General features: G+C 46.7%; 1 protein-coding gene across 2 annotated transcripts; it reads left to right on the forward strand.

The window, feature by feature from the left end:
- The first annotated feature begins 12658 nt into the window (after window positions 1-12658).
- Znf831 (zinc finger protein 831) lies at window positions 12659-101289 on the forward strand. Of its 2 annotated transcripts, XM_052184479.1 has the most exons (7): window positions 12659-12741; window positions 13049-13116; window positions 37289-40941; window positions 42590-42729; window positions 52961-53097; window positions 98694-98881; window positions 99820-101289. In XM_052184479.1, exons 3-7 carry the CDS (start codon window positions 37324-37326, stop codon window positions 100612-100614), a joined length of 4878 nt encoding a protein of 1625 aa, XP_052040439.1. In that variant the 5' UTR covers window positions 12659-12741; window positions 13049-13116; window positions 37289-37323; the 3' UTR covers window positions 100615-101289. The 2 variants fall into 2 exon arrangements, with proteins under 2 accessions (XP_052040439.1, XP_052040440.1); XM_052184480.1 differs by lacking the exons at window positions 98694-98881; window positions 99820-101289 and adding an exon at window positions 77763-78346.
- Window positions 101290-144179: the final 42890 nt, after the last annotated feature.

Consider the following 144179-nt stretch of genomic DNA (forward strand, 5'->3'; position numbering starts at 1 on the left):
TAGGATGGTCTGAATGCATAGTCAAGAATGACGTAGGCAGTCTGGTCTTCCTGCTTTTCCCTTCTGATGTTGGGATGACAGCTGTGCTCCGCAGTCTGCCAATCACAAACCTAGGGCCTTGTGCGAGCACACTACCAACCGAGCCACCCTTAGACCCGGCTCCTTCAGTCGTGGCTCTGAGTGGCAGCCAGTACAGCTGGGGCTTGAACTCAGATGCTGAGCTCTGCCCCATCCTGCACAGTGCCTACCTTAGATAAAGTCTGCAATGGAGTACGTCTGGCATCGTACCGAATGTGTCAGGGAAACCTGCCTGAAGGCTGACGGAGAACTCTGTAGGTTACCACAGGGTTGGACTCCTGCTCTAGCCAGCCCCTGGACTGCAAGCGCCTGGCCCACAGGCAGCCAGCCCCCTTCCACCACCTCCCCTCCCACCCTAAGCGGCAGCCCTGCATGGCTTGCCTCTTCCTCTGTGACCTGCCACGGGCCTCATATCCTGTGAGGTGGGCCCTAGAAACCAGCTCTGTTGATGAAAACACGCGTGCTCTTTACCACAGGAAGCATGGCCTCACGTTTGCAGTCTCTTCACACAGAGTAGAGGGGGCACAGTCTAGCTTTGTACCTAGATTAGGAAGCACATGCTCTCTCCCCTCCTCCTCAGCAATTCTCAGTTCACCTCACATGAAGCCTCCCGCCGCCGCCCCCCCCCCCCCCCGCTTCCTATCCCAGAGTAGGAAGCAGGACATTTGGGAAACAGAGACCATGTCCCCCCAGAGCTTTGTAAGAACGGTAAGAAAACAGGATATTAGTAATGACAGGAGCCCCCTGGCCTCGGCCCCAGGTAGGGCGTTTAGATAAAAATCTAGGACACCCAGCTAAATTTTGAATTTCAATTAGACAGTGACTATTGTCCTGATACAAGATGGTTGTATAGAAGCAGTTCTTTCTAAAACACTGCTCAACTGTTCCCAGGAAATATAAATTTAAATAAGAGTCTTGTAGTTTTGAGTTTGTGACAACTAGTCACTGAGGCCTAGGGAACCTACTTCTTCACCCAGAGGCAATTCTTTTTTTTTTTTAAAGATTTATTTATTATATATAAGTACACTGTAGCTGTCTTCAGACATTCCAGAAGAGGAAGTCAGATCTTGTTACAGATGGTTGTGAGCCACCATGTGGTTGCTGGGATTTGAACTCAGGTCCTCTGGAAGAGCACTCGGAGCTCTTAACTGCTGAGCCAGCTCTCCAGACCTCCCAGAGGCAATTCTTAGTCCTGTGTTGCAAATAAAGGGCTTTCTACACGTAAGCAATACTTTACTCTGGACATTTTATGTCAGGAGGTTTTGTATGGAGCTGTCTCAGTATGCATTGTCCAGAGGAGAAACTGAGGCTGCGAGGTTGTGTGAATCGCTGGTGTGATCTGATCTGATCTTCCAATTCCCAGCCTGTCTCCTTGCGTAGTACTCACTGGCAGTGGGTGGGTGAGCGGCGGCGCCAACTTCAGAGAGGCAGTAATAACAGGTTAGCTTGGGAAAGCTCTATGCAGAGATGGGAAGGGTTGTGTCAACACATGCAAATTATATGCAAATACACTTGGCCCTCCTGGCAAGCTCACCTAGGTGGGAGATCTGCAAGTCCAGTCCCCAGTTGCCCATGAGCTTCTCACAGGGGCAAGGGTAGCAGGCTGTTAGCCGACTGCGTTCCCATCAAATGTGGGCTGGGGCGAATGCAAGCACATGTTCTCTCTGCGCGGATGCGGATGTGAGGGGGCTGGTGTGGAGGTGGATGCAAGAGGCTGTGGGGCGTGGTGATGTGTGCGTGACCTGCCACCTTGATCTGTGTATTCCCAGCAAGCCACAGGGCTCCTGTCTCCTCGGATAACCTACCCCAAAGCTCTGGTGTTGCTCTGTGGAGAGAAGGAAGCATCCTCTTGAGACCTTGTCTACTGAGATGCCCTAGGACCAGAGAGAGCCCTTAGAGGATAATTCTAATCCCAGCAATACTACAATTAGCATTGATGCTATACCTGGCCTTGGGGCTAGTGCTATGTACTTAATCATCCAGGCCTGGGGTCTGTGTTGCCCTAATGCAATATAGGGGCCCAGGGGTAGGGAGAGTCATTTGACCACACTCAATGGCAAAGTAAGCAGAGAATGAACTCCAGAGGTGCTCTATGGTTTGGCCACGTATCTTACCAGGAGCAGGAGAGTAAGACATGCTGTATCTTGGTAAGGATTCCCCACAAAAAGAAGATCCCGTGGGAGTTTATATTAGTTGTGACAAAGGTTCTGCACTTTTAGAGTCAGTAGGGCTGGCTTCCTATTCTCACGGGCATGGTGAGTTGGAAGATATTCTCCTGGGCAGGAGGCTGGACTGAGGAGACAGTCAGGATAGTCACCTTCCTGGCTTTTCCACCTGGCAGTATAGGGGAAGATCTCCACCAAAGGTCAACCTTACTTTTCTGAAAGTAAGAAAATGGTCCATGAAGCCTGAACCCATAACTGTCCTTGCTGAGCCCTTGCTGGCCGGTCTAGGGCAAGTGACTTTACAACTGTGGGCTTACTGTCTTCATTTGTGAAATGGTATATTTGGCAAGGTGCTTCTGTCCTACATAGAGGTCTCACAGGGATATGAATAGCTGGTCATACTTATTAGTGTACCGATAAAAAGTCTCTTTCCTTTGAAGATCTTAGAGTTCTATGAATCAATCTAAGCCCACTGCGATACAAGACAGGCAAGGATTCACCCAAGAGGCTATCTTGGATGTGATGTTGGTAGAGTTTGGGATATGGAAAAAGTTCTAGCTGGAAGCGGATGCTTACGGCCTTGAGGAAGTGGCACTTGGGTTCCACCATGTGTGGGGGGTAGGCTTTGACTGTGTGAACTAAGGAGAGGATGGTAGCTCTAGGTAGAAAGGGTAACATACAACTGGGAAGGAGAATGTGTAAAAGGAGAAAACACTGTCTCACTGGAAGGTCCACTCATCCACTCAGGCATCCATTTATCCATATATCTATTCAGTTAACCATCCACTTATCCAGTCATTCATGTACTACCCGCCCCATCATCCACTCGTCCAACCATCCATCATTTACATACCCATCTATCATCCACCCACTCACCCACCCACGCACCCACCCACCACCTTTCCATTCATGCAACTACCCATCCAACTACCCAACAACACGTCCACTTCTGGTCATGAGTGTGGAATAGGTAAGAGATGCTGCCCCATGGGAACTAAGTAATAACAACACATTTAATAGCCACCACTGGGATGGGGACATGGGGACCTGAGATCGCTAAGGCAGCAGCTAGAGCAACAGGCTCTCAAGCTGTGGGTTGTGACCTCTTTGAGGGTGGTCACCAATCAGATACCCTTCGTGTCAGATATTTACACTACAGTTCATATCAACAGCAAAATTACAGTTATGAAGAGGCAATGAGGTAATTTTACAGTTAGTGGTCACCATAGCGTGAGGGACAGTGTTAGAGGATCAGCGTTAGCAAGGTTGAGAACTGCTGAGTTGGGACTTTGCTAAAGATGTGGAAGGTCAGCGAGAGGTGGGGAGGGATGAGAAGTGCATTCCGGGCCGCAAGGGTGGCTCTCTGGGGACCCCAACGCAGCAGGACTTCAAGAAGCTAGAGGCCAGGATGTGGCTTTGTTATAGATGACAAGAAACAGGGATGGGGGGCAAGTGGAGGGGGCAATCATAGGACATTATGGACCAGGGGCATCACTATATCTCAGAGCAACAGGGCAGTTGGTTTTTCCTAGGATAGAAATGTAACGTTGTGTTTGAATGAGGTTTCTCTTTGCCTCTGAGCGGAGAGGCAGGTGCCCTGAACACTCTGACCAAAACCTCACTTGGCTCCCAGCACTGTTCTCAGTCTGGTGTCCTCAGACTCAACAAACATCGTCTTGGACCAACTCTGTTTCTAAGCTCTATGTCCCTCTTGGCTCTGCGCCGCCATTGCTTCAGAGAACACGTGTATTGGCTCTGGCCATCTAGCTCTGAGTTCATTCTATTTGAGCCAAATCTCAGGGAACTTCACCTAAAGGGAACAGGAAGTCCACAAGATATGAAACATGCTCAAGACCTACTGCCTGACTTTCAGGAAGGTCAGAGGCAGATTTCTGTCTGGCCCTCTCTGCGGGGCTGGGTGTATCCTCCTGGGGTGGATCCCTGGGGAGTGAGAGACCTGGCAGAAGCTGTGGATTGCTCCATGGAGAGTGGACACTAAGGCATCTGAGGTGAAATACTTACTCGTGCCACATTGGCTGGCTTGTCTAGGTTGCCCACAGCCAAGATCTCTGGTCATGAGGCTGAAAGAGTGAGCTTGCTTCTCCCCTGGGTCATCAGCAAGTCTTAGAAAGTGCCAGGCAATGATGGTGGATGTACTCCTGATCTCCAGAAGGTCAAGGACCCACAGGTCTGGAGGAGACTTTGGTAACTATAGTCTTGGAGAGCAAAGTTTTTGTTGTTTGTTTGTTTTGTTTTGTGTGGTCATGAACTCGTTCTTAGATAAAGCCACAGGCATTCTTCATTTCCAACACAGCACGGGCTTCACAGGCAATCTTTCACAATGCGCTCACTTGGAATTACGTGACACAAGCTCACTCTTTGTCCACATTGTTAAGGAATGCATGGTTTGACGAGAGAGGCCTGACCTAAGGTTTCAAGGGTTCAGAACGTGCCCAGGGGCTATGAGACCCCTGCCCCCCCAGGGGCAGATGTGACTCCCCATGCCTCTTGGCTGCGTCAGGCCTCATAGAAGGGACATCTGGGACCTGGATCTGTTTTTCTCACTTCAGGGAGAGGAAACAGATGCATCCAGAAACTGGAACCTCTCCAAAGATGCCCAATATACATTTCCACACACCCTGGTGAACTCTATAGAATGCACACGTAGCTCTACGGGAAATGGAACTCAGGCAATCAGCCTTGGGGCTGTTCTCTGGACAGCAGGCTAAGCCACAGACAGAGAGACTCCACCACTCTAGTTCTTTGTCTCTTGAGCACCGTGAAGAAGCAGGTCCACCTCACCCTCCAGCAGATCTGCTGTCTGTTCATTCCAGGCATCAAACCCCACACCTCTGTTCGCCCTCTTTCTGTCCTGACCCAAGTATTTCTCCTAACTATTTCCCCATGTCCATACCAAGTCCTGTACTACTTGGCAGACCATTTCTCCTTTCACCCTGGGGAGTCTGTGTCACTTGTCCCCTGTATGGCCTCTGGCTTCTCCCAGCACTGTCTCACTGGCCTCTGGCTGGCTTTTGTGACTTGCAAGCAAGAGGCCATCTCAAGGTCCCTATGTTTTCTGACTTCTCTGTCTTTGTCCCGATGTCTGTGGCTGGGCCACCCATCTTCTAGGTTCACTTGTGAGGGTCTCACTGTGCTGATAGCTTCTTACAGCTCCATCTCACTCCCATACATTCACTACCACCGGGGTTTATTTAATACGCATTATTATTTATGGACATCTCTACCAGACTGTCAGTCTCCTGTAAACAAGACTGACCCGTCTTCTCCACAGGTCATCTGGCTGCAAGGAAGCCAAGGGCTAAGTTTGGTTCTCCACCTGCATTTGTTGAGCGTTTGTGTGATGGTAGAATCAGACTCTCCTGGTACCTGGGAGAGAGCATTTGTAGTCTTTCCTTGTAGCATTTTGGTCATCCGTCACTGCCTACTGTTGTCCTGATTACGATGCACCACACAAAAGACAATAGAGGAATGGAACAAAGACAAAAGCGTCCTTGCCAGAGGGAAGGAATGGAACAAACTGGAAAAAGTCAGAGCCTCATTTAGCCACAGGGAAGTGGGCCATGCTGGGCACACGATACACTCTTCTTTTCTTTTCTTCTTCTTCTTTTTTAATCTACAAACACCTGTGTGTGTCTCTGTCTGCTTGTGTGGTCAGAACACACTGGTCTGAACAGGAGCAATGGAGTAGTAATGGTGTGGGCCATGGTTGAGGATCTGGTGAGAGGTGAGGCTTCTTCCATTTGTCCATTATCTGGTCATGTTTCTTCTCTGCTCTGCAGCAAGATAAGAAGGTGGCAAACTGGTCTGGGAGCAGATGCTAAATCTGACTGGAAAAATGAAGGTTTCAGAAGGGAATCGTGCCCCACAGCAGCATCTGCCCTAAGTGTGGAAGGAAGGAGGGTACTGGACTGGACTTGACCTTGCTTGATTGGATGAAGCCCAAAGCACAGTTGGTGCTCCATTCTAGACTCCTCTCATGTTCCTGGAATAAGAGTTGAGTTGAAGATGCTAAGAGGAGGCACTCTCTACATCCAGGGCTTGACTCGAAGGACATGGAGGAGGGCCTTCGTGGGCAATGAGAGGTGACTGTCCTCTGGGTGACTCGGGGATGAATTTCACTATTTCTCTGAATTCTCAGCACTGAAAAGTGAGTCCCTGGAAAAACATTACACACAGGATAATTTGGGGCATAAGGTAGAAGGTTCTATACTCGTGGATCCTTCACACCATTACGGTCATTAGAACATCTACCACCTTCTAAAGTTTCCTCTGGCATCATCTCTCAATGTGACATTGGTAGTAAGGAAGCTTACCTTAGCCTCACCCCCTAAGTATATCTCTATGGAGACGACAGGGCTGTCAGGCTGTCAGCTGCAGTAGCCATCTTGTGTAGATCTCTGGGATCTGTTTGAAATGGTTAACACTGATATGAAATCCAAGTATCTTGAATCACCTACAGGGCTAGCATCTGAGGCGCCTGTGAGTTATTATCTAGATGGGGGTTATTGTGTGGGAAGACCAGTGACTGTGGGCAACTTATGGTCTGGGGTCTTGGCTGAAACCAAAAGGAGAGAGCAAGCTGAATACATGTGTGTGTTTTCCCCTGCTGTCCAACTCTGAGTCCAGTATAAGGGATCAACTATTTCAAGCTGCGGCCAGTGTGACTTCCCACCGTGACGCACCATACTGTAGGCTGGAATAACGAAGTTGCTTTGGTCAGGGTATTTTGCCATAGAAACAGGACAAGTAGCTAACTAGTAGAGCATCCGTCCTTTTGGCCTTTCTCGCCACCACTCCTGCTCATCACCATTCAACTCTCCTTGGACGTGTCTCTTGCATTGCCCATGTGACAGGATGCAGGACTTCCTGGTCTTTATGCCTGGCTTGTTTCCCTTAGTGTGGTGCCATCAGGGTCTGTACTGCTGTGAAGGCCAGAGCCCCCTCAGTATTTTAAAGACTGAATAATTCCAGAAAGTACTTTTAATGAAGAATAAAAATATAAACAAAGTCTTGGTAGGAGCCAGCTGGTGAGCCTCCTGCCTAGGGGAAAGACAGGCTGAGGTTATGCTACACTTAGAGGAGAGACAGGCTGAGGTCATACTATGCTTAGAGGAGAGACAGGCTGAGGTCATACTGGCTCTTTCTTTTTGGGGGGATGTGAACTTTAGGTTAGGAACCAAACCAAGAAGCTTTTGATTCGAGTTCTGCTTCTTTCCAAAAATGGATTTGAAGGGACTCCGAATAAAGACACAGATAGTTGGAAGTGACCCACAGGAGAGCGTAAGAGACCACAAATCAAAGTCCCAAGAATGGTCAAAACCTCCCAGACCAGCCCTTGGATTCAAGGACCAGTTGTCAGCTGATTTCACAAGGACAAAAGTCATGTTGGCTTCTAGAAATGGCTGGCTAAGGCTAACACACAAATCTGTGTTTTAATCTGTTTGTTGAAATGTTTGAAAATACTGCTTTTAAAAATATACCCAACAGGCACCTATTAGCCAGCCTCCCCGCCCCACCAGGGTGGGTGTGGCAGGGTCTTATCCAGCCATATTGTTTTCCATCTGGACTGATGAACCTGTCTCTTAAAAAGAAAGAGAAAAATAACTCCATACTTAGGAAACTTTGGGAACATAAGGAGAGGGAGCAAGTTTTTGTTTGTTTGTTTGATTTGCTGAAATTTCAAGATTTTTTCCCCCCCTTCTTTCTGGCCTTAAAAAATTTAATCTACCAAACAGTAGGTGATGCCAACGAAATCACTTCCGGTGCTGAAAGAAACAATTTCATTTTTACACTCTGTGATTAGAAATGGGAGAGCTGAGTGCTCCGGAGCCACATCACAGCTTCCTGCGCAGAGACACAATCTTAGGGAAATAAATACTTCACTTTCTCCTGTTTTTCAGCTGTCACTCAGCCACTTTCATCACAGGTGGCACTGCGAGCGCAGAGCCCAGAGCGATCGTTTAGGCAATTACCTGCAGAAGAACATTGGTGTAGCAGGCCCGGGAGGCGGCCATTGTACCTTTCCCCCAGAGCACCAGCCACAGCTTTCTTGATGGAGTTAGGTCTGCCAATGTGAAGAGAACTGTTCCAAAATGAACCCTGGGGGCATTTATGTTCCAAACAGCCTTGGCTGGCCACAGACGGGATGGGGGACGTAGGTCAGAGGAGGTGAGAGGGCACATGGGGGTGTAGCTGTCTATTTTTGGGTCAGAAAGATCCTATCTTTTGAGGTTCTGCCTGCTCTGAGTTCACCGAGACTCTGTTGTAGCAGTATGGTCTGTCCATCTCTCTGCCGTCTGGCATCAGTGTGTATACAGGGGTTTGGGGCTGGAGAAAACAGCCCCTGTGTCACACATTTTGTTGTTTAATATATGAAGAACCACAGAGGTACAGGCCTGGCCTGACTTTTCTCAATATCGGTCTGCAAAGTCCTATGAATACTTGATAAATTTTTCTTTTTTGTTTTTATAACTTTTTTTTTGTAACTTTAGAAGGAACTCCTACTAATGACAATAATAGTTATTATTATTGTTAATAAACACATTGGTAAATATAGACATTATAATTGTCTTTGAATAAATTCTTTATTTAGAATTATTTTAGATTTACAGAAAGCTTGCAAACTTACTGCAGCTGTCCTTATTCTCTTTGTTACGGTGACCTTCATGTGGCATTGGCCATGACTGAAATGCACAGTTGGAAGCCCAGCCTCCTCATGAGTGCCACCAGCCTTGTTGGATGCCACCGTCTGGTTCTTGCTCTAAGCTGGGGTTGGTGGTATTTTTTTCACTACACAACTCTTTAAGAGAGGCACAGTACTTAGAGCTGGGGAGAGATAGCTCAGAGGATAAAGTGATTGACATTGGAGTGCAAAGGTCTGAGTCTAGACCTGCAGCACCCATGCAGAATGCCAGGAAAGGTCTCCCTGTCACCCCAAGGAGACAGATAGATCTCTAGAACTTGTTGCGTCAGTCTTGCTGCCCCAGTGAGCTCCAGGTTCAGTGAGAGACCCTGTCTTAAAAAACAAGATGGAGAGCTACTGAGGAAGATACTCAAAGTCTACTTTTGTCAACTACATATGCAAATGTGGTCCTATCTACATATGCAAATGTGTGTTCCTATCTGCATATGCAAATGTGCAAATAGTCCTACACAAAGGAAGACACACAGCATAATAATTATGGAGTATTTCTATATATATGTATATACACATATATAAACATGTATACACACACATAAATATATATTACAAAAATACATTATTTTCAATTACAGCATGGGACAAATGAAATGACAGAAACAAGTCAGTGTGACGGCAGGTGCCACGCATGTAAATGAGGTGCCACCGAGCAAATGTGAGCATTGTGAGCAGCAGGACACTTGTTTCTCCTACAGACCGCCAGGGAGACTGACTTGCTTCGGTGCCACTCTGCGTTTTCGGAGCCGTGTCCTCACTGGGGTGGGACCGGCTTGCAGCACCGCATCCTCTCAGTGGGGCTCTAGGACCTGGATCCTGGCCGGGGGAGCTATGGAAGGAAAGGATGGAAAGGACAGACATCTCAAGAGGAGTAAGCTTTCCATTTTGATTAATCAGCTGACCCTTGACCCCCGTTATCACAGGTAATCAAAAGCTGCCTGGATCCATCATGCTTTAAATAAAGCCATCATTTAAGTGGCCAGAGGACATGCACACAGGTAATTGCTTGCGGTGCTGGTCCAATTAATTACACTTCTCCAGATGCCCTTTCCTGTGTGCGTGTGAACTAGAGCCCTCAGCAGGCTCTCACACATCTGTGGAGTGCTCCTCCTTAGAGAGATGCCAAAGGCACAGGCTGGTTTCTCACGCCCCTTGAAGGTCATTAGCACTTGTCTTTGACACTGGAAGGCACCCTGAGGAGACTGTCAGGATGACCAGGCCCCCAAGGCCTCCAGATCCATGCGAAACCCTGATATATGTGTTTGCAAGGCAGGGAGTTGCAAGCCCCACAGGGCCTTCTGATGTGGGTGTGGCTGCTCTCGCCTTTGTTTCCTGACCATGGTTTGAAGCTTTTGAGGCCTCCCACTCTACGGAGTTTTTCAAGTGTCTCTAAGTCACATCCGGGAAAGGAGGTCCTTGATCCTGCACCATTGAGTGAATGTTGGCTGAGAGTTAACTTTATTCTTGGAAGGGGTGCTGAAGACCCCAGAGCTGAGTGGGCAGACATTTGGATGAGATGGATGTTCAATCAATGACGGCACATGGGGTTGACAAAGTAGAGAAGGGTTGGTTGGGGACATAGACACTGAGTTGGCTGCTCAGTATCTATAAGAGAGTGAGTGTGCGTTTCTCACAACAAGATGTGGAATGTTGACTCTTCTCAAATTGTGTCCTGTGGTATAAGCATCTGTACTGAAACAAGCGGGAATATTCCCTGTCTCCATTCATTTTTTGAACACACATTCTTTGAAGGTCCTTCAAAGAATAGCAGAGGCAGTCAGTAGCCGGGGTGGCGGCTGCTGGGCCCTGACTCCTAGAAGGAGTCTTAAGGTTGCCATGGATTTGACTTAGGGAGGCACAAGAGACCTTGCACATGGCTCCATTGGTGAGTCTGTCTTGAATCCCCACAATCAGCGTTTATCTGTGTGGGATTCCTGAAGCCTTGCATTTGAAACCCACCCAAGCCTCCGAGGGCGAGGGGGCCATTCCAGCTCCAGACATAGCAGCTGACGGCGATAACAGGATAACCGTGCCACTGTGTGAGAACAGAGCCCCCTGGTCCTTGAGCGCTCCTCTCAGCTGTGGACCTTGAGCTGCGTCTCCTGGGGGCCTCTCATAGTTTGTGGCCAGTTCACCAGGGCAGCATTAGACAGTTTTACCTTTAAAGACAGTCCGTACAAATTGCATTCTGCCCAAAGAGCCTTGGTCTTATTATGGAGCAATTTATCTTCCTTGTTTGTTTCCTCAAAGGGGGGAAGTGAGTTACCTCTGAAAATTTATTTTCTTTGGTCACTGCCTTCGAAGCTTCTTGGGTGCCTGCTGCATGCTGTGGACAAGCTCTGTTGTGGCACTTAGAAGAACTTTCCGTCCTTACAGGGCTTACATCCTGTAAATTCGCCCTTTAATTTTCATTGCTTTGTGTGATTAGGATTTTTTTTTTTTTACACAGAGTTTCATGCCTCTATCTCCTGAGTGCAGGGACTACAGATACACAGTACTACATGCATACATACACTCTGTACACATATGCACAGTGCATACACTTAAACTCTCTCTCTCTCTCTCTCTCTCTCTCTCTCTCTCACACACACACACACACACACACACACACACACACACACACACACACTATAGCAAGAAGTACCAATAAATCAAAGGGGATGCTTATATAAAGCCTGGTCGGTTCCCCAGGAGCGGGGCTTGGGAGAAGACTACTAGAGGCTATTGTGAGACACTGTGGCTGCATCAAGGCCCTTTGCACGGTCCAGGGACACGCTCTGGCCCTGCAGCTGACCTTCCTATCCAGACTTCACATCTCCGAGGCCTCACACTGAGGTGGCTTGTGTGGCTCATGTAAGAGTCCACTGGAATTTGCTCAGTCTGATTCTTCCAAAGTCCAGAGGAAAAACAGCCCTTCCCCTAACACAACTGAAAACAAGGCTGAGGCTCACAACCATCTGGAAATCACTGGTGTCGAAACAGAAAAGTAATGGCCGTCTGTTGAGTTTCAAAGTCACGGAACAATCCGCTGGCAGAGCCCACAGCTAGGGCTTCCTGGCCTGCCACGTCTCACAACCTTTTCTTTTTGCTAGATCTTTCTCTGCTTCTCAGATTGCATCTGAGAACAGAGTGGAGACTGGGGCAGAAAAAGAAACTCCTCTTGAGGGAGAGCATTTTGGTGTGATATTCTAAGATAGACATTGCACCTCCACAGACCTGTATTTCTCAGAACTGGCCTGGGCTACCTGGTTTAGAGCAGAGCTTCACTGCCTGGGAACCTACAGACATGAACACATATGCAGACATATCCATACGGAAAACATTCACGTTTTAACTGAAAATGTCACCCCAGCAGAGAGGGATGTGCCCCGCTCCTGCCATGGTCATCTACAATGCAAATACTCACACGACACCTTCCAGACATTCACGCCAACCTACCTCCAGGAGGGCCAACGCCCTTGCTCTCTCGCCGCCCCATCTCTAGAGCAGAACATCGCACACCGGCTTTCTGGGCCTCTTGGGTTTCCAGATCAATAGTCATGGTTTCTGAAGGCTTTTTCAGTTTTCGATTCTCCTGCTTCCTGTTTTCTGAGTGTTGCTACCGTCATGTTGAGCAATGCGTAGAATTAAATTTACTTCCTTTTTCTGGGCCAGACTGAGCTTCATCTCCACCGCAGTGTCCTCCAGGTTTCTCAAGGCGCTTTGTTTTGTTTTCTTCAGTGAAACATGGAGTTGACCCAAATGTCAGCCTCTGGGACACGGTCTTGTCTCTTTCCTGAGGTGTGTGGGGCATGTGTGGGACATCGCTTTGTGCTGAGAGTCTGCTTGAAGAGGTGACACTGATAGAGACTGCTAAGATACCTTCCTGGCAGAGTAGGGAGGGGGGAGGGAGAGAGAAGAGAAAGAGAATGAATGAGAGATGGGAGGGAGGGAGGGAGGGAGAGGGAGGGGGAGGGCAAGGGGGAGGGGGAGAGGGAGAGGGAGAGGGAGAGGGAGAGGGAGAGGGAGAGGGAGAGGGAGAGGGAGAGGGAGAGGGAGAGGGCCCGTCTAGGCTCCTCTCCCCTCCATGGACCTGTGTATTTTTCAGGACTAGCTTGGGCTACTTGGCTCTAGAGCAGAGCTTCACAGTCTGAGAACCTACTACCCTTCATAAAGGTATGTGAATCTTGCAGGACTCAACATATAGAATCTTCTAGGCATGTCTTGAAGCAACTCAATCTCTTGCCTCTGGTGTGTTTACCTCCATGGCTGCACCTGTCAAAATGTTTACAGCAGCTCATAATGCTTGTCAGAAACCACGCCTACAGTCTGTGTTCTGCTAAACAGAGAAAGACAAATAAGGGGGGGCAGAGAGGGGTCTCAGTAGTGAAGAGCACTTGTTGCTCCTGCAGAAGATCTGCATTGGGTTCCCAGGACCCACAGGGAAGGGAACAACCATCTTTAACGCGTGCGCATACATACACATATGCATGTGCAGACACACACATACACACACACACATACACACACATACACACAATATTCATACACAAAATATGAATTAATATACAAAATAAAATGAGGCACAATGTTTAAAGATTAGTAATGAAACACATTGCTTTGCTTTATAAACTGATCTTCACCTAAAGTGGCCTAATTAAACCAGAGGTGTGAATCGGCTAGAAACATATATTAGCCCAAGAGTTTTGAAAATACATCCCCTCCGTACACACCCCATGTCTCCACACCCAGCCCTAAATACCCATGCATCTGGCCATTCTGATCAGCCACCCAGGAGAATCATTTTTCAGTGGGAAAGTTGGAGGAATCTCAGGTAAGTCTGGGAGGCAGGGCTAGGGCAACCCACCCTTTCTCTCCTTAGAGAAGGCAGAGTTTAAGGCTGAGATGCTATCTGCTAACCCAGCAGGGGACAGGACACACAGAGGTGGCATAAACTCAGCAGGCACAGTGAATGTCCAGGCGGGGGGGGGGGGGGGGGAGGCCCCTAGCCACCCTTCCCATCGTCCCGCTGAAAGCTAGTGTTTGGGGTCACAGGTGAATGCAAATCAGAGTGGGCGTTAAGTTTGGGGGACCATTTTGGGTCTGCAAGGAGACTCCAAGGCTGGGATGTGAATCTTAGCTTTCTTTGATACTTGCTGGGCAGCGGGGGGAGGGGCGGCTACAAAGGAGAAGCTCTCTGCTTGCAGGCTTACCTAAAAGACAGAAAGATTGAGAGGATGGTGCACAGCTGCCTGGGGAAATGAGCTCACAGCGAGGGGCCAGGGGTCACCAGCCAGAGACACCTTTTCCCTGGCAGAGGCCACAAACATTGTCTACACAGAGCTGGGCCTGGAAAAGGAAGGTGGGAAGGCCTTGGCTTGATGTGGGACAAGCCATGTGGGAGCAAGCCTGGGCTACCAGTCACAGATGCTGTCTCACCCAACACTTTGAACAAAGGCGGGAGAGTCTATTGTGAGACATGGCGACAACCTCAGAGAGAAGTCTCAAGCTTTTCAGATAGCAAAGATGCAAGAATGAATACCTCTTGTCTCTGGGGGTCTCAGGTCCGAGTCACTCCGATGCACAGGCATCTCAGGATGGTCTCAGGATACAAGAAGCATACATATCTCAGCGGGTCTACAGTGTCGTTTGGGCAACGGCTGACTACACTTGACAGGGCCTTGAGCGTCTCCTTCAAGTCAGCTGAAGTCTATGATGATTTCTAGGTCATCTGAAGTATTTCCAGGGGTGGCAGTTACATGAATCTCCTTTCAATAGGATTATGAAAACTAAAACATGAGATATGCCAGTCATTCTGGCTTGAGGCAGGAGCACCCCTGCTACTTCCAGGCCAGCATTACAGAAAGTGACCCATCAGTGCCCATCAGTAGAACTCATGGCTCGGGGCACAGAGTTGATACTTTGTGGATATTGCGCTGAACAGAGGGGGCTGAGAAGAAACTTTCCTTTCCTCTTGATCTGTTTACTCACTTGTTTTTATTTTAATCATTTAGTCTTTTATGGAAATCTTGGTAGATCTGTAAAAACCAAACAGAGTTCCCAGTTGTTCTCCTACTTTCCCCACTGGCAGTGGTACAGGACTCTCCTATCTCGTCAAAGACCTGCTAGTGGCCAGCTGACTCCAGCCTACAATTCCATCCCGTCTTCCTCCAAAGCTTGGCTAACCACTGACCTCCTGCCTTAGAGTTTGTCACAGGAGGAATGTTTTATTCTAGGATGGTAGGAGAGCTCAGCAGGTAAAGGCACTTGCTGTCGGGTTTGATAACCTGAGTTTGATACCTAGGGTGCTCACGGCAGGATTTTCCTCTGACCTCCACATTTGTGATATAGCATGCTTCCACCCCCCCCACACACACACACATGCACACAAGCTAAACAGATACACAAAGGAACAAATAAGTGGATTTAAATTCCAATTCTACCTCACAAAATTTTAAGAAGAATATCATATATATAAACTGTATCGTGTGTAGCTCTTGGGGGTCTGGCTTTGCTCCAATTCTCTGGAGATTCACATGACTTATTACTTTGCTTCTTGTTTTTTATTTCTGTTTTTAAAGTTTTGTTGTATGTGTTTCTGTGTGGGTAGGCGTGTGTGTGTGTGTGTGTGTGTGTGTGTTGGGGGGGCGGAGTATCATCTCATGCATTTGTGTGTGCACGTGTGTGGAGGCCAGAGGTTAAGCTGTTGTCCTTTAGGTATCACCCAGCTTACATTCTGAGAAGGGATTTCTCACTACCTTAGAACTTGCTGAATAGATCAGGCTTGTTCGTCTGTGAGCCCCAGCGATTCTCTTGGTTCTCTTTATGGTGATGGGCTTGCAAATGTGTATCACCATGCCCATCTTTCTTCAGGTGGGTTCTGGGATCAAACTCGGGTCCTCACACTGTACGCTATAGGTACTTAGTCCAGTGAGATCCTCCCCCAGCCTCTCTCTAGTTTGAGTCTTTTTATTGCTGAGTAAGATTCTATGGTACAGATACACACAGTTAGCTTAACTGGCTTAGACTGGTATCCAGCGAAGCTCAGTGGGACTGCTGCTGGCTTGGGCTATGAGGTGTGAAGCCGGTGTGAATGTGGACAGTGCAGACCTGTGTGAGAGCATGCTTTCGTCTCTTTGGAAAATACCAGAGCTGTGTAGCATGATAACTGGCTGCATGCTCGTAACGGCCTCACGGTCTTCTAGAACACCCACAGGTAGTGCACCATGGGTAGGACCTTGTTGGCCCATCTCTTGTACGGTCTGCTCATTTTCTACCTGCATTATCATCAGATGTCTCCACTGGTAAGTTTCCGTGGCTCTTTATAAGTTCTAGATATGGGTCCTTTGGCAGCCATGTTGACTTCAAATGCTCCTCTCCCGCCCCCCCCCTCATGTTTGCAACTGTGGTTTTCTCTTCCTTCTATAAATGGGCTTTTCACAGAGCAAAGGATTTTCATTTCAGTGAGGTCTAACCTTGTCTCATGATCCCTGTGGTTGACACTCCTCCTTAGATCTGTGGGTTTCCCCTGTCCTCCGCCTCCCCCCCGCCAGGGTGTCATAGTTTCAGAGTCTGTGTTTTGAGCTCCTATTCATCTAACTAAGGTTAGGCTCTCCTTTTTTGCTTTAATGCCCCCCACCACCCCAGAAGAGTCGATTCCTCAGTGCCATGTGTGGCGATGCTAGGCTTTCTCCAGTGAATTGTCTGGGACTTTGGTCAAACATCAACTGGGGATGCCTTTAGACCTGCACAGAGGAGGCAGGGCAGGCATATCTCTGTGATTTTTGAAGGCAGCCTGGTGTACACAGCGAGACCTTGTCCCGGTTGGGTGCTTCTGTGCAGGTCTGTATTTCCACTGTTCGCTATGGTGAGATGTCACTGACCGGCATATCTAGCCTCCAGACAGCACGGCCTTGGTTACCATGGCTCTATAATGAGTTTTCAAACCATGTGAATCTGGTTTTTCCTCTTTTATTGTCCTTTTAGATCTTAAGAAATTCTTACTGGGATTTTTAATAATACTTGATCCATATCTTTATACCAATTAGGGGGATAACTGACATTTTTTTCTAGGTTGAATCTTCTAACCCAGGGACTCGATAAGTCTTTTCATTATTTATATTTTCTTTGAGCAATTTTTTCAGTGCAAGATGCAATCTGTGAGCCCTTGGAATGCTTTGTTAGAGTTCCACATAGCAGTTTCAAGTATACATGACACTGTAATTTGAATCTTGATGTAATTCGCAAGTAGCATAGAAATATAATTAATTTTTGTGTGTTGACCTTGTCGCTACTGAGCTTATTATATAAAACTTCTAAAGATATTCATTAATTCTTTAGGAATTTATGCATAGATAGTCATGTTTCCTGCCAACAGGGACACTCATTTCTTCCTTTGCAGTCCGTGTGTCTGTCTTTCATTGCCTGGATTTTACATTACCTTTTTTCCATTTTAGTTCTCTGAAGTTTGAGAAGTCTGTTGAGTCAGAGAAATGGACATCTTTCCTTCCCTTGTTTTTTTCCTCTTCCTGGCTAATGTTCACTTTGCAGTGCTGGAACTGGTGCTTGTCACACTGGGAAGACAGCATTTTCTCCACAATGGCTGCTGGATTGCCTAAAGCTGCTTCTGAGGTGACTGATATAGCCATGTGTTTTCCTCTTCTACTCAGCTAATATGGTGGAGCACACTTGGTCTTGGTGTGTGATTCTTCACAGGTATTAGTTAGTAATTAATTAATAATCCTTTGAAAGGGGTTGAATCAAGACTGGTGAGGGGTGCTGGACTCCGCCTGACCTTTCTACTGTGTGAGGGTGGCATTTGGGTCCATGACACAGTCTCTCTTTCCCAGTCTCTGTCTAGAGCTAGTATTAATTTCTCTGTGAAGTTAATTTTCTATACCAGCACCTGGAGACTTCTTATTTGTGAGTTTTTAGAATCACAAATTCAATTTGATAATAGTTAGAACGCTGTTCACATTATCGATTTCAGATGAAGTGGCTTGTGGCAGTTTATGCCTTTCAGAGAGCTGGTCTATTTCGTACACATTATTGAGTGTGTGGGGTGGAGTGACTCCCCTGTGAGTCTTTCGAAGCGTGTGGGGTCTGTAGTGATAGCCCCTGGTTCATTTCTGATATTGATAGTTTGTGTCTTGTCTGATTCTTCCTTTGTCTGTCTTTGAAGAGATTCTAAATCAATTTTATTAAACTTGTCTAAGAACAAGCTTTCTGCTTCATTGATTTTTTTCTCTGTTATTTTTGTTTCAATTTTATTGATTTCTTCCCCCAACCTTTATTATATTCTTCCTTCTGCTTGCTTAGGATGATTATATATATATGTATATATATGGCTAGATTGCAGAAGGAGCTTAGAGCTTTCACCTAAACCTCTTTTTTTTCTAATGCAAACATTTCGTGCCCCGCATTTCCTCTCAGTACTCTCTTAGGTGTGCTCTGCAGATTCTGAGCTGTTGTCTCTTTGCTTTTATTTAGCAGCGTTCTCTTGATTGCCTCCGAGGCTCCTTCTTGGGCCCATAGGTTATTTTCAAGTGTGTTGTTTAGTTTCCAAGCAGTTGGAGTTTTTCCCTGTTTCCTTTCTCTTATTGATTTCTGGCTTTATTCCATTATGGTTAAGAACACACTTGGTCTAATTGTAATTCTTTAAATCTGTTTTGGCTACTTTGGGACTTAGGATGCAGGCCCTCTTCGTGTAGCTGTTAGGCTCTGTTTAAGATGTGGAGGGCACATAGTAGGTAAAACAGGAGACACTGAGGGCGGCTGGTTCTTCGAGCCTCCACAGCACACAGGAATATCCTCGAGGGAAGGTGGAGAGAACACTGAGGAAGAAGAAACATGGAGGGAAGCCGTACTCCTGCAGGCGATGGGCTCCAACCCCTAGATAGCAGAGCTGCTACTTAGCCAGACTACAGCTTGCATGGAGTAGCTAGGCAAATGGTAGGTGAACATTCCAGAGTGTAAGCTGGAGACAGCCCACTCCCAGATGGAGACATAGGTGTGTGTGGAAAGTTTGGGTGTCAGGGGACACAGGTCTTCCAAGCTCACAGTCACAGCTGAGAACATGGCTGTTCTTCACGGGCATGCTAACCATAGGCAGACTGTAGGGACCGGCAGATGTCTGTGTATGTCTGGTCCTCAGGAGACTGCTGAGACTGAGCTCTGGGTCTGTCCTGTGTGTGCTATGGGCAGGTTGCTTCTCAGGTGAGGCTTCCCTGGAGCTGAGAAAGTGTGTTCTGAGGCCTATGGCCTGGGTAGTTTCTTGGCCAAGCCCACACCAACACCGCTGACCATCACACCTTGCAATGCTCAGGAAATTCTTACCCTTGACTTATCCCTCCAGCATCCTCTGTCGGGAAAACTTAGCTCTGTGTATGGTAGGAGAAAAGCTGCATAGAATTGCTGTCTCCCAGCAGATTCTCAGCTGCAGGCTCCCTTCTACCTGTTAAACTTTCTTGTAACAACACAGAGCTCTGTGTTTGCCGCACAAGAGTGGAGCATCCTATCTCCTGAAGAGGCTCTCATCTGTCTCCAGGGTGAGAAGGAGGGGTGCTGTATATTGCAAAGGCTGCGCTTACCACTCTTCTAGCTCAGTGAGGCTCTCACCAAATGTTTTCTTTGCTGAAGGCCAAGTCCTGAAGCTAAGCACCATCTCAGATATAAAATTAGAAGCAGTCAAGGAGTGTGGCCTTGCTGATAGAGATGTTGTTTTCTATATGTAATGTTCATAAAAAACCTTACCCAGCTATGCACATGGCTTACTGGTTGTATAACTGCTTAACAGATGCATTTCACCACTCTGGCTGTCTTCCTCAGCAGCCAGCCCACAATTTCTTCTTCTTCAGCTGTTTACCTCTTGGAGAACCTGGTAATCCCTAAGGAGTATGAGAAAACCCTCTTCTGATGCCACAGGCATCTTTTGTGAGGCTTAGGGCAAGAATCCGTGTGTCTGAGAGTCTGTGTTGACAGGCTTTGTGGAGAGGCCTCTCTCTGGGGCACTCAAGGATCCACAGATCTGTGACTTCATTCTGAGAAGACAGGTGACTGAGAACTGGGGGGTCTCTGCTGAGGACTGCAGTCAGGCACCTTCTTCTTGAGCTAAGGGTTTTCTTGTTCTGAGATGTCATGTCCTAGCAGGCTGATGACTCTTCCACTGGTAGGGTCTTCAGGGCTCAGCAGCAGCCATCACAGGTCTTCATGTACCAGAGAGCCCACCGTGTTGGTGCGTCCCTGTTATCTGCAGTTGACACACCCATCTTGCCTTTGCTGGTCAAGTGCTACCACGGGAGGGTTGGCTCCCCGTCCACTGTTCTGGGATCATCTCTGCCTTGTGGCGAGGGAACTACTTGTCAGAATGGCATCACCCACAGCTCTCCCTGTCCACAGAGCAAGGGAATGTGGGAACTCCCAGAAGCTCTCAATGTTCCATGAGTCTTCATGAAAAACAAAGTTGTCCTAGGCCTTTGGGTCCCCTTGTCTCTGTCATGTGAGGGAAGCCTGGTTCTTTACCTCTTTATCTAGAGGCCCTTGTGACATTCAGACCTTTATGTTCCAGCCTACAGGTAAAGCTCTATCTTGCTATGTAACCAGAACATTGAACCAAAGAATCTCTGGGAAGGATCCCTATGTCTGAGACCTCTCAGGATCACTGCTGTTGGTCCTGCCCTCCCTGATGGAAACCCTCAGGCTCATTTGCATAAGGTGCTTGTTGGTGGCTGCTGGTGGCTGTTTGCAGAGGCTTCTCAGTTGTGCCACCTCTTTCCTCCTGGGCTATACGGAGTGCTAGCCCTTGTCCTTCACACGACTCATGAGTTTCAGTGCAACAGGGGAAGGTCATGGTTCCACAAAGGTTCAGCCATCTCTTACAAGGTATCTGCTTCAGGGTTAGGTCTCACAGGGATCCCCAGCTGACAGTAACTCTTTAGAAATGGGAGGGTTCAGAGCAGCTGACTCAATGCAGCTTATTTTCATGAGTCTAAGATGCTCCCATTCCAAGAGTCAGGGTCCCCATTAACAACCCCCCCCCCCCAATTCTCACACGAACACTTGCAAGACTCTGAATTCGTCAACTTGCACTAGTAAGTTCTGTGCTTCGTTTTCACCCGTGTCAGGAACAAGAGATTTCTTCAGGGCAGTCATGGAAGCCATATGACTTTCAGAGCATGACCTGGGGTGGGAGTTAATGGGCCTGAGATTGTCATTTTCTCCGAGTTAGCACTCAAGGACACTTAGGAAAATCCATTCCGTACCATGGTCCTTATGCTCTGCACTGCTGCTGTGCGCACGTCGGAACTGCTCAGGTTCCCAGAGAGCCGGCTCTACTTGTCACTTGACCCCAGTTGACAGCTTGATTAATTGTAGTGCTCTGGCATACCAGGGGTGGCAAGACTCAAATTTCTCACTAGAAAGAAACTTAGCTTCCTGTTTGAGTCTAAGGCCATCTAACGCACATCCCAATATCTGTAAGGATCTCTCCTTGGGACCAGTCTATAGTGATCTGTATCCAATCAGAAGACAAGCTCCGTCCTGGAAGCCATGCTGGGTAGTGTAGCATAGCAACTAATAAAAATCAGACAGTCGCTATACCAAGGGGCCAAAGGGAGTACCACGAAAGGGTATAAGTGGGTTGGCTTCTGAGCTCCTGGAGACGCCGCAGTTTGGACTATAAGAGTGAGGTACAGGTCTCTGATTTGAGCAAACAGGGCTGGTCAGGATGCTGTGGAGTACATCTCAAAAGGAGTCACTCGCAATCAGGGTTTGGCCATGCATTTTCTCTTCGGGGCCACTTGCCGGGTCAGTAGGTTTGGAGTTCGTTCCTAGGACACAGGGAGGGAAGCAGGACTCAGGGAGAGAGCCCTGTTTGTTTGTTTGTTTGTTTGTTTGTAGACAGAGTTTCTCTATGTATCCCTGGCTGATTTGGAACTTACTCTGTAGACCAGGCTGGCCTCGAACTCAAAGATCCACCTGCCTTTGGAGTACTGGAATGAAAGGCGTGAGCCACCAGCTCCCAGAGGGACTTCTACACAAAGTGACACTGGTCTGTTTTAGGGACTTGAGCATCCCAAGATTTGGGTATCCTTGGACCAATCCCTGTGCACACTGGGGGATAGCTGGGTCTGCATGTGTGTAGCTTGCCACTGTTGGAGTGAAGTATAGAAAGCTCTGTTTTTCATTTTTGGGCATGTGTGTGGTGCGCTGTGTATGTGCATGTATGTGTATACACGTGAGTGCACATGCATGTGTTACCGTGTAGATGTGTAGATGTGGGATGGACATTGGGTACCTTTCCTTGTCTGCTCTCTGCCTTTATTTTCTGAGACAGAGTCTCTCATGGGGCCAGAGTCATCGGCTTGGCTAGACCAATGAGCTCCGGGGTCTGCTTGTCTGTAGTTCCTACTCTCTCAAACTGGGGTTACGGGAACGCACTGCCACGATCAATTTCTTATGTGGGCTTGGGGGACCAAACCGAGGTCTTCATGCTTGCACAGGATACCCTGCACCCACTGAGCCAGCTCCACAGCCTGTCCCGCTCTTTATGTTTTAAATGTCAATTACTTCCTGCACAAATACTCAAAACCATATCAAATCCTATTATAATGCTTGTCTTAACCACGAAAGGTAATTTTAAAAGTCTAAGGTATGTGGCTCCCCCCCGCCATACTTTACTGTTTTCTTGCTCATTCTTGCTTATTTCTGCAGTTTTAAAGGCTTTTGGGCCTCCTTTACACACACTTCCTCTGTCCCTCCCTCCACTCCTCTTGAAGAGCTTCTAGCCCACTGGTTCTCAATCTTCCTAACACCGCTGGCCTTTGAGACAGCTTCACATGTGGTAGTGATTCTCAACCATAGAATCCTCTTGTTACAATTTTATCATTCTGCTACTGTTATGATGCTAATGTAAACATCTAATATGAGACAACCCCCCCCCCCAAAGGGGTTGCAACCCACAGACTGAGAGCCACTGCTCTGGTTTGTCCCAGATGTCATTGGAGACCATCTTGTTCCGTCTTACTCTAGAAGAGTTGCTGGATATAAGAGTTAGTAGTGTCGGTTGTTTCTCTCTCACCCCAGGTTCTGAGGCGCTGCTGTCTGGCTGCTCCCCACTGGGAATGGTTCCTCACACTCAGTGCGGTCTAATTTCTCCATCATTAGAGGCAGGAGTTTGGTGCCTATGCAATTTGGTGTGGTTTAGTGAAGAACTTTTTGTGTTAAGGTTGTGGCTGTGATTAGAGATAGCAATAGGATTAGGTTTTAGGATAAGACTGGGGTTAGGGTTGGGTTTAGGATTTGGAATTAGTTATTACTCTTAAGGTTGGTGTTTAGGGTGTGGCCAAGGTTATGCTTAGGTTTAGATTTGGCTCATGTTCATGTTTACTGTTGGATTAGGGGTCACTTTACCTTTATAAATGTAGGGTTATCCCCTCTGGCATATTGGAGCTACCATTATTCTTTCTTGAACACTCTTATTATTATTTTTTAGAGAAGGTCTTTCATTATAGCCCAGATTAGAGATGAAATTAAAATCTTCCGGCCTCAGTGCTAGGCTTACTAGAATTTATTATTAAGCCCAGTTCTTACAGAAACTTGTAAATGCATCCTCTTTCGGGTGGTGCCTGTACACATTTATGTGTGTGCACTGCAGATTCGCACGTGCTGTCATGTGCCTGTGGAGGTCAGAGGGCAACTCCAGGTGTCAGTCACCACTCTCTGCCTGTTGGGACAGTGTCTTTAGACCATCCAGCCCTCAGCCTTCATGCAGGCACCCTGTCTCTGCCTCCCACCTGGCCCCGAGAGTGCTAAGATCACAGATGGGCTGCCACACCCCGCTTTACCCAGGTTCTCCCCACGGATGGCTTTAAAATCAGCCCTTTACACTGCATGGCCAGCACTTTCACACAGCCAGCCCCTTCCCAGCCATCCATCAACATTTGTAATTCCCACCTTCCTTTTCCTGTTTTTCCAGAATTCTGATGGTCACAAATGTCAGATCCTTTTTGGTCTCCTGGGTCCCTGACACTCTTGTCTCTGTTTCCTTCTGCGTTTCTTTATGTTGTCTAGAGAGGTCAGGCCTGATTATCTCGGTTCCAGATCTTTTCTTCTCCTTGTCCCTGCTGCTTCCTTCTGTTTCCTGGTGAGCCTCGTATTGGGGGTTGAAACTTTTGATTAGAGCGTTACACCACCACCACCCCCCTTCTAAAAGAACTGTTTTGAAAATCTTTGATTTCTTTCCCAGTCTTCCCGTTTTCCATGTGCTCAAGATTTATGTGCCAATGTTCACCGAAGCTGTCTACCGTGGTTGGCTTTCTACTGGCCAGATAGCTGACATCTTTGGCATTGGTTTCTCTGGATCTCTGATCCCATGCCCTTTGAGGTCTTCCTGGGCCTTGATATGACTCATGCTTTGCTGGGCATTTGGGGAATTCTACTTTGAGAGTCTGGATCCATGGAGCCCTCCGTTGGAGCCTGTGTGACTGACACTTTCTATTGTGGACTTGGTTAGATCTCGAAACGCCGAGATGAGGAGAGAGGTCCTTTGGGTACATCTGTGAGGGGATTTCTAGAGAGGGTAAGCTGAGGGAAGAAAACAAGACTGTCTAGATGTGGGGATCACTCTTCTCTGGGCTGGGGGGGTCGTGTGCAGAAGCAGAAGGCCTTGTCTTTGTCCCATATGACCTCCTCTGACAGTGCAAACATCAGTCACATCCACCAACAGAGTTGCACTGGATAATGGAAAGGAGAAGGCCACTGAGGCATGGTGGCCACAGAAGCACACTACAGTGTGGGAGGGTCTCAACAATGTCATCTCCAACACCAGAAGCGGGATTGAACATGCTACTCTGTCCATGCCTCCATTAAGGAATAGTCTAGAAAAGGCAAAGTTGGAACTAGAAACAGATCTTTGGTCACCAGATTTGTGTGTGTGTGTGTGTGTGTGTGGTGAGAGGAAGACGCTTACCACAGCATGGTCTGGGGAGCCTTGGGGAATGTTCTAATTCGTGTTCCTTATGTTGAAGGTTACACTATTATATCTGCTTCTCAAAATGTGTAGAAATGCACCCTCAGAAAAGATGTATACTTCATTGTAAACACATGGTGCTTAATTAAACACCAGTTCTCTGTGGGTATGGGGAGCTCTGAAGGGCTGTTGCTTGCCCCTGTACTGTTATCTGCAGTCAGAGGATCCTGGTTTCAGCTTCTCAGATGTAAACCCTCAGCTCCCATGATGCATTTCTGTGTCACATGTTTATCAAGACATGGTATTTGTACAGGATATACCTAGTGCCCTCTGTGTTTCCTGAGTGAAAAACTAATGTGATAGTATACTGTCTGCTTTCAAGTCATCTTGACAAAAGTAACTTAGGGGACAAAGGGTTTATTTTAGATCGGTTCCTGAGGGTCTCATAAACCATGGAAGGTACGGCAGGGCAGCAGGAGAGGACAGCTGCTTGCTCACATCTGGATGGGTGAGAAAGCAGAGATAAATGAACGCCATTGTTCATCCGCTCTCTCTCCTTTCCCTCTTTATTCAGTTCTGGGATGCTGTGCTTCCTGCTTTCAGGTGTAGACCCAGAGATGTGTCTCCTAGGTGATTCTGAGTCCAGCCAGACTGGCAATGACGGTTAACCACCCAAGACATAGTTCCTAGCCACCCACGTAGGCAAGAGCACACTCTAAGCCAGGAGTACCCAGCCTTTGGGCCAGGTGAAGCCCAGAATAACAGTCACGCAGCCCCAATTCACTTAACCCACCCTGAGACTTGCTTCGTTCTAACTCGATTGCCCAGTTTTCTAGCACAAATGCTGTAAATGACAAAATGGCCTGGAGAAGCCAAATTTTTTTCCTTACTCTAATCAAGGTGACCTTGGAAATTAGCTGTCACAAGGGGAGGAGGGTTTTTAACTCTTGTAAAAGGTTGACTCACACAGGCTCTGGGGACTCTACTATCTCCCTTTGAACTCAGCATGCTATCTGTTTGCTGCTTTCCTGGCAAATTATTGTAATTATATAAAACAATAACCATCCCCCAGTACAGCGTTCAGAATTACATTATCTCCCATCCCAGCAACTCTGTTTATAACCTAAGGCAACTGGGAGCAGCATTATTTTATCTGACATGTGTTCTAGGGTGCAGGAGGCATGGACAGCCTCCAGCTGCCCTTGGGGGTCTGTGAGGCTTGATATTCACATGAAAGCAGTCCTGGCTGGTGGTTTTGGTCTCAGCACCATCTTCCAGTGAGGAGGATGGCTTAAGACCTTCCTTTTTTCTCTGCTTGGCACACAGAACAATCACCCAAGCCTGAGGCCAGTTCCCTCCCTTGTCGCTGAACAGAGCAGTCTCCAGTATCTGTCACTTCAGGCCATTTTGTACATGGAATGGTTCGTTCTTTCCTCCTCCTCCTCCTCCTCCTCCTCCTCCTCCTCCTCCTCCTCCTCCTCCTCCTCCTTTCTTCTATCAAAAGGCCCAGAGAAATAAAAGATTTGCCCAGAAAGAATGACAAAATATTGTCAAGCATCTATAAACACAGTTCCTTTAATTTAGAGGGAGAAGCCCTCTAAATTAAGGCTAAGGATGTGGCACAACAGAATGGTGCTTGCCTAGAATATGTGAAGGACTGAAATCCCCAGGACATGAGAAATTTATCTATGTCTCAAACATGGGAGATATGCTCCTGGATTGCACGGGTCTTCTGTTTGTCACACACACACACACACACACACACACACACACACACACACACACACACACCATTACCCCTGTCCCCACCACCACCCCCAAAAGAAAAAAATGATACAGTTATTGAGCTAGATGGAGATAAAAAAAAAACAAGAAAGAGAACATTCCTGATTTTTAATGCATCTGAGTAAATGCCCAAGGCTCTTTAGGGAGGCAGGTGGGCTGCCCAGGCTGCCACACTGGCTTGAGGTGCCTACAGGCTGAGGAACTCTGGTTGGGCTCATGCTGTACATGGACCATCAGAAGAAATGGCGAGCTGGTTGCCATCTCCAGGAGTCCAGGGGCCTCTCAGACCCCATGACATCTTTTAACATCCATCAGTTTATGGCCTGTTCCAGCAATGCATCCTAGGAAAGTGGTTATCAGCTGGTCATAAGGCAAAGACATCCTTAGTTCAAATGACCTTTTTGATGCCCTTCAATTCCTCATTCAATTCCTCTGGACCTTGCTGTCTAACAAACATCCCTGAACATGGCCGTGTAGACTGACTACCTTGTATTTGGCCTGAGAATCTGTGCAGTTTAAAGTAGATTCCCCAGAGTGTTTTTGTTGTGTTGCTGACTTATGGAAGTGTCTGAGGTTGAGGGCATGTCTGTTGGGATTACACATGACCACTTACCGTCCAGTACACTAACCTGGGCTAGTTCTTGTGGCCAAGGCAGGGAAGAATACCATGAACATCAGAATACCTGGTACAGTATCATTATGCTCATAGATCCCCCCAGCACTGAAAGGTGGTTGAAAAAGCCACGATGTCTGTATGCTAGAAATAGCCGAGCTGTAGAGTGGAAATGAGGGGAAAAGGATGAGGTGGTTTGGAGTTGGCTACAAATGGTATTTTTTTTTAAATATTCCTATTCAGCTAGGCTGCCCTCCATGTTGAATCCTACCATGTTCTTTAAAATATTTTTTTATTGTATTTATACACTTCAGTGTGCATATGGATGGGAGGAGGGCTATCTTGTGTGAAGGTCAGACCACAACCTGCAGGAGTCGAGCCTCTCTCCTACCAAGTAGATCCTGGGGATCTACTCAGGTCATCAGGCTTAATCCACTGAGCTATCTCGCCAGTCCTTCCTTGTGTCTCTTTTAATCGAGCAGATGCAATGAAGGCTTGTGTTTGATGTGCACTGTAGCCTGAAAACTGTGTGTGCTGTAGCAGCACTCAGTACAAGTGGTAGAAGGGGGGAGTACTGTGTGGCTGAACCCACTCAGGGAGCCTGGGCTGCCATCTCTTCTTTTCCTGTAGCTCCGGGGCTTACTGCCTGCTGACTAGGGCAGTGCACAGTGGAAATGGCTGTCTCCTTTTCTTGTGCATCCCACGGATGAACTCTGGGGAATTCAGTTTGCATTGTTGCTGTACAATGAGTTTGGGAGTTCCGGGAATTCAAAGATGAGAGCTATGTGACTCCGTTCAGGTACAGGAACACCAGCCTCAAAGTGATCGTGGTAAAATGGAATTTTCTGGGGAAAACAATGTGTGAATAGTTTTCAGCAAACTACTCTCATTTGGCTGTGATGGAGACTTTGGGGGAGTCAAGCCTCTAGAAACTTACTGAGCCATGAAAGTTTCATGGATTGTAACAGTTACTTGTCTCTTTGAAGCAACAAAATGCCTGACAAATGAAGCTTCGAATCCCCTGAATTTGAAGAGATACAGTCCATCATGACAGGGAAGGCATGACAGCAGGAACCTGAGGCAGCCCACATTGTATCCACAGTCAGAAAGTGGGGCAGCTGGCTACACTGTATTCACAATCAGGAAATTAGGCAGCTGATCCAGTTCTATTCAAAGTCAGGAAGTGGGGCAGCTGGTCACATTGTATCCACAGTCAGGACCTGAAGAGAGGGCTGCTGGGATTGATTTCTCCTTTCTGCACAGTCTGACACCCAAGCTCTTGAAAATTGCTCCACTCACTTTCAGGGTGGGTCTTTCCACCTCGCTTAACCAATTCTAGACAATGTCCACAGAGTGCCCAGAGCTTTATCTCCTAAGTGGTTTGAGAACTTGCCAAGTTGATGAGCACCCTGAGCCAGCAGAAGGCAAACCTGGGATTCAACCTTAGCTTTTTTTTTTTTTTTTTTTTTTTTTTAAACTGAATCTAAGGCAAAGCCACTTGGAAGTCAGGCCTTGTCCTTGGAGCATCTGCAACCTGTTGCCCATCTTCACACGAGCCGTGCCATTCGTGTGTGAAAAGCAGCGCATAGCATGACTTGCTTTGTGCTTGGGCTCACGTGTGCTTTCTTCACACTGTCTCAGTGTGAACTCGCTCATGGCCTGCCCAGTTGTCCTAATTTGTTTAAGCAAAACATAATTTCATCACCAAATGGAATTAATTTAGGTGAAGTTCTCGTCTGACTAACAAGCAATTGTGCTTAGCAGGTCCTGGGCATCCTTGAAGATGGGTTCTTTTGTCCAGGGGATGGCACACAGAACCAGGAAATCCCTCCCTTGTGTAGATCCTTCTAGGTCCTTGTAACCATGACAAAAGTTATAGAGACCCCTTTTCTGTAGGAAAATTCACACATACAAATAATTTAAATGGCCAGTTCACTGTGGACCCTGGAAGACAGACTGACTGACAGACTGACAGACAGACAGACAGACACACACACACACACACACACACTCACACACACACAGTGGGGGAAGAGTGGAGAAGAGACATGTGCTCAGGATTCAGAACTTGGTGTTTGTACAGAGAGGGCCTAGTTAAGGGGTGTGGATGCTTAGAGGGTAGCAGGGCTGTTGAGGAAGGGTGTGGTCATCTCAGAAGCACGATTAGGATAGGAAGGGAACTCCCGGGAGAAATATGGCCTCTAGTAAAAGGCCAGAGGCAATCAGAGCTGAAACCACCTTTCTCCTTTTCATCTGCATTGTCTCCTGTAGAGCAAAGCCAGCTGGTACCAGAGGAAGCCTGGGAAGCCTTTGCTACTGTCTTGGGTATTCAGGGAACGGAGGAACCTGGTGTACCAAGTTAGGAATTAGATTAGAGAAGAATTTCCAAGAGTCGTGACCACATCCTATGGCCATTGACACACACACTTCAGAACAATGTAGAAGCTGTGTGTTTATTTTAATGATCCCTACACTGACAAAGCATACTTTTGTGTGATACCTGCCTGTTGTTGGTAGTGAGAATGGCCTTCTATTCATGGATAACTTTCCTCAGCACTTCTTGGATTTATAAAGAAATGTTAGTTGAAACACTTTTAGAGCAGTTTTAGGCTGATTAAACAATGACTAAGGGGCTTGGGCAATGGCTTCATCTGTGAAGTATTTATTTCAAAAGCTAAAGGACTTGGTTTTGAATCCTTAGGACCTATATATGAAACTGGGTGTGCCTGTACATGTTGGAGACTCTTGTTATGCTGATAGAGGAGGGTACATGGGTGATCCCTGTACAGGCATACCCTATGTAGCCGAGGCTAGCCTTAAACTAGAAGCATCCCTCATACCTTAATTTTCCCAGTACTGAGGTCATGAGTAGGAGTCACAACACCCACCTCTCTTTACATGTTTGAATATGTGTGTTTGTGTGTGTGTATGAACACATGCATATGTGTGTTAGCTTGCATGGACATGTGCATGAGGGTACAGGCAGATCCCCGAGGCTCCACGGCCACTCAACCCAATAAGTGAGCTCCGAGGTCAAGCGAGTGACTCTGCCTCCAAAACTAAATTGGAGAGTGATTGAGAAGGACACCTGTCCTCTGAATGTGCGCCTATGACACATGTGTATATGTGTATGCATATCTGCACACACATGTGTATATGTGTCTACCCAGCACATTGTGTCCAGTGAGCTCCAGTGATTCTCCTGTCTTCACCCCAAGCCCCGGTGTTGGCATTACAGGTGGACTCTGCCTCCCCTCGTGTTATGTGGTCGCTGGGACTCCAAACTCAGGTTCTCACGCTGGGAACAGCAACCTCTTTGCTCACTGAGCCACCTGCCTCCCGTATCATATCCTGGGCTTGACAGTGCTCCACTGCCTGCTACCCCTGGACAGCATCACACAGAACGGATTCACAGTTGCGAGTATCCTTTGGGCTATATCTCTCTACCCCTTCCTCCCCTCCACCCTGTGGCACTCGCAGATCTCATCGGCCCACATTTTGTTTGTTCTAGAGTGCCTGAGGCCAGACTTGCACAGGAAGCAGCCTGTTGAGAGTGGCTTCTTTTACTTATCAGCATGCGCTGTAGGCTCCCTGTCTCTCTTTGTGGCTTGATAGCTCATGTCTTTTTATTTCCGAATAATACTCAGCTGTCTGGCTGTGCCCCTGTTTGTTTATTCTTTTGCAGTCGCTTCTCTGTTTTCACCGTGACATAATCAATAATTAATAAGCCGGCATTAACCACCTGTGTGCAAGTTTTTGTGTTTCCAGCCCATAGGAGAAGGATGACTTCTTGCTTCTGAGAGTCACAGGAGAGGATGTGCAGCGTACGGGGTCACATTAGGATCACAGTCCCTCTTAAAATGAGGAGTCTTCCAACAGCCCCCAAAAGGGGGAACTATGCAGGAATGGAAAGATCTCAAAGCCTAGATAGAGTCCACACAGGGTGACTGTAGCACATGATGAACTGAAATTAGGTAACGCTATCATGGAAGCCACCACTTCTGCACCCAGTTCCTTCCAACACACTTAGCGACTCCATGGGTCCCTCTACTGCCCCCTCAAGCATCTCACCTTGTATTTCCTCTCTGCTCTGGCCCCTGAGGGGCTGGAGTTTCTTGACATCCTTATCAGAAGCTTTGAAAATCACCATTGCTACCTTTGTCCTGCGTGTCTTCTCTTATGTCACCTGTCCTCCATAAATCTTTGTGTATACATATGTATCCATAAAGCCAAACGACCATACTGGAGAATGCGACCCTCAACGGGCGGTGGCACACAACTGGCAAGACAGGGATAGGAACCCAGTTTTCTGTGTGACAGCCCTTGGAAGAATCTTTCGACATTGGATCTAGGTGACTGGACAATCAAGACCCTGACCCTTCTTCCCATGCCGTCCCCTCAATCCTCCATCAACCCAAGCAGGGGCAGTACAGCTAGCCCTTCCTTGATTAAAATCAGCTGTGTCCTGTAGAGTTTGCCCTGGACAAGAGTGTTGGTCTCACAATAGAAGGGTATCGTTTGTTTGGTCCCAGCAAGGATCAGCTATGATTACAGATTAGGTTCAGAGAGCCAAGCTGTGAGGATGCACTGTTTCCAAGGGCTGAGCCTCCTACCCACGACAGTCAGTTCCGGCTGTGATTTTGTTCTCCCAAGTAATGGGCTTGTTTGCTGGAGCCACCTGTCACCGGGCTTCAGCTCCCGGCTACCTGCTGAGTCTCTTCCTTTATGTAGCATCTTCTCCCTCTGCAGGGATACTTCTCTGTAGGAGGACATCAGGGCTGTTGGTTTCTCCCAGGCAGAAGACTCTGTGGGCTGTCTTCCCCTCACCTCAGGACACTTGCATGGGATCCCACTTACTTCTCCCCCAGCTCCCCATGAGGCAGGCTGAGGTGGGAAGTACTCCTTCCTCCCTTCTGGCTCCCCTCCCTTCCACTTCCTCCCGCCCGCCCGCCCACTGGGTTGCTCAGAGAGCTGCTGGTAGCTCAGATTCTGCTCACTCTTTATACTTTCTTCCTTAGGATTAGGGCTCAGAACTCAGATATCTTGACTCTGATTCTGCCACAGGGACTTCAACAGAAGCCTCCTCACCCATCAACCCTCAGACACCATTTCAGAACCAACTGGGGCACCCTTGCCTGCTGGGCGCAACAGCACTGGACAGAGCTTGAGGTGGTACTCAGGTGCCAGGAGACAATGCCTCCTCTGGCAGTCTGAGGCGGTCAGCCCCAGATTTGCTGGCACTCCCTGTGCCCATGGCTGGATCAGTATCTCTCCCTGGGAGCCACAGTAGAGTCACATCCCATGAATGAAGGGTTAGGGGTGAATGGATGCTGAGGGATGGAGGGGAGACAGGGGTGGGAAGAACCACTGGATAATAGTTCAAAACATTATATTATTTTTGAATCCTATTATTGAAAACACAGATGAATCAAGCTCTTCTCCATGGTAGATGCAGGCATAAATTTTTTTCACATAAATGATTCCACCTACCAGTCCTGGTTGTACCCGTCTGTAAACCCAGGATCCAAGTGCTGAGACTGGAGAATGGCAAATTGCAGGCCAGCCTGGACTCCACAGCAAGACCTTAACTCAACAAGAACAAAGAAAAGGCAGACAAGAAATTAATTTAGAGATGGTGGTACATGCCTGTAATCCCAGCAATCAGGGGACTGAGGCAAGGGGATTGCTATATATTCAAAGTCAGATGGAGGACCTTATCTTAAACAAAACAAAACAGAACAAAATGAAGCAAAACTTGATGAACCATTATTGGGTCCATAGTAACATAGTGACAAAGGCAGCCACATCACCCGACAGCTCACTCCAGCACGGGTGATGAGCCCGTAAAGCGGGGGCTCACACACAGCTTGCGGGAATCTCCACTGAAGAGTCTCCTCTTCCAGCACCTGTACTATGTGTAGAACTTGAGGATGAGCCCTGGTGACTTCCCCTGACTTGAGTCTGAAGAACCTACTTCCTTCTTGTGGGAGAGAGCATTTGAATTCAGAGGAAATAGTGTCACACACACACACACACACACATACACAGACACACACACAGACACACACAGAGATACAGACACATACACACACAGACACACACACAAACATACACAGACACAGACACACACAGAGACACACACAGACACACACAGAGACACACAGAGGCACACACAGACAGACACAGACACACACAGACACACACAGACACACAGACACAGACATAAACACACACAGACATACACAGACACATACAGACACATAAGACACATACAGAGAGACACACACAGACACACAGAGACACACAGAAACAGACACAGACACACACAGACACAGACACACAGAGACACACACACAGACACACACACAGACACACAGAAACACACATAGACACAGATGCACACACAGACGCACAGAGTCACACACAGACACACACACAGACACACGCAGACACACAGACACACACATAAACACACACAGACACACAGACACATACAGACACATAAGACACATACAGAGAGACACACACAGACACACAGAGACACACAGAAACAGACACAGACACACACAGAGACACACAGAGACACACACACAGACACACACACAGACACACAGAGACACACATAGACACAGATGCACACACAGACACACACAGAGACACAGACACACACAGAGACAGACACACACAGAGACACATACACAGACACAAACACACAGACACACAGACACACAGATACACAGACACACACAGAGACACAGACACACACAGAGACAGACACACAGACACACACAGACACACACACACACACACACACACACACACCTACCCAGCTCTTTTCTGTGGAGGCCTCATGGAGTCACCCTTAAGAGGACTTGCTCTTCTCAGATCACAGTCCTTACTGTGCCAAGCTAGCGAGTAGGAAAGTAGCCTTTTGGTGTTTTCTTTCTAATCGTGTTTTGAGGCGGGGTCTTCCTAGGTAGCTTAGACAAACCTCAATCTTGAGATCCTCTCATCTCATCTCTGCCTCTCCAATGTCCTTGCTTATTTAATTGCATTTATTTATTGCATGTATGTGTGAACGTGTGTGTGTGTGTGCGTGTGTGTGTGTGTGTGTGTGTGTGTGTGTGTGTGTGTGTGTGTCAGGTTGTATGGCTAGGCCCTTACCCGCTGACCCACCTTTTAGGTCCCGCTCATTTTAAAGTTGAGAATGTGGATTATTGTCATTGAGTTCTAAAGAGTTCTGTGTATGTACATGTCTGTACTGTGTGGGAAGGTCAGAGGTCAACACTGTCTTCCTCAAGCTCTTTCTGCTTATCAACTTTTATTACTTTGAAGTTTTTTATTTATCATGACTATGTGAGTATTATGCTCACATAGTATTACTATGTGTGTGTATGGGAGTGCGTGCATGCAAATACATATACCACACATAGTATTATTATGTGTGTGTATGGGAGTGTGTGTGTGACAGTGCATATACCACAGTGTTGACGTGAAGGCCGGAAGACAACTGTGTGGGGTCAATTCTTTCCTTGCATCTTCATGTGGGTTCTGGGGTTCGAATCTAAGTCACGGGGCTTGTGCAGCAAGCACCTTTGGCTTCTGAGTTGTGTTGCTGGCCCCTCTTGCTGAAGCTGGAGCTCACTGGCTTAGCTAGAGTGGCTGGGCATCAGGCTCTGAAGAGCTGTCTGTCTGCCTCCGCAGCACTGAGACCGCAGGTGTGCACCCCTGCACCTGGCCTGTCAATGCAGGCTCTGGGGGTCCGGACCCTGGTCTCCATGCCTGGACGGCAGACACCTAAGCCTCAGTCTCACGCCCTTTCTACCATCAGATCTTGTACTTCCTCCCGTTGTGAGGCTCTTCGCTTTCTTGTTAGTGTTCTTAATACACAAATGTTTTAATGAGTCAAAGTTTTCTACTTTTCCTTTTGCCGGCTGTGCCATTGGCATGCATTTTGGAGCCACTGCCAAATCTGAAGTTCAGGTTTAACTCTATGTCTTCTAAGAGTCTTCTAGCTTTTGATCTTTCATTTCTGGCTCTGATCTATTTTGAATTATTCTTTTGCATATTGCATGAAGCAGAGGCTGACTTTAATCTTTTGTGCATATATACATGTAAGGCCTCAAGTTGTAAAACTCAATAGCTAAAGGGGCTTGGTGCGAAGGTCTGGTGTCATGAGTTCAATCCCTGAGACTCACATAAAAGCAGAAAGACAATTGATTCTGTAAAGTTGTCCTCTGAGTTCTACGTGCCCACACACATCATGCACACATAGTAATAATAGTTTTTTTTTAAAGAATGTATGTAATTGTAGTATCTTTTCTTTCAACATAATTCATTTCATAGCCTATTTATAAAACTTCCTTTTCTTTTTCAATTTCTGAAAGTAGGGCATTGGTGTGTAGCCCAGGCTAGCCTGGAACTCATAATCTTTCTGCTTCAGGCCCCAAATACTGGGATTACAGGCGTGTGCCACTACATCTAGCACAATTTGGTTGTAAGTGAGGCTATGTTTTATAACTGGCTCACAAACCTGGAAAGTCTAGCACCTGTTTCCTCGAGCCAGTGCTTGTTCTCAGTGGCCTTGTTACTGAGCACAATGATGCTGGGGGAGGGGCACAGACAGCCTACTGAAGACTGGAGATTTCTGGTTCCTCGAGGAACTGCGTGGGTGGTACAATGCTCACACAAGCTTAGGCGGGGCATGGGAGTCACCAGCTTACCTAACATGCCCTTCCAGCAGCTGACTTTGCCTTCATGAGTTGAAGAACGAATGTAGCCTGGTAGTGGCCTCTCTGCCCCTCCTGTCCTGCCAGCAGCTGACTTAATCTCAGCTGTGTGGGACAGGGATTTGAATAGGGGCCTAGGCTTCATCCTGAAGTTGGATGAGAACTCTTTGTAATGTCATGACACCAAACACAGGGTTCCCGTTTACATTTGAACTTGACAAGATGGTAATGTTTTAGCATAGGCATGACCCATTGGGTGCCTGGGACAAGCTTATACTATGAGAATGCATCGCGTAATATTTGGGCCATGCTTCCATGCGTTCAAAGTATGATGTGCCATTTTTATGAAATTTGAGTTTGTCTCACAGCCCTGTGTTTTAGCTTCATAATCTAGGACATCCCACATCGACCCTACCCCACCAAGGTTGGCTCTTACTGCAGTCTTCCTGATTGAAGGCCTAGAACAGCAGAGTGAGAAGGGCCTTACTCTGGACATCTCATAGATCTAGAAACAGCATCATAGGCAAGAAAGGGATTTGAACTTGCTGGAGTAGTCAGTGCGGATGTTACTTCATGTTACCTCAACAGGGTGCTCACCTGTGGGCATGTGGGTGTGTGACTGTATAGGTGTCTGTGTGTGTGTGTGTGAGACTGTGTGTGTGTGACTGTGTGTATGTAGGGGTGTGTGTGTGACTGTGTGTGTGTGCATGTGTGTATGTGTGTGTGACTGTGTGTGTGATTGTGTGTGTGACTCTGTGTGTATGTAGGGGTGTGTGTGACTCTGTATGTGTGTGCATGTGTGTATGTGTGTGCTCATGTGTGTGTGTGCCTCTGTGTATGTAGGGGTGTATGTGACTCTGTGTGTGTGCATATGTGTGTGTGCATGTGTGTGTGACTGTGTGTATGTAGGGGTTTGTGTGTGTGCGTGTGCGTGTGCGTGCGTGTGTGTGTGTGTGTGTGTGTGTGTGTCACTGAGTATTCCACTGAGAGCCCCGTTGGATGCTACTCAAGTGTTCTATTCCTGAGCTACATCCCCAGCTCTTTTTGTATGTTTTATTTTGAGACAGGGTCTCACTCTGTCATTCAACAGGGCTAGAACTTATAATCCTCCTGCTTTAGTCCTTTGAGTAACTAGGCTTACAGTTGGCAACACTGCACCTTTCTCAACTTGAGGACAAGAGTGCTGGAAGACTGTTGTTTGGACTCCCAGAGGGGAGAAAGGAGACCCATAGTAAGCGTGGTTCTCGCCCACAGGTTGACATATTCCTGGACCACGCAGAGGATGAGGAATGGAGGCTTCGGAGCCGCCCCGCCCAGCCCCGTCAGCCACGGACCAGCCAGCCCCTGTACCCAGCATTGCCGGGGGCCCAGGTGGGCAGGCCTCACCTCGCCTGACCCTGGGTCCTGTCATCCTGCCCCCAGAGCAGGGCCTGGCCCCAACTGTGTTCTTGAAAGCCCTGCCTGTCCCATTATACCACACGGTACCTCCCGGGGGCCTCCAGCCACGGGCACCCCTGGTGACAGGCAGCTTGGAGGGGACCAGCATACCTTTCATTCTCAGCCCCTTGCTGCAGCCTGAAGGGCCCAGTGCCACCCAGGTGGGCAAGCCGGTCACCCCAGCCCTGACTGTGAACATCGTTGGCACGGTGCCTGTACTCTCCCCAGGTGTGGGGTCCGCACTGGGCAGCACAGGCCGGGGGAAGAACACCGGTAAGTACCTGTGCCCCCACTGTGGTCGGGACTGCCTGAAGCCCAGTGTGCTGGAGAAACACATCCGGTCCCACACAGGCGAAAGGCCCTTCCCATGCCCTACCTGTGGCATCGCCTTTAAGACCCAGAGCAACCTGTACAAACACAGGCGGACCCAAACCCATCTCAACAACTCTCGATTGTCCTTGGAGTCTGAGGGGAGTGGGAGCAGCCTCCTGGAGGAGGGAGAGAGGCCAGGAGAGACTGCCTCAGTGGATAGTCGTGGAGATGAAGGAACTCCAGAGAGAGCCCTTTCCCCAGGTGCCCGCCCCACCCTTGCTGCTCAGAACAGAGAAAGGAAGGTGGTATCAGCTCCCTCTCTCGGGGCCACCCTTTCCCACAGGGAGGCCTCTGTGGATCAGCCCCAGATGGTGTCCCCTGAGTTCTCACTCGCCAGCCCACAGCCTAGGCGGAAGCTGCCAGAACCAAAGCCATGCTTCCTGCAGCGACAGCAGGAGACCTGCTCAGAGAAGCCCTGGGACACCAAGGCCTTGGAGGGCCCGCTGAGGAAGTGTGAGAGCACAGACTCTGGCTACCTGTCGCGCTCAGACAGCGTGGAGCAGCCCCCTGTTGCCTCTAGCCCATTGCATAGTCTCTCGGAGCACAGTGCAGAGTCCGAGGGCGAAGGAGACCCTGGCTGTTCCTCTTCAGGCAACAGGGCCGACCAGAGAGCACCCGGGTCCAGCCTGGAGATGGAGAAGAAGAAACTGGAGGAACGAATTGCTCATCTCATCTCCCACAACCAGGCGGTGGTAGATGACCCGCAGCTGGACCACGTGCGGCCCCGCAAGACGGTGCTGGCCAAGCAGGGCAGCATCGACCTGCCCATGCCATATACCTACAAGGATTCCTTCCACTTCGACATCCGGGCGCTGGAGCCCGGCCGCAGGAGGGTTGCCCTCAGCCCGGCCCGCTCCACCTTCACACCCAGACCTCTTTTTTTCCACTCAGTGCCCACGCAGCTTTCCACCACAGTGGAGTGTGTCCCCGTCACCAGAAGCAACTCGCTGCCTTTTGTCGAGGGTTCTAAGTTGTGGCCAGAGCCACGGGACCCACAGGATGCTATTCCGGGGACACAGAAGGCCCTGAGCCCCAGGCTCACCCCAGCCCGGCTGGGGTGCCGCCCAGGGCTGACCTTGGCAAGCCTCCCCAGTGGTCACCCACGGGCCCTGGTGCGACAGGCTGCTGTGGAGGACCTGCCATGCACCCCCACTGGAGGCCCCTCGGCTGTTACTGAGGACCTAGATGGGAAGAAGACTGTGGCAAAGGAGGGGGGTGTGGCGTACAAGGGCAGAGCCAGCAAGAAGTGTAACCAGAGGAAGCAAAGGATGTTCTCTCAGGAGAAATGGCAAGTGTACGGAAATGAGACTTTCAGGAGAATATACCAGAAAATGAAGACCAGCCACCAGGGAGGACAGAGACACGGGGAGGTGAAGCGGAGCCAGGGGACAGAACTGGACCTTCCTCCTCCTCGGGAGCAGGCAGGAGGAAGTGAGGATGCGGGCCTGTCTCAAGACAACAGGATCCCTATCCTCGGAGACACTACAGCAGGGGCTAATCTAGGATCTTGGGGAAGTCAGCCATCCCTGGAAGACTCACTGGAGGCTGAGGCTCCTGAGCAGATGAAGGAGGTAGCCAGAGTCACGTCATCTCCAACCTTTGGCGGCACAGACAGCCTCTGTTCGAGTGGCAAGAGCTCTCTGCTCTCTCCAAGTGGGAAGTTGGACCTGGGATGCCAGCTGCCTCCAGTGCCTGGGCCTTGCCAAGGAGGAGATTTAGAAGCTCCTGAGACTGCTTCACCAGACCCCAGTGGCGAGGCTATAAAAGAAACCAGCCCTGGGGCCCAGACTGTCCTCAGACGGTCCAGCGGTGGGTCTGTGGCTCTACAGCTTGCGGAAGACAAGCTACCCTCAGAGAGGAAGAGACTGAAGGTGGAGGGGCTGGACCATCAGGAGCAGCCAGCGCCTCTGGAAGCTGAGGCCTCAGGAGGCTCTGTGCAGGCCGGCCCCCAGCCATCCCAGAAACAGGACAGTGACTCTGAGGAGTTGTTGGGTTGCTTAAATAAGAGCATCCTGCATGTGACCACAGCCCAGGATCCCTCAGATGTCTCCTCAGCTGCTTCTACTGTCGCCCCAAGATGGCCAGGGCTAGGGGACAAGGAGTCCCCACTGCCTTCTCTACCCAGGAATCCTGAGTTTCACTCCCTGCTGCCTGCCCAGCCCCAGGACCCTGGTGTCCCTAATGCTAGGTCAGGTGGTCCCTTTGCTCCCAAGTACCTCCTCAGGTTACCTCAGGGAGAGAACCCCTCACCGCTAGTTGTTCCAGGTCCTGAAAAAGGCCCAGACTCTCTGTGTACAAGTACACAGCCTGCAGAACAGACCCTTCTTGTTGGATCAGAACTGGGAATGCTCCAGCCACCTGGAGCACGCTCAGGCCCAGGTGAGGTAGGTGGGAGCCCAGAGGATGCTAGCTGGCCCAGGTCAAGGGATGAAAAAGAAGAGACACAGATGGGAAGTGAGGAAAGAGACAGGACCAATGACAGCATCCCAGTGACTGGACGCTCTCCCGACCCCAGGACCAGCACTATCCAGGAGATAGCCTCCATTCAGTCTACTGAGACCTGTGACATTCATGTGGCCCAGGATGTGGTGAGTAAGACTCACACCACCCATTGCCTGTGCACAGACAGTCCAACAGCAAGAGCCAGGACATATGGGAACCTCTTAAACTCTTGGACATCATCCCAGAAGCTGGGGATTCCTCCGAAGAATGCCCTAGAAAGTCCTTCAGAAACCAAGGAAGGGCTGCCTGCCTGCGTTTCCTCTCAAGCACACTATTTCCTTACAACTTCGACAAAACCCCAAGGTATTTCCTTGAACCATCAGAAACCAGACCTGTCTCACATCTTAGGAACCCCCAGGAGCTGTGAGGCCCCAAGCTCCTTCCCCTCACTCAAGACTGAGACCCAGCTCACCTGGTGTTGCTTGAATCGAAGCCTGCCTCTGCCTGCTGAGCAGCAGAGGGCGGCTCCTGGAGACTTGGCTTCATCCTTGCCTGATAGAAACCTCCAGGGTGACAGGAACAAAGCATTGCCCAAGAGCAGTGGAGGAAGGACCCGGATGAGCCGAGGAGGTGAAGGGTCTTCGCAGGCACCTGAGGTAACACCAGCTCAGCCTGGGGACTGGACCAACATGAGAGAGAGTCAAAAAGAATGAAAGGGAGAGGGAGAGGGAGAGGGAGAGGGAGAGGGAGAGGGAGAGGGAGAGGGAGAGGGAGAGGGAGAGGGAGAGGGAGAGGGAGGTCGCTCATGAAACTATCCCAGTGGATATCACCACTATTAGGAGGTCCTCTTTTCCCATGAGAGGCTAGCACTGCCATATGTGGGCTGGGAAAAATAGAGTCCCTAGATGTGAACAAAACTAAACAAAATCATAAATAACATAGTAAAAGACTCTTGTGCTAGAGTCTTGGTTATAGCTGAGTTGGTAAAGTACTTGACACACAACCATGAGGGCCTGAAAATCCACAATTAAAAAGCTAAGTGTGATGGCAGGCTGTTCTAACCCCAGCACTAGGTAGATGGGTCCTAGGGGCTTAGATTAGCCCTAACCGGTGAGTCCCAGACTGGTGAGAGACTGTGGCTCAAAATATAAGCCATATGGCTCCTGAGAAATGACACTAAGGATTGTTCTCTAGCCTCCACCCGCATGTGTACACACACACATACATACACACTACACATACAGAGGGGGGGAGGGAGGAGAGAGAGAAATATTTTACTAACATATCCAGGTAAGATATTTGTGATTAGATTTCATTCTATTCCTGGTAACAGAGACAAAAATAAAAACAACAGCAGCAACAACAACAAAAAACAAAATAAAACAAAACCAATATATTTTATTTTATTTTGAATTGTGACTGTAGGGTATGTGATTCACAGAGCAGGACATCAACTCCTCTGGAGCTGGAGTTAAAGGCAGCTTTGAGCCTCTTGATGTCGGTGCTGGGACTACTTAGGTCTCTTGCAAGAGCAGCAAGTGCTCTGAACTACCGAGTCACCTCTCCAGAAACAAGAAACTCATGTTGACAGATAAATTCCAGACAGAAAAGTCAAAGCACAGCAAAAGAGGGTACAGGCACATAGGCTCTTCGGGGGAGAAATTCATCATCTCAGAGACACCAGAAAAACTGCTCCACTCTAATCACCAGAGTCATTCAGACCTGACGCTGGGAGTCTCAGGAGCAAAGATAACCAGGAAAATGTGATTGATTAGTTCAGGACCTTACCTGGAAATTAAGCCATGAGTTTATGGACCCATCTTGAAAACATTGAAGTCTTGGTCCTGTTAGGAGATGGCTTGGGCCAGGGAGCTAAAGGGAGAGCACTGGGACCTCAGTTCTAATTGGGCATATGGAACAAAGACAAGGGGGGACCTGAGACCTGAAAGCAATCTTGCTTCTCCCCAGGGACTGAGGGTGAGGATCCAGGGTCTGGTTTAAATCTTCTCCATCCCAACTGTAGGGATTCCTGAGGGTGGGCAATGGTTAATTCTCCACTCACATCAAATGGTCCAGAATTTCCACTGGAAGTATATGTAGCTAGGCACAGTTCTGGAAGGTTCCATGTGACATACAACAAGTTGCCTGGTAAGAATATGGAACAGGCTCAGACCATTTAGTAACACATTTGGGTGACTTAATTTTTATAGATAGGCATCCTATCTGTCAAGAAAGAGCCCATCATGGTGGTCCCCACCATGAGGGTTTTGAGTGACATAATGTCAATATGCCTGGTATTTTCAGCTTCCCTATCCAACAGTCCCAGGGCTGAGGGCTGAGGAACAAGTGTCCAGGCCACGGTGGAAGAAAGAACTGTGGCGTAGGAGGGTGAAGACATCGCGTGAGAACACCAAGCAGAAGAAGTTGATGCTTCATCCCAAGAGGTAAGATATGTGGCCTCCTCTTCTCCTTCCCCACCAGCCTGGTGTCAGAAACTGCTAATAGTTACTTAGTTAAATTCCCAGGAACTGAATGTGACATTAAATGGCAGCTCAGTGGAGACTCCTATTCTATTGGTCTGGAGTTCTGTGGCTCCAATTCTGCCTCTGTTCTTCATTGCCTATCCAGCATAATTCTTTTGACAATGTAATTGTTTACTGGTATATTTCTAAGACAGAACACAGTAAACATTTGAGATAACCAAGTTGAAAATCCATCCATCCATCACCCATCCATCTATCCATCCATCCATCCATCCATCCATTCACCCATCCAATGACGAGAGATTATGTGTTAATTGTTGCTTTTAAGACATTTTTTAGTATTTGCAAGCAATGTGTATCTTTTGCTAAAAAAATATTAAAAATCCAGAGAAGCAAAGAGAATCTCTCAGCAATCTCAAGGCTTGGGGATATTCTTCTGAACATTCAGAGTCACTATTTTCTAGACAAGGCCAGAGACATTTTTAGGAGGCCTTAAGAGCTCAGCAACAGCTCTTGTGCTAAGTGTATCAAGCAAGGAGTCTGTCTAAAAGTTACAGCCACATCATAAAAATATTTCATACAAGTGTCTTTATTTTCCACTCATCTCAAGCTATAAGAATTTTGAGGATACAAGATTTGTCTTCTTGAGTGGCCACAGCTGGCCAGAGAGGAAAAGTAGCCACCCTAGTAGATAAGAACTATGTTTTGTGAATACCCCAGTCCTTACCTCTCTTCAGCATTAGACCTTCAGCTATGTTTCTCAGCTGTCTTACATGCCTATATCCACAGACAATTGAATTTGAAGATCTTTATCCTAATAGTTGACCTTGAGGGAGTCAAGACAGGGCATCTTTATCAGAAAACTGTTATAAAAGATCCTTAAAATTGAACATGTGGAGTTGGGCACAGTGGAGCAAGGAAGCTCTGAACAAGGTACTTGTCTTAGTTACTTTTCAATTGCTTGATAAAATACCATGACCAAGGTGACTTATAAAAGAAAGTACTTAATTTGAGGCTCATGATTTCAGAGAGTGAGGGTTCATGACCATCTTGATGGCCAGCAAGACAGCAGGCAAGCAAGCATGCACTGGAGCAGTAGCTCGTGTATTCATCCATCTTTCTATAATACTTATCCACCCATGTACATATCAATTATGTATCCCATCATCCATCTATCCATCCATCCATCCATCCATCCATACATACATACATACATACATACATACATACATTTATCAATCAGTCATCTATCTATCTATCTATCTATCTATCTATCTATCTATCTATCTATCTATCTATCTATCTTGCTGTCCACTTACCTATCTAACTATCCATCTTCCTAACATTGCTGTGAGGTATTACATTATGGGAGTGAGGTTCACCCTTCTTTGATGCTTGTTAATATTAGCGGTTTTGAATCTTTCAAATGATGAATATAGTTATTAGAATCACGTGAGAGTCTAGATAGTATAGACTTTTTTTTTTACATGTTAAAACCGTGTGTACATTCTTCTGTCTAGCAGTTAGTTTTTAAAGCCATCTTATTCGTGTTGGCCTACGGAATTGACCCATTTTCTTTTCTGGATGCATTTTTGGATCATTCGTCTGGTATTTTCTTCAGAATTCCTGTAGGAAAGAAGACTGCCCTGGTTGTCATGAGTTTGAAATAGCTGCATTCATCCTGGTGTTGGGCAGTATTTCTTCTGGCTACAGGGCTCTAGGTAAACACTCCTTTTTTGCTCAGGGCTTCAAGGCTCTTCTTCCACCATCTTGAGTTTCTATTTTGTTGAAGTCTTCTGTTTGCCACTTCTCTGTCTGTGGAATGTCTTTATGTCTGGCTGCTATTAAAGCTGTTCCTTTAGTGTTTGCATTTCACCATTTTACTGTGACGCTTGGAGTTAGAGGTTACCCATTATGTACCCCATTCAGAATCTGCTGGACTTATATGATCTTCCTAGAAAATCCCTTGACCATCATTTCTCAAGCACAATTTCCATCCTACTCTCTCCTCTCCTTCTAAACACAGGAAAGTAATGTTTCTTAGACTTCCTCTCTCTCTCTCTCTCTCTCTCTCTCTCTCTCTCTCTCTCTCTCGTGTGTGTGTGTGTGTGTGTGTGTGTCTGTGTGTGTTCTTGTGTATGGTACATGTATGTAAACATTCACATATATGCTGGTGCATAGGAAGGCCATACACACACACACACACACACACACACACACACACACACACACCAGGTCTGTTCTCAGCTTCACTTTATTTTTGAGGCAGGATCTCTTACTGACTTGTACCTTGCTCAGGCTTTTACTCATGTGTGCTTCCCCAGAGCTTGGAGTGTATGTTACTATTCCTGTGTGTTCTTTGGTTTTGTATGCAGGTTCTTGGATTACAGCTCAGGTATTTGTATAGCTCAGGTCTTGATGTTTCTTCAACAAGCACTTTGCCAACTGAGACATTTCTCCAACTTATTCTTAAAAACAATAGGGTCTTATTGTGTAGCCCAGGCTGGCCTGCACTGCTGAGTCTCCTGCCTCAGCCTCCTGAGTATGGTCTTACAGAATGAACCACCTGGACCACCTTGCATGTCTTCTACCTTTAATAACTTTTGTGTCTGTATGGATACACAATGTGGATGCATTGTTCAGTGATATCCTTAAAAATTTACTAATTTTCTGAACTCATTAAATGACTTCTCTGTTGAAGCTTTATTGATATATAATTGAGTTTTAATAAATTGCATATCTTTAAGACATAATTTAATTAATTTAATTAATTTTGACATAAATTTGTAGGATGCCAACAGCAGAAAGTTTCTATCACATCTTTGTAATTCTTCCCTTCTCTCCAAACTGCCTCTCCTGTTCCCAGTGAACTTTAATGTGCTTCTATCAATGTAGATTTGATTGCTGCTTCTAGACTACGAGAGAAACAAATTCATTCTCTCTGTGTGGGAGTTGTTCTTCTCTGGGGTTAGCTCTCCCAGACACCTTGATTACTCTGAGACTCATTGATTCACTGGGTTTAATTTCTGTTGCTTTAGTAAAACATGGTAAAAAATAAAACGCCAACAATCAGCTTAAGGGAGAAAGAATTTCAGTTCACAGTTCTGAGTGACAGTCCCTTGTGGCAGGGATGTGAAGGCTACAGTAACTTGAAGTAGCTCTCACATGACTGTCACATGACACCCACAGTCAAGAGCAGAGAAAGATGAAGGCATGCTCCCTTGCTTGATTTCTTGTGCTTACCTTGAGTTTTCATGCTTACACAGCCCCAGACTCAACACCAGCAAGAGACTTCTACTCTGGGCTGGGGTCTTCCCAGGTCAATTAGCATAAGACAATCCCTCACAGGCAAAGTCTTTGGCCGACCTGACCTAATTAATTCTTCATTGTGATTCTCTTCCTAGGTTATTTTAGGTTATATTGAGTTGCCAGTTAAAAGTGACCACCACATCCATGTTGTGTGCATAAACAACACTTCATCTCTTCTTGATGGATTCATGTGCCTGAGGATGACTGGGGTTCAGTTCATGTTTAGGTAGTTATATCGCTAAACCCATGGAGTCGCACCAACATGACTGTCTAAATATTTTTAGTTAGTTAGTTAGTTAGTTAGTTAGTTAGTTTGTTTGTTTGTTTGTTTGTTTTTGAGACAAGTGTCCTCTGAATGTGGGACTGTGGGTATGTACTACCATGCCTGGCCCAAATAGTTCTCTTATTTACTTACTTGGGTTCTTGGGATTAAACCCATATAAATGCCAGGCAAATGCTCTACACTATGCTACATCTCTAATTACCAGGTTCTATTTCCCTCATCTTAAAGAGTAACCATCTTCAACTTTGATGAAATGCACTTTCTTCCTTTCCCCTTTCGTTGTATTTGCTCTCAGTACACAATCTCTGAACTTTCTTTCTGACCAAATCACACATTTCCCCTACTGCTCTGTGCCTCGGGGTTCAGACTTGAGCCTGGGACCCAGGCTCACTTCTCTTTAAGGTATGAGTTATGGATAGAAGCTCTGAGGTTTGCAGGTGGTCATCTGCCTGCCCTAACATGATCTATTTGTTTTGGTGCAAACAGCACACCATTTTGATTATAACACCTAAACCCAAGAGTTTCTACATAAGGCTGGTGCATTCAAAACAGCATGGTACTTCTATCAGCATAGACAGAGACTGATTGGAGAGTCAAGGAGGTGGAGAGGGACTTTTGATAAGTTGTTAAAGGAAAATCAGTGGAGAAAAGGAGAAGGGATTGTCTTTCCAACCAACAGTGCCCATCCTAGAAAGCAGAGGAAGCCTTGAGCAGTAACTTCATCACACAACTCCCATCAGTCCGCATTGTCCAGATTGTAAGTCAAATTAATCATCTCTCATCTCCACCAGAGGTCTGTAGCCTTCCATAGTGGTCTCTTGTTCATTGGCATCCTGTCTTTATTGGTCTATCCTTTTAAACAGTTTTATTACATGTATTTGTTTATATATTGTGTGTGTTGAGATCAGAGGACAGTATTCGAGGTGGGGTTTCTCCTTCCGCTCTGTGTGTCCTGGGGATGGAACTTAGGTTGTTAGGCTTATTGACAGCACCTTTACCCACTGAGAAAGCCATCTTGAACCCAGTTCCACTGAGTCATTCATGGATATTATGTTTTATCTCCAAGAAGCACATACATAAAGAATCTGTCCACTACCTCCTCTGAGGCGGGGTCTTACTGCACCTGGAGGTTGTGAATTCAGCTTGGCTGTCTGGCCAGCACAGTTCAGGCCTCCTTCCATGCCCATCTCCCCAGCGTGGGGATAACCGACCCCCACAACCTGGCTTTTGTGCCCATGCTGAGGGTCTTAACTGTTTAGCATGGCAAATACCTTGTTGACTTAGCCATCTCTCCAGGCCCTCCATCCTTTTTAAACTGCACGTTAGAGTTTGCTCTTGCCCATCCCAGCAGTTGAAGTCCCCCACGTCTGCCTCTGTTTACTTAATAATTCTCACTTACAGCAACTGAGTGCCTTGTGCTCATGATATGGGAACACTGAGATCTGGGTTGAAAGCACCCCTCTTGGGGTGGAGTGGAGACTGCTTGTTTTGCTTCTACCAACCCTGCTAGACTCTAGTCTAAATGAAGCTCTTGACATTACGGTTTTCCTGGTCTCAGTCCACAGGAATCAGGGAAGGTCTCTTCTGTTGATAGAGCCAACTGGAAGGATTTCTCCCCATTCCCTGGGGGGTGGGGTTCGGGGTGGGGCAGGGTGAGTTAGGAGCACTCACTTCTCAGTCACAAATGTGGTCAGTGCATGGCCTGCTGGGGGCCTGAAGTCTCTGCAACAATAAGAACTGCCCCCTTGATGTCCACTGAGGTCCTGTCCCACCAAGCTAGGGGACATAAACAGAAATCACCTGGTCTGGAGAAACCATTGAGATGAAAACAGATTTACCTGCCCAGATTTTCTTTCTTTTGAATTTTAAATGTGTTGTGCCTTCCAATCAGACTATCAATACATTTAAACCTATTTAACTTTTAAGAACAACTTACTTGTAGTTTTGGTTGGTTTTGGTATATGGAGGGCTGTCCTGGGACCAGAGTGTTAGGTCAAGGCTCGGGACGCAGGAGACAGGGCTCGCATTTAATTTGCTATGCCTTGTTGTTAAGAAGGTATTTTAATTTCTAATACTTTCAAAGCTCTGATTTCGCTAATTTGATCAAATCAGTCTCAGACTTCTGATAGAGCTCCTAAGAGATGGTGTGTGGGAAGTGGCACATTTTGATTTATCCACAAGGCTATCTTTTCTTCTGTAGTTTACCCAGTGATGGTCTTGTTGAAGAATTTTTCCCTAACTTCAGTCTCCCAATGTCATGAGCATATAAAGACATCCTATGATACTTCTTTAACATACATAAATATACACAGTCATATATATGGAAGAATTTAGTTTGATTTTTTTATGATTTAGACAACCAGGGAGCATGGAACAGATATGATTTTTTTATTTGTTTTATCAACTAGTTATAACTTAATGTTTTTAAAACCACATATATGCTGTTATATCACTCATACATATTTCAAAAATAGAGATTTTATTTGATTGGAAAACCCTAAAACATAATGTAGAATTTACGTAAAAATCAAGGGTCCTTCGGCTGTTTGCTGTCTTTAGTTCCCTGCTTCTACTGGGCCTTCATTTCAGGGCCATTCCATTCGGTCTCATTTCTCTCTCCCTCTCTCTATTCCAACGCTATGATGAGAGCGGCTGTTTCATTAATGACCCTGCTCCTGTTAAAAGAGAGGGAGTCAAAAACTCGGGGTCCATTTTGAGAGTGGAAATGGAAACGTGGAGAAGCTTTATGCCTGCATGACTAATTACTTAGATGTTAACTCGAGGCCCAGAGATTACAAAGTTCTCGGAATTCATCTGTGCCAGGCCCACAGCAAGCACTGGACCGTGGAATTGGGTTTTGTTGATTAATTTATGGCTGTGTACAAGCATGAATCACTCAGAGACTTGGCTGAGGAAGCGTCCAGCAAATGCAAAATAGATAGCTCCCATAGAGAGGAGATGATAGACAAGTGTGTGTATGGGGGGGGGGGGCTCAGTCCTAAAAGGCACATTCAGCCCTGAAGATGGGATTCTATTTGTCATGAAGGTCTACTTTGTGCATTTGTTATTCCTGTCTTCAGTCAAGTTGGAAGTTACTCAGTTAGAGAAGTCTGTGTAGTGAGGTCCACAATCGTGTAGACAGTGGGCCTGAGCTCAAGTGGCCTTTGCTGCCTATGCACCACACGTGGCTGAGACCCTGTGACCCGTTGGCCTCAGCACTAGGGCTTTGAGCATGGTCACAGATATCTCTCAGCTTGTCTTTGCTCTGACATGTCCTTAGGGCCATGAGAGGAGCTGGGAGAAACAGCAGGACTGAGCTCTCCCCTGTGTGCGCATGTCTGAGGCCCGCCTGTTCACCCACTTGCCAGGTCTCTCCTTAGATCTCACTACAGCAGTATTATAGAGCAACGGCAGGGCTAATACACGTTAACATGCCAAGACTCATGACAGCAACCTCAACCCTCCTGTCTCCTGAGTGAACCAAGGGCCTCCACTCCAAACTGAAGCCCACAGGCTCGTGATCTTAACCTACCAGACTTCAGGAACCCCTGATGCACTCACTGACCTGGGCGAGAAATGCTCTCTGTGACTGGCCTTCATGAGACCGAGGAGCACAGGTGTCCTGAAACACATTGCAAGGACTCAGAGGAAGCAGAAGAGGGGCTTGCATGGAATGTATAGTTCAAAATCCGAAAGATCAGGGGCTTCTTCTTAAAAGTATAAAGGAGAAAATGGATCAGCTCAGCGTCACAAACTAGATGTGAACTTGAAAACCTGTTCAAGTTTGAACTTGGAAGTTGATCTTAGACTCAGCCTTGAATAAGCTGAGGGAACAGGGAGCGAGGGAAAGGGAGAGAGGGAACAGGCCTTGCATCACGTACTAAGTCTACATGTACTTCAGGTTTGTGCATACCGAGGTCCTTCACACCAAAGCAAGCGTCCTGAGAGCAGCACGCACACCTAACCCTGTTGGATTCTTTAGAAAGGGGGGGTTGGGTTGTAAGTGAGCTCTTAGGAGGAGGCTGTGAAGAGCCAGCTGAAGGCAGGGAAAGGGGTTGAGAGACACTTAATGAGTCTGCCCCAGCCTGGGCCCTCAGGACCTCTGAAGTGGGACTTGTACCGTACAGATAGTCCTACTTAGAGGTAAATATGTCTGAACCACAGCACCCCACACCAGTCACCCAGGTGGAAAGTTTCCCAGGTATACATGAGCAAGTCAAGACCCCACCCCCACTGGCCCAGAGGGTTCACATGTCCCCAACAGCAGGGGTAGAGATGGGTAGAGATGGGTAGCCCCAGGGAGAACAGCCTTGAGGTTCTCTGAATGACAGCAGATGAAAAAACTTCCCAACCAGGCTAAATTTTTGAATGCAGCTGCTTGTGGGGTGGTAGGGACACTACACTTAGATTCCTCTGAGAGGACTAAGAGCTATGGGGACAGCCCCATCCCAAGGCTAAACAAATCATCTCTTCGAAGATAGTACCAGAGTGTGTGTGTGTGTACCAGATATATATGTTCTCCTCAAGCATAACAGGATCCAGGTCCCACTTTGGTAAGACCGACCGGTGGGCCAGGAACTCTCCTGTCAGACCCCCAGCCCCTTTGATTGAATGAAGTCTCCAAGGTTCAGGCTATGTGCCATTCATAAAGCCTGCAAGTCGCTGAAGTCACCAGTGGTCTTGGGGGCAAAGGTGATCCTGCACACTTGCTGGCTGCATGTCCCCCACAGGACCCACCTCCCTTCCTTCTTTTGTGTGCTTTGAAATCACTCAGCGGGAGCTCCGGTGGGTTGAGGGGGTTATGCTGAGTGAAATAGCAGCCTGCCTTCCCTCCCCTGATAGCTCTTTGGGGAATCTGTGGTCTTGACAAATGGCACAGAGGTTTCAGGAACAGAGCTAGACCCCCACCCCCACCCCAGAGGACGACAGCTCCTGCTCCAGGCTGGGAAGACAAGTTTCTTTCAAACGTAGACACCCAGTGAAGGAAAAGAAGCCACTCTCTCATGGCTGGTGCCAAGAGAAGGCAACACCTGAGAGGATGCTGTGTGTTCTTCAGCCCTGATTTAAAATTCCGCAGTCAGCCCTGGTAATGTGGTCCTGTGGTTGTGTCATGGAGGAAGCTCACACACACACACACACACACACACACACAAACACACACACACACACACATACATGGCAGGAAGAAGGCTAACCATGAAGCTTCTTACCAAGAAGGTTCTCATGTAGAGCACCACGGGAGTCAAGTGCTTGGAAGCAGAAGCCAGTACAGGAAGGTAGCTCCCCTAAGGATCTGCAAAGAGCTTTCAAACAAGCTTAAGGCATGTGCCAGTGAGCCTTCAACTCGTCTTAGCTTCTTCTAAGATGTGGGTGCTAGATAAGATGGCGGGTTTACTTAGAGCTATACCTGCCTGTCAGTAAAATATCGAATCCTAAGAGACGAGCACAAGTTCGTGCACACATTACTTGCTGGATGCATGCCGTGCATTACAAGGGGCGTGCACCAAGAGAGTGCAGTCTACATGACAGCCAGTTCAAGTCAGCCCCTAGCCTTTCCCCATCCTTGTGATGTCTGCCCTCTGGGGTGTGAGTGATATTTTGTTTTTGGGACCGCTAGATCAAATGAACTGAAGGGGGCTCTCTGTTAGGAAATCTGTGCAGACCCCCAAGACACAGGCTGCCAACCTCACCTGTGGTGGTGACCATGACCAGGTGTGGTTCTTAACAGTAGCTTACATGCTCAGCAACCTCAGAGGGGAGCATATTTAGCGAGTAGCGAAGGACCGGAATCCAATGGCAGCATGAGTAACATTTAAACATGATCTCAGGCTGGGGGCCTGCTTCGTCGGGTAGAGCACCCTCTTCCCATGCTTGGAGGCCTGGGTTCCAGCCTCAGCACTGCATAAACCAGACATGGTGTTCTTCACCTATGGTCCCAGCACTCAGGAGGTTAATGCAGGAGGATCAGAAGCATCCTTAGCTATGGAGGAATTTTAAGGCCAGGCTGGGCTCCAAAAAAGACCACATCCAGTCCAGCCCCACATTTCCAGTTCACCCCCAGGCCCTTTCCAGCTTTCCCTCTGTAGTGCTTAATAATAAAATAGTACTACCCTGCCAGGACTCTGCACCGAGTCCTAGCGGTCCCGCTCAGTGTGTTTCTCACTGTCACCACTGAGCTAATCTCTCCCAGCTAAAGCTCACAGCATCCCAGCTGTGTTTCCTCTCTGCCATGGACTCTGTAAATGGTGGGGGTTCTGTGCTCCCACCCTGCACCCACTCCTTCCAAACACCCGGCGGCAGCAAAGCATGACTCTCAAACTTAACCAATTATATTTATGTATATGAAACTCCCAATTGCAAGATGCCAATTTACAATGATAAAAGTCTTATTCCAATTTCTGACCTTTTGGTAAGTTTACATCTGATTCCATCTTGGTTCACATCTCTCCTCTCTGCTCCTGTCTCCCAACCTCTCTCCCTTCACTCTGCCCTTTACTCCTCATCCAATCACAGCCCTCTCCATACTTACAAATTGGGCAGGGAAGTTCTTGCTGACATCTCTGCACACAATGACTGTAGATGCACTGTTTTGCCCCACAGGTGTGAAGGGAGTTTCTGGCAGAGAGCCAAACGGCTGTGCAAGCCTCCCTGGTTGCCGAGAAGAAGCTGTCTCCCCCACCGACTTGAGGGCTTAGAGCCTCGGGGGACCCTGGGGAGGAGTTCGGCAGAAGTGGCAGGTAACATTTTCCTTGGTGGTGAATCCAGACTAAGTGAGCAAAGGCACTGGGCCCTAACATTTAAATCAGGAATGATGTAGATGGGCAGCTCAAGTCCAGACGGGCAGAGTGTATAACGGGCCACAACGAGGTGTTTAACCTGTGAGACAACCAGCCTTGATCTATGGAAAATGGTGGGGCGTGAGAAGTCAAGATGCCAATTCTGGCATGCAAGAACCAGGACTGCACAACTACAGATTCCCTCTGGGACCTGGGAATGTGTGTACCAGGGACTCCTGGGGCCTCTATCTCCATCTCTGGACAGGAAGTATGCTCAATTCTTCCCACAATCCCATCATTGTAAGGCTCTGGGGATGGAGGTAGTGGGGGGGCTGTAGGTGTCAGAGCCCATGACAAGTATTTATGGTTCTGTGAGACACACGTGTCTAACATTTACCTGGGCAACAATGAGGACAAGGCCCAGAGGGAACTGGGACATGAACTCATGGAGGCCACTTCCTGGAATAGAGCTGTCCCAAACTCTAGTCCCTGAGCAGCTAGGACACGTCAGGTGACTTTTCTGGATTGCCACATTTTCTCCCTTTTACCCAGCAGTGGTGACTCCAGCCTTGGTTGCACTTGAAGAGGGTTGGCTGGGAAGAATGGAGCCATGTTTTAGAGGCTTTGGGGCCCATCTGGCTAGCAGCATCTGAATTACCATCTCTTTGTGTCTGGTGGTTAACTGGTTGGTTCAAGGACTGACTGAAGCCTTTGTCAGGTGCCCCATATTGATTCTTAGGGACCACAGTGGAGGCATTTACTCTTCCTCTGTATAGCTCCGGCACCTCCTATAGGCAAATGGTACTTGTTCCAGCCCCATACCCTGTCCCTAAAGCCTTCTCTCCATGTAGAGAGGAAGATAAGGTGTAGTGCTTCTTACTCAGAATCAAACCAGTATAGGTATAACTACTCACTCCTATTGTTGGATGGCCAGCTGGAGAAGGCAAAAATCCTGCTTTGGTTAAGGCTTCTGAAGGGTCTAGATCCAGAAGGAAGAAAGGCAGAGGTGCAGAAGGATGCAAGAGATCAACTCTCCTCTCTCTCTCTCTCTGTGGTCCAAGGCGCTCCCCTTCGTCGACATTTCATTGTTCTTTATTCAGTGAAATCGTCTACTGTGCTCAGTGATGCCCTCCACAGAGTTTCTCTGTTCAACATGAGTTTGCCTGTACACCAGAATAAGAGGTTCCTTCCATACAAGGGCCAGAGAGTACTGTGACGCTATCCATGCCTTGTCAGCGGGCCTTCATGTGACAGTATTGATGGCATCCCTGTGCTTTCAAGACTCTAGGGCATGCATCTCCCCATTCCCTGAGAACCTTGTCAACTTGCAGCCTACGGATAGGACCCCAGCTCTCAGAGCTCTGCAAGGTGAGGAACTACAGGCCTAGGGGCCCCACATTGAAGAGTCCCCCATGTGGGAACCACGGCCTCTGCTGTCTGACTCTTCACTCGTTGTCTCTATGGGCTTCATCATCACCTATCTCTGTGAGGGTCTGAATCTAGGGTTTTCCTTCACGTGGCAGGGAGTTCCTACATGGCTGACTGAACTATCTGGGAGTCGATGGTCATGTCTGTCTGTGGGCAAAATGGTCACAGCCAAAACATGTGGGAGCAGCTGAACTATGCCAGTTGTCCTTAGAATGGAGGTCTCCAGCTCCCTTCTCAACAGCTTTGGAATGGTGAATCCAACTGTATTGGGAGCTTACAGCAGCCAAGCCATACACCTAGGCTCTGTGCCCTACAGGTAGGAGGGACAAAGAGAGTCTCTGTTCTTGACAGTAGGGGAGACAGTTTGCTTGACTCCTTGTCCATCTTTGACCAAGCCATACTGGGAATGGAATAGGTGACCTGTTCACTTCCATGTGGAAGATTCTGACTGTAGAGTTCAACACATAAGCAAAATGCTTACAGCCAATAGGCCCAGATCCTCAGTATGAGATTGCAGTAGCTTCTGGGTTCAGCCTTATTTAGCAGCTGCCAAAGCAGACAGTGATGTTGATTGCTAATACACACGTGTGTAACAGTGACAGGTGCAGAGTACTGAGTGAGAGAGACCCATGGTGACTAGTGCTCGTGCTTTAGGAGGAATGGGAGGCCACTCTCATGAGGCTTGGGAGGAGGCTTCCCTTGGAGACCAGGGCCTTTTTATGGAAAGGTGGGTGTGGTTTTCTGGCTAGGTATTGGGCACAGGAAGAAGAATGGCCAGGATGGAGATACAGCAGAGGTGGATAGGAGCCACCATGTAGGGTTGTCCAGCAAAGGGCACATTGTCACCCGCATGCTTGCTGGATGAAGGAAGGTTGTCCTGCTGGCCCATCCAACGCCACAACAAGCCTGGTGCTTCTTCTCCCTGTAGAGTTCTCCCAGGCAGCCTTGGGGCTTATCTCCTGTAGATCCCCACTCTGTTCTTTTCTTACATGGACAGCCATCAAGGAATTCAGAGATGTCACTAAACCTAGGGTCCTCTCGCCCTAAGAATCATGCATTGATGAGTTCCAAGGACTCTTTAGTAGCATCGTTTTCACAGATCACAAAGATTGGGAAGCTGCTCTCCAGCCTTTGTAAGTCACCCTCATCCGATCCCACATAAGCGATTGTACATGTCTTCCTGAAGGAACAGAGGGCAGGGTGTGTTCGGATGTCAGTGCATAAACCGGCTTATCACCTGGGACCTCCTCCATGGCAAACACGTGGCAGGGCGTGGCAGCTAGCCTAAGCCATAAAAGAACAGAATCACAGGGCTGGGAGATTGTTCATTGGGCAAAGTGCTTGCTGAGGAAGGGCAGAGGCCTGAGTTTATAAGTAAATCCTTGATACCTGAATGAAAAGCCAGGTGTGTGTATTGTCGTAAGCTCATTACCGGGAGTTGGGGACAGGAGACTCTCTGGGCTTCCCTGAGGAGCCGATATGACCAAATCAATGAAGAACAGTGAGAGACCCTGCCTCTTTTCCTCTTTTTCACACACACACACACACACACACACACACACACACACACACACACACACACACACACAGAGAGAGAGAGAGAGAGAGAGAGAGAGAGAGATTCTCTACCTACCCTAAGCAGAAGACTCTGTAATAGTCTGGGCTCTCAGACTGCATGGGACCCTTCAGTGTCCCTTTAAGAAGAAGGATGAGGGATCAGTTCAGGGAGCCATAGGTGGCCCCTCTCATGTGCCTTTATGGACAATGCAGACATTCAGCTCCACATTCCCCTAGAGTGTGCCTCGTCTTACCCTACGACCCCAACCACGGGACTATGTAAGCCAAAGAAAAGAACACCCACTCTCCGTGGTCCTTTCCAGGCACACCTGCTTCTGGGCACTGGTTTGATAGAGATACATGGGTCTTAGGAGCATAGAGTTGCATTAGAGAGCCACCGACTCTGTCAATTTAAAAGCTTCTCTCAGGCTGCAGGGAGGCTGTGTATCCACCTGGCAGGATGTCTGAAAGGCCCCAGACATCCCCTTCAGGTCCTCCTCTTGGAGATAATCTACTCTGTACAGTCCAAATTCAACCGTAGCCTTCCATGGCTTTGTCACACCCCCTAAGAACAGAGGTGCGAGCTAATGAATATGACCAGGTTTCCACAGGAGCAGACTCCAAAGTTGGATGGCACTAAGCTAATTTCCCTGTGGGAACCCAGCTCCAGGCTTGCCCCCCATAGGTGATAGCACCCTGAACAGCCTGTGGAGCTCTCAGATGTCTAAGCTCTGCTGTCTGATATTTGAGCAGCAGGCTGAGCCTGAGGACAGGGTCCCCAGTGCCCATTTTCAAAGGCTTCCTATCCCTGCAATTAGTCAGAACTGAGATCATGGCCACTGCAGGGCAGGTGTGAGCCTGCAGGGAGAGGTCTACACAGTGGCCTGGGAAGAATTAATCACTGTGTGTCTTTATTGAAGTGTGAGAGGGGACCTCAAAAACAGTGGTAGGGCATGTCAGCAAGCCAGGGTTGACGGGGTCTGATGGACACCTGAGTCGAGGGTGGGACAGCAAGTCAAAATAACTACTGCTTGGAAACCAGGGGGTCGAAGGCTTTCATTACCCAGTGCTCACCAGAAAGTGAAGGGTGTCAAAGACAAACTGCTCTAACTTCAAAGGAAGCCAGGCTGGACCGTGGTAGTCTGCCACTAATAAATGACTGTGCCAGGTGTGCTTTGATGGAGTGGGTGGTAGAGAGACATGTGAGCCGGTTCCCAGTGGTCAGGATCACTGATAGTATGCCTGTAACTATATGAATACTTGCCAATTGTATTTGTGGCTGGGAATACTGCAATCATGTGTATCTGTGACTGTGTGTGCCTGTGACTGTATCTGTGACTGTATGTGCCTGTGACTGTGTACTTGTGACTGTGTGTGCCTGTGACTGTGTGTGCCTATGACTGTGTGTGCCTGTGACCGTGTATATCTGTGACTGTGTACCTGTGACTGTGTGTGCCTATGATTGTGTTCATCTGTGACTGTGTGTGCCTGTTATTGTGTGTACTTGTGACTTTGTGTACCTGTGACACTGTTTACCTGTGACTGTGTGTACCTGTACTGTGTATACATATGAGCAGGAATACCTGTGAGTGTGTGAGTATATACTTGTGATTCTGTGTATCTGTGGTTGTATAGTTGTTTGGAGGTGAGGGAAGAGGAGCTGTATCCCAGGGCAGAGTAATATGTGCCAATTAGTTTAGGGACATACAAGAGGATGCAATTGGTGAAATTTAATGGAATCAAAAGATGAAATTGAGAATCCCCATTACTTTGGGATGAGAGATTTGCCAATTCCAAGGTAAGAAAACCATGGATTCTGGCTCCGGAGGCTCCTGTGGAGTTGGCATTTCTAAATGCTGGTTAAGGGCACACTTTTCCAAGAACAAGTTAGATCTGATAATTTGTTGTTTTGTTTTCTTGGAGACTCTTGCTGTCAATAACTTGGAATGACACAGGGAGAGAGGATGTTTTTTTAAAAAATATTTTTAAAGATGTTTGTTTTCCTCTCTAAACCATTCCAGCAGCTCAGAGCTAATCAGTTGGATTAACAGATGGCGTGGGGATGAAGCTGTCTGTAAGCAGAAGGCAAGGGAAGCTACCAAGGATGGAGACCCATCACAAGGTTCTACAGTGATTACAGACAGAGACATTCCTGAGAACAGAGAGATCAGAGTCTTTTCACCCTTAAACTTAAACCCAATAGTATCTCAGTCAACTTTTTGGCCAAGCAAGGAGGGATCTAGAACTTTCCATGTAAATACTAAGATTTTCCTCCCAATACAGAATGCTCTCTCTCTCTCCTCTCTCTCTCTCTCTCTCTCTCTCTCTCTCTCTCTCTCTCTCTCTGTGTGTGTGTGTGTGTGTGTGTGTGTGTGTATGTGTGTGTGTGTCTGTGTATGTCATAGGAAGCAATTGTACAGATTTAATCTTGCAAACTTAAAGTACCTTATTGAAAGGATGGGTTTTTAAATAGCAAATTACTGAAGAAAGCAGATGTCTACCTTATAATCCAGATGGTTGGGGTGCCCCAAACATGAGAGTGACTGCCTAGCTGGAAACAGGGGATCCCCCAAACCCCTCTAATAAGTGGAGTGGTAGCCCCATCTCCCCCCTTCCTTAACCCCATTTCCTCTGCTCCCCCACTCTTCTGTGCTGGCCTCCTATTTATCCTCCCATGTTCTCATCTCTGATGGTCTCTCCTCTTTGTCTTCATCCCAGACCCGAACATGCTCTTCAGAATAAGTTTCGCTGTAGACTCCCCTTCTCCCCTTCCTTACCTTCTGCTGTTTCAGTTACCCACCACCTAGACTGGTGAAACATTAAATGGAAACTTTTAGAAACAAAGTTTGTAAGTTCCCAGCCGCTTTTATAACATTGTGTCGTTATAAATAGTCAATTTTATTTCTAGTTCATCTCTTTGTGGGCCTAATTGTTCAGGTAAACACAAAGTCCACTTAGGGCTTGGTACTGTCTGAAGCCCCGGTCACCTGTGGTGGGTTTTGACACATACTCCCTGTGAGGAAGGGGACAACTGTGAATTGATTGTTAAGTGAAAATTACAGCCAGGATGTTGAAGGTCGTGGAGTTGATGGAAGTGACCATGGGATGTCCACTTCATTCACACTCATGGGGGGAGTCAGGGCAGGTGAAAAACGAACTAGAGAAATCCAACAAGGATTACGGTGGGGAGAAAAACTCAGGGGTCTCATGCTCAAGAGAAGCCCCTTGAAGAAATTGATAGAATCTTGGAATGTGTTTATGAAGAGCAAGAACAAAGAGCGTCTTTCCAGGGAGACAGTGTAGAAGTCAATTGAAAATAAGGTACCTGGTAGTTATGTGCTAAATGCACTCCATATTCATCAATACCTAATTGGCTCTCATTGATATTCCCAGTTAATGCAGAGCTCATACCATGACCTTTAATAATAGGTTCACTCTGATCTCTGCACCCTTGTCATTTTTGCTTTTCAAGACAAACTCTGAAAGTTATTCTTTCTGCTTCCAGTGAAATCTTGGCCCCCATTGTTCATTAGCGAATCTCAGGTCCCTTCTCAGGAGCCATGATTTCAGAGTTAGCTGTGTCAGCAGCCTCTGCCTTCAGGTGCCCAATGCTGTAGCAAATCCTTGTGTCCACGGAGCAAACACCCAAATAGAGATTCTTTGCTTTTTTGCTGAACCTCATCCTACAGTTCAATCAGAAGCCAGTTTCCAAGCCAGATAGAGTCAGAAGGGTGTAGCCCAATGGAAGAGCCATTGCTCGGTCTGTATGAAACCCTAGATTGGATCCTCAGCACAATAATAGAATAATAGACAGGATTCTATCTATCTATCTATCTATCTATCTATCTATCTATCTATCTATCTATTCACCTATCCATCTACCTATCTATCTAAGTCAAACCAGATGTGGTAGCATATGCCAGGAATCCCAGTGCTCAGGAAGTGAAGGTAATAGAATCAAGGCTTAGGATCAGGGTTCAAGATTTCCTTGGCTCCAGTTTGAGTCCAGCCTAGGATACAGGAGATCCTGTGTCCAGTAAACCAACATGTAATACATAAGATTGAATAAGGCCAAGCACAGCCTTGATTTCTCGTTGTGCTTCCAAGCTGTGTCAACCATGGAAGAACATAGACAGCAGGGGTCTAGTTTGGGCAGTAGTAGAAGAGCAGCAAAACTCAATTTCACAGACCCATAATCCCCAATCTTACAGCACATCAGCTGTTACCTCATTTTTTAGAGATGAAAACTCTGGGGAGATGAAGGTAGTTAGTGCAAGCCTACAAATACCACTTTCCTCCACCTCAGTCCTTTTCCACACTGTAGTGGGGACTAGGGTCTTGAAGGGTATGCTTATTCTTTAAGGCAAAAAAGAAAATTTTCCATGATGAAAAGTGTAGTTGAAGATTCTGAAAAAAAAATCTCTTCTTGGTTATGATTTGTGTATACAAATCAAAGCAGAAATGTCCTCAGTGTGTTGGCGGATGAGCTCAAAGAAGGAGGGGAAAGGCCATCTGGCCATCCACCCACCCAGGCCACCCTGAAGGTGAGCAGTAAATCCACCCACAGAAGACAGGGTGTGAGGAGGTCTCAGGTGTCCCTGCTTCTCTGTGAGGCGTGGGCTGCCTGGTTTATCACTAAGCCTCCAAAAGGTCGGTGACATCATAATGGATTGGTTTGTTGTGATGAGGATTAGGGGAAGTAATAGAGTTGCAATCTTCCCAGGTCAGGGGAGAGTGAGGTGTAGGTGTCATGACGTCATTTTTATGCATATGTGATGAGGCCCAGCCTTTGCCCTGAACACCTAAGTCTTCTCTTACCAGCTTGGGGACAGGGGGAGATGGGGGGGGCAATTTTTACCAAGTGCCAGCTTGAGCCAGCTGGATCCAGCTAGTTTAAGACCAGCCTTTCAAGGCCATGGGGGAAATTCACCAACAAACCTTGTTCTGAACATGGCTTTTCCACTGTTTCCAAAGTCAGGGTCTCACTTAAGAAGAGAAGCATTTCAGGTACAACTGTACACACACACATACACACATACACACACACACACACACACACACATTGTTTCATATTCCCATTAGGAAAGACAACTGAAGGGGCTTGGGAGATGCTCAACATTTAAGACCGTAGGCTGCTCTTACAGAGAACCTGAGCTGGATTCCCAGCATGCACCTGGGGCAGCTCACTGTTGTCCATCAGAAGAATGCAACTGAAAACTCTTAAGTCTGTGCAAACCAAGGGCTGGCCCCACCTGAACAAGGCTGCTGAGGTGGCATGGCGTGTGACACAGCACGAGTATGCTTTGATATGCTGCACCCTTTCTTCAGAACATAATGGGGGTGTGGGGGGAAGGCAGGTGGAGATGGGTGCCGCATCCCTGGGGTGTGTTTGTGTTCCCAGAGGGACATTCTCTTCTTGGGGAGCTGGAAACGAAGCCACTTCCAGGCTCATTATCATTCGCCTAATATCGTAGTTATTGACCCAGGGCTGCAGAAAGAATCTGGTAATTAGCTTGGCCCCACTTTGTTTCTATGTGCATCTCTCGAATGGATGACACATCCGCTTTGATGATTATTATTATTGAGATTCCTTGCGGTAAAAGGGCCTTTTCCATTAAGTGAGCCCTGTCCTGTTTACTCAGAGCTGGGGCTGGGGTACATTAGAACATTCTGTGGCAGAAACAGTGCTCTTATACATTTCCTTAGAAACGAGTTTTACGGAAGCAAAGGGAGAACATTGATGTAACGAAGGTTAATTATTCGGATTTTCTCTGGGTGGATTGGAAGGCCTGCCGCGCCTCTCAGTACACAGACTAAAATTGGAACGCTGAAGAGGACCCAAGTGTGGCCCTGTGCCTGATGACACATCCAAAGTCACTGATTGAAGGAGATGTTTTATAGAATGTTAAGAAGTACATTGGGTTTATGGTCTGCGGTTTCCAGCAGTCAGCATGGCTTACAGCAGTAAACATGCAGGTGCTCTCCCTGCATCTCTGAAGGGAGGCTCTAGAAACCTCTGAAAACTAAGCTTCTGAAGGAGCCTCTCCAGTCTAGAAGGCACATCTGACTCTGTGCTTCTGAACAACTTGGAGGAATGACTGTGTCCTTGTTGCGTGGATAGGGAAATGGAAGCTGAGAGAGGCCTGAGTTTAGCAAGCTGCATGCATTCTCTCACGTGAGGAATGTGATGGCCAGCATACCTGTGGGCTTCCCTCAGTTCATGTGTGCTGGTGGTGGAGGTACAGACCAATAATCTCAGCCCTGGGGAGGCTATGGTAGGGGGATCATTGTGAGTGTGAGACCAGCCTCGTATATGGAGCAAGACACTGTCTAAAAAGTAATAAAACAAAACACAAAACCCGACAAACTAAAGCCAAAACCAAAGAATAAAACAAAGAGAAAGGGGAAACATACACAAACAAACAAGCAAACAAGCAAACAAACAGAAAACTCCCAAACCCCAAACCCCCAAAAAACAAAAAAACAAAAACACCCAAACCAAAACCAAACAAATAAAAACCCCACAACCTCCATGCCTAAAAAAAAAAAAAAAAAAAAAAAAAAAAAAAAAAAAATCCAACCAATCAAAAACCTAAAACAAATAGGGTTGCATCCACTGTGAGCCTTAAGTAATTATTGGCTTGTTCTCTTCCAAGAGCACTCAAAAACAAACAAACAAACAACAAAAAACAAAACAACCCCTTAAATACATTTATTTTAAACAAAAACTGCTCATCATTTCATCAAGGGAAGACTGATCTGGTGTGCCCTAAGGCAGTATCAACCACACTACAAACAAGAGTTTTTGGTGAATACATTGTAGCCAGAGCCCCTTAAGCTAGGGTCTAAGATCTTGCATTGTGCCTCTAATGAAATTTGCCAGTGTGGGAAGCAGGGGAGGCTGGTTGATCCGAGGCTTTTGTCTGATCTTAATGTTGAGAGAAAATGGGTGTGTGCAACAGGTGAGGAGGAGAATGTACAGCAGGGTATAAAAATATTCTTGTTGGCAGAAAAATACTGCCCCTTTCTCAGGAACAGATGAGCAGGAAACTGTGCCCTCAGAAACTGAGCTCAAACTGGGTCCCAGTCTTTTCAACAGCACCTGCCACCAAGCCTCAGAAGTATGTCACTTAATAAAACGTCTCTGGCTCTGCTACTTTCCATGTGTCCCTGGTCCAGTTGTGTTCTGGACACAAGAATCTGAACATGACATCATGTGCTCCTTGCACCCCAGGTCCTGCCTGTAGGAGCTGGAGTTGAGACTTTATCTTATAATTTAAAAGGGGGGGGGGAATTAATGCTTTCTCTTGAGTGACTTCCACAGTGGTGGGTGCTCCCTCCAAATGGTAAATAAAACCAAGGCTTGGGCAGCCCTCAGCCCATCCAACAGGTCCTCTGTTAAAATTGGAGTTTGGACAGATCGTACAGGTCCTGCCTTCTCTACTCAAGGGGAGATCATAGGATGCTGGTATGGAGGCCAGACGTTGATGTTTGGTCTCTTTCCCAATTGTTTGCCACCTTGCTTTTAAGATGGGGTTAACCGCTGGACTTGGGACTTGACCAGCTAGGTCAACTGGCCAGCATGGTGGGCCTCTGCCTCCTCAGAGCTGGAACTCCAGTCCTCCTGGCTGTGTGGTAACCACTGAGCTATCTCCTAGGCCTCCTCTTACACATGTTCAGGACAGCCTTCCAAACTGCCTGCTAATCAGTCTCTGCCGGTCACTTATTAGGAGATCCCTTGTCCCTCCATTTGTCTCATCCAGCTGGGTCCTCTGCCCCTGAGATGTGGTCCATGCAGCCTTTGTACCCATAAAGCCCAGGCCTTTCCTGCTGCCTGCCTGTTTCTCTCAGGGTCTCCTCGCCATGCCTCAGAGTCGGTAGGAACCTGAGAGCACTGCTAAGAATCTTTTTCTGTTTAGACCTCAGAGAAGTTTCTCCCGAGCAATCCTGAAGTCCACTGGGCACAATTTGATGTTCTTTCCAAATATTAATTGATTTGTTCTCCAGCAGAGGCATGATGTCTCAGCCTTGCTCAGGGACAGTCTTGTCCCTGCTAAGGACACAGAGCCACACAGGACTTCCTCTGTGCCTGGCCAATTCATTAGACCCGGTTAGCAATTTGCAAAAGAGATTAATTGATTTGCAGGCTGCTTGAGCCCGGAGTGTTAGTCAGTTCCCTCCTGGCAGCAAGCTCAGAGAAGCTCTGCCCACCTCTGGGAGCCCGAGAAAGCCAACAGCAATATGGAGGCCTCTGGACAAAGACTGGGACGGGGCTACCTTCATTTTTCATCATAAACAGGAGCTTAGATATGCCAATCTCAGTCCTTCTGGATCAGGGTGGCATGGAGGGCGACAAAAGGGACTTCCGGGATAAAATAAGGAGAATGGCCAGAGAGAAAGATTTCTTAAAAGTGTGTGTGTGTGTGTGTGTGTGTATGTGTGTGTATGTGTGAGTCTGTATGTGGTGTGTGTGTGTGTGTGTGTAGGAGGAGGAGCAGGAGGAGGAGGAGAAGGAGGAGGTCAGAGGGCTCTCAGACACCCTGGAGCTGGAGGTACAGGAAGTTGAAAGCTGCCTGATTTGGGAACTGAACCCCACTCTTCTATAAGAGTAATATGTGTCCCTAACCACTGAGCAGTCTCTCCAGTGTCCCTAACCACTGAGCAGTCTCTCCAGTGTCCCTAACCACTGAGCAGTCTCTCCAGTGTCCCTAACCACTGAGCAGTCTCTCCAGTGTCCCTAACCACTGAGCAGTCTCTCCAGCCTTCTCCACCGTATTTTTTTGAGAAAGGGCCACTAGGCTGACTAACTAGAAATTTCCCTCAAATTCTCCTGCCTCTACTTTAACATTAGTGGGTTTTTTTTTTTTATGGGCTTCAAGCTTGAGGGTGAGCCCTTTATGAACTGAGTCATCTCTGAAGCCCCTTAAAACTTTTATTGTCCCCAACTGATACCACACTGTCTTAAGAACACTGTATATTGTATACCTATGTTAAGATGATTCTGTTGTGAGAAAAGTAGACATTTGTCTACACGTATGCGCATGTGCGTGCACACACATATACACACACACTCGCACATGCACACATGTGTTCACATGCACATCCACACGCCCATGTACACTCGCTCAAGAACAAATGAGAAGGGGTGGTAAGAAAAGGAAGGGAGGAATGAGCCATTTATCTCATGTAGAGAAAAAAGTGGCTTCTACTGATGTCTGCTGGACTCAGTTACTTTGTCTCTAGGCAACAAGGAACGGCTACATCCTTTCCACACTTCTGTGACCCCAATACTTGTCCCAGACCAAGTCCCTAAACGGAATCTCTCAGGCCTTGTCTAGGTCACTGCCTGTCTTTAATCCAGCTACAGAGAGATATTGTATGGCTGGCCAGGCCGGACTGAGTTATCCTCCAGGAGCTCTTGGGAAGCAAGCAGAGATGACTGCCTCAAGAGGAGGGAGTCAGGCAAGTGACAAAAGATGCTTCTGCCCATCCATGCAAACTTGGAGATGGTGTCTCAACCCTAGGTTACAGCAATAAATCATGTTCTTATGAGCAGGTGCGTCCCTTGACACCCCATGAGAAGGGAGAAGGGACAGGGCGCGGGGAGAGGGTTGGGGAGAGGGGGAGGCAGATGAAGTCGTGGGCTCTCCTCAAGGTGCTCAGAGACTAGAGGACCATGACACTTTCAAGAAGGAGATGAGTCCTGAGGTTTGCATGCAATTACCGGGCCCTGCTGTGTGCCAGGCAGTGTGTGGGAGCAGAAGACAGGCAAATGAGAGCACGACATGGCCCTTGTCCTTTGGGAGAGCTGGGTCTGGCAAGCGGAGCTGAGGAGACTGGTAAACAGGTCATTACACATGCAGAACGTTGAGCTCTCTGATGTGATCAGGCTTCTGAAGGAGGGGTCCTGACACGGCTGGCTGGAGGGGGAAGGAGGGCTGAGGCACAGACAGGAACCGTCCCCAAGGCCTCTCCATCCAGACCCCACTGCAGAGGGAGGGGAAGGGCGGGATAGCGGATCGTTGCTGGGTATCTCCAGCCTCCTAGTTTCCCTCCTTGAATCATAAAAGATTTATTTTTTAAAACTATACATGCTACAACAGTCAGTGAATCCGAATAGCACTTAACTACTGTTTACTTGTTTATCTAAAATCCTAAGCGTTTCCTAGCAACCATTAATAGAGTCTTGTTTACTGGAGTAACTTGTATGCTGGTTTTCTTCTCTCTGTCTCCAAATCGGGGTCTCATGTAGCCCAGACAGGCCTTCCTAAGTAGTCCAGGATGGCTTTGAACTTCTGATCTTCCTGTCTCCACATGCAGAGTGCACTGTCATGCCTTGTTTGTGCTGTGCTGGGAACTGGACCCAGGGCTCTGTATATGCCTGGCAAGCACTCTACCTACTGAGTCTGGTACCATCCCCAGTTCAGAAGTTTGAACTGCCCCCACTCCCGGCCGCCCCAACCCCCAGAAAGCCAAAAGGCAAAAATGCCTGGGCGCTAAATACATATTCATGGAGATAGGAGGGGACCAGATCTTAGGGACAAGTCTCCTGAAAGAAAGCCTTTAGGCAAACCACCCTTCCCAGGAGTACTACAGATGAAGCCTGAATTTTGTTCTAGAAATTTCTCTTGTGAAATGTTAGAACAGGCAGCCAAATGAGAGAGGAAAATGGGGTAGGATGAGCTGTGATCCCTCAACCACGCTCTCACCTCGCTGGCCCCTCCCTCTCGTCCACCCCGCCACTCCTCCCCCCCCCCCACCCCCAATTCCCAACTGGCCCTTTCGGTTAGAACCTTTAGGATTAATTCTAGCTAAGGTGTTAGCAGAAATCTGAGACAGAAAATGTCCGAGAAACAGTGAGTCCTGGAGGAGACAGGTGATCTGCCACCAACCTTAGGTGACAGAATCACAAGGAGAAGGGACTTTGCTGTTCAGTCCTTTAAGCCCCCTAATGATGTCATGGGGAACTTTTGATTCTGATGATAATGGCCCTTGCCACCTGCCTAACCTTTTCCTAATCCCTTTGCATCAAGAGGGGTTAGGTGTCCACATCTGGCTGGGAGCTGAGGGCACGGTTGTTTTGATGGAAGTTGTTTGGCCGGAGCATCTGCTCTCATTCTTTGCTTGTTGTACTCAGCTCACCTGAGAAGCTGAAGCCTCTGTCCTCTGTCTCCCGGCTTCCTGTGAAGCGGGGGTGTTATAGAAACCGGTAATTTCATTTGTGGACTTAGAATTCATTTGTTTTTAAGTCGAGGGACATCTGTCTCTTTTTGCCCGAGGCCTTCATCTGTAAAATGGAGTATGGCTAGTGTCTAACCTGGCTCCTGTCTAGAAGCCCTGACTCATTCCAAGGGCCGGGGGCCGGGGGGGGGCGCGGGGGGGGGCGTTGCTGAGAGGCCCACCTCACAGGATCCTCCAGATCCAACAGGGAGCTAGGTCCTAGCAGGAAGCTGTTAGAAAATTACCGCATTCAGTAGCGTGTGACCAGGGTAGCAGACAGTAGGGGGCGCTACCGTTTTCACCCCACATCTAGAGAAGATGCCTTTGGGCCAGAGGAATGAGCCAGAAGCTGCGGGGTCCCATTCTGCTGCCAGGGAGTGGGTACCTAGTGCGCCACAGAAAGGCTGGGGTATTTATGCGGCACGGACACCTGTGATGGATGTTCCAGAGGGAGCTCAAGGAGTCCCTGGTGCTCTGCTTAAGAGCCCTAACCTCCAGTCAGGGCTCCCCACTCCCCTTGGCCCTCACCTCAACCTTGGATGCTGCCAGGGAGCTCCGAGAATCAGCTCCAACAACAAGCAGCTTCCTGCTTCCGCATTTGAGGGTTCTGCCTAATGTTTTCCCTCACCTGAGTTTTGATATGGCCCTTGGGGGCAGAGGTGGCTGCCAAGGCTACCCCTTCCCCATCCTCACCGGCAGGGGGTCGTGCCCAAGTTCATAGTGGATAGGTTCCTAGATACCCCCTCTTTCTGCTAAAACTCTTAAAATGTTGACTTATTTTTTAACTTTCAGATTTTTTTTTTTTTTGTCCCAGGCATTAGCGTTTGATGGCTATGAGGCACCTGACATTCCGGAGATGGACAAAAGCCACCTCTAAGCACGAACATTTGAAATTATTACGTGTTCATTAAAGCACCCCCGAGTGCACAGTGCTCTTAGGGATGTTAGCTTCTCAATTTTCTATAATTTCCTTATTTTTCTCTTCTAGCTAAAGGCTGATGAAAAACGAACTCGGTGCATTTGAGTCTCTGAATCATAGTTAATGTGTGACGCCCCCTCTCTTGACTGCGCTGTTTCCCTCTACCTCCTCCAGTCTCCTTCCCTATCAATCGGATAAACTTCTTATTCCTTTTAACCCTACTCTGCCTGCCACTCGGGAAATGCATACAAAACCCCCCGAACCAGCTCTCTCTACACCCCCACTAGCTTTGGGCTGGGGTCTGCGGGCTGGGAGCTGTAAGAAAAACTGAGAAGGCTGCAGCACTGCAGCCCAGGCGCCGACAGGGGCTCGGGGGCAGATTTCTGGCAGGTGGCTGCAGGCTGGGGTGCAGAGCACACCCTGGGCAGCCACCCACGACCCCCAGCCCCATCGATGGGCTTCCAGGGGTACTGGGGAGCTGCGGCTGTGCATGGACTGTTCTGGAAAAATACCAAGCTCCAGTCCCCCTCCCATCCGCTCTCCTGTGACTCTGGTCTTACATGAGCAGAGAGGGAACAACAGCTAAAAGCTGTTTTTCTCTTTCCCTTTCTTTTTATTTTTTTGACAACAACCTCACATAACCTCAAAAAGTTACCCATGAATTTACCAAAAACTTTTTATGAAACTACTTTAACCTCTTGTGGGGGTTAAAAACAAGCTCTGTGGATTTATTACCCGGAAAAAAAAAAAAAAAGCGAAGGATGACTCTGTATTTGCTGGAAAATCGTCTACCAAGCTTCAACGGCGCCCCCTACCGCCGCCTGCGAGGAATAGCGGGCGCCGACTGCAGCAGGAGCTGAGGGCTGCTGGCTGCGGGCTGCTGGCTGCCCAGGACCTGGCAGGACCTGATCCCCAGTGGGTGACTGGACCCCCTCCACTGCATCCCGGGCTTGCTCTGAACCCGGGCTCCTTACTGGGTCTTAGTTTTTATTTTTTGAAGTTCAAATGGCTAAAACAGGAGCAGGCTAATCCCCAGCTGGTCTTGTACTGGCAGCTTCGGCTGAACCCCTGCAGAAGAGGCGAAGCTTACAGTCTGAGCACGCAGGCGACCCTTGATTGTTTGTTCCTTTTTGCTACTTTCACGTAAATGCCACCCAGTTGTACTGAAGGAAGAATGATGACCCCCAGAGAAAGGAAGCACAGGAGTGCAGGCAGGGGCCTCGTAGGAGGCTGAGACCCAGAGAAGCTGAGCATTGCAGGGTGAGGGAAACAGGCAAATAGACACCGAAGGAGCGGGAGATGGGGTGAGGGTCCCTGTGAGGAGGAATGTGGATGTGCTCAGCCCCCCCCCCCCCCGCCCCAAAACATCCCAGTTCGCGCTCAGAACCGTGTTTTTACAAAGCACAAGGCGGGGGGAGCCGTTTAGAAAAACAGATGAAAAGCAGAGACAGAGGCTCTGCAGCCTGCCCAGCAGAGGCAGCAGCATGCGGCACTCAGGTTCTCTGGGCCCTCACACCTAGAGTCCTGTTGCTAAGGACTGAGCTTAGCTTCTCTAATAACAGTACTGAAAGAAAGAAAGAAAGAAAACCACCCAACAAAACAAAACAAAAGCGAAAAACAAACTGTCATCCTGGTAATCTTAGCTCCTATACAGGGAAAAAGCCAGCTCTGATCTCTGGAAAAATCTAGAATTTGACACTAAAGAGATCTTCCAGTGTTTACATGATGGTAATTCAAACACACACTCTGTCTGTCTGTCTGTCTGTCTGTCTGTCTGTCTGTCTGTCTCTCTCACACACACACACCCCGTGGGGTGGGGGCGTGGGAGGGTGCTCACTGCCATCTCTCCTTGTTATCTAACACCCACACAGCCAGCATCTGGCTCAGGAGAGCCAAATGCCAAACCCAGTTTGTCTGTTTCTCTTTTGGGGTTCACGGGTTGGATTTGAGGGGAAACTTCCTTTTCTTTCTCCCTTCTGGCCCGGGAGACTGTAGGAAGACGGCTGCTCTCCACACCTCCAACTCCCTAGAAGTCCCGTGGGGAATGCAGTAGCACTTGGGGGAGGGAGGTTTTCTAGAAAGGTCTGTATCTCCTGGTGGGTATGTCTCCTTTCTTCCCAGCTTCTCTGAGCCGGGTCCATTTCGAGTTTGGCACTTGGATCCAAAGCCACATTTGTGATTTGGGGGCATCTTTCCCAAGATAGGCTATCTGGGTATCCTATATCTCCCAAACTCAGCTACCCTGATCCAGCCTAGGCTTCCTTAGTCCCTTCTGATGGTAGAACCTGGTGTTCCGGCGCCTCTAGTGGTCGACTCCGGTATAGCACCCTGTTGCTTTAGCAGGGCAGACAGCATTTCTGCTGAGGAGCTGTTGTGGGTTCTTTTCCCATTTTCTCTCTCCACATAAGATCTGGCTACATAGTTCAGGCTGCCTCAATTTATGGAACAACTCCTGCATCATAATTGCCATCCCACCAGGCTTTACCCATTGTCCGAAAGGACAACCTAACATCTCATTGTGCCTTCCTTGTATCCTAAACCGATGAACATTGCAATGGAGACCATAGAGAATCAAAGACATGTCTGCATCTACCTCTGCTCAAGTGAGATAAGTAGGCCATGTTTTTGACTCTCACAAACTCACACGTTCATGACTCAGATGGAATTGGTGGTATGTGTTTTCATCTGGAAGCAATTCTTTTCCTTTTACAGTTGCATCTGGGTTCTGCAGGTTTTTCAGGTGTGATTTCTGTCCTCCACTTTCACTCTGCAGTGTTAGCATAAGATGCTGCATCTTCCTATGTGGCAGAGGAAGCTCTTCATTTGCCGTTATTAATTTTTATCTGTTGTGTTCTGTGGTACTTAATTTTAATTAATTGAAGTGACTCATTATAAATGCAATGCATAATTTTTAAAAAAAAATGAGAAATCTTTTTAGTCCATTCTAAGTAACTGCATTTTGGAGCTCAGAATGAGTCTGGTCTGACATGTTCTGGAAACTTCTCTGAAGGGCAAGTTTGGCTTCCTATTTTGTTTGGTTTTGTGTTGACGTTTTCTGACAATCAATGCCTTTTCTGAAGCTAGATTAGCAAGACTGGAGTTGGTTTCAACAGCTTGAGTTCCCAGAAGCTCTCGAGCACATGTACAATTCTTCTTCTTTGCTCATCATCCCGCCTCGCCATAAATTTGAGGACTGCCTTGCAGTCGTCTGAGGAGTTAGATAAGGAAAGAATTGATGGCTGGGAGCACAGTGGAATGGGAAGCCAGAGGAGTCGGTGCACGCTGCAGGCGTCTATTTCTAGAAAAGACTAGCTCATTCCATTAACCTGTGATTTGTTTCTCAAATGTAGACCCATTAGACTCTTCCTGAGGGGACCAAGCCTTGCGGTTAAGTCTACCATTAGGTAATGTTAGGTAAATCTTTCATCCCACTGTCGACGTGGGCAGGAAGGTGCTAGGGGTCAACTGACATTCAGAATATATACTGACCTTATCCTCTGGGGTCTAGAGGAACTTCAGTGTCCCTGTGGGTTAGGAGATTGTCTGAATATCCAGCACTACTCCTGGTACCAAAAGACTAAAATCCAACTCAAAAAGACTTAGGCACAAAAGCAAATTTGCTTGTTTTGAGGGTGTTCAGTTGGATTGGGGACTCCATCTCCAATGGCTCCCAGTGGCTCCCAGTGGCCCCTGTATGTCCTCTCCACTTAGCAACTACATTAGGGAGATTATTAGCCTAAGTCCCAGCATGGCTGTGTGCAGTACCAGGTGGGAGGTGGTAGTGGACCACCCTGTGCTGAGAAAGGGTATCTGTCTGCTAAAGGGGCACTGGAAGGAGAGGGGCTGCTGAACACAGGGCAGCAGATGTTGGGAGAACTTTCACCTCCAAAGAGGTGGAGGAGAGTGAGAATTTTCACAGCCAGTGAGTTCTGTTCTGCTCACTGTGGGTCACATGCCAAGGGTCTGAGTAGATGCTGCACTAACCCTCCTCCAGATTGTTCCTTTTCTGTATCCTGCCTACAGCTCTCTCTGAAGGGTTGCCAATAGAAGCCATCTCTCTCTAGTTTCTTCTTGACCTGTACCTCCCAGGACTTCTTTAGGAAGTCATCTCTGGGAGAACCCAAGACACTGACTATCTGTATGTTTCAAGATGGCATCATGTGCCATATAGGCCCCATACCTTTTTTTTTTTCTCAACTCAAAGAAAACAAAGAGTCTAGGGCCAACCTAAACCAGCATAGAGAGATAAAGATTCAACAGGCCAACCTCTAGTTCTGACCTTTCACTGATTACTCTTGTGGTCCAGGCCCCTTTAAGTAATCGTTACATAAAGCATTGGTTGGTGCTGTGTGCTGTGCTCACACTCACGAGGCAGCCAAGCTGAACCTGCAGTGTGCGTCTTTAATAACGTCTTTGTCATCCCCGGAGCTGCTGGCTTGAGTCACCTAATGTGGCTTTCAGAGAACAGCTCTCTGCTTTCATCCCAGCTCTTTGAGATTTAGTACCTTCAGAACTGGAGGACAGTGTCATCACAGAGACTTACCCTAAAGAGCCCATTTTCAGTCAGCATTAGGACAGTCACTTTCATTTTTTCCAGTAGATGCCTGTTCGCAATTTTCACAAAATATGTTCCATTTTGCTTTTCTAAGGCAGTCTTTAAGAGATTTGTTTACAGCATCACGTAAGGCTTATAATTGTATCCCAAATGTCTGGGACTAATGACTGTATTTGTGTTAAAATCACCCCCCCCCATTACCTTTTCCAAAACTAATTTTGTCAGATAATGTCTCTGAATAAACCAAACCAGCATCCATTGGCGTCATATCAGGCTAATGTGTTTTTCTGAGTAGCACTTTGTGATTCAACGCGAAGGCCTCGTGTTCCTCTGCTCAGGATGGGGCCGTGTCCTGATATGTCCATGGCTAAGTAGGGAGCATCCGGCACCCAAAATGCACTGACTTCCTAACTTACCTACCACACATCCTGACTTGGGACACTGTGGGCTGTAGGTTGTCCTTCATGGTGGTGGGACTGACAAATGGTTGCAGTTCACTGGCAAGAGACTGTAGAACCCAACAGAGTCAACACCAAAATGGATGACACTTACTTCCTGCAGAACATGTGTTACCCTCCAACCAGTATGAACCATTGGGTGACTGAGGAGCCAGTCCCCTATTAAATGGAAGACTGTGTGAATTTGGTCATGCCCTCCTTTCTGAGGATAACTTTACTAGGGGAAATCTTTTGTTTTGTAGAGAGACCTTGGTCTTGGTGCTATGAGAGGCTCAGTGCCATGTCTGGAGAGTCAGATGGGACTTAGACATGAGGCAAGACGGCTCAGTTCATTCTGATACAAACAGAAGACCTACCACATAAACAGTATCCTGTACATAGCTGTCTAGGGTCAATTTTGCTTCTATGTGTTGTTTTAAATAGTCATCCATTTTTAACTTTCATTAAGAATGCATGTGTCCACAGGGCTGGTGCACACATGAACTCACAGGCACTGTAGGAACACCCTGTGTGGGTCTGCACCAGATGGGGTCCTAGAGATGAAAGGAGAGATGGGCACACGGTCCCATCCTGAACCAAGAAGCTAGTTCCAATGGATAATCAATTGCAAATGAAAATTAGTTTTCTCCCAGGAAGTCTCAGTGGGGATACAAACCACTCTTAAGGGTTGGTTCCATGTCCTGCAGTAGATGGCCAACACAAAATAAAGTCAATGTCATCTTTAGAGTTCTTTGTTAAGTCAGTACTTTTTTATTTTTTAAGACCTTACCGATCCTTTGTGTGTATATTATGGCTTCTGATTTTGTGTTTATAGGATTCCTGGGTATGGCAACCCGTGTACCTCTGTGTCTATATAGGTTTCGTGTGCTTTTGCTTTAAATTTTTTCTTGTTTGGTTGTTTTGTACTTTCTGATTTGATTGTTTTATCTTACTCTATTGTATTGTCACTCCTGACATATCTGTTTGTTTTCTAAGGAGAGGCAGAAAGGAGGTGGATCTGGGAAGAGGGAAGGTGGGGAGGACCTGAGAGGAGTAGGGGGAGGGGAAATATAATCAAAACATCATGTATAAAAAAAAAATCTACTGTGTGTGTGGGGGGGGGTGGAGCAGAGGTTGATGTCAGGTGTCTTCCTCATAGTCTCCTCCTTAACTTTTAGGACAGGGTCAATCACTTGACCTTGCTAACAGAGCCATACTGGCTGGTCAGTGACCTTTGGGGGCGTGTTTCTGCTTCCCCACACCTCCCCCCGCCAGGGCTTGCTCATGGGTTCTGGAGATTAATTCTTATGCGTATACACTAAGATTATATACTAAGAACTTTACCAACAGCTATGCCAGCCTTGTTATGAGTATTTTTATTTTAACAGTTAAGTGCTGTTTACTGATTAGTCTTGGTGTCACCAGTTTCTATTGTCTTGAATGCCTTAATAAAGGTCAAATCTGGGGTCCTCTTAGATAATGTCCATGGAACATTTACTATAGACTGATCATGGAAATGAGCCCTATCAACATCACCTTTAAACTTTTTGTTTTCCAAATTTGTTTTTATTTTTATGGGTATGTGTGTGGGGTATGTGCACAGGAGCATAGTTACCCACAAAGGCCAGAGGAAGGCATCAGATCAGATGAAGCTGGAGTTATAGGTCATTGGGAGCCTTGATGTGAGTACTAGGAACTGAACTTGGGTCCTCTGGAAGAGCAGCAAGTGCTCTAACCACCGAGCCATCTCACCAGCTTCTTGTTGTTGTTCTTCTTCTTGATCTTCTTGTTCTTCTACTTGTTGTTATTGTTGTTGTTGTTCTTCTTCTTCTTTTCCTTTTCTTCTTCTCTTCTTCTTCTTCTTCTTCTTCTTCTTCTTCTTCTTCTTCTTCTTCTTCTTCTTCTTCTTCTTCTTCTTCTTCTTCTTCTTTCTTCTCCTCCTCCTCCTCCTTCTCCTCCTCCTCCTCCTCCTTTTCCTCTTCCTTCTCCTTCTCCTCCTCCTTCTCCTTCTCCTTCTCCTTCTCCTCCTCCTCCTTCTCCTCCTCCTCCTTTTCCTCTTCCTTCTCCTTCTCCTCCTCCTTCTCCTTCTCCTCCTCCTTCTCCTTCTCCTCCTCCTCCTTCTTTGACAAAATTACTGGTGCTTTACTGAGACTCTAAAGATGAGAACATGGGTACTGGTGATCCCACCAGTACCCGGGCTTCCTCTGCTAACCTGTGCTATGGCTTCCTGTGGGTAGCAAGGTCCCTGGGGCACCCCTGAGGCTCCCACGTTTGTGTGGAAGATGGAAGAAGATGAGCCTCAGAAGTTACCTGGCCATCCTTGGCCAACAAGGCAAACAGAAAACAGTTCAGCCTCATAGAGATTACAGCTTTCTGTAGCACCTCTGGCAATCCCCACCTCAGCTACTGTCTGGATCTGGTCAGGGGGACACCTGGCTTCAGAGTCCAGAACAGGGTTCTAGGGAGTTCCAAACAGCTTCCTGTTTTTGTTGGCAAGAAAGGGAGAGGAGAAAGTAAAAAGATAACTCTGCCTTGATCTCAGAAGGCTTTTATTTAAGGCAGGGACACAAAGCCTCAGTGTAAATAATATCATTTAGAACCTAGAGTTAACTCAGTAGGTAAAGTGTTTACTACAGAAGCACCAGGACCTGAGTTTGATCCCCAGAAGCCATGTAAAAAGGTCGGGTGTGGTGGCATGGGACTGTAACATCAGCAGGGAGGAGGAGGAGGCAGATGGAGCCCTGGGACCCACTACCCAGCCAGTCTGGTCTATGTGATAAGTTCTAATGACATATGAGCAACACTAGTTAGACTCAGTAGTATATTGTAATCCATAGGTCTATCTATGTACTAATATATAGATAGCTAAGAAGAAGTCATGTGTCTGCAAGGGAGTGCATGGGAAGGCAACAGGGAAAGCGTGGAGACTGTGTAATGACAACACTCATGTGTGACCAAGGTGTATGTTTCTGAGGAATGACACCCAAGGTTGACCTTTGTCTGCACATGAACTCACATTTGTACATTGTTTAAAGGAAAAAGAGAGTTCACTAAACCTTTGCATGTTGTCACTTGGATCAAGCATTGGCAAACTTCCTCTGTGAAGACCAAGCCGCAGTGATTTTTGAGTTTGTAAGCCCCATAATCTGCACGGCAAGCACTCAACAGCACTGCTGGAGGAAGCATCTAGCCGTGAACCGTGCGCCTGTGTGCCAATAAAACTTTATTTACTAAAACAAGCAGATCAGATTTGGCCTTCAGACTATTGTTTGCTGGTTACTGGTCCAGATAATCTACAGATATGATGGGATGATGATAAGGGCTTGATATTTGGGTATCATCAGACAGAGCATATTCACCAAGCACAGACGGAGGACATGGTGTTTGGGGAGCAGGCAAACAGCAGAGCTTTTACTGTGTTGCATCACTGTGTAATTAAATATGACAACATCTGAGCTTCTCTCATAAAAACCAAAAGCACAATGTGTTTAGGAAGTTTTGTTTCTCTCACAAATAAGCACTGGGGTGTGAATGGCCTAGGCCTGGTTTGGGACTCTGTGGTGTGCTGAGGACCGGACCTTCTTCTTAGCTCTCTGATCTTTTTTCACACCACAGAATGACTGCGGTTGCTCCTGCTGTTAGGTTGGTGCTCTTGCGAATGGGAAGGGGAAAGGAGAGGGCAGGCATTCTCCTGTGAGAGGCATTTCTTGTAAATTGTGCACAACTTCCTGTCATGTCGCCTAGGCTGGACCAAAACGGGCTAGCCATGCTCAGCTGCAGATAAAGTGGAGAAAACCTGTTTCAGCCCAGTAGTCCTTCACACCCGCTGGCAAGTGGATCCTTCCAGTGCCAAGGAGGGAGATCAGGAGGGGACCATGCAGAGGTCTGCCACACAAGTCAAAATGCAAGCAGGCAGTCTAAAGAGTCTCCATTTGTTTCCGTAGAAGGAGCTTGTTTAGTACTGTTTTCTAGATAGAGTTGACTCGTTAGTACCTAGCAGTCAGGTTCACATCCAGTTTACCTCCCGTCTCCTTGGCCAGAACTGTTAAGTCCTGGGCCTCCTGTCTTTCTGAGTACAGAAAAGTTTTACTCATTGTAGCACTCCTGGAGACAGTGACTGGAGAGACAGAAAGGGGTCGTCTTTGAAGTTCTCTTCAGGAACTTGGCTCTGTTTCTCTGACATCCCTTTAAGAGTTTTGTTGTTGAATGCTCCACACTGTTCATGAGCTTGGGCCCCTTCCACTTCCCCTCCTCTGCCTTTCCTCTTTCACCATCTGTCTCCCCTCCTGCACCCCAAGAAGTAAAGTCTCTCCTCTGTCTCCAAACGACCACGACGGTTGGTCTTGTCGTTCCCACCAAGCTGCCGTGTCCCGCTTCCATCCCCTGAAGATCATCTGGTCAGCACAACAGAGAAACGCCTTGCTATTGTTTCCAGGGAACGAGGCATGAGCGTCTGCCAAAACTCCAGAAACAGTCCTATCATTTATTCATGGTTTCTTCTGCTTCCCAGCCCCCGTTCACCCACCACTCAGGGAGAGCCTGTTGATGTCTACACACTGAGGGAGCTCCAGGAGGAGACCCTCCCCACCACCACCATCAACAAGGACATGCAAGGGTGGAAGAGGCCATGAGTCCCATCCCAGCATGGGGCCTGTTGTCCTAGGGCTCATAGTCAGATACTCTTCAAAATACCTTCACGGTCAGCCTTTAAAGGAAACGGCTTCTTTAAAAGGAGGAAGGAAACAACAGCAAGCCCCGATGGATACATGCTGACATAAAGTGGACTTTGAAAGAACAAAAATGATCAGGGTTTGCAGCATGATTATAGTTGATGAGGAGAGAGGGGCCTAGCCCATGATTACCTCTCTCCCTCACACGTGGGAGGGCACAGTGCCTGCAGAATAATCTGAAAACAAGATTTCTTTAGTGCTGGTCTGAATATGTTTACTCCATGGAGCCCACCTCAGCCCTTGGCTCCCTCAGAATCTAAACTCTCAATATACCCTGGAACGAGTCTCCCCCAGAATCTTCAAGTTGTGATAAAGGGGGGGGTGGCTTTATGAAGAGATTGGATTTGGGATCCTGGAAATAAAATTTTTGGAGATTGGTTAGTTTACATCCAGTAAGTTCATTTGACTGCCTTTAAAAAATTACAATTACCTGTGTGTGTGTGTGTGTGTGGGTATGTGTGTGTGCCCACATTCAGTAGTCAGGGGACAACTTTCAGGACTGAGCTCTTGTGTTCCACCATGTCGACTCCGAGGATGAACCTCCAGTCTTTATTCTTGGTGGCAAGCGCCTTTGCCCTCTGAGCCCCCCTCAGCCCTTGATTGCTTCTAATTGGCACCTGTGTGGAGAACTGTGCTGCCTGAGACCGAGCAATCTAGTAGCTGCTGATGAGCTGGAGGGAAAAGACGTCAGGTTATCAGCAATATGGGTCACATTTGAAGAATAAAAAAGAAATTCCCAGTGTCTGCTCACTGCTTTCCACTCTGGCTTTGGATATGAGAGTTGGGATCTAGGACCCAAATCTCCAGACCTGCTTAGCTGAGATGGGAAGGTCTACCCTTCACGTGGATAGCACCAATCCATGGGTGGAGACAGACGGAATGAAAAGGAGCCAGTGAGCTCAGCTCTGCCATTCATTCGTCCCTCTCTGCTTCTTGCCTGTGGCGGTGTGACCAACTGCCTCATGCTCCTGCCACCGAGACTCATCTGCTGTGATGGACTGGACCCTTGCCCTGAGAGCCAAGGCCAACCCTTCCTTAGACTGTGTTTGTCACATAGGTTGTTGAAGCAAGCTACAAGGCCAGCAAGGATCACACACACACACACACACACACAAGAACCTCCACCTGTGCGTGGACGTTGGCCACAGTCATGTCTTCTCATGTGTCTGCTGAATTCTGCATGTGTGGCAGTCATCAAGGGAAGACCTTTAAAGGACATTCTGGAGCCCTTTCAATCTTGTGAATCAGAAACCACAACTCTAATCATTTGTGTTTGTTGCTGACGACAACTTAAATTAGGAAAGATACTTGTGAAGCTACAACCCCACCCCCAACTTCTGAAAAAAATAGAGGTAAATTTGCTCCCCCCTGTGGTGTATGACAGTGGCTGGAGGGGGCATTCTGCCTGGAGACCATGTGCTCTCTGGACACCTCTTGCACTTTCTGTTCTGTTGATTGACATTGCTGGCATCAGAGCAGCATAAGCAACCAATTCCTTCTACCTTAGCTGTCTCACAGGGGTAGGTCCAAGGCTTTCACTAGGTTTGTTGGATTGTTGCTGACTGTGTGTGTGTGTGTGTGTGTGTGTGTGTGTGTGTGTGTGCATGAAGGTGCACTTGTGAGAATATGAAAACCAAAGATCACATTTGATCTTGCTCTTCAGAAACCGTCTCCCACTGGCCTGGAGATGTCCAAGTAGGTAAGACTGCTTTTGACCTAGACCAGGGCTCTTCCTGTTCCCATCATCTAGTGCTGGGAGTAGTCACCGTGCCTAGCCTAGCTTTTTCACAGGGGTGGTAGAGCTCCACCTTAGGTCCTCCTGTGTGCAAGGGAAGGACTTGGTCAGTGAAATCTTCTTCCCAGCCCTGAAACTCTTGTTGCTTTTGAATGGAAGTCCTACATATTTCTCTCTCTCTCTCTCTCTCTCTCTCTCTCTCTCTCTCTCTCTCTCTCTCTCTCTCTTTCTGCGCATGTGTGTAGGGGGTAATCAGCTAGTTAGTCCTAACAGTACAATGTCTCAAGATTGCTAAAGATGCCTAAAGATGAAGACAAAAAGCAAATGCATGCTTATTCAAATTCCATCAGGGACAGAGTGACAAATTGAGATCCCATCTCAGAAGAGAACAAGGAAACAATGTGGGCTTCTAGAAGGCTCTTTAAGAGTCCGTGTTCTGAGATGCTTAGAATCCTCTACTTTCAACTTCTCTCCCAAGAGAAAGGGGTTTGTATAGGCCTGCAAAGAACATTTAGGGCCCTGGGCTGTTTTTCAACTTTAAATACACTTTGAGAGAGACGCTGTGAAGTTCTGTTTACTTGGTCTCCCTTATCGTAAACATCTGCCTTGAACACAGTGCTGGGACAGATGCGGCATTCTACGAACCCACGATCATGAAGAAACTTCAAAGTCCTTTTCTTGTTACAGGATCCCATCTGGAATACCACATGACATACAGCCGCCTCTCTGGGCTTCTCTTGGCTAGACTGCTAGTGTACTGACTTCTGGAGGAGTGTTGGGGATCTCGTAGGATGACCATCTGTCTAAGTTTGTCTGATGTTTTCCTCATGATTAGACATGGTCCATCGGAGACTAGGAAAGGAAGGCCCAAGAGAGGAAAGCCATTTCACCAACTCAGAGATTATTGTGCCCAACTGCCTGGCCAAGATCATACTTGTTGGGTTCTTCATGGTCAGGCTGCTTATCTTTAAAAACTCTGACTTTTTCTTTTGGCTCCTAGAAACATCCAGTGCCAGGGCCCTTCTCTCTTCCCCATACATTCTCTCCTCCCCACACCTTCTCTCCTCCCCACAGCTCTTTCAGAGTCACACTTTGCCTTTCATCCTTGGGAGTCTACTGTGCACCCCATCCCTGTTTCCTCTGACAGAAGAGCTACTTGGTATTCCTACAGCGGGTTCCATGCTCACTTTTTCAGAGCTACAATGTGAAGCTGAGGTCACCACAGTCTTTACCAACCCAAACTGTGACTGGAGAAGTAAATTACGTATATTTTCCTGGAAAATATTTGATATGAACCACATTAAAACCCTCACTGAGAAAATATACCCCAAGCCTATAATCAGAGAGGAGATGATGTCTATAAAACATAAAGAACCATAGGGTACATTGCTGTGCAAAAACCTACTTTAAAATTTTATTATTTGCCCCGTACAATTTCATCAGCTCCCGTCTCCTCGCTCCTTATTTATTAGAAGGTGGATACAGCTTTCTCCCTCAAATAAACACCCTAATAGCAGTTCATGAACTGATTCTTTCCCAGCAAGCAGGGGCCAGTGATGTTTACTGCAGGAAGATGGATAGCCTTGGGTCTTCATAAGGAGGGAAGACATAGTTTGGAAGCAAATAGACTAATCTTTTTTAAAGACGGGGCTTTTGAAAGTTGAATTTGTATACTATAGTTTCAAATGACTCAGGCAGGCGTCAGGGTTAGGTTACTGAATACAGAATACCCACTTTTCCCATTCTGGCCAATGGTCAATTAATTACCTGTCATTTACCATCAACCTATTGTGGCTTTCTGAGTCTGTTTGGTATCCTTAGAGACTCATCCCTCCTTCTGGGCCTACCCAGTGTCCCTCTAAAGAAGTTGCCATGACTTGATTGCACCCATTTCTGTATATATGCAACCACAAGATGATTATCCAAGTCTGTCTGCCCCTGGCTATAATCTACTTTATGTTACATTTTTCTTCTCCCTTGTCCCTTCTCCTGACACGAAAGAAGACAGGAGCAAGGAAGGGTCTTGGTTTGCTGGTCTTGGTTTGCTCTGAGAAGTAGTCTTCTGAGTCCTGGGAACTCAGTATGTAGAGCAGGCTGGCCTAGAACTCACAGCAATCTTGTCTCAGCACCCTGACTGCTGAGATGGGGATTACAGATGGGAGCCACCAGGCCCAGCTGGAAGAAAAGATTCCCTCAAAGATCTTTCTCCTAGAGGGCCAAGCCTTGCCTTCTTGTGAGTATGGTGACTTTTCTTACAAGGCCCTTGACTTCAGATGATGAACAAAGATGTCTCTGGTGGGGGGAGGCCTGCGCTAGCCTTCCTCTGAAGCTCACGGGGTGGACACATTCCACTACAAAAGTTTTGCAGCTTTTATTTTATTCTTTTGTTCCACCCTAGTTTAAGAATAGGCGCTTCGCTTTTTTTCTTCTTGTTTTTCTCTTTCATTTTAAAGATCTTGAGGGGAAAGTTAGGAGCATAACAAAACTCTTGTGTAGAAAAACGTCCTCGAACCTGCAATTACTGGAGCTTGGCTGCTTTGTTCAGAACCTTCAGGCTTGTTTCTCCCTAATGTGCCTTTTAATGGTTATTATTCCCACCCCGCTATCGGGGCTCTCTCTTCCTTCCCTGGTGTTTAGGGGAGGTTGGTTCGAGCTCTGCACTCGAAAGTACCTTCAAAGTAATAGGCTCTATTTAATACCCTCCTGGTGGTTAGGGGGCCATCTCGGGAGAAAATGGATAGCCTTGGGTTCTCCAATAGTGGGCAGAGCAGAAATGTTTTTTTTTTTTTTTTAGATCAGATGTAGTAATCATTTCTCAAAATGAACTTTTTGAAGGTTGTTTTTCATGCTGTTCTTAAATACGTGCGCGCGCACATACACACACACAATGCACTCTCTCATACACACACACACACACACACACTCACACATGCACACTCACATACATGCACGCATACACATGCTCACATACAAGCCACCCTGAGAAAGGACATGAGGACTGTGCTGGCCGTGCACCACACCCACCCCACATTGCTTTCTGCCTCTCAACAAGATTTATTTGAGTCTCTTAATGCCTTTTCTATAATCTATTTTCTTTTGAGGACCATCAAGGACTTCCCTACCTAGGGGTATTTATAAAGTGCCCACTTAAATAAAGGCATATTTATTGGTAATTAGTGCTCATTCAAAGTTAACAGGGTACCCCACAGCCAGCCCCAGATTAACAATCTCCCAGTGATACAGAGCCTAGAGCTGGGGTGAGAGCAATGGTTGTCGGTCCAACTCAGTCTTCAGAAAGAGTTCCTTCTGACCTGTGTCCCTGCCCTCCATCCTAATGTAAGTTAGTCAAGTCTAGCAAAAAAAAAAAAAAAAAAAAAAAAGCCAGACACCAGTTAAAATTGATTTTTAGATTTATTTGTTTTTTGCCAGCATGTGTGTCTGTGCACACATTCACTCCTGCTGCCCGTGGAGGTCAGGAGAGGGGACTGGTTGTCTGGGAAGTGGGGTTATAGAGAGTTGTGAGCTACCATGTGGATTCTGAGAATGAAGCCCAGGTCTTCTGCAAAGAATCAAGTGTTCTTTACCGTGGAGCCAACATTAATATTTCTTAACATAAACCTGTTCCAAGTGTTACATAGCATATACCCATGTTCACAATGAACGGTTATATGCCTGCAACTCCCATGGACCAGGCATCCATATTTTGTTGGCAACGCTTCCTACAGCAGCACAGAGGGGAGAACAGCATCTCTCATCTTCTCTGGTACAGCTCTCCCTGTAGAGAGTTCCAAATCTGATTTCTCTCCCTCACGCTGGTCAGCTGGAGATGTCTTGCTCATACCTGCCCAGGCCGCCTGGGGTTCTTCTTCCAGCGAGGTGGATTTCTAGGCTGTTATTCCAACACTTAGCTGATTGCCTCTTTTGAGACAGGAAACCGGTTCCCACCTGCAGGGCAACCTGACTCCCTGGCGTCTCTGAAATCAGTGCTTTTGATTTCTCTCTTTCTTCTGTCCACCTGGACAGCTGGCTCTGATGAGCTCATTGCCTGCGCAGGATGTGGCCGCCCCAGCGGGACACCGTGGCTGGCTGACTGAGGGAATGGGAGATGTCCACCATGAAGGGCCACATCCCATTTCCTTCTTTCTAAGAGCTAGTGTGCTGAAAGGAAAGGGTTAATTGCCTATTCTCTTTGATATGGATGAGGAGGACATCAAAGCATTCTGGTTGAGAAAGACACTCGTGCGCCGCGATCCCACAAGCAGGGTGTGCATGAAAGACTACATTTCACGATCCACCTCACGCAGTCGCCCACCTCACACCCTCTCCACCTTGTATTTTTTAGAGCCCGGGTATGGATTTCTTTCATGGATGGAACTTCTGCAATAATGAAGTATGCTTGACAATGATTTGCAGCTTGCATGGGGGTTAGAGGATGTTCTTGTGAGAAAGTGCTCACCCCTGTTTTCCTCTGTAGCGGACAAGTGGCTTGGGTAACCTCCACTAATATATGCTTTAAAAGAAGTCGAAACTTCTTGAAGTGACAAGCAGGCATGTAGTGGGCAATGCCAAGTGCTCCCAGAAGCTCCCCCCACTGCACTCTCCGGCCTCCAGACCGCATTCCTCGGTAGACTTGTACACAATTTTCTCATTATCCTCCGTCCTCATTCATGCAGACAGTGTAAGCTATTTGACTTCAAGACCATTGTGCTAGTTGTAAGCCCCCAAGCCGTGTATTCCTTTTCTGGGCTGAATTTATGACGCACGTGTTTTTAAAACCAGGACAAGTCCCCCAATAAAACCTCATCTGCCATGGCTTACCAATGGGTGTCTTTTGACCACCTCTACGCAACCTCAGTCAGAGTCTCCTCTGTTAGCAGTGTTCTCTGCGTGTGTTGTAAGAACACCCTCTGGCTTCCAGGAGGCAGTTTGAGGAGGGGTTGTCTTGTGTATGTGGTTGACTCTACTTAGGGGTCTTTGGGAGTTCAGGTGAGCCACGGAGCCTCAGCCCTGCCCAAAACCATCCTCAAGAGAGGAGTCTGGGAGCAGCCTCAAATTCCTCATGCTTGTCTTCTTTTTCTCTGGGAAGGCCTAAGTATGTGTTCTTTTTTCCATAAGCCTTTAGTTTCTCTTTATAGTCTCCAAGATTAGCTCTCCACACCTGCCAGCCCCTCCCTTAGGGGAAAATGCTGTGTTGTTTACATTCTTGTACCAAGGAGAAGGCCTGTTCCACATTTCTTTCCCACGTGCCTCTCAAATCATAGAATGAACTCCATTGGTGGGCGTTGAGGCAAAATCTTTTGGGGTAAGATCAGACTTTTTTAAAAAATCACATTTATTTGTGAGGGCAGGGTGGGGGTATCGCTTGTGCCTCAGTGTACATGTGGACGTCAGAGGACAATGTGTAGGAGACATTTCTCTCCTTCCACTGCATAGGTTCTAGGGTTCTCTCAGGCATGGTGGCAAGAACCTTTGTCAGATGGGCAGTTTTGCTGTCCTAGAGGGATGGATTTGTTTCCATGCTTCGGAGTCTTTTATGCGTACGTCATAAGTGGTTCTCAGATTGATTTTGGCTCTTTTATGAAAGGGAAAGGAAAGGTCTAAAAATAAGTTTATAACTTTGCTTGTTAGGTATGACGTGTGTGTGTGTGTGTGTGTGTGTGTGTGTGTGTGTGTCTACCTTGTTTGCTCATATGGAGTGTCTCACTGGCCTGGAGTTGGCCAATGGGCCCTGAAGATCAGATATCTGTGTCTCCACCATGTCTCCACCACCCCTACCCCTGCCTCATTAGTTCTGGTATTATTAGCAGTTACTACCATGTCAAGATCTCCTCTCTTCCCCTCCTCTTTCCCCTCCTTTCTTCCCTCCCCTCTCCCCTCCTCTCTTCCCTCTCCTCCCCTTTCCTGTCCTTCCTTCCCCTCCCCCTCCTTCCCTTTCCTTCCCTCCTCCCCCTTCCCTCTCTTCCCCTCTCCTCTTCTCTCACCCCTTTTCATCACCTCTCCTCTTTCTCCCTCTCCCCTCTCCTCTCTCTTCTCACCCCTCTCCCCTCCCCTCTTCTCTCCTCTCCTCTTTGTTTTTTTTTAACATAGGTTCTGGGACTAAATTAAGTTGCTTTTGCTTGCAGGGTTAGCACCTTATCAAAAGGCTGCCTCCCCAGGCTGAGATGAAGATTTTTTTCTGAAGCCATATTCATTTTTGACCCTCTCTTTTTTCCCACCTAAAGTTTTGGGTTCATTTACAAGCTTGTGAGCTTACCAAGTTTTTTGGTTTGAAAGTGCTTTTAAACGGGACTGGTTGCAGTTAGGGTGAATCTAACCAAGAGCTCCCAGGGTAAGAAACTGCTCTGCCTCCAGTTTCACGGCACAAAAGAGAAGCTTTCTAGAGCTGGTGTGAGGTTGCACAGTGACTTTGTTGTATTCTCTAAAAATGGGGTCCATCTACACACAGTGACTTTGTAGGATCCTCTCAGAGCTGGGATCCAGCTCCCCCGTTGTCATTCTTGCTTTGCAACTCCTGCCTCAACTTTTAAGCAACACTCACAGCCTTCAAGTTCAAGACCACGTGACCCACCCAGAGCCTGGCGCAGCTGACTTTGGTTGACTTCTATTCTTTATCTTTGTCTCAGTCCCCACCGCCCCCACTTTAAAGAATATTGCCCCCACTCTTCCACTCATATTGTTTGGAAGAAGTTTCAGTGTGCTGGTTTTCCCAAGGCCTCTCTCTCAGCACAGAGAGAAGAAGAGCAGGGGGCTAACTCTGTGAGGGGAAGGAAAATGGACTGAGCCGTACACTCAGAAGGAATGGGAACACGGCCTTCCATTCTCGATGCCTTTCTGATATTTGGGATTTGATCAAAGACTGAGGCCCTCCCTGGGCATCTGTCTTCTCACAGAGACCACACCTAATTTTGTTTCTCCCTAAGGTGATTGAAAAAACCAAAATTGATGGGGCCAGCTCCCATGATCTCTTTCTTGTCTCTGCTTCTCCTTTGATGTAAGCATGGCCCCCTACCCCAGCCCTCTCGGGATTAATGGGGAAGCCAAGAGAAGATCTTTCTTCCTGGCTATTATCATTGAAATGGATCAATTTCTCCTTTTTAAGGATGCAAGGAAAAATGAGCTCTCCCAAATAACTCAGTTATATTTTGAGAAATGAAGAGCCTTTGACAGGTTCATTCAGCTGTAAGAAACATTAAGAAGTCAGGTTTAGAGTGTGTGTGTGTGTGTGTATGTGTGTGTGTGTGTGTGTCTGGGTGTGTGTCTGTGTGTGTGTGTGTGTCTGTGTGTGTGTCTGTGTGTGTGTGTTGCAGGGTGTGTCTATACATAAACGTATCTGTGGGCATGTACACATGGAGTTGAGAGGCCCCTCAGGGTGACATTCCTCAGTAGCCATTCACCTTGTGTTTTAAGATGTATTTTTCTCTGGGGCCTGGAGCTCAGCCATTAGGCCAGACACAATCAGGCCTCCACCTCCCTAGCTCTGAAATGACAGAGTATTTCACACTCCCATACATATGGCACACTCCCATACTCAGCTCCCTGCACAGTGATGGAGATTCTAACTCACATCCTCATGTGTGCAAGGCAATTGCTTTAGCTCATGAGATATCTCTTCAGTCTTGGGGATGGGCCACTTGAGTTCAGTCACAGCGTTGCAGTTCTCAACATGTATTTCAGTAACGGCATTTCTGCTTCTTCCTCCTCTGATCTTCCTTCTCTTTCTCCTCCTCCTCCTCCTCCTCCTCCTCCTCTTCCTCCTTCTCCTCCTTCTCTTCTTCTCCCCCACCCTCACTCCTCCAGCCTATTCCTCTTTACATTTTTAGGTGCAGGCTGTGATTTGGTCAAAAACATTTAATTTGAGGACTAACTTTGAACATGATTCTACATATATTGACATGTTTTTTAGAAAAAGGGAAAACTAACCTTCAAACGAGAAATGTTAAATTAATTAGCTTTCACCAAAGAAAGCGAGAATCTGAACAGAAGTCTGATTACTTCAGAGACAAACTTTCAGAAATTCACAACAGAAGAAGGATATGCTCTGCTCCAGAGTGAGACCTTGACAGATTTTCTGCTCCTTTGACCCCATCTCTCATGGAGCTGGAGTTGAGGCTTTATGGCCATGGTGACTCTCCTCGAATAGTTTTGGGAGGTGACATTTCCATGATTCCCGAGGCTGTCCACTTCTGACACCTGAACCAGACGAGGTAACCTTATGGCATAATTTGTAGTTCATCTCTTTGTGGCATTTACCACGGCAGCAATCAGTGGATAATTAGGCTCTAACTCCTTCTTTTCAGCCAAGTGAACACTGCATCAACTATTCAGAACTTAATTCCTTCAATTATTAGCAATGAACCTGTATTTAACTGAGGGGAAAGGCAGGGTGAGGGTTGCCATCTGTTCTTATTCCTTGTCTCTAAGTCTTCTTTGGAAACTTCATATAACTAACAGAAGTATTTTAACTGGGCAGCACACACACACACACACATATACACATATACCACACATACATATACAAATGCAGACACACAGAGAGACATACACATACCCTTGTGTAGTTGCCTTTCATTTAAAAAAACAAAAACTTAAGAAGTGGAGGGCCCTGACAGGGATGTTCAGAAATAAAAAATGTTTACCTAATTGTGGCAGATGAACCAGGTGTGTGTGTGTGTGTGTGTGTGTGTGTGTGCATGTGTGTGTGTACCTTGTGTGTACTGTGAAGAGGTGGGGGTTATGGGTAGAGGCCTTCACTCTGTCACACATGCACACCATCCCACAATGCTTTCTCTAGCAGAGTCAAGATGGCAGCCTGCTCTTCAAGGCTCCCTCACCCACGGACTCCCTCCCTTTTCTCTGACGAGAGCTAATGGGTCTGCAACATTATTTTTCCTGTCAAAATTAATAGGAGATATTCTTTCCCAAAGCCATTATTTAAGTAATATTGCTTACAGAATTGCTGAAGCAGGATAACACCTCCTTCTGCAGGGTGTAAATCTTCAGAAATGATGAAGCAATGGCTTAAACACATCAATTATACCCAAAGCCCGAACTTTTCCTCTTCCATTTTCATTTAGACTTAAGAAAGTTTGAAATTAATGACCCATAAAGTAGAGTCCCTTGAATTAAATTTGGCACTAAAGAATTCAAATAATATTAATACCCCCCCATTTATTTCCTTTCTTCTCTGAAAATTGTCCTTTCTTTATTTTAGAGCATTCTCTTATTGTCTGGCCATGATTAAAGGTTTGACTTACCAAAAGATTTTAAGTATACTTCCCCCCTCGAATGCGGGGTGTGTGTGTGTGTGTGTGTGTGTGTGTGTTTGCTTTTGTTGTTGATGTTTGGCAGAGGTGTGGAAAGGATGGTAAGTGAGGGGTTCTCAGACTGAACGCCTTTTATCGAAGAAGAGAACAAGGAGGCACTTGAAAGGTGGATTAGAAGAAGCAAGGTTGAAAACAAAAAGCAGCACAAAGACACCACAGATTTGGTTTGAGATGAAGAACACTAACAACACCTCTTTTCCCATTTCTTTTCCTGAGCCCCTCAATTCTTCTAGAGAAACTAAACTTTAGTCACTAGCCTGTGAGGGTCCATCTCCCACCCTAAGCAACATGTAAGGCAAGAACTCACCCCCACAAAACCTACGTGGTCAACCTGATGCACTGTCTTCTGCATCTCCATCCATACAGACAGAATCATGAGTGGACACTGCAAACATATGTAACAAAAAAAAATTACAAGTAGTTGAAAGCAGTGGGATATCTTTCAAGTTAATTTGTGTGTGTGTGTAGGGTTGGGGTGCTTGTGTGTGTACATTTGTGGGTAGGTAGGTATGCGTGTTATAGTGTACATGTAGAGATCAGTTCTATTCTTCTATTATGTGGATTTCAGGGATTAATTTGTATGATTTTTATTATTTCCCCCCAACACACACCCACCCACAGACACACACGTGTGTGTCAAAAGTCATGTCTTGATCACCTTAGGTGAGGTAGGAAGTCCACCATTGGTGCTAGCATTTCCCGAACAGGGGACTGTGGACCGTACACAGTGAGCATCCGCATGAGCCTGTCACACCCTGCTTCCTGACGGTGCGGTGAGTCGCTCTCAGCTCCTGCTGCTGCTGGCGGACCACACCCTTTGAAGCAGCCCTTTCTCCTTTAAGCTGTTCAGTGGTTTTTTTTTATCACAGCCACAGGAAGGAAACCAGTAGGAGCAGCAAGGAGCAATTCTCTCCTTCTTACACATCATATGCAAAAGTCCTCTCGCTCTACACACACACACACACACACACACACACACACACACACACACACACACACATTGCTCTAACGCTTTTCACTCCAAGAGTCATGGCCTCTTGGATGGTGTTGAGTATTATCTCACTTTACGATGCTTTACAACTTTCCCAAAGTCTGGCAGATATTTTCGACACTATTTTGTATTTTCTACTTTTTAATTTTTTTTTTTTTGGCAAAGCTTTTTATAGCCTAGGCTGGCCCCAATTCCTTCCCCCCATATAATATAACACTACACTACATTTCCCATCCTCCTGCCTCTGCCTTACAAGTCCTGGAGGCCCACCATGTTTGGTTAAACAGTATTTTTTTTTTAAAGGAAATCCAAGGTTAAGTTTGCCCTCAAGGTCTGGTCTTTGTACTTGAGTGTTTTAAATACTAGGTAGGAGGAAAGCAGGCCACAGTGCTGGCCTCTAATGGTCAAATTCAGGGCACAGAGCTGTTGGGTAAACAAGGTTTGTATTTAGGAAATAACAATGATAAAAGGCATGCAAAATACCAATTTCTGTGTCTTCCTTGCAAACTCTGGACACGTGCTCTTAGTGAGTGAGAGCCTCTCTCCTCTCTTGGCTTTCTCTGTTGGATCTGAGGTTCAGGAATGCATCTCCTGGGTCAGGTCCCAATGTCCCTACACCCAGGCACCCTTTTACTCCCATTAATTTATTTACTTTACATCTGGATTGTAACCCCCTCCTCCTAGTCCCTGTCTCACATGACCCTTCACCCCAGTACCCCTTACTTTCACTCTGAGAAGGGGGAGGTCTCCCTTTGGTACCACACCACCCTGCCACCTAAAGTCACCACAGGGTTAAGTACATCTTTCCCCACTGAGGCCAGACAAGACAGCCCAGTTAGGGGAGCAGGATCCACAAGCAGGCAACAGAGTCAGGGTGAGCCCCAATTGTTAGGGGTCTTGCATTAAGACCAAGCCACACATCTCCTATATAACAGCATGGTTGATGGTTCAGTCTCTGGAAGCCCCCAGGGTCCATATTAAATGACTCTGTTCATCTTGTGGAATCCCCATCCCCTCTGGGTTTCACAGTCCTACCCTCAACTCTTCCACAAGACTTCCCAAGTTCTGTCTAATGGTTGGCTGTGGGTTTCTGTATCTGTTTTGGTCAGCTGCTGAATGGAGGGTCTCAGAGAACAGTTGCGCTAGGAACCTGTCTGCATTCATAACAGAGTATCACCAGTAATGTCAGGGATTGGTGCTTGCCCATGGGATTGGTCTCAAGATAAGCCAATCATTGCTTGGCCATTTCTTAGTCTCTGCTCCATCTTTCTTCCGGTACTTCTCGTAGGCAGGACACATTCTAGGTTGAAGGTTCTGTGGGTAGTTTGGTGTCCTTATCCCTCCACTGGGAGTCCTGCCTGGCTACATGAAGCGGCCACTTCAGGCACCATATTCCCCTACTTCTTGCAGTCTCAGCTAGAGCTACCTTCATAGAGCCCCTTGGAGCCTCCCCATCCCAGGTCTCTGCTCCTAGAGATGCCACCTGCCCCAACTTCCATCCACTCTCCTGGTCATCTTTCCCTAGCTCTCCCTATACCTGTTCCCCCCATGGCCCTCCTCACCCCATCTCTCACAAAGTTCCCTCCCTCTATCTACCTCCAATGACAATTTTATTTCCCCTTTTGAGTGAAATTCAAGCAGCCTTCTTTGGGTCCTCCTTGTTACTTAGCTTCTTTGGGTCTGTAGATTGTAGCATAATTATCCTATACTTTATGGCTAATATCCAATTATCAGTGACTACATATCATGCATGTCCTTTTGAATCTGGGTTACCTCACTCAGGATGGTATTCTCAAGTTTAACCCATTTGCCTGCAAATTTCATGATGTCATTGTTTATATTAAAGTTGCATTCCATTGTGTAAATGAACCACATTTTCTGTATCCATTCTTTGGTTGAGGGACATCTGAGTTATTTCCAGTTTCTAGCTATTATAAATAAAGCCTCTATAAACATAGTGGTGCAAATGTCCTGTGGTATGGTGGGGGATCTTTTGGGTATATGCCCAGAAGTGATTTAGCTGGTTCTTGAGGTAGGACTTTAACCAATTTTCTGAGAAACTACCACACTGATTTCCATAGTGGTTGTATAAGTTTGCACTCCCACCAGCAATGGAGGAGTGTTCCCCTGGCTCCACATCCTCACCAGCACATACTGCCGCTTGAGATTTTGATCTTAGCCATTCTGATGGGTATAAGGTGCAATCTCAGAGTCATTTTGATTTATATTTCCATGATGAATAAGGACAGTGAGTAATTCGTTAAGTGCTCCTCCATCATTCAAGATTCCTCTGTTGAGAATTCTCTCTTAGCTCTGTACCCTGTTTTTAAAATTTGAATTATTTTGGTTGTTGGTGTTTAATGTCTTGAGTTCTTTATATATTTTGGATATTAGCCCTTTATGGGCTGTAGGGTTGAAAAAGATACCTTGCAGATCTGTAGGCTGCCATTTTGTTATCTTGACAGTATCCTTTGCCTTATAGAAACTTTTCTGCTTCATGAGGTCCCATTTATCAATTGTTGATCTTAGAGCCTGAGCCATTGGTATTCTGTTCAGGAAGTTGTCTCCTCTGCCAATGCCTTCAAGGCTTAGTTCCCTCTTTCTGTTCTATTAAACTTGCTGTATCCAGTTTTATGTTGAAGTCTTTGATCCACTTGGACTTGAGCTTTGTGCATGGTAATAAATATTGGATATGGATATATTTGCATTCTTCTACATGCAGGCATCCAGTCAGACCAGTAACATTTGTTGAAGATGCTTTCTTTTTTTCCGTTGTGTGGTTTTGACTTCTTTGTCAAAAGAGATTAAATGTCTGTAGGTGTGTGGGTTTATTTCATAGTCTTTGATTCTATTCCATTGATCAACCTGTTGTTTCTATACCAATGCCATGCAGTTTTTATTACAGCTTTGAAGTCAGGGATGGTGATACCTCCATCCTTTCATCGTACAAGATTGTTTTAACTATCTTAGGTTTTTTATTTTTCCAAAAATTCTACCAGAGAACTCCTACAACTAATAAACACCTTCTGCAAAGTGGCCAGACACAAAATTAACTAAAAAAAAAAATCAGTAACCCTCCTTCATACAAGCAATAAACAAGCTAATAAAAAAACCAGGGAAACAAGATCCTTCACAACAGCCACAAATATTATAAAATACCTTGGTGCGACTCTAACCAAACAAATAAAAGGCCTGTATGAAAAGAACTTCAAGTCTCTGAAGAAAGAAACTGAAGAAGATCTCAGAAAATGGAAAGATCTCCCAGGCATGTGGATTGACAGGATTAACATAGTGAAAATGGCCACCTTACCAAAAGCAATTTACAGATTCAATGCAATTCCCATCAAAATTCTAACACAATTCTTTACAGGCCTTGAGAGGATGATACTCAACTTCATATGGAAATATAAAAACCCAGGCAGCCTTTTTTGAACATGTCATTTGTTTAGGTCTTTGCCAGTGAGGAGATCTCTCCAGTGCCCCACACTCCCGTTACCCTCTGTTTGAGGAGCTGTGTTTTACCCAGACCACCTAGGCTAATTTTCTTCAGTAAAATGTGAGACAGACATTCCTAGTGATGCTGCCTGGGAATGTTCAGGACTTCACCGGCCAGGGTGAATTTTGTGTCATAACCAGGTTTTTAAAACCTGGTTAGCCCCATCTGCAGAATTAAATGAGCTGAGAGGATCACATGATCCAGACATACTGCTTCACCCTGGGAAGGAGACTCGTGGAAGATGACACAGGTTTCCCAAAGAAAAGGTTTTCTAATGACATGCACATAAAAGGCACACATTTCTAAATATTCTATACAGAGGACTACAGGTGATCTTGGTGAGAAGCTATATCCTGCCTTTGTTGACTGTTGCTAGTTTTAATGGTTCCTCTCCCGGGCAGCGCCCTCTTTGGGCTTCTCACCTGCCCTGGGGCCTGGGACCTGAGATTCTGTAGGGTTGTTTTCAGAAGGAGGCTCTGAGGTATGGTGGTCCTTCTCTCTCTGACAGGTCCTCCTACATCTCTTATAATGACCTCCTTCTCTGTACCTTTTTTATTATTATTATTAGGATTAATGGAGGAGTATTAATTCTTTCTCTGAAGCTGTTAGTTAAATCACAGTCCTCTGAAATTGCTAAGACAGAATAATTTCTCCCTGTTCCTGGCTGTATGAATCTTAAGGAGTGATGAGCCTCTGTTGCAGGTTTGTTGATTGCATGCCAGAAAGAGACCCGCACACAATTTTCACTCGACAACAAGAGACTTTAAAAATAAGAACTCTTAAAGTGCCAGCTCGGGTTCAGGCTCTGAATTTAATGGTTTCGGTGACATTTCTTTAATCATCTTCTATTCCTTTCCTTCCATGATTTCAGAATCCATATCTGAAGGGTACAGTTTCGTAGAATGGACGTTTTTAAAAAAGGTTTTTAAAGACTCATGACAAGAGTTTTTAAGCACCATCTTGTCCTAAACATAGTCAAGGTACAGGATGTCCATGACGGAGAGTGCTTGGCCTGATTGCCTCTCATCAGAGAAACCCAAGTGCTGAGAGTCACCGAGAGCCTGAGAAGAGACGGGAGGGCTCTGAAGAGAACTTTCCAAAGATTGCGTCAGAACAGAAATATCAGAGGCTCTGCTTGATCAGCACACTTTTCCGGTCCTCTCTTGGGTCCCTCCTGCTGGTAGAGCAGGAGGCTGAAGCTGCTTCTGCCAGCTCTCCAGCCGCCCACCAGCTTCCAGACTTCCCATTACTTCCTGGCCGCCTTCAGCATCCAACAGTGCCCATCTTTCTCTGCCCGGGAGGACCGACGGCACTCTGCCACCGCGATACCCCATCCTGTTTTCCTAAAGAGATTACATAAGCCGTAGGATGTGAGTAACACGTGAGCGTGCCTTCAGACCACACGCCAGCATACAGAGGGGCTGCAAGGAATCCCATCCCGTAATGACACGGCTGAATAATTCAGATTTATTAGTGACACAGCCCTGGGGTCAGGCACTTTTTACACGGTTTCAACTCTTCCTGTGGACAGAGGTTGGGACGTCACCTTGCTGTCTGAGCATCATCTCGCTGTATCTTTAGTAATGCTGGTGACACCTGCTTGGTGACGTTTTGTGTGATTGTGGCTCAGCAGGTAAAGGCAGGTGTAGACAAACCTGATGTCAGCCCCCGGGAGCCATGAGGTCAGAGGAAAGAACCGACTCCTGAAAGTTGTCCTCAAAGTTTCACATGTGCCCTGTGGTACATGTAACCCGCCCCCTCCAATGATAATCATGACAAATTAAGAATAGAATAAATCTCTGTCCCCTTTAGATAGTAATTTCCATGAGGTGCTATCAGCTTCCCCTACCATTGAACAAACACCTTAGCTCTCAGCACAGTATTGGCTGCACTCAGGGTCTGGTCAATATTCAAGCTCAACAATATGGGCCTTAAAAATATAGACTGAAAATGCATTCAATAAATACTTAAATAAATGAGCAACTAACTGTTTACAACGTGATTAGTTTTAAAGATCTGCGCAGCTTTCTCGTAAGTGATTGCTTGCTTTAATTGCCAGCACGTCTTGTATTCTTTAATGGCTGAGACGCTTTTGAACAATTTAATCTCAAATCAATTACCAGAGACAAACCCACCTTCCTGTTTATAATTTCCGCCTGTTTAGAAGGGCAGCTAGGCTGATCTTGGGGGTTCACTTTCCTACTTCAGACTTCTGAGTCTGTGGACTCCACATGAATAGAGTTTGGGGAGATATTGGAACAAACTAAAAGCAATTATTCAGATTACTCACATTTTGAGATACTGATATTTGAGTAATCCATTTATTAGCATTTTAATAAGGCCTGGAAATGAGACAGCCCAAAGAAGATCTGACATTAAAGAGGCTGATAATTCCACTGTCAGTTTTGTCCTGTTGTCTCTGCCTGCATTTTCTTTTTAATTATTCTACAGTTTCTTACAGCCCTTTTCAAGAGGGCTAAATTTGCAATCGCTGTAACCGCTTAAGCAGTCTCTTCCTCCTGACGTGGCACGACAATTATTTCTGAGAGGAATTATTAAGAGTGCGGCCTTTAATCAGGGAAAGAACACGCAGCAGAGAGCCTCTGTGAGAGACAAGTCTCTAATAAGATTCCTGTAATTGAGTGTGGGCAGCCGGGTTCTGAAGGTGGTGGAGATGGCAGAATCTGTAATTCTGAAGACGGGGGGCCTGTGATTCATAGGTGCAGAGCTGACGTCTACACAGGATGCCATTTGCACTTTAAAATTCAACTGGGGCACAGCTTACTTTTTTGAAAAGCGGCCATTCATCCCAAAGCAAGTTAGTGTCCTGCTTCAATAATCCAAATTAGTTTAACGTACTTCGGTGACATTTTTTGGACATTTTTCACAATTATCAGAGATAATTCACTTTTCTCTGTAGACTGTAGGGTTGGAAGCAAATTAAATCAATAGATTTTCTTTCTTCTCTCTCCCCCATGAGCCAGAAGTTATCAGTCAAATGTTCACACGACCTTTTCTGTTTAAGCTTAAGAACCAAAGCAACCTGTTGGGAAGACATTTGGCTAATCTGATTATCTTCTCTATACTAATTGGCTTTATTTCTTTATTGAATTGAATGAATCACCTGGTCCTCTTGTCACTGTGGGTGATGAAGTTTGAGCTACTTAGATTGAGCGGCTGTCTTTGGCACACCATGGGGACCGTAGATGTGTTAGCCGTTGTGACAACTTCCTGTTGTCATGGCCTAGGTGGTAGATGGGGTAGAGCCTTTGGAGACTCTCCACCTTGAGTTGCACCGCCCTGGTTGAGACGTGGAATCTGAGCACTGAGACGACCCCAGGAACCTGGGAGTCGCTTTCCTACCTCTCATCTTTTCTCCCTCCTGGCCCATCTTTAGCTAGAGTCTATGCACTTTGCTTTCCTTGAGAATCCCGGGTGAATTTAGGTGTCTTATTGGTTTGTGACACCCATGCCCACAGGAGACGGATGACTCAGGGACGTGATACCATGTGTGGTGCCATCTATGCTGTTTATTTTGAGAGAGAGCTTCTGGCGGGCCTGGAACTCACTCACTGGGCTATCCCTGGCTGGCCAGAGACCCTGTTGTCTTTGCCTCCGCTGTGCTGGGATTGCAAGTACATACATTGCGTCCAACATTGCGTTTAAGTCTCTTCTACCCTCTAATAGTGAGGCCTACAGTAGAAAAATCCCCAAGAAGACCACTAAATTGATTTTTAAATTACCATTTCTTTTCTGTCCTTTTCTCCATTACTTATTTTCCCTCCTTCAATTCTTGCCTGTCCTGTCCTCCCTTCCACCTTCTTTCTAGCCTTCTTCACCCCCTCCCCTCCTTTGTTCCTTCCTTCATTCTTTTAAATGGAAAAAAAAAGAACCTGCAGACTTTATTATATGCTGAAGGCATGAGTTTTAGCTTGCCCAGAGAGAAATCAAACCATAGACAGTTTGGTTTTAATATCAAACTAAGAAGTGATTTTAATATGTTCCTAGAAAGGTAAACAGGGGAAGTGGTGGGGACCTCAGAACTTATTAACTCTGAGGAAAACAATTTTGTTAAAAAAAAAAAAAGGCAATGCAATATTATTGTTCAGCACAGCTCAGCGGTGACAGGTGTGCACCTAACCGTGATGGAGACTTAGAGGAGGCACCACACAAGGTGTGGCGTGAGGGATATACACGTGAGGGCGCAGAGGATGGAAATGACAGTTGTGCTGTGTGCAAGGGAGCTAAAGTCTTGAGGGAGGGTCTTAGAGGAATAGCTGCTCTCTTCTGAAGTTGCAGGAGGTCATAGGTCAACCTGTAAACATTGAAGTGTGAGAGAGAGAGAATTGGGGGGGGGGTGAGAAGTCTCGGAAGATTCCAAAATAAAACAAGATGGCTGGGTGGGTAGGCTTGCCGGCTTTCCTCATAAGCAGAGAGGCTTGAGGTTTTAAACTTAATGCTTGTATAACTTTCATCAAAACAACAGCAGATTTGACGGGGTGCCCGGTGTGTGTCTTCCAGGGAACCAAGCATTCCGGAAACTTTTTTTATTTCCACTTATCTCATAATGAAATCTCACTCCCTGGAAAGAACTTCCCTGTGGTTCTTTTGGCCCGATTGTGGGTCCTTGTGAGGAACTGGAAGAGAGAGCAATGGGGGACCAGGAGGAGTAGGTGGGAGAGGCTAGTCTGTCTCTTCCTTTCCCACAGGGAGACAGCTGCCACAGTAAATGTCAGTGTCCTAGGTACCCACACCACCCCCTGCTGCCTGGAACTCTGGTGGGGAACTTGTCATCAAGGAGCCCAGGGTCTATTGAGTTCTCTTCTTGCCACCTGGCTCCAGGACCTGGGGACTCAGAGCCAAAGAGACCTCGGTGGAGGGAGACTCTGTAATGAGGACAGATACCATGTCGGACATGATTTACAATGGATGTAGTTATGTAGTCTTCAACATAGGGGCTTGTTTTGGCCATTTCCTTCCTTGAAGGAGGCAGAGACAACTCATTTGGCTGGGTGTCAGTTGGCTGGCGGTAGTCAGGGTGCAGTGCATGCCATGCGAGTCAAGGCTCATGGAGCTGAAGGAAGTTGTGGAGACTCAGCCTCGGTGTCATTCTTGCCTCGCTTCACGAGTCTAGATGTACAATAACAAATGCATTCCTTCCTTCAGGTCTAAACATACAAGGGGAGCCATCTTGTGCCAGCAAAAACTTGAGTTTCTGCTCATGGGAGCAAAAACATGAGTCTGTGGCTCATGGGAGCAAAGAAAAGGAAGATGATTGTAGTCAGACTTCAGGACCCATGTCTCCTGGCATGAGCTCAAAAACCATCTCAGAAATAGACAAATCAACTTTGAAGGTAAGAACCACCATTCTAAGGCACTGACATCTATCTGTCCTCTAGACTTATGCCTTTATTCCTGTATTCATACCCATGTGGTAAAATACTCTGGTCTCCTCTAGGACTCCCCAGAACCCTAAAAACCATACCAAAACATTTGTAAACATTCTACACTGAAAGATTAACCAACTTTGGAGCTGGTGAGTCAGCTCAGGAAGTAAACCACCTGCCGTGCAAGTGCGAGGACCTGAGTTCAAGCCCCGGAGCCCTTGTTAAAGAAATCTCAGAGCCCATATCAAAGCTGGGTGCATATTTGAGAGTCTGTAACCTTAGCACTCTTACAGGGAGATGGGAAGTTGAGACAGGAAAGCCTCTAACAGTTCCTGAGCTAGCTAGCCTGGTGTGTGCAGACAAAAACAAGGGGAACCAGCTGTGACCAAGGTGGAAGGGTGACTTACACTCAGTGCTAGCCTCTGATTCTGATGTGTCACATGTTCAATAGGCAGACTTTGGTTGTGGAACCTTTGGGATGTTTTATGGAAAACTCAAATCCATGTGATTAATCCCCACAGAAGAAGATGCTACCATACTTCAGATGCTCCTACAATGTAAAATCATTCCAGGCACACCGTGTTGAAACCACAGGCCCACTTTACCAGTTGTGCTAGCTGGAGTTGGGAAGTGTGGGATTGGCTGGGTAGTAGAGTTGTTTGCCTTCAGAGCCACATAAGATCACAGAATGACCTATTTGGTATCACTCAGGAGTTTGGCTAGGGTCAGTGAGCTGATTCGCTATTAATGGAAACTTATTGAGGGATCTTATTGAGGTTCCCCACTCAGGAAAGATTCATCAAGACCTCAAGACATTGTTTTCATTGTGGACTGTGTTTCTAACCAAGTTTTCTTTATACCAATTATTCTTTTCCCTATTTATTTTCCTTTGCGCTTTGTTGTAGGATATTTCTCCAACCACTGGTGAGCATAATGACTGTTCTCAGGAGAAGGAGCATGCTGATGAGTCCAGACTATCTCCGAAATCTAATATGGACTTGGCAATGTTTCAGGAAGATCTGCCTCAAGGCAAAGGTCTTGATGTTGGACCTCCAGGAACTCAGCTGCTACCTTCCCAGGATCAAGTCTCTATAGTTCCCAACTTGTGCTTCTCCCCAGATGTTCCAGAGCTGCCTTCTTCCTTTAGATCCAAAGGAACATTTCCCCACCATCACATTGCTACCTCTGTGGCCGCTGTCTGTGTTTCTGTGGGGATAAGAACGGGGCAAAAAACACTGGGGGCTCACGGTGCAGAGTCCTTTGCTGAGGAGACCCTGGCACGAAAGTCCCCAGACAGAAGAGCCACATCAGACAGCCTTCCACAGGTGCTCCTGCCAGGGAGGCCTTCACCTGGAAAAACTTTAGAAATAGCACCTTCAGGACCAAGTTCAGTCAGTTCACACGAGGAGGAAGCAAGAGCCCAGGCAGATTTTCCTGTGTGGAGCCAATATGGGTGTGGGGATCTGACTGTCCAGGGTGCTGCTGCTTCAGGAATCGAGAGTGGGACTTGTCGGGCTGAAGGATTAATTACCCCCAAGACTGTCACAGCTCCTTCTCACCCTGGACAACCCTCAGAAGTCCCAGAAGTTCCTTTGAGATCCATCCGAAAGAGGAGTTTGGAAGGAATGAGGAAGCAGACACGGGTGGAGCTCAGCGACACCAGCAGTGATGACGAAGACAGACTGGTCATCGAGATATGACGTGATTCCAGAGAAAGATGATGGCCAAGGCCTGGGGATCTTTTGGGATAGACATCACCACGTGTTGTGGGCACTGAACTTTATTTATAAAACATCTATAGACTAGGAAAGCCATCTACGATTTCTTCAAGCCAACTCTAACCAACACAGTGCCCAGATTCAGCCATACCTTTCTTCAGCTTCTCTTGGGCAGACCTGGGACTCTTGCTCATTCAACTGGAAGAGTTGAAATGGTCTAGAGGGATCATTGCAAGAGACTCCTTGTACACAGCTCCAACTTGATGCTGTAATCCTCATTGCCTCGATCCAGTAAAATGACACTAATTAGAAGAGCCATGTGGGACTTTGATCAGTGAGACCCGCATTGGGTCGACACACCTGTCATACTGCTACTAAGTTAAGAGTGGTAAACACATCTGAGGTCTCTGGGGAAGCTTGAGAATGAAGCATGAGGTTTGAACTGGGCACCAAGATGGCTCCATGCGGTTTGGAGACTAACTCCAGATGCACTCAAAAACTGGTCAGGGCCAGCCATCTTTAACGGATACTGTAAATATACTTCATGATGCCTAAGACCCTTTTAAATGTTGCACAAATGGTCCATACTTGTTTCTGGTCCAGTAACACAAGCACGTGTGTCCCTGTACTTGGTGCCTTTTCTTTTAGAACCCCCCCCTCCACCCTCTCTACCCCACTCCCTCATTCCCCACCCCCCCCCAAGCCCTGGGATATATTTTTTCCTTTTCTATTTTTTAGGTCTTGCAAAGGAACATTGCATTAAGTTAGTAAAACAGTCACTGTAATGAGTCATTTTTATTTTTGAGGGGAAAATTAACTTATTTTCCTCTGATTCTTTTTGTCATATTGGGCTCTGAGCAATTTCAGTTAGAGGGTTACATTCTAGTCATCTGTGCAGCCTGTACTGACGCCTGTGCCTCGTGGTGGAGCCTCTCTGACTTCCCCCGGAAGCTTCCATGGCATAAAACTAATTGGAGTTTTGACGCTGTTTTACATCTTGGTAATTTTATTTTGGGGGCTTAGTGTTACTTTGCTGTCAAATTAAATCAGCCTTTGTATTGTGAATCTCAGAACAGCACAGATCAAATCCCCCAGCATTCCAAGCCAGTGTGCAGCATCTGCGGAGGCAAGGTCTGCGTCAGCCAGCCGGCTACGCAGGCCTCAGGTTCCCAGCCGTCCTCTCCTTCACCTTGAATGGGAGAGGGAAACTTCAAGAAGTTTACACTGCTCAGTCCTCTAAGATTTTCTACTTGCCGTGTGATTTTGTACAACTTGTGATTTCTAGCTGAACTGTTGGCTTAACCTCGTGGTCATGCTGGTCACATGACATCTCGTGCTCCCAGTTCCCCAGTAAGGCACCTCACATGAGCGCACGTGAGCGCAAACATGCTTTCAAAAGTCCTTATCTGTGAAGAGGTATGTTCCAATTTCAAATATTTTCACGTTACCTTTCCAGTTTTGCTGCTATTCACAGAGAACTTCAATGCAAGAGCAACTTCCTATTTAGTGTATGTCTGTGGTCATCACACAGATGAGATGAGAAATATCTCATCCATCAAATCCCAGTCAACAGCAGTACAGAGGAGCAGAAAACAGCTAGACACCACCTCTCTATGCTTCTTTTTTTTTTTAAAAAAAATTACTTAATTTTTTTTACTATCCAGTCATTATCCTCCTCTGGTCTGCCCTCCGACAGTTCCTCATCCCATTCCTCCTCCCCTGCCTCCAAGAGAATGTCCCCACTCTCCCTACCCTCTAACCCCCATCCTTTACCCCCACACTACTGCCTATCACCCCCTACCAGGGGTCCCCACTCCCTGGGGCCTCAAGTCTTTCAAGGGTTAGGCGAGTCTTCTCTCTCTGAGACCAGACCAGGCAGTCCTCTGCTATATACGTGTCAGGGGTGGGGTGGGGGTGGGGTGGGGGTGGGGTGGGGGGGTCAGACCAGAAGGAGAGTGATGGGCGTGTGAGTGGTTGCCCTGTGGATGACCTGTGCCTGAGAAAGGCAGTGGAGGAAGCTGTCCGAGCCCCATTGCAGAGTGACGCGACCCAGTCTTTGGTGAGGAGGGCTTGCTAATGTCCCAGTGCATGAGACACGAATTCGAGACCCGGTCAGAGAAGCTGAGCGCCTGTGGGGCTGAATCCTGGTGGGAGTGGCTTCTAGAGAAACCTAGGTCTCTTTGACATCAGTGTCTTCATAGCTCAGAAGTGTTCCCCACAGAAAACATTGCTCCTGAGTTGTCATGTAAAGATGCTGAAGAACATGCTGGGATTGCTAATGCACAGATACTGTTCGGATACGACTGCTGTGTAGTGTGTTGGCTTATGGACCTCCCTGGAACCCCTGATTTGGGGCTGCAGTCACCCACCTTATAAATCGGAATTAATATAACAGAAAGGCATAACACTGAGTGGAAGAGACCAGGGATGTAGGTGGAGCTGCCTCCTCTGTCTCAGGGGTACAGGGCAGCAGGGCAGGGCAGCAGGGCAGGACAGCCTTCTAATCAGTGGCACTCAACCCTGTGGGTCATGACCCCGTTGGGAGTCAAATGACCCTTTCAAAGGGGTTGCCTACGACTACTGGAAAACACAGGTGCTTACTGTATGATTCACATTATCAAAATTATAGTAATGAAGTAGCAATGAAAATAATTTTATGGTCAGGGGTCACCACAACATGGAGTCTAAGAGGGTCACTAGGCCCACATCACAATCATAGGTCCAATAAAGCATACTGGGAGATCTGCCTCTTCCAAGGTAGCTGCCGCCACCCCACCCCCCCAAGGCTGGATCTGACATAGCAGAACATGGATTCCATCTCTTTAAAATCCCCACGTCTCTTACAAAGCTAGGGAACTTGCTGAACCTGCGGATTCACCTGGTCACTTAGTGCCAGCCTTCCAAGGGGGGTCGTTTACTTTAAATCAGTGGGTTTGTGAACTCTGTATTTCAATAGAACTTTTGAAAAAATCAAACAATTATTTTGAATAACCTTGGGAGGAACTAGCTACTGAAAGACATCCTAAAGTAAGATACACACACACACACACACACACACACACACACACACACACACACTGGTTTGGTTTAGTTTGGTTTTAATGAGGTGTCCTTTTGATACTGCACCAAATAGTCACTGATTTTTACAAATCTAATTTTCTTAAGGCAAAATACAATCATAAAAAAAATGATGGGGTTGGAGAGATGGCTCACCGGTTAAGAGCACTGACTGATCTTCCGAAGATCCTGAGTTCAAATTCCAGCAAGCACATGGTGGCTCACAACCATCTGTAATGAGATGTGATGCCTTTTTCTGGTATGTCTGAAGATGGCTACAGTGTACTTACATATAATAAATAAATAAATAAATCTTTATTTAATAAAAAAAAGAAAATTATAAGACAACTTTTACCCATAGACCCCAAAACTCAGCTTGGGTTATTAAAATAAAATTCTAGAACTACCAGTCGACTGTCACTGCAGTTTGACAATACTGCAAGCATACACCACACAATGGATCAGGAAACACATGTCTAGTTTTTGGTGCTGGGGCTTTAGCTCGGTGGTCTAGTGCATGTCTGGTGTGTGTGAAGCTCAGGATTTGGTTCCCAATACTGCTTGTAAGAAGCATGTTAGGGCAAGGCCAGCCCCTTTTGGCCAGCATGGCACTTTCATGTACCTTCATGCAGGAGTCTTGAGTCATGGGTGCCTCCCCTCCCCCCACGGACAGGAGCTGCAGGGCTTCCAGCAAGTGTGGCTGCTCATGGTGTCTGATGCTGGCCACTGGCTGTCCTCCTGAACTGCTGTGCCTGGCCACAGTTTGAGATGCGTGGAGGAATGGGCCTCACCTCTCCACTTGGCCGACTCTTAAAGCTTTGTGAGTTTTGGTGGCTGGCCTGACCCTCCTTGTTGCCTTGGGAACTGCTCCCCCCCCTCCCCTTAGGACTAAGCTTGGCATCTGGGAGGAAGCTAAGAGATCAGTGGTGCTCTGCTCTCAACCTGTGGTTTATTTGCATGGTGGTGGAGAGGGCTGGCGGTGAGGGAGCTAGGGAGGAAGAGAGAGAGAGAGGTGGGAAAGAGAAAGTCTGAAGGGGGGGAATGAGGGAGGGGAGGAAGGGAGACAGGGAGGAGAGATAAACAGATATTCTGGATTCCAATAAAAGTGTAGTTGACAACTTGGGGAGTAACTTAGAACTGACTGGACCTTCCCTTTCCTAAATGCTGCCTGCTAAAGCTGGCATCTGCACTCTTAGTCTCGCACCAGTGCAGTGTGACCACTGGCCTCAGCATGGAAGATAAAGGACTCTCAGTCTCATGCCAAAACTATTTCCTGGAGTTCACATCCATTACTTAGAGTGATCTCATTATTCATTTCTCCCCCAGCAAAGGAATTTGCATTTTGCACAAAATTTACCTGGTGCAGCAGAATCTTACAGTTACGGGATGCTGGGCTGCTCAGCTCCGTAGCTGAGGGACAAAATGGCCCACATGGCTTGGGACTGTCAAATTCCTACAACCGCAACAAGGAGGCTGACTCCAGGCAGCCCCCAGTTCAAGAAGCACTGGCTTTTGAAACACTACATTTCTCCATCTCTTTCAAAACTCATTGCATGCAGGTTTCAGGATAGAGAACAGTGTTGAGTGCTAAATTTCAAGCCGTGCGTGTGTCTTCTCCACACTTTACACTGATGGGGCAAATGCAGAGTTTGGTCTGAAGGGACATACGAACAAGTGAGCATATTGTGTCAGCATTAAGAGGGGTCAGGAAGAAGTCAGACCTGGCTTCTGGGAGCATTGAAGAGTCGTTGACCTGTTTCTGTGATCAGACAATTCCCTTGCTTATGGTGGGGGAACACTTGGCTTCTTGGGTGATGAGTATCCCCCACTTCTTTCTATGGCTAAGTTATTTTGTTTTGATAAAAATAAAACTTAAAATGAAAACGTCTTGTGTGATTTATTAATTTTAGCCCGAACCATCCACCATAAGCTGTGACTTCCTATAAAACTTCACTTCTGATTATTTGCAACCCGTTAATTAGACGCTATGTTAGCCATGTTGGAATTCCATTCTAGTCAATGGAAGGATAGATGATAGCAAATTGCCCTGTCTTCTTGTGCTGTTGCTATCTCCTAGTGCCTCATTCCTTACATGGCCTGCCTTAACTCATAGTTTCTAACTTAAAAATGCCTGTTAAAATTCTTAAACATAACTAAACTTTGAAACCACATCAGAGTACTTACTATCCACAGTGCAACAATCTAGAACTTTCCCCTTTGGAATTGACATTTCTTGGAAGCTTAATTCTATTCATCAACAAAGGAAACATTGTGCTTCCAAATCATACCTCTTTGTGAAGACAGCTTGTGTGTTTGTTACAAGAAAAAGGCAACAGGTTTCCCAGCCCAGCGTAGTGTTGTCCTTCTGCACGTACAGCCTTGGGGGGTCAGTGGGGCCGACATGTGCTCTGTGCGCCGGCTCCTCAAACTCCAGCTCTAAGACATCAGCCCATTAATCTTCAGACTTCAGTCCTTTGAGAAGCATCTTAGTGGGTTTTTTTTTTGTCATTTTCCCAATACAACACTCACAGATATGTTATTTACTTAATCTTCTTATTTAAACATCTCTGCACTACAGGAAAGATTATTGCTCTAAGCAACAGTATCTGTGAAATGGTTCAAGTTACGTGAACTAGTTAGGTATCTTTTCTAATATACATTTAAGCACAAAGTCATTAAAGTCATCCATCTGTGTAGCACTTAAATATCATCTTTATTGCCAGGAATGGCGTGTTCACTGCACTTGGAGAAACAATGAGACGATGTAAAAGATATAGCTTCTCTCAGAACCTCCTCCAATTGTTCCACTTCCCAGTAAGCATAATTTCTGCCCTCATCTTTTCTCCCCCTCCAAGAAGATATTGAAATTGATGACCACACATAGAAATGTAAACATACAGGTACGTTTTCTCCATCAAAAATGTACGGCTGAGGGCTGGGGAGATGGCTCAGTGGTTAAGAGCACTGACTGTTCTTCCAGGGGTCCTGAGTTCAATTCCCAGCAACCACATGGTGGCTCACAACTATTTGTGATGGGATCCGATGCCTTAATCTGGTGTGTTCGAAGACAGCTACAGTATACTTACATAAATTAAATAAATAAATATTTTTTAAATGTACAGCTGAGAGGCTAGAGAGATTGATCAACAGTTAAGAGTGCTGTATTGGTTTTATAAAGGACCCGAATTCAGTTTCCAGCATCCGCATTAGATGGCTCACTATTGTCCATAACTCCAGCTCCAGGGAGGAAATAGCCCCCTCTTCTGGCCTCCACTGACACCTGCATTCACAGACACATACACATATACTGTCTCACATGTATTCATGTAGTTAAAAATGAATAGGTAAATGGATGTGTTAGTGCTCACCTTTAATCATGCCATCCAGTAGGCAGAGGCAGACAGATTGATGTGAGTTCCAGCCAGCCAGATAGGGTATATAGTGGTGCTCTATTTCAAACAAACAAACAAACAAAACCCAAACAAACAGCAGGCTGATTTTCCCCCCTGTGGCTTATATTTTGGGATGTGTGTGGCTAGGGGATAGCCTATAACTATATTCTGCTAAATGAACAGACAACTTGGGATGACATATTGCTGTAGCCACAGACCAGTACATCTCTCAACCCCCATTTCAGAAGCTTCTTGCAGTAGATGGTAATTAACACTGAGCCCCACAACTAGACAATGCCCAGCGACTGAGGGACTTTGGAGTACTCAGCCACAAATGGGATGTCTTTATCAAGCCCTTCCCCTTGAGGCTCAGCGGCCTTTGCCAAAGACTGTTAGAAGATTGTGAGATCCAGAGGTGATGGACAACTTTGAGGAAACACCATCTCTAAGCACACAAGGGCTGCCACACACAAAAACTCACAAGAGACTAAGACAACACACATGAGACCTACACAGGTTCAAACCAGGCAAAATGCCAGCATGGCGCTCTCTCTCTCTCTCTCTCTCTCTCTCTCTCTCTCTCTTTCGCTGTCTCTATGACTCTCTGTCTGTTGCTCTGTCTCTCTCTGTCTCTCTGTCTCTCTGTCTCTGTTTCTCTGTCTCTCTCTGTTGCTCTCTCTGTCTCTGTCTGTCTCTCTGTATGTGTCTGTGTCTCTGCCCCCCCCCTCTCTCTCTCTCTCTCTCTCTCTCTCTCTCTCTCTCTCTCTCACCATGCAGCTCTTAACTACTTTTCCAAGCACCACACCTGCATGCCACCATTCCTCCCGCCATGGTGCACCTCTGAAACTCTAAGCCAGCCCCCAATTCAACAATTTCCACATGCTGTAGTCAAGGTGTCATTTCACACTGTTTCTATATAGCTAGGGATTCTATTGCTGCAATAAAATACCTTGGTCGAAAAGCAAGTTGGTGAGGAAAAGGTTTATTTGGCTTATGCTTCCATATCACTGTTCATCTCAGAAGGAAATCAGGGCTTGGCCCTCCCTCATCAATCACATTAAAGAAAATGTCTTAAAGGCTTGCATATAGCCTGATCTTATAAAGGCATTTTCTTAATTGAGGTCCCCTCCTCTCAGATGACTTTAACCTATGTCAAGCTGACATAAAATTGTCCAATGCAGTGACTAAGACAGAATGTCCCTGTCTATGTCAAACACACCTGAGGCAGGGCCCGTGCTCAGGAGTAGTTGGCCAACAGACCTAGAACTCCTAGTGAAACAAAAGGAATAATTAAAAGTTTGCCCCCCAAAACTCCCAAAACAACAACAACAAACAAAAACCCAGGGCCAGATAGTTTTAGAGCAGAATTGTACTATACTTTAAAAAAAAGAGTTAACGCCAACACTCCTTAAATTATTCTGCAAAATAGAAACAAATATTTCCCAACTCATTTTATGAGGCCATAGTTACCCTGAACCAAACCACATTAAGACCCAACAAAGACAGAGAATCACAGATTAATTTTCCTAATGAACACAGTCACAAAAATTCTCAATAAAATGCTTGGAAATTGAACCGGTGAACACATCACAAAGATCATACATCATGAACAAGTAGGCTTCATCTGAGAGATGCCAGCATAGTTCAACATATGTAGACCAAGAAACATAATCTACCATATAAACAACCTGAAAGTCAAAAAACCCACATGATCATCCTGTTAGATGCAGGAAAAACATTTGATAAAATTCAACATCCCTTCAAGATAAAAGTCCTGGAGAGATTAGGGGTACAAGGAACATACCTCAACGTAACAAAGGCAGTTTGCAGCAAGTCCACAGTCAATATAAACTTCAATGGAAAGAAACTCAAAGTAATTCCATTAAAATCAAGAACAACACAAGGTCATCCACTTTCTCTATACTTATTCATTATAGTACTGCAAGTCTTAGCTAGAGAAATAAGACAGCTGAAGGTGTCTTACACATTAGAAAGGAAGAAGTCAAAGTATTGTTATTCGTATATGATATAATAGTATATACAAGTCATCCTAAAAACTCCACCAGGGAACTGATAAAACTGATAAACACTTTTACCAAAGTAGCTAGATACAAAATAACCTCAAAAACAATCAGTAGCCCTTCTATATACAAATAACAAACAGAATGAGAGAAATAAGAGGCATAACACCTTTCACAATAGCCTCAAATAATATAAAATATATTGGGGGTAACTCTAACCAAGCAAGTGAAAGACCTTCATATAAAAATTTATGACACTGAGGAAAGAAATTGAAGAAGTCATCCAAAGATGAGAAGATTTTCCATGCTCATGAATCATTAGGATTAATATAAAAATTGCTGTTCTACCAAAAGCAATCTACTCAATGCAATCCCCATCGACATATTTTTTTATAGATCTAGAAATGACAATTCTCAACTTCATATGGAAACATTAAACACTCAGGATAGCTAAAACCATCCTGAATTCTAACAGAGGTGGAGGATGCATTGCCATTCTTGAATTCAAGTTATACTACAGAGTTAGAATAAGTGGAACAGCATAGTATTGACATAAGACACATGATCAATGGAAGCAAATTGAAGACCAAGACATAAATCTACACACTTATGGACACCAAATTCCCAGAAATACACACTGGAACAAGTGTGTATGTTCAACACAAAAGCATTTTCAACAAATGGTGCTGGTCTAACTGGATGTCTGATGGCTGCTGTTGCTATTTTGATTGTGAAGATTCTGTGGTTTTGGCAAGCTGGGGCTGAAGAATCAGCTGTGATTAACAAGATACCAGAACTACTAAAGCCAAAACTTTGCATTACTGGGACTATTGATGCTGGTTAGCTGGAGCTAAGAAATTAGCTGTGATTAAGCAGAGACCAGCATCATTGAGGTGAAATCTTCTGGGAAGTGTTTTCTTAGAGTACAGAGGCTGTGTTCCAGAAATAGCCAAGGTTGTACCTTGTGCTGTGACTGGACTTGGTAATATGTAAGAGTCACCCAGATGGTACTGGTTTTGAAGGAATGAAGGGGTCATGAAGAGCAGCCAAGGCTCAGTACTGTGAGAGGCCATGGAAGGCCATTGGTGAAGGTGCAGTCTCAGTTGCAATTGATGGCCCAGGACTGAAGGCGTCATGCAAAGGAGTTGAAACTTGGCACCATGAAGAGAGCCTATGAGAAGCTATTGGTGAAGCATAGTTATAGCAGAAGACAGCAGTGTTTTGGATATGCCAGTGTCATGAGTTGACCAAGAACAGCAGCAGTGGAGAACAGGCAGCTGGAGCCTCGAAGACAAGGTTGTGCTACAAAGGGCAGAGCTGGAAAGGTGATCAAAGCTCTTGGAGGAGCCCAGAAGATTGTGAGTGGATCCCAGACATTGGAAGGTTGGAGTCTAATTTTGCTTTTGATTGTGACTGTGCCCTGATATTTTTCCCTCTTAAAGTAAGAGAGTATTTTAGTGGAGCCCAGAGTTAAGAGATTTTGAATTTTTAAAAGTTTTTGAATTTTAAAATATATTGGATATTTTAAAGGAATTGAACTTTTAATATGTAAAGACTGTGGGACTCTTAAAGTTAATTAGATCTTGGGGATAAATAAGAAAGTAAGCGTTGAGGCTTAATAGTGATGTGTTTATGTGAAGAATAGTGTTGTGTCAAGTTGAAGGGGTCAATTGTACTGGCTGGTTTTGTGTGTCAACTTGACACAGGCTGGAGTTATCACAGAGAAAGGAGCTTCAGTTGAAGAAGTGCCTCCATGAGATCCATCTGTGGGGTATTTTCTCAATTCAAGGGGGAAGGGCCCCTTGTGGGTGGTGCCATCTCTGGACAGGTAGTCTTGGGTTCTGTAAGAAAGCAAGCTGAGCAAGCCAGGGGAAGCAAGCCAGTAAGGAACATCTCTCCATGGCCTCTGCATCAGCTCCTGCTTCCTGACCTGCTTGAGTTCCAGTCCTGACTTCCTTTTGTGATGAGCAGCAATGCAGAAGTGTAAGCTGAATAAACCCTTTCCTCCCCAACTTGCTTCTTGGTCCTGATGTTTGTACAGGAATAGAAGCCCTGACTAAGACAACACCCTTACTGATCAGGGAAGTGCAAATCAAAAATATCTTGCTTTCTATCTTACAGCTGTCAGAATGACTAAGGTCAACAACACAAGTGACAGCTCATCTGGTGAGGATGTGGAGCAAAGGGGATATCCCTCCATTCCTGGTTGGAGTGCAAACTTAGAACCATTGTGGACCTCAGTGTGGCAGCTCTTCAGGAATATGGGCATTGACCTACCTCGAAATCCAGTTGTACAGTTTCTGGCCATAAATGGAAAGAACTTGTTATCCTACCACAGAGACATCTGCTCAACCATGGCATGGTCACTGTTGTTGCTCTATCCATAATAGTCAGAAATTGGAAACAACCTAGATGCCCCTCCACAGAATGGATAAAGAAAAGCTAGTATATTTGTTTACACAGTGGAGTAGTTCCCAGCCCCCCTTTTAAAATGAAATCATGAAATTCCAGTAAATGGCTGGAACTAGAAAAAATCATCTTGAGTGAGGTAACTCAGGTTCAGAAAGAGAAATATGGTACTCGTTTACTTATTAGTGGTTATTAGCTTTTAAGTCAACGATAAGCAACCTACTCTGTAAAACCAGAGGTTAGGTATAGAGTAAGGGATATCAGATAGATCTTCTCAGGAAAGGCAAACGTATGTATGGATGGGGGACAGTTGGAATTGGAGGATCAAGTGGAGAAGGGAAGGGAATATTCGGGGAAATAGCTAAAACCAAGAACAATTGAAGGGAGAGTTTGTAAACCCAATACAGTAGAAACTCTTTAAACTATATACATAAATGAAGGCGATGTAAATGAAATTGCTAGATAATGAGACAGAGTCCCAAATGAAGTTTCCAGTAATGGGGTTGGGTGTAATTGATCTGTTAGCCAACCCCCCCACCCCCCCCCAATCCCCAAAGAGGCCATCGCTAAAACTCAAGGTTGCTCTCCACAAACTGACTACAAGGGCCCATTGCAGAAGACAACATCTATACAACTTACTGAACATGGGGAAGAGCTGCTGCCTGCACAGTGCCCTCACCCGGATGTGCTAGCGTCTTTGGTACAGGAAGGTATTAGGCATGAAACTCAAAGTTACATAGATACCATGCCAGACACAAACCCTTTGATCTACATGATGTCCCGTCTGGAAGACAGGACAATCATAGATGCTAGGGCATCGATATGCTAGGGCATTGATATGCTAGGGCAATGGTGGCACCAAGTGTGTGGGGATAACCAACCACTATCTGATTTGACTTAAGGCTCACTCTAAGAGGTGAAACCCACACCTGACAACTCTTGCATAACCAACATCCTAAGACTGAATAGTCCAGGGACTTAGGGTAAAACCAAATACTACTGTTCAAAAACAAAAACAAAACAGAATTCAAAAACACAACTTCACACACAAAGCCATACAATGACTCCTAATGACATTCCTCTACACACAGGTCAGGACCGCACAGCCACCATCAGAGAAGCTTCCTCCTGGAGCTGACAGGAACAAACACGGCGACCCACAGCCAGACAATATGCAGAGAATGAGAGACCTTGGAGCACTCAGCCTTAAATGGGATGTCTGCATTAAATCCCTCCCCCAGGGCTCAGGGAAGTCTGTAGAAGAGGAGGCAGAAAGAGTTTAAGAGCCCAAAACGAAGGCCCAATGAATCAGTGTCATGCATTTGAACTCCGAGACAAGGCAGCGTGCACAGGGCCTGCGAAGGTCTGCCTCAGATGGGGCCTTGTAGCTGACAGGAGCAGTGGATACACGCCCTCATCCCTAACACAGAAATAATCTCTAATTGATAACTACTTGTAAGTGAAAACTTATTTTTCTCCAAGGTAGTCTCACTGGGGGAATGCTGCGTGCACAGCAGTGGACGGCTGACGGAAAACAAGTTTAGTGGGATCTTTGGGGTTCCTCGGCTCATACTTTATCTTATATATCTTCTGTCTTCTCCTCCTACAGGTCCTTTGTGTATCTATTATGGCTTCCAGTTTAGTGTTTTGATGGATTTCTGTAGTTTACAGAGAAGTGGGTTTCTCTTTCTTCTCTTGGATACTTGCCTTCCTGTTTGCTTTGCCCAGTTCTGCTGTGTTAGTTTTTGTGTGTTCTTTTTTCTTATTATGTTATACGATTAAGTTTTATTTCATTATTTTCTCTTAGCGGCCTTGTGCTTTTTTAATGAGAGACAGAAAGAGTGTGTGTGTGTGGGGGGGGTGTTTGTGTGTGTGTGTGGGGGGTGTTTGTGTGTGTGTGTGGGGGGGTGTTTGTGTGTGTGGGGGGGGTATATCTGGATGGGAGGGGAGGTGGGAGGAGCTGGGAGGGGTAGGAGGAGGCAAAACCACAATCAAGATATATTATATGAGAAAAAAAATCTACTTTCAATAAAAGGGGGGAAGCCAATTGGTAAAATCAATAAATAAGCAAGTGAATAATAAAATAAATAAGCAAATAAGTAAAAACTTAGAGCTGGATAAGCACTCTTCCAAATCAGAGTGACATGACATTAGTTGGTCTCAAAGGGATTTTGATGTGTTATCTTGTTGCTTGAAACTATTTTGCGGGGGAGGGGGGACAGTGAGTGTTAGTTGTTTGCTTAGTGAAAGTGAAGGAACTTCTAAGGACACGTGATGAGGTGTTCTGCTCACACGGCATGAGGTGAGAGTGCAGATGGGCTGCCTCCTTACCTCCTCTGCTTCTAAATGTGAAGCAAATGGATTTGGCCACAGCCGACATCTGTGGAGAGCAACTTTTGAGCCTCCTGCTTGGTAATCATCAGGCTGTGACTTGGTAATCATCAGGAAAGACTCTGCTGTGGCATCTGGGTCCTTTGTCTCCCACTGTGGCAGGCTTGTTTTCAGTTTCCCTCAATTTTTGCCAGAGGCAAAATCAATGTCCTCTATCACTGAGCATCCCAGGGTTAGTCTATGGCTGTCTCAGCTCAGAAGTTGGTAGATTGTTATTCTGAGCCGGTGCGGGGGATTGTTCTCATGCTGTCCCCAGAGAGACCCAGACTTGCCTACTCTCCGTGTGTGGTGCTATGTGCAACAGAGTAACAACTTTCAACCGGATTGAGGCTTCTCGGCTCCATTGTAAACAACTTTATTTTTTCTCTTTCTAACAAGTAGGTATCAAGTGCCTGGATCCTGCAAGCAGGCATAATAAAGATTTGAGAATGAAAACACGAAAACACTTGTATGAGAATGAGTGAAATATGGGCGTGTCTTTGGCTTAATTAAAACACCGAATGCAAATATACGTTTTCTCAGCTAAGAATGAGGTACTACCTCAAGCATTCAAACCCACTTCTCCCCTGCTTCAGGCCGACATTCTCAGCTACCAGCAGGAAGAGCCCAGAAGGTGGCAAATGGCGTCTGGTGCTTAGAGTCTTAATGAACCTCCTGGGAGCTTCAGTTTGTCCCAGGGATCATGGGGCACCTCTGCATGGTGACCCAGAATAACTTTGGTCTGCATGCTGGTTCCCAAGTACCAGCCTGCAGGTTGCCAATAGCTCCTTGAAACCCTCAGCAGCTCCATGCTAGGCCTAACGTCTGGAGCAAAACCCCAAGTGCCTGGTGTGTTCCTTTCCAATTGCAGAGAGAGCAGATATCACCCTTGCAGGTCATGCTTGTCAAGAGGGAAACAGTGCGTCTCCCAGGGAATACTGGGCAATGTCTGGATACAATGTTGATGTCACAGCATGAGCCAGTAGCTGGAGGTGTAGACTGAGCTTTAGCATCCAGCTGTTCACAGAAAAGATGGTCCATAACAGGAGGAGCCTGGGATGCAGTGTCCATGGTGATGAGCAAAGATGTCCCGGTATAGGGAGGCAAGCTTATAGTGTGCCAAATACAGTCAAACTGTTGTTACTTTGTTTCTAACCCAATTAGCCGGTAAAGGAAATCTCAACTCAATCAGTAACAATATAAGCTATTAGCCTAGATTGGACAGATCTCCCACTATACTTCTCTATTCCCATCTATATTATCCCACATAACTTGCGGTTTCTCCAGGTCATGAGCTTCTCATTCTGTAGCCTCTCCTAGCTCCTCTGCCTTCCCCTCCATCCTCTGTAGCTCCCCCCACCCATCCTTTCCTCCTCCCCTAAACTCTCAGCTACTCCCCCTTCCTCCTGCCCAATCATTTGCTCTAGCCTTTATTTGAAAAGTTAAGGTGGGGAGAAGGTTCAATCCATGCATCCTGCAATGGCCAGGCTCTTTGTCCACATAGAAGCTCAATTTTCATTTAGAGATTTCTCTTGAGGATTATGCCCTTGATGGAAAAAAAAAAGATTCAGGAGGAAGGAAGGTAACTCAAGGGCTGTTTACTGTTTTCTCATCACTGCACACAATTGACAATTGTCCATTAGCTACTGTCCTGTTGCCATGACAACACACCTGAGGAAAGCATATACATTGGCTTACAGTCTGAAGTTCTAGTCCTCCTCCTTTATAGTGGGACAGCCGAGGCAGCAGGAGCGTGAGGCAGCAGGAGCGTGAGGCAGCTGGGCATGCGCCCTGCAGTCAGGAGGCAGACAGCAGTGGAGGTCAGCAGTCCGCTCACTTTCTCTTGTTACTCAGCTCACGGTCCATCTTGTGGAATGGTGCTGTCCACATCCAGGATGGTTCTCCTCACCTCCGTTCAATGAGTCTAGAAACTCCCTCACAGTCCTGCTCAGAGCTTTGTTTCCCTTTGTGATTTCAGAGCCTGTTGGGTTGACAATCAGTGGTAACCATCGAATGTGACGTAGACATGTACATCAGAGGGCTGGGTGCAGCTGACACCATACAGTTCCATTCAGACAAACTCAGAGAGCCAAGATCTGGCCCTGAGCACTTCGGTTTGGTTGCGATGACCCCTGTCTTTGGTTGGTACCTTCTTCCTTTTAGGGAAAACTAAATCCCTAGGAGGAGATTTCTGTGCCTTGAGTATGAGGCAAAGCTGTTGCTGATAGCAGGGCACCACCCTTGTGTCACCATCTCTGTGCAGGCCACATCCAGCCTCCCAGATTTTCCACTGTGCCCTGCTATCCTTGCTAAGAAATGGAAAGAATGACATATTTTTCTTAAAAAGAGATGTTCTGCTTTGAGGTTTGAAAGTATCGATGGATTTCTGGTTAACAGGAAATTGCCCAGAAAATTAAATCATGCAGATGTCCCCCTTGCCCCTCAATGTTCCAGTTCATCAAGGTTCCATTGTGCTCATCTCTGCAAAAATAAAAGTCTTCGAAGACGCTTAGACTCAAGGAGATGCCCATGACTACTGTGCCGCCTTGTCGTTTGTGTGTTTCCTCTTTGAGCACTTTGGCAGAGATCACAGAGCAGACAAAGGGAGATTCGAGCAGTAGGAAGACGAGACCAGGAAGCCTTCAGAAAACAGATGCACGCATCTTCCATTATGAGACAGTCCGATGCTGAAAGAGCATGAATTAATTTATAAACCTACACAAAGGAAATAATGGAAAAATACATCTCAGGCAGTTATTGCTTTTGTGCTAAAAACAAGTGATTCGGAGAAAATAACCACAAAGGGCTTGATAGGTTCATCTTATTATCTTGGGTTTTTTTTCCCGGTTTTAAAGTTTTAAGGGAAGAATGGAGAACAAGAAAGATGTCTCTGTTGTTTCAACAAACACTGAATGGCTGTTTAGTATGTTGCCAGGCACCAGGATTATACTTTCTGTGACCTTTTCTGCTCCTAAACTTACTTTCAATGGTGAGAAGGAAACTTCTAGATATCTCATTATTGATTACAAAAGCCGGTCCCAGGAAGGCCATTTCTTCTCATTTTTTCTTTTCCTTTCAAAATTATTATAATTCTACTTAGGGGCGCAGCTGCAATTATCGCACGTTGTTTCCCCCATATTGAGTCTTCTGTGTGTGTAGGGGCGGGGCTGCAAGGCCGCTTTATCCTAGGCCCCAGGAAGCATCCATTTCCAAAGAAAGTGCCCTGGATTACTTACAAGGACTTATGAGGATGTCTGGTCAGTTCCCTGGGAATCAGGCTAAAGTGGAAATCAGTACGCTTGTGGGTTTTATTAAGGAGCTCACTGGTACCCACGTAGGTTGGGAGGTAGGCAGGTGGAATACTGATACAGGGACCCCAGGATGCTCCAGGGTCTAAATGGCTCTTGAGGTTGACCAGGCTTGGACTTTCGATCTCTGCCTCTGTCACTCACAGGATGTGGGTTTCTGGGACTGCCCGAGAAAATCTGCAGCCCTGGGGAGTCAGTCTTCCACATCTGAAGAAGCCTGTGGCCAAAGGCAGGCTATGAACAGCCACTCCCAGCAGCTGGGGCTGTGGTCTGTCGTTAAGAAGTATCTAGGTAACATCTCATCGTATGTGTGCTACACTGTCATGAGCTTGTACTTCCTTCCTCTCTCCTCCCTCTGTTCTTTCCTTTCTTCCTTTCCATCTTCCTTCCTTCTTCCCTTCCTTCCTCTCCCTCCCTCCATTTTCCTTCCTTCCTTCCTTCCTTCCTTCCTTCCTTCCTTCCTTCCTTCCTTCCCTCCTTCCTTCCTTCCTTCCTTCCCTCCTTCCTTCTTTCCTTCCTTCCTTCTTTCCTTCCTGCTTCTTAATATCCAGGCAATATCCACCTGCCATCTATGACCCAGGCATAGCTTGATGGAGGCATTAAGCTAAAACATTACACTTGATTTATTTACAACATATGATAAATTCTAGGAAGAAACCACACCACACAAGAGCAGAGGAGGCCACTGGAGTTACCCAGAATAAGGGGTCCTTCCCAACTAACTCTGAAAGGGAATGGGTTTTCCAGGTGGACAGAGCTTGGAGCTGGAGAGACTGAGAGAGCGACTTTACCCAGGTGTGCAATGAGGAGATGAGACGACGGAGGTTCCTCTGCAGCGGTGAGGGCTTTCAGAGTAGGGCTGAGGACAGTTTTATCCTAAACATTGATACTTTATACCATGTGTGGGAGACCTGCAACAAAGGTTTTTCTGAAGTTAGGGAGCTACACATTGGCTTTCAGTTCGTTGTTGCTGGTGGTGCTGCCGGGGCCTGTCATGGGCTCTGCAGCCTCTCTCCTGCATTCAGCCCAAGTCCCGGCTTGAATATAAATGGACATTAACCAAGAGGGATCCCAGGAATGGATGTGACTGAGCTAAGAACATCTTTATTCAAAGTCACCGGAAGAGCTGAGCAAAATCCCCCACAGACCCCTTTGGGTTTTTGTCTTGCTATCTCATTTATGTTGATCTGTGTAATTTTCACAAGAGCGCATTGAAATGGCACATTCTAGATGAAGGAATGAGACTCAGAAACAGTCAGCAAAGGCAGCCGCAGTTCATAAACTACCGAATAGACGCATGGATGGCTTCTGCAGCTTTGCCGACTTCACCATCTGTCTGTGGGAACAGGTGAGAGGCTCCTCTGGCGTCTAGAAGACTCCCAATGTCTGCTCTTGTGTCCTATAGGACTCACAATGAAATGTCACTGGGGAAACATTGGGAAACAGAATTTAAGTGAACTGAAATATAAGAACATTCTAGAAACTCAGACTCATGTTTAGTCTCTGAGCCCTCTGCTGCTCTGTCTTCAGGGAATGGCAGAAGAGAGTTTTGAAAACACGAATGTGTATGTGTGGCTGGGGAGCAGACCTCGACGATTCGTGGACCTGCTTGGGATTCATTCAGGGCCTTCACTGGCTGGCTCCGTTTTGTTCAGCTCAGACTTTATTTAACATAGATTTAGGCTTTGAAAAGCTTAATCTTTTCAATTAGTAGCTGAGCTCTCCCCCGTGAAGATCATTCAATTAAAAATCCAATTCATAGGTCAGTGTCTCTGGCTTGCCTTTTATTTGGCGCTTATCAAAAATGGTACACAAGGGGCTTACGGGGAAGAGCACTTTAAAATGTGCGAGCTCTGGGCAGGTGAGATAGCTCAGCAGGTGAAGGAAGACACATGCCGACAAGACTCACAGCCTGCGTTTGATCCCTAAGCCCACAGTGTGAGAAGAAGAGAGTAGACCCTCACAAGCGGATTTAGATACACATGCACACGCATGCGCGCACACGCACACTCTTTTTTTTTTTTAAATACTCTGTCTTCAATGAGTCAATGCTAGGAGACAAGGAACAGAAGGTACTTAGTGGTCTCCTAGTAAGGAAACTGTCGAAAGTCCAAAATATTTAACATTTTAAGCTGCCTGTAGCCCATAGGCACCAAGAAAGCTGCCTAACAAAGATGAGCTAGGTTCATTGTCCCAGCCTCCATGTTCCTGCGTGGGCTAGAGCAGGCTAGGCAAAGCTCGATGATCTCTAGGGGGAAGGGGGGTTGGCGGGCAAAGGGGCTTATAAACAGGCCGCAAGCTCCTGCTGAGGTAACTCAGTTCTTTCAAGTGGCAAGAAAAGTAAAACTGAGATCTCCTCTCATGGAACACACCTGCCACAGTGTATTAACAGAGCCAGAGATGGCTGTAGCCCTCAGCCAGGACAGACCCACAGACAGGGGTGCAGGTGAGACCCCCTCAACCACCACAGCCTCACTGTGTAGGTTTCATCATTACTTTATCCCAGGAAGATAGAGCTCGTGGGGTGGGGGCACACTACTGGCTTTACAATCAGTTCTTTAGATATTACAGGCAGATTGAATAAAATGACCTGCTACGGAGCAGCAGGGAGGCTAAAGGTGGAAATTGAGTTGACTGCTACCCCAAACCAAGATACCGGGGTGGGAGTGGGAGCTATATTATTAATCACCATGGTGGGCGCTCCTTTTTGGTTTCCTACACAGCAAGAGGAAAGGTAGCTTTCAATTACAGACACATGAATTTCAAATGAATACCTGGTGTACTTGAGAGGAAGCATGCAGCCCCGGGCCTCAGCCAAGTGCACCTGGCAGGAGCCAAGCCATCGCCTTGTAAAAGGTGCAATTAGAGAAGAAGGGGTGGGTGCCACAGGGGCATGCACAGCTCGCTGTTGTGAGGAGCTCCCCTCCTTCCTACACACTCTTGAAGTAGCTCTGACCGGCAGGTATTACACATCTGCCTTGAACACAACAAGCAACTGAGGTTGTTCTCAGCCATTTTCTGCCCTTGAAGTCACAGGGACAAAGGGTGGATTGTGTCTGTGATATTCTGGAGGTCCCCAATGCCAAGACATAGTGTAGCATTGGAGAGCTTTTTCTAATTATGAGTTCTGCAGCACTGAATGTTCCTAGAACCTTCTCTGTAATGCTTCCAGACTTTGCTCTGTATTCCTACAGATGACTGTGATGGGGTTAATTCTAAGAATGGATGCTGGTTCTCCTTACCAAAGGAGTTGCTTCAGAGAAAAGAGGAACTCTCTCTAAAGCCCTCACCACCCCTCCCCTGGGCTTGAGGCTGGCTCTGACTCTCCTCCATATCCCAGTCTCTCCTCCAGTGGACAAGGAAGCATAAGAAACACCTCCCAGGTTGAGAACATTCATGTGGAAACAGTTGTGGCCATTGACACCCTAAAAAACAGCCAAAACCCCCAAAGCATGTCGGTTAAAAATTCTATATTGTAGATCAACTAAAACTTATTAATAAAGAAAAACAATTTCTGAAATATCTATTATAAAATAGCCACCCATGTTTTTTAGTTTATAAATTAAAATGAGAAGCATGTAACTCTGTTAGCTAATCCACTTTGTACTAATAATACTAACAATACTAAACACACTGCATATTTTTAAATAGAAAACAAGACTTTCCAAAACAATTTCATGAAAAGACAAACACGGCCCACTGTGCTTGCACATGTCTCTAAATTCTTTTCTTTTTTCTATTATTTATTTATTTATTTATTTATTTATTTATTTATTTATATTTATTTATTTAATGTGTGTGTTTTGGATGCACACATGTCTGTGTTGTGTGCCTGCAGTAGTTCAGAGGCCAGGGGAGGATGTTAGTTAAGTGAGCTGCCATGCAGTTGCTGGGAATTGAACCTGGGTCCTCTGGAGGAGCAACCAGTGTTCTTAACCTCTGAGCCATCTCTCCAACCCCTCTCTTTAACATCTGTTGCCATGTCCCATTCTGTTGTCTCTGGAAGGTGCCCCTCCGCATAGATTAAACACTTCTCTGGGCAAGTGGTGAATCTACTTCCTGAAGGAGCTTGGAGTGGAGAGCCCACACCACCCCTTTGAGAACCCCTGTGTCATTATTTGGGGTGAACTGTGTAACAGGAAGATTTGGGTCCAGGACGTGGGAGGAGAGGCAGAGCTGGCCTTTGGACCCAGTTGTTGCCCTCTAGCTTCTGTGATCCTGCCTCCACTATCTATCTGCACATGATGCTGGCAACTAAAGGGAGGTCTGGGGTCCCTGCACAGCTTGGACAGTCAGGAAGCATCATGACATCATGGAGAAGGAGATACCCCCCATCAGTCCTCCAAGAACTCCTACACAGTCCGCCAGCATCGCTGCTATGGCACTTTGGACTTGAGAGTCATTACGTGTCTGAGATTGTTTAAAGACTTGCACCCCTGTCTGAGAGCAGCTCCAGGACTGGAAGCCACTCACAGAGGGCAAGCATATCTCTGTCCATCCCGAGAGCTCCAGAAAGCCCCTGGCCACTCACTAGATGGCTCCTTCCTTGGCTTGCTTTGCGGAGGAGTCAAACTGGATGTGCCCATAGCAAGCAAAAGAAGCAGGCACATTGGGGAGCTAACCGAGGGGCTGGTTCAGCAAGGAGCCCTGGTTTCTCTCACCTAGCTTGATTTGACAAAAATGGTGGGCAGTTCATCAAAATGACTTGCACCTCGGGGTTCATTTGTAAGCCAAGCAAAATAGTCCCTCCCTTCCTCTCCCTTCCCCCTCCCTTCCTCTCCCTTCTCCCCCTCTTCTTCTCCTCTCCCTCTTCCTTACCTCCTTCCTCCCCCACCCCTCTTCCTCTCCTTCACACCATCCTCCTCCTCCTCTCTTTCCCCTCCCTCTCCCTTCTCTACCCCCACCCCCATTTCTCTCCCCAGACTCAAAGCACTTCAGAGCACCTCACATGTCTGCAGGTGCCAATCAAAAAGAAAAATAGGAGAGGGGCGAAAAGTCACATTAGAATTCATAGAAGAAATGAGATTGTTTTTGAAACACCAGCAACTGCATTTCTTTGTTTTATTAGCATAAGCAAATTATTAATTCAGCCCAGACAAGGCATAGATCTTTGTCACATAAGACACCATCCATCCCACCAGAGACCTTCACTCATGGGCATGATGATAATATCTCCCTCTATTTGCATAATTCTTTGCACTTTTCTCAGCCCTGTCATATACTCCACAGATTTAACTCTGGTAACTACGTGGAATAGAGTTTTTGCCCTAGGTGAAACCCACAAGAGAGCACAGGGGTTTTACCTCATCACCACCGTGCCCCCAACATGAGCAAACACTTCAGATTCAGTCAGTAGCACCTCAGGAAACATGCCATTAATATTTAACATGTAACATTTTTTTACTGCATTCCAAAACTTAATCAAACTTTTTTTTTCTCTCTCAGAACTGGCCTTGGAGAATGCAGAGATCTGGGCCTAACTTTGGGGAGTTACCCTGTAAATACTCTTCCTAGTTAATGGGACTGCTAATGGCAAGGTATCTTAGCACAGAAGCACATGACTGGTCCTTTGATTCTGCTGTTGCTATATATGTGCAGATACACAGACACACATGCCAGCAGACCTCTGTGTATCCTGTGATGGACTTCACCTGTCCACAGGTACAGGTCTACCCAGGTCAAGATATAATAGACCTCCAGCTTCCAGAAGGTTCCCTCTAGCCTCTCTCAGTCCATTACTCAGAGACATTTTCTGGCTTTCGCCGTTGCCACAGATAGGCGTGCGTGTGCACACGCACACACACATACACACACACATGTAACACCCTTTTCATGTGTATGTGCATTTGGTGTGCATGCATGAGTTTTGCATATGCATGGACTGTGTGTGTGTACATGTATGTGCATGCTTGTGGAGGTCTGAGACTGATTTTGGAAATCACCACTGGTCCTTTGGTTCTGCTGTTGCTGTGTATGTGCAGACACACAGACACCAGTGAGGGCTCTGCCATTGTTTATTGAGGCAAACAAAGAATTTATGGATATGGCTAATCTTGTTAGGCAGTATATTCTGGGAAGTCCCATTTCGAATGTCCTGTGCTGGAATTACAGCCAGGTTGTCACACCAAGCCTCTATTTACACAAGTCTCTGGGAATCTGAACTTTGGTTCTCACATTTATCGGCCAAGTGTTTAAACTGCCACAACCTGGGCTCTGGCCTGAATTAACAGGAGACAGAGAGCTGAGCTGCCCCCTTCCTCTCCACCTGCTTCCTGACTGTGGACACAACCTGACCAACCGCCTCACTGTCGCGCCTTCCCCATCTGGATGGTTTGTACCTACAAACTGTGAACCAAAGCAAACCCTCCTTTCTTAAGTTGCTTCTGTCACGTGATTGTCACACCGGTGAGGAAAGTAACTTGCGCAGATGGGTTTCAATGCGTCCTGTTTTGGAACCCACTGACAGAGGTGTGTGGACAGGGGCGTTGCTGCCATGGCTGATCCTTCCCAAACCAGATGCTGTGGAAAAAATCTTGCAGAGGTCACGAAGACTCTGTCTCCACCCATCTGTCCTTGGGACCCTGGAACCCGGCCCTTCGGGCAGAGTCGCTGAGGAAGCAGCAAATCCTCCTCATCCTGTGTAATTTTGGAAAGATCAGGGAGGTTCTACAAAAGAGGATTTGGTAGCTGAAGTTGATAGCAAAGGAAAATAAATGAATTAAAGGAAATAATCATCACTTCTCCAGCATCAACACAGCCCAATTCCATGATAATTCAACCCAGACGAAGAGTACTTCCAACCCAGCCCTGAGCCACTCCATCTGGACACCGTGGTACTAACAGTAGCAGACCCCTCAAAGGTTGGTACCTGATAAAGGACCCAGCTGTAAGCACCAGCGCTGGCTGAAAAGTTAGGAGATATCAGAGCAAGCCCAGGAATTGGGCAAGACTCAGCCCAGTCTATCTTCCCTCGGCAGTGAAGTGATTCGGGTGTTGAAAACCATTTCCTAACCTTTAGTCTCCTTGTCTACAAAATGAATGTGAATGTCCTTGCTGCCCACTGCTGAAGACACTCAGAACTCTGGCATTCAGTGGCACTGCCCAACACAGCGCACCAAAGTGAGCTTTTGTTCTGACTTCACAGAACATAGCTCCATGGACCCTCTGGGTAGTAGCCCCTTGCTGTTGGAGCCATTGAGGTTGTCCCACAGTGAAATGGTTGTACAATTCCCACCCATGGGACATGTTTACTGATGTGCTGTATACAGGAAGGTGGGAAGGTCTGCAACATCACATACAACGAGTTGATGGGCATGTGCGATCAGCCCCGTTTCCAAAGCCAGATCTCTGTAGATGTAAGGAGGAAACAATAAGATGTCCAAGCTACACACATAGGGAAATCAGGGAGTGGGATGTCGACAGCTAATGTATTTTTTTCTTAGATTCCATTGTCGCCTAGTTAGTTAATGATGGCCACTTCTGAGACTGGAAGAGGCAGGACCCTGTGCTAACCTAGTGTAGTAGTCACTGATCTGTAGCCACACAACAATCTGGGACGTACTACAATATGCCAGGGAATTTAGCTTTAAAGAACCCCGGGACTCTCCTCTATTGATGGCAAGTCCACCAACCCCAATACCTGCTGCTCTCATATTCCCTTTCCTGACTGTATCAGATAAAGCCAGGACTAGAGGAGGGAGAAACAACCTCTATCAAAACCTTGGGCATGGGAGCCAGCCTGCCGGTGGGTGGGTAGGCTGGCCGGTGAGGAATGATGGCCAAGTTATTGTGGAGAGAAAGAGAGGGAGAGCTTGGTAGGTGCAGCCATTCGGCTTTGGTGGGTACATGCAATGGCTAAGAGAGAAGGGACCTTCTGAGAAGTCCCTGTGGGTCAGGCTGGAGGCGCCTGAGGACATGGAGACACAGCCGTCTTAGCGAGGGGAGGAGTGCACGCTCGAGCAGCCGGGATCTTGGAAGGACATGTGTGTTTTTACTTGCACTGGGGCGAGGGAACTGTGCTTTGAAGACGCAGCGAGGGGAATGTGTGAGAACTCGGGGCTCTGGTGGAAAGTTGGCTTTTCTGATTGGAAGCAGCTGTGGGCCTTTGACTTCTTGGAGGAGTAGAAACTTCGGTGTTTTTATGGAGTTAGAGGTTACTCCAGATGACTTCCTGCCACCCAGACTGGATCATAACCATTTTTCAACTTGCTCGGGCATCCAGGACTTACTTAGGTTCTAGATGATAACAGAACTTCCCACCCCTCTAAATCGACCGCATGGTGTTTCTCATCTCTACAGCACTTTGACGATTGAATTACCCTGAGAGATTCTCAACATCCAGGCCCTACAGATGTGTTTCTTTTCTTTCCCTCAGAGCAATTTGGGTCACTCAGGCTTCTGAGCTGAGAAATTGCCACCACGTCAAGTTCTTCTTCGAGATCTAATTCTCAGGAGCCCCAGGGCAAACAGAAGAGTCTTAGAGAAGAGTCTGAGGGATTGATTGGTGGATGATAATCAGGTTAGGAAACAATGCTTTGAACTTCTTCAGACAGTCTACCTATCTGTCAATTATGATGAAACATAGCAGTACCTTCCTTTGAATGATAGATTATCATGTATGTATGTTTGTGTGTGTGTGTAAAGGCTCACGTGTGTGTGAATTTGTATATGGAGAACAGAAGTTATCTGTAAACAAGTGTATAAAGACCAGAGGCCCACTCAGGCCGTGCTCCTGGGTGATGCCTATTTTTCTGTTGAGGGTCTTTGTTGTGGATAGCCCTGAGCTTGTATTTTGATGCTAATTCCACTCCTCAGAGGGGTTACAGATGAGTTGCCTTGTGCACCTTCTCCCCACCTTAACTTTTCAAATAAAGGCTTGAGCCAATGATTGTGCAGGAGGAAGGGGGAGGAGCTGAGAGTTTAGGGGAGGAGCCACGGGGGATCAACAGGAAGGGGAGGAGCTACGAGGGATCTAGGGATCCACAGAGAGGCTGCAGAGAGAGAAGCTTGTGGCCTGGAGAAACCGCAAGTTCTGTGGGATAATATAGATGGGAATAGAGCAGTGTAGTGGGAGATCTGCCCAATCTAGGCTTCTAGCTTGTATTGTTACTGATTGAGGTGAGACTTCTTTTACAGAGGAATTGGGTAGTAAACAAAGTAACAACAAAAGGTATTTGGATGAATCCTACCAAATAGGCTGGCCCAGGGATCCACCTGCCTCTGCCTTCTCAGTGCTGGGATTACAAGCATACCATGTTCGACTTTTTTATTTATTTATTTATTTATTTATTTATTTATTTATTTATTTATTTATTTATTTATTTTTATGCTCTTTTTTTTATGTGTGTGGGAAGATGGAACTTAGGTCTTCATACTTGCAAGGCCTCTGCTGACTGGGCTATCTCAGGAGTCTCTACTCTTTGAGTTATCTCCTCATCCTCAAGGGTTCAGTTCTTTAGCAAATTATCTTGAAATCTTCTTATATTTACAAGATAAGTTTTAGACCCAACATGGAACTCCCAGAAACTTTCCATCCAGTTTTCTCTGCTGATGGCATCTGTTTCTCTGGGATGGACATGTCACAAACTGGATAGAACAGTGGTCCATTCCTCTCCACTAAACCACACAGGTCCTCTGTCTTCCACTAGTTTTCCCCTAACATCTTGAGCCTGGTCTGGGCCTTCACTTGGATGCCATACGACATCTAGGTATAATGTCTCCTTAGACTTAACTAGTCCGTGCCTTTGGTTTTTGTTTTGTTTTGTATATCCTTGTTTTTCATGACTGTGTTAGGCATTTATTGCTGTTATACATGACCCAGGGGACCTTTTAAAGGCACAGAGGTTCAGTTTGGCCCACAGTTTCAAAGTTTTCAGTTCATAGTCAGCTGTCAATTAGGGTAAAATAGAACACTTTCTTTTGAATGATAGATTATCATGTATATATATAATATACATGATATATATATATATATATATATATATCATGTATATATACATATACATGTATATACACATACATATACATATGTTTGTGCATGTAAGGGTATGTAAGGGTCATTGTTGTGGTTCAGGCAGAAGGTGGGAAAACAAAACACCTTACTTCATGTTGATCAGAGAGCAGAGATGAAGACATGAAGAAGGCAAAGGTAAATGCAGTCCTTTCCAGGACATGTCCTAGGTATGACCTCTGTCCTTCAGCCAGGCCCCACCTCCTATGCTACTGAATTCCGGCCACACCATCATGCTTAAAACCTATCAAGGATCCATCTACTGCCCAGTTCAGAGACTTCACAGTTGAGTCAGGTCTAAGATTGGATCTGGGGACCAAGCCTTCGGCACAAGAGGAGTCTTGGCAGGGAAGTGACCTTGACTTTGACCTTGACATGACCTTGAACATGCTGAGGTAGTGTAGCCATATCTTTTATGCAGTTTCCCTCAGGTCAGATTTGCCTGGTGTTTACACCACAACTGATTGAGTTTATGGTATTTAGGGAAGAAGACGACAGAGGGGATCTATCCCTTCATGTTGTCAAAGATATTGGCCTTGATGCTACTGGGTCACTTTGGAGACACAATGATGAGCATGGAAGGGACCAAGAAGAATACATGCCAGTCCACAATACCTAGGTGGATAAAGTACATTTGGAAAACTTCAAACTTTTTCAGGTGACAGTGTCTGCTTTAGTTTCCCACAAAGATGAACCAAGCTGAGTCCTGTCCTCAAGGAACCCGAAATCAGGGACTGGATGGCGTCTTTACCTCCATCCCAGTAATGTTCCAGTCTCTTTGCTTTGTTCAGCAGCTCCTGAACAATCGTCTCCACTCAGAGCAGAGAATGAAGCTCTTGGCACCCGGGGTGTGTGGGAAACCAAAATATGAAGCAGCATAGCAATTGCTGGCCAGGGATGAACAGCCCAGAAGACAAAAGGCAGAGGATTAGAATGACGGGCCCAGCATGCGGTGGGGACAGCAAGCCACAAGAAGGGAGACCCTTTGTGTAGCAGAATGACTCTCAGGAGGACAGTGTGGCTAGGAAGGTCATCTGCTGCAGCTGTCGTTAACTTCTCGGACCACGATGGAAGGATCTGTGCCAAGCAGCCCAGTTCCACTTTTCTTGGTGCAGAAACAAGCAACTTTCTCGCCAGGTCTCCTTCAACCTAAGTTGAAACCCAAGGCCTCTGCTACATACCAATATGGAGGCAAAGTCCTAGCCCTTTAAGATACAAGAGTCATAGAATATTCTGGGAAAGCACAAAACACACAGAAGTCACTTTGCAAAATAGGAAGTTCTGTGCAAATGCGAGGCCATCAATGAGAGGACAGGAGGCCTCTTTGTCCTCTGACAGAGCCTTCTCACTAGGGTGGTACGTCAGCTCCTCAGGCATCTTGACTAGAAGGCTTTCTTCAGGGGACATATCTCTATACCAGAGTGGCCATCAACACACAACAAACAAACCAGCCCTACCTTCACCTTTTACAAGAAGTAAAGGATCTTTAAATGACCAGCCTCCTCCCATGACACACAGTCTATCTGTCTACGCAAAGCTCAAGTCCAGCGTGTCTATTCTCAGGAGACAGTCCAGTGACTGTGCTTCACCACAGCAAACATTACTGTTTCAAAGGCCAGGTGAGACAACTCACACTGTAATCCCAGAATGTGGAATTCACTTCTCAGATCACTATGGAAGCATCCATGCTAAGCAACCCCATTCCAGGTTTCTTGGTGCAGAAGCAACACAGTCTTACCAGGTCTTCTTTAGCACAAGTTGAAAGCCAAGACCTTTGGTCCATACAGATATGAACATAAGGTCCTAGCTCCCCTGATGAAGCAGGAGGCTCACAGTGAGTTTGAGGGCAGCCTGGGCTACAGAGTGAGACAACAATGTCTAAACGGTTGCACCTGTAGGTTCTTCAAGGCTCACAGTAAGGCAACAGCCTGGTAACAAACTGATGTAAACTTGGTGGGATCTGGAGTCCCCTGGGAGACATGCCTTAGCTGCATGTGAGGGAGTTTCTAGAGAGGTTTAGCCTAAGAGGAAAGACTCCTCCCAAGTGTGGGCTAGGATCTGCATAGACTAGGTAGGATAGCAGTGCTTAACACAGGAACCAAGAGTGACCACCAGCACTCGTTCATCTCCCTCAACTTCCCTCGTGGTCCCTGCTTCACCCACCATGCTGGTCTCAGCTTCCAAGCTGTGAGCTAGAACACAGATTCCCTTCCTTGGGTTGCTTTTGGTGGGTGTTTTGTCTCAGCAGCAGGAAGAGTAGCGAGTGCTCATGAGTCCGAAGCTTCCAAGTTGCCGACTAATCCTCTTAGCTTAGCCTTAACTAGGAATACTCACATTAGCCTCACCATGGGCTAAAATCATCTCTCACCAGGCTATTACATCAAAGGCTGTACTTCAAGTAAAAATAGGGTCTGGAGAGATGACTCAGGGGTTAAGAGCATTTACCACTCTATCAGGACAATATGCATCCATATGGGGCAGCTCACAAATGCCTGAAACTTCAGCTTCGAGGGGCCCAGTGCTCTCTTCTGGCTTCCAGGCTCCAGCCCTCCAGGCATCCAGGCTTCTGGGAGCACCTGCATACACGTGCTCCCATATGCACTGGCTTGTCTGGAATCGTAAAAGAGACCAAGTTCTTGTTTATTGGTGAGGGGTGGGCTGAAGAAAGACCCAACAGCGTTGTTGGCTTAGTCTCTCAGGACTTGGGAACTCTCCTGACATTCCCTCAGCTCTGCCCTCCTCACCAGGGCTGCACAGAACATCTAGACCTGGCTTAGCAAGGCACAGTGCAGTGCATTTATTTTTGACTGCTATTTTCCAGGGAAAGGTCCAAACCCTAGATAAACACTAAGCGGTTATAGTGTGTCTCTGAGACAATAGGAAGAACATAGATAGGGCCAGCTTCTGATAAGAAACAGAAGCCTCTCCCCTGGGTAAGATGGAGCCTTCAGGAAGACATGGCACACAGAAGGGAGGCTGACCTGCGTTTTGGTTGATCTGATGGCCTGTCCGAGCAGAGCTCCTGAGAAGGTACCAGGCACACTGGCTTCACAGGTTATCCTCACAGGTGGGAGTGACTGGACACAGCAAAGTCTCTTCCACCTGAGCTTGCCTGGGTTGTGCTCAGTCCCTGTCTCCCCTCTAGTTTGTGGACCCAGAGTCTGGAACACAAAACAATGCTCAGTAAGGCTTTGGTGTCTAACCCATTAGAAGTTCTAACGGACCAGGGTCCCACACCATTACCCATAGATATTAGCCCAAGTGTTTCTTTGTTCTGTTACGTGTAAAGTGTTCACAGCATCCTTGCTCTCTACCCATGAGATTTCAGCAGCCAACGATGCCCAAATATACAGGATGCAGCAATACGAAGTGTGTTCTCATATTGTCAACTGTCCCCAAAGGAGGAAACCTCTGTCACACAAGCGTACTTTCACCATGTTACCATGAAGAACTTTCTGGGACCAGGAAGATGGCGAGGTCCTTGTCACACAGAGTGAGGACCGGAGTTCAGGTCTCTAGCACCCACATAAAGGCTCAGTGTGGCAGCGTGAAGCTATAATGCAGTAGTGGGAAGGCAGAGACAGTACTAATCTCTGGTGAGCCCCGTGTTCAAGAGAGATCCCATCTCAAACTATAAGAAATAGAGAAAGTCAACTAATGTGGACCTGTGGCTTCCACATGCATGCACCCACGTGTGCACAGATATGAACACATCCACACATGTATATCACACTCACAAAGCATGTAATTCCCTGAGCATGTTCCCCAAACTCCTATGCAGAGGGTGCCGGAAGGAGATGGTTTAGCAGATAAAGCCCTTGCCACATGATTATGGGGCCCAGAGTTTGGATCTTCAGAATCCTTTGAATGCTGTGTGGCTTACCAGGTTGCTTATAGAGAGAGTACTCAGATGTGCATGCTTGCTGGCTAGTCACTAGTTCTGTCCACTAGGCCAGAGGTCAACTGAAGACTGCCTCAAAGTATAAGGTGGCAAGTGAATAAGGAAGAGTCCTGATGTCACCTTGGTTTCCAAAGCATGTGCAATGCTCAACATCCCCTACATACCACTCACACGCACCCACATGCATACAAACATGCACACATACACTCCACATACATAAGAAAGAGAGGGGGGAAACCAGTAGATTGGACTTCATCACAGGAAATAAAATAAAATCAGATGAGAGGCCATGGGTCAGGAAAGGCACATCTTGCTCCTGGTCCTACTTAATGGCTCTGAAGAGCATTGCAGTTATCATATGCACAAGCTGAAGCTGACCCAGGCACTTGCCTTCTTGAAGTTTCTGGGAGTTATGTTGGCCTCACTTATCCCAGGCTTCCTCACAGTTCCCTGATGGGCCACCTGGACTCATCTCTTCTCAGCCTGAACCCTTCCCATCACCCTCTCATTCATACCCTGTCTGTCTCCCAGGAATGGAGAGGTCTGAAGGGGTAGGAGTTTGCTTATCCTCTTAACAGCCTTTATTTATTTGGAACGTCAAACTCCCCTTGAGATGACAAATTCGCTCTGTGCTGAAGGTATGCAGCAGGCTGTTTATAAAGGACCCTGTCATTAATTGGCCCCTGTCACTGGGCACCATGTCCCCCATTCTCTTGTTGGAACCTGTGAAAATCTCAGAAGGGCCCTTGCAAGGTGCGTGTTTTCCTTCATGTTCACCTGAAGAGAGTAGACCTTTCAGGCTGGGTCTTCACCACCTCGATTTTATAAAAAAATTGGTTTCTGGCACAGGTGTTGTTCTCCCTATACAGGCCCCATATCTTCTTGGGAATCTGATTGCTTCTGAAGGCCCATTGCTCTCCAGAACGGGTCCCAATGGATCTGAGAATTGCTGTTTCCCAAAGTTTATTTAGACAACCTCTGGCCTGCTTTCTGCTTTATGTAAGTGTTTTCTCCTGAGCCCCCACGCCTTGTTTTCCCAAGCGTCTAAGGCTACTGCTCAACATGAAGTCTTATTCAGGATTCCATTGTGAGCCAGAACAAAGGCCCTGAGTCAACACAGCCTCAGCTGAGGCAAAATGTGGCTCCAGGCCCACCCAACCTTTACCCACAATGCTTTTCTGTTTCTCAGAAAAGCCTTGTGAACATGGACCCACCGTGAAAGACAACCTAAACATGTCATAGCCTACGGCGCTTGTTCTCAGCGTAGGGTTTTTAATCTCATCACATCCACTTTGCTGAGACGCTTCCTGGATTCTTCAACTTTCCAGTAATCACTCTGTCTCCTCTTCACATGAAACACAAAGTTTGGGTGAAGGAGCAGAAAGGGCAATGGTCAAAAGGAAATGTCACAGGCAGTCCTGTACGCCTTAGTTACAAGCCAAAAGGTTGACTTTAAATTAATTGAATCAGTCAACTCAGGAAGACAGAAGGCCTGGAAAACCAATTATTCAATATGCCAGCTCTTTAAACTGATCTGATCAAATCAGTGGGTGAGCCCAGGTCCTGCCTGGAGGAACCCACGCAAACATCTATTTTATAAAAACTGATTTATTTTTTTAAGGAAATCTGAGGGACAGATACAGAGTGGTTAAGTAAAAAAAAAAATGTGTAAATAGCATAGAATCCTTTTCCTTGCCTCTGCCAACTCTCTGGAACAATTTGTCATTTAATTTCTTTGAACATCAAAAGAATTCCTTAACTTGAGATATTTTTCCAAAAATGTTATTAAATGACATATTTATTCCAAACAAACAGTGAGCTTGGGGGCGGGGCGGGGGGAGGCCTTCCATTATATACGTACCAACTAGGATGTGAAATTAAAATTCCCCAAAAGCCGAAGGCTTCTCTGCCTTCCTCCCCTTGCCTCCTCTCTCCCTTCGCATCTTTCTCCCTTAAAAAACAAATTGCAGACATATTAATACTCATAAAAGGCTATGCCATTGTGACTCCTTTAAAGAGTTTTTTAAAATTACATTTATGTACCACAGCTTGCTTGTGGAGGTCAGAGAATAACCTGTAGGAGTAGGGTCTCCTTCCACTATCAGGGGTTCAGGGAGCACAGGTCACAGTCATGCTTGGCCACAAGCTCCTATACTTGCTGAGCCAGCTTGCCTGCCCTCCTAAGTGTTCTCACTTGAATTTCTCTAGGCTTAGTGATAGGCACGCTTTCCCATGTGCTTATTGGCCAGTTATATATTTTCTTGGGTGAAAAGCAAGTCTCTAAGTTCTTTGCCACTTTTGAATTTTTGTTGCTACGAAGTTTCAGAATCTGTTGCATATGGTGGACATCACATCTTTTGGATACGTGCCTGCTGACGCTGGTACTGTGCCTTACCTCTTCTCTCAGTTAGTAGTGTCTCCCAATGCACAAAAGGACTTGGGGTTGACGTGGACATGTGTTTAGTTGCCTATTTCTGCCTTTGTTGCCCTCACACTTTCTTCTAAGAGATTTATGGTTTCAGTTTTATAGTTCTTGCAGTCTGTCTTCAGAACTTTGATACAATTTATGCTAATTTTTAGTATAATACTTTACTATTTTGAGAATTCTATACACAATGTGTCCTAACCATATACATCCCCATTCCTTCCAGATCCACTCCTACCCTCAAGCCCCACCCCTTCCCAACTTTCTGTCCTCCTTCCTTCTTTATTAGCGCACTTGTTCCGGTTTGTGCTGCCCAGATATCCTTGGTTGTGGCATCAGGGTTGACCTACAAAGGGTCACACTCCCTCAAAGAAAATGGATTCTCTCTTCCCCAGAAACCATTAACTGTTAACAGCTCCTGGAGTAGGAGTGGAGAGTTGTGAGCACTCCCTACCTCCATGACAGGCTGTTGCCTGGCTCGATCTCATCCAGGTCTTATGCAGCTGTGGAGAGTTCGTGATTCTAACTGCTCTTCATAGCCTGGAGTCATTGTTTGGCCATCCTCCGCGCCAACCTCCGACCCATACAGTCCTTCAACTCTCTTTTCCTCGATGGTCTTTGAACACTGGGAGGAGGGGGCACGTGACAGATGCCCCATCTGTGAATGCGTATGCCACAGCCACTGAGACCAGGTGTGGGTGTCTGCATTACCCACCATTCACAGCACAAAGAAGCATCCCTGACAGGGTCTGAGAGTGAAGCCATTCTGGGGCTTTATAGACATGAATTTTGAGTGCAGTTTGAGTATATATCCTCTTAGCAAAGTAATGGTAGTAGTCTTCACTGGGGCTTCTGAGCTCCCTAAACATGGTCTCTTGGCCAGATTTACAGTAACAGGCATGGGTTTTCTCCCATGGAGCAGTTCTGAAATCCATTCAGAATGTGGCTACTATAATGGTTTGAGTGGGGATAGCTCCCATTGGCTAATATATTTAAATCCCCAGTTGGTGGAACTGTTTGGGAAGAGTTTGAAAGTGTGGCTTTGTTGAGGGAGAAAGGCCAGCGGAGGTGGGCTTTGGGTTCCCAGTTGGTTCATTTATAAGCTCTTAGCTACTGCTCCAGCACCATGTCTGCGTGCCACCATGCTTTCTGCCACGATGGTCATAGACTCTAACTAGAACCATGAGCCCTCAGATTAAATGCTTTCTTTTATAAGTTGCCTTGGTCATGGCGTTTTGTCATAGACGAGTAATAAGATATAATATAAACAGAACTAAAAACTAATTACAAAGTAACGAAGACAGTTATTCTCATAATGTTCATGCTACTGTTGTAACAATGAGCATACCTTGCCACACTGGTCGTTACTATAGCTCACAGGTTGAACTAATTCGGGAACAGGCTGTCACACAGATGCAGAAGTTGGGGGCATGTTATCTCAGCAAGCTGGGCTATGTTGCTGGCCTTCAAGAACTCTTTCACTCTCTTCTCACAAAATCTCTTCTCTGTGTTGTGTTCAAGTCTGAAATAAGGGCCAGTGGGGCTGAGTCCAGTTGTGCATGGGGTCCCCTCTCCTCCTCACACAGCTCACATTTCCACACAACTTCTCAGCAGTCCCTTCTCCAAATGGTCCTCCAGTCCCAGAATCCTTTCTAATCCTCTCTGTACTGTCTTTTCTGCCTTCTAACTTCGACCTATGCAAATATCCAGCCATCTTTGCTTGTATAGCAGTTCTTGATCTGACCATGGACCTGTATTCTCATCACCGATGACTCTAGGCAAGGCCACCGATAGCTCCTTTGTTTCATTTATACTGCATCCCACGTGGCTTCCTGCCTGTTTCTTCCATCAGTACATTTCATTCTCCTACACAGCCCTAGAGCAGTGGTTCTCAACCTGTGTCATGACCCCTGACTTAGGGTTGCCTGAGACCATTAGAAAACACAGGTGTTTACATCATGATTCATAAAAGTAGCAAAATTACAGTTCTGAAGTAGCACCAAAATAATTTTATGGTTGGGGAGGGGGGGTCACCACAGCATGAGGGACTGTATTAAGAGGTCATAGCATTAGGAAGGCTGAGAAACCCAGAGGTGTTTCTGAAAGCTGTCAAATGTGAGGTCTGGGCCAGAGAGTGAAGCTGAGAGTTCCTGAGGAAGAAGTAGCTTTAACCAAGATGAAGGAGCCAAGATTAAGACATTAGTCTCTAGCTTTTCAAGCTGGAGCCTTCAGTTGTGGAGGGGTGTTCTCAGTCCTTCAACCTGAGGGACCTGCTCTCCCACGTTCCTAACTTGCTTGGGGTCAGTGTCTCTTCTGTTTCAAGGCCTCTGCTCTTGAGGAGGAATGTCATCCTTTCATGGGTCCCACAATGGCATTTTGGAAACATAACTTGATTTCTAGTCCCAAGATCCATAGCCAGAAATATTCTCCAAGGACAGGGCATCCAGTGTCTCCCCTTTGCTTGGGTTAGACCATGAATTTGGGGATTACTGAGCTGATGATATCCGGAGGAGATTTTAGACACAGGGTGAATGTGTCAGGTAAACTTTAGGTATTGGGAAGTGGTGAATGTATTTGGCACGTGGGATGAATATGCATTTTGGGGAGCCAGGGGGGGGAAGACTATATAGTGAGTGAAATGGTGGTTCACCGAAGAGATCTGCCAAGAACCTGAGAATATGGACTTACTTGAAGGAAGGAACTTTTGTGGATATAATTAGGTATCATGATAAAAATCATTCTATATCAGTGTGGAGCTTAAATCCAGAGATCTGTTCTTATATCATGGAGGAGATAAAGGGCAAGGAGGAGGAAGCAAGGATGATGACAAAGATTGGGGTGGCCCTAGAGCCCCAGAAGCCAGACATGGCACAGGAAACCTCTGCCCTAGAACTCTTGCTCTGAGTGTAGCTATGAAGACCTTGGCTTTAGATCTTCCATACGGCACCAACTGTGTGCAGGGCTTCTAACAGGTTCCTTCCTCTCTTCCCTCTGCTAAGTCAAACTCCACCTGGTCAGGCTGCCCACACTCGACATTTCCTTGACAGAGAGCACCTTTGGCAGATGTGTCAGCTATTGGCGCCTCCATCTTTCAGATGAGCTCAAATATCTACCACCAGGGAGGTCTTTGCACACTGAGCATAGGTCAGTGGCCTCTCTCCATACCCCATGTTGCTTCACCCTATTCAGGTCCTTTTCAAGAGGCCAGCCTGTGTTTTCTTTCCATGTTATTTACCTGCCCACTGCCTGTTTTCTCTCCATCATCTGCAGGAGAACCAAGGGAGCTGTAGTCTTGCTTCCTTGTGCAGTATACAGGGCCTGGTGAATGAGAGTCAGAAGTGGTGTTGTTCCTTCCTCCACCTGTGCAGAGGAAGGAAGGCGCTCAAGGCTTTGATAAAGATGTTGGTGAGCCTGAGGAGACAGAGAGCCTGAAGGGTCTCCACCTCCCCCAGGCTCTGTCCTGTGTCACCTTCTTTTGACTGTGGACGCTTTCTCAGGGTGGTTCTATTCCTCTACATGGTTGTCATTCATGGCTACCTGCATTCTGACTGTAAGTGTACCAAGGTCATGTAACATGTTGTTTGCTCTTGGTCTGCTGGCTGGTTTCATGTCAACAAGACACAAACAATAGCCGTCTAAGAAAAGGGAGCCTCAGTTAAGAAAATGCCTCCAAATCGAGTTATAAGCAAGCCTGGAAGGCGTTTTCTTAATTTGTGATCGATGTGGGAGGGCCTAGCCCATTATGGGCGGGGTTGCCCCTGAGTTGGGTGGTCCTCCTGAGCAAAGCATGAGGGCAAGCCAGTCAGCAGCACCATCCACGCCTCTGTCAGCTCCTGCCTCCAGCTTCCTGCCCTGCTTGAGTTCCTGCCCTGGCTCCTTCCATGATAAAAAGGGACGTGGGAACATAAGTAAGGAATCCCTTTCCTCCAAAATTTGCTCTTGAGAAACCCTAACTAAGAAATCCTGTCTATCCTCAGTTTTTTAATTCTTCTCTCCAGGCACAGGAACCCTCAAGGTCCTGATCACCTAATTCAGACTAACAAGGTAATGGCTACCAACTTCCATTTTGTCCAATAGCTCCACGCTGAGAGACCCTTGCAGGCAGCTGGGTGGATCACATACAAGAGGAGATGAATGAGTTGGGCACCATCAGAAACAGACCATCAAGTTCCTCAGATGTTTGTGCAGGGAGGGTGTGAACCCTCTTTCAAGTTCTATGAGGTCATGACTCACCTGCCTCTTATCTCTGGGATAAACCTAGGCTAGCCAGGAGTGGGAGGGGCATTCTGATTACTGCAGAAGCCAGCAGTTGGGCAATCAATCTTACAAACAAGTATATCTGACTGGGAAGTGGCTGGGGAGTCCCTGGCATCCTCTGGTGGCATTGCATGTTCCCAGCCTCTGTACCCAGAACCATGCTTGTAAGGAGTCAATTCCAAATGGAGAAAAGTTCCCCAAGCTCAGCAGAGTCCTGCAGGGTCTTCAGAGAGGCACTAGTTCACCTCAGGTATTAGCATATCTGACCCATGAACACTCTCATTCACATTTCAGATGTCAGCTCAGCTCTGCAAAATCATTTGATGAGCTACCAATACCGACATATGCTGTGGTCCGAGAGATGGTAACAGGGTGCGCCCAACCCTCAAAGAGGTCACTACACATCTGAGGGCCATGCTAGGACAGGGAGATGTGACCACAGAGAAAGTGAGGAAACAGGAGTCTGTCAGCCAACAGACCTAGTTCTGGCCCTGGCATCTCATTTCTTAGCTTTATGACCCAAGTCCAGCTACTTAATCTTCTAGTTGCTTTTTTTCCCCTGATGGTGAGCACGTTCATGAACATCTGCTCTGTGTAGACTGTAGAGGGAAACGATGACTCAGCAGGTGGAGTCTTCCACAACTTGCAAAACCTCCCTCCAGTTTCACTCCTGATCAGGGCATGAGAAACGCACCCTTTGCTACCTGCATTTCCCTCAGTGATCCTGTGATGGAGACCTCACCTCCCATGCCTGTTGGTGCTAAAGCATGGCGGCGCATGGCTTGAGGTACACTGGTTACAGAATTACATGTTCTTGAAGCAGATTCATTCCATCGCAGTTTTGACGTTCTAACTAATTCTTAGATTCTTCAAAAGGATTGATTATCTCCCAGCCCCACAAGCTAGGACTGCTTTGTGGAAATGGTCTAGTAGACCTGACCTCAGCCCGTCGCCTGCATCATCTGCTCAACAGTGAGCAGCGGTGGGCCCTTGGGTGATGAGAACACAGGCTGGAGCAGCAATTTGCTAGATGACTGTGAGACACACCCCAGAGCAGCCCTTTGGAACCAGCACCAAGCAGTCTGTGGGGACACACCCTCTCCTGGGACGCACCTTTGGCTTTTGACCAGAGTGGAGGGCACCAGGCAAAGATCCTCAGGACTCAGGTTCAGGGTAGTCTAAAGGCAGCCCCACTAGGAAGTCCGTTCATTAGAGCTGCTGTCCTATTGGCTGTCCGTACCTGCTCATTTGCATGCCGGATGTTCCCACTTCCTGTTTCTCTTTCCATCTCCGTACCTGGGCATCTCTGTTTTGACAGAACACATTAAATTGCTGGGGTCCAACCCTTTGGACTTATTTTTCCACCCACTGTCATCTCTACCCGTGGACTTTGCCCGGACTAATGTTGCCTTCCTGCGAAAGCGTAGGTTCTTAAGAGGAAGGCTAAGTGTTTGCCAGATGTGCAAGGGCTACTGCTGAGCCTAGATAAGCCAGGAATGCTGTTGGAGCTAAAGATTGCCGCACCGCCACCAAGCAGAGGCAGGGAGTCTTCAAACATTAGTATCGACTTTGGCCTTGTAGCAAAAGGAATGATGGCATCCGTCTGTGGAGTTATTTTGAGGAGCGGATTATTACACACATGTCATTTCGGTTAAATTCTTCCCAACAGCGTGGTGAGCCACCGAGGCATTGCTACTGCTACCATTTTCTTCCCGAGGAGGGATCTAAGGCTTGCAGACCGGAGCCACATATTCAGACCCATATTCAGAGCTGCACCTGAATGAGCCCGAGCTGGAGTGCAGAAGCCTTCGCCCACGATATCTCGAAAAGCAGGTGGAAAGGGGCAGCTAAAACCTTAATCTTTTAGTACACAGTAATATCCGGTTAGATAGGTGACTGTCACGGTTTGGGCCCTTGTATTTAATTTTATAATTTCTTTTTGTTTATAACAACGCGAGACTGGTTTCCATTTAGGTAACTGATGCCATCTCTTTCTAAAGCAAACATTTTGAGGGGATTGTTTTGTTTTGTTTTGTTTTCATCAAGCAAAAGACAAAAGCAACGTGAACCCAGGTTCAGGCAATCATTCAGTTACAGCATAACTCCAGATAGATTGTAGAAGATTACAGAAGACAGCCATGTCCTAAGACCCCTGAGACGTGGCCTTGCCTCCTCTGAATGCCTCCTTTGCAGCTGGAGACCCCACTTCCTTCCAACTGTGTCTGTCTCCATTATTCTCCAGCAATCCCCTGTCTTTTCCTTTAGCTTCCTGGCAAACCAGAGAGATGGCCACACCTCTGCAAGCTGCTGGGCACCAAACACAGTGCTCTGGATCCCCTGATGATTGATGGACTCATCCCTGGTGGGCCTAACTGCAGTCATGTGACCTCACCCTGATATCTGCATCTGTTAGGAATTAATCATTTATTGACAGCATTGAGGAAAAGGCAAGTGCTAGGCTTAGAGCTGATCCTGGGAGTCACTGGCATCCTTTGCTGTTAAAAGCTTGGCTTGAGTCATGGTGGCCAGGGTAGAAGTATAAATGACCAACCTACCGAGGGTTCTGGGTTCTGAGGGAGCTAGAGAAGGAGGGGAGGGAAGGACCAGGGGTAAGTATGACCGTAGCTTTAACACTCATCCATATGTGCTGGTTAGAATATGAGGTGTTCTTCCCAAGGCTCATGGGCCAAAGTCCTCTGTTCCCCAGACCATCAGAGCTCTCTTCCAATCAAAGGGTTAACATACTGATATTCACAATTTGATATCAATGTTGGGAGAAGTTAGTAACTAGGGTGGGGAGACCTGGCTCTTCTTACAGATGACTGTAGATATCGCTTTGAAAGGAATAATGTGTCCTCAGCCCTCTCTTCTGGTGGGCCACTGTCATGGGGTGGGTCCCTTTGCTGGAGCTTATGGTCTCCTCCGTGATGCTCAGCTTACCACAGTTGGGCCCAGGAGCGCCAGAGCCTAGGTACCGTGGCCCAAAACTTCAGAAATCATGAAAACACAAAATTCTTACATCTTAAACTTTTCTTCTCAGATCCCCATCACAGCAAGGCACAGCCAAGACGCCAGCCCTGGCATTGTGTTAATTAGGTATTTGTCTTTGTCTCCTTGTCTCTGTTGCACAGAGGTACCTTTTGTTCTAGCATGGTGCCAGCTTCCTGTAGGTACTTGATGAAGACTTGAATGAATAGGGGAACAAACACAGAAGATGCCTTTCCAATCGATGTGTTTATGCGGTGACTCCGGTTGACAGCTCTGCAAACTAAGCGTTTAATCCTAAGGTTTTAAGAAAAATAAAACCAAACTCTTTCTCTTTCCTCGCTGATCCTCCACAGAGTCTGGCAGATTCCCAGGCTCTGAGAAGGTAGCAGGGCAAACGCTGCCCTCCCTGGATTTCAGAGCTTGAGTTATGACTTCCAGACTGAACAGCATCATTCCTTTGTTTAACTGCTGTCCTGCTGAGGCCATTGCTCTGGTCTTTTGGAAGGAAATGGGTTTCACACGAGAAAATGTGGAGCTCATTAAAAAGCACAATTGTGAAATTTCCTTCAGAAGAAAACTCGTCAGGCCCGTGGCTTGAGACGGGAGCAGCTTGGTCTGAGTTTTAGGAGATTGAAAGCCAGTGGCTGTGCAGAATCCTCCTGTCCTGCTTCAGCCACCACCTCCTGTCCTCCTTCATTGGCTTCTTGGAAATCAGCAGGGAGATTTGGTATATCTCCATCTTTTTTCATTAAAAAAAATTATTACTTCTTTGGGAAGTTCATACAATGTATTTGGACCCCATTCACCCTTTTCCCCAAACCCTTCAGATCTACCCACTTCCCTACCCACACAACTCTGTCCTTTTGATTTCCTCATCAAGTTAAATCCATGCTACTTGTATACTCTTGGGTGTGTGGCCATCCAATGGAGCCTAGTTGACCTACCAGGACCCACATCCTTAACAAAAACTGCCTTTCTGTCTCCCAACAGCCATCAGTTGCCAATAACTCTTCATCTAGGGGTGGGACTTCCTGCCCACCTCAGCATTCCCTGCTGGGGTTTTGTCTGGCCTGGGCTTGCATGGGTCTTGTATGTTGTCACATCTGCTGTGAATTTATATGTGCAGCTGCCCTGCTGTGTCTAGAAGACACTGTTTCTTTGTGACCCACAGCCTCCGGCTCTTACATTCTTTCTGCCCCCTCTTCCTCAATTATCCCAGAGCCTTGGGAGGAGGGACTGTGTTATAGGTGCGCCATTTGGTGCTTGGCACTCCAGTCCCTCATTCTTGTCACCTTGGAAACAAACAAACAAAAACCTTAAATAGTGTTGTATAAACAAATAAAGCTACCCACCAAACATACATTTCAATAGCAATGACTCACCTATACCCTATACATTCTTCTATTTTTAGACACTGACTCTGATGTTTAACATTGGTGACTTAGGTGCGGGTGGTTCCCAAACTCTTGTTTGACTCATCCAACATTTATTTGTAGACGGATTTCCCCAGTTCAGTATCAGTTGTAGGATTTCATTTCCTGGTATGGTACATCAGAGGTGGCCCCAATCCTTCATAATACCTCCTGTATCACACCATCATTTCCCATGTGTGTCTTCCTGGGTCCCAGGTGGGTGACTATAGAATGTCCGTAGACATGGTAATAGATGAGCTGGCCAATAGCGTGTTCACTGGACGTCTTCTGCCTGTTAAGGGCACACGTGGGGAACCCTCAGAGGATGAGGGGTACAAGCCACAGACCTGGGTCATCCATGTCTCTTTCAATGACACTGTGGGTCCTTGAGCTGCTGATATCCAGACAGATAAGTGGACTTTGCTGTGTCACTGGTCCCCCCAGCCAATGGACGGCCTTGTTGACTATCGCTACTACATTAGAGGGCATTTACAATGTCCATTATTGTGTCAGCTAGGGCCAGGTATGGTGGCACATATCTGTCACCCCAGAAAGCAGGTGGTGGAAAACAGGATCACCAAAAGTCTAAGGTCAGCCTGGTATGCATACTAAGATCCTGGATCAATCAAACAAATGAACAACAGCTAATGCACCACCCTTCCGGGCTTCAATCTAGCAGAAGGAATATATCCCTTAGCTACAGTTGCTGTAGTCGCTGTCACTGCTGGATAAAGCTGATTTAATGCTTGTTTTATTTTTTCTAGGTGTGAACTCAAAACTTTAGCCACATATACTCATTTGATCTGTGCAATCCTCGTAGGTCTAGCCCATCATTTTCCCATTTCTTGGATGATGGGGAAACAGACTGGGAGAGGTTGAACAGCTGGGCTGTGGGGGTTCCAAGAACTGGGTTTTGAATTGGCTTTGGGTAGGGTTTCACGCACCGAGGTGAAAGGCAAGAAACATGTGCATGGATATTTTTTATTCTGCAAAACAGATCAAAGCATCTGGCAGCTGCTGGGATCAAATTTCCAAAATCCAGTGACTGGTCCCATACAGGGGACACAGGAACTCACCGGTATCTCAACCTCAGAAAGATGAAGTTTGTGAAAAAGAAAAATTCTTGTGATAAAAGTCAGTGCTGCTTCAAGGTGATGAAGCAGGCAGGTGTGTTTGTGTCCTGTTGACTTAACTTGCTCAGGGGCAGCCTCTTGTTAATCTGCTGAAATGCCTGAAATTCCCACCTTCAGCCAAGGTGCCAAAGGTGCCAGCAAGAATGCACGAGTGTTTGAGGTAAGTTGAGAAGAGTGGTGTGTGTGTGCGTGCGTGCGTGTGTGTGTGTGTGTGTGTGTGTGTGTGTGTGTGTGTGACATGTGTGCACATCTATGCATGAAGTCTGGGTGAGTAGAGTGGTGTGTGTGCGTGCGTGTGCGTGTGCGTGTGTGTGTGTGACATGTGTGCACATCTATGCATGAAGTCTGGGTGAGTAGAGTGGTGTGTGTGTTTGTGTGTGTGTGTGTGTGTGTGTGTGTGTGTGAGAGAGAGAGAGAGAGAGAGAGAGAGAGAGAGAGAGACATGTATGCACATCTATTCATGAAGTCTGGGTGAGAAGAGTGGTGGGCGTGTGCTTGTGTGTGTGTGTGTGACATGTGTGCACATCTATGCATGAAGTCTGGGTGAGAAGAGTGGTGTGTGTGTATGTGTGTGTGTATATGTGACATGTGTGCACATCTATGCATGAAGTCTGGGTGAGAAGAGTGGTGTATGTGTATGTGTATATGTGACATGTGTGCACATCTATGCATGAAGTCTGGGTGAGAAGAGCGGTGGGTGTGTGCTTGTGTGTGTGTTCATCCGTGCACATGCACATTTGGGTAACACATCCTGGGAGAACTGGAACAGACATAAGTTGGAGATGTTGCCGAGGGAAAAGTCTCTAATTCCCAAGTGCAAACTGCTCCCTGCTGACTTTCCCCTAAGGACTGTCTTCTCCTTTGT

Source organism: Apodemus sylvaticus, chromosome 5 (assembly GCF_947179515.1).
Source record: "Apodemus sylvaticus chromosome 5, mApoSyl1.1, whole genome shotgun sequence".
NCBI lineage: Eukaryota > Metazoa > Chordata > Mammalia > Rodentia > Muridae > Apodemus > Apodemus sylvaticus.

Excerpts from the sequence above, each read along its gene's own strand:
- Znf831 (XM_052184479.1), top strand. The coding sequence starts at position 37,324 with ATGGAGGCTTCGGAGCCGCCCCGCCCAGCCCCGTCAGCCACGGACCAG. Across the intron at positions 42,730-52,960 it reads TTGATGCTTCATCCCAAGAG|GTGTGAAGGGAGTTTCTGGC; the intron begins GTAAGATATGTG and ends TTTGCCCCACAG. Across the intron at positions 53,098-98,693 it reads GAGTTCGGCAGAAGTGGCAG|GTCTAAACATACAAGGGGAG; the intron begins GTAACATTTTCC and ends TCCTTCCTTCAG.